The sequence below is a fragment of the Bombus pyrosoma genome, linkage group LG14 (genome assembly GCF_014825855.1).
Source record: "Bombus pyrosoma isolate SC7728 linkage group LG14, ASM1482585v1, whole genome shotgun sequence".
Taxonomy (NCBI): Eukaryota; Metazoa; Arthropoda; class Insecta; order Hymenoptera; family Apidae; genus Bombus; species Bombus pyrosoma.
In genome coordinates this window covers 275133-419311 of record NC_057783.1, presented here as the reverse complement: position 1 = coordinate 419311, position 144179 = coordinate 275133, and the positions used below count along the sequence as shown (strand labels likewise).

Sequence of the window (144179 nt, the reverse complement as noted above, 5' to 3'; positions counted from 1 at the left end):
GAGGGGTGTCAACGGGATCACTTTTTTCGTGCTTTTTCAGACAATCGCTGTAACGGATGAGCATCGACCTGTTTCCACCTGCTATTCGTGGTAACGCGGGCTCTAATATAAAGACTCTTCGCTTCGTTATTTTATTTTAGTATATCGTTTATTATTATTATCATTACCAATAGACTGCGAGAATTTATGTAAATTTATATTTCATACTTTGGGCGTTTCGTTCATCTTTGCGCCTTCAAATTTCACAAACTTCCGCGAACGCGGAAAAATCCGCGGTCTAAATTGCCTTGAAGTCTTAGAAAAGAAAACGTAGGCACCAGTTCGCCACCTATCTCGATCGTTCGAAATTAAATCAATCTCAATTTCCGCTATTTTTACGCTACTCGATGTTCCCCGTGGCAAACGAACGTGTCCTAGAAAACTAGCTAACAGCAAGACGAAGCTTAATTTAATACGTTCGATTTAAATTCTCTACGACGAAGGAATCGCGTATCACCGTCGCATAAGAACAACATCTTCATTTCGAGATGAAGAGAGTTTCGCTTGGAAGAGGTGGCGACATTTTCCGAGCCGTAGGGTCCAACGGACGACACGACGATCGGTCAACGACGAGAAACGCTATTCGATCGATGATAGAATCGCGTATCGCGCAAGAGATCCACGAAACGAAAAGAAAAGCTTCGCCTGGAAGAGAGGGCGAAATGTATTCCAGTGTAGAAGCCATCTTGCCTCGGACGAAGCAACGTGAGGTTTTTCCGGTAGCTTTCCTGGCCATTTTCCGTGGACTATGCGGAAGCACTAAATAATGCGGATGCTCCTGGCGTCCTGAAGGGGCGGCGAGAAGGGGGATGTGACTCTGCTGTAGGCCACGGGGAAACGGGCGGAAGGGAGCTGGTAAGGAAAGAGGGGATAGCAGGACGAGCTGGAGATTTTGCGCGCAGAGTTATAGTGAAACTTTCGAGCATTTATTTCACGAATCTGCATACTACGTCCGCCGTCGTGGCTGCCGCGCGAAGAGGCTACCGGAGGGGTGCAGCGAGACGAGTGTCCTCGACTTAGTAAGTACATGCACCACCTAGTAGGGGTCTTGTGTGTTTTGCCGTCGTCCAGAAAGGGGTTGCGAGAGACGACCGACTTTGTGACTCCAGCCACGTCCGCCGCGTCGCGCACCGTGGACGCGAACCCTTTCAGCGATCGTGGTGATTTGCAGCTCGATCATAATCTCGTGTCTTCTATTTTTCGTCCGTCATCGAACTATCATACCGTGCAAAGTTCCATAATTCGATGTTACCTAATTAACGTACGAATTCCCTCCTTTACTGTACAATCGTTGCTACGAATGTATTTCGATGCTCAACCGTAGGAAGAATTCGATCCTTTGCACAGCGGCCGTTGAACGCCGTTCATATGGATATCGTTCAAAGAGTCGCTTCAACAGTCAATTTCGTACACGTTTTTCGCCTTACTGTACCTTCGTTACGAAATACTTTAGGAAACGAAACTATCCAGCCGCACCAACTTGCACAGTCCTGCAGTTAGCAATCACTATGTAAGCTCTGAAACTCGATGATTCGTCGTCGGAATCTGATATTCGATAAAATCAGAACGGTTTTCTATTTTGGCGGCTGGGAATAAACATAAACGCTGGAACAAGAAAACTACAAGAGGTCGGAGAGCTAACCCAACGAGCAACAGTTCTATCCGAACGATACGGTAAGTTCGCAATGGAATCGTGCGATTAAGCTGTGCACGTTTGAGAAATTGATCGCAGCCGGGAACAAACTTATCTTCGTTGCGATTTTTCGAGTTGCCCGGCTGCATTATCGCGGTGCGAGTTCGCGGTAAGTTTCACGAGGGAATTATTGATAGAAGATGGTGGAAAGATATGTGGCGGAGGCGAGCCTTCGCGTTTGCCCGCGGCCCTTAACTCCACCCTCTCCTCCCCCAGTACCCCCCTCACTTCCAAGACCGGGAGAAAATTTACGGCCACGCGAACTACCCTCTTAAACTCCGCGAGACCAGCCCCCGCCCCCTTCGACGCCCCTAGACCCACGCCAGTGCGCCGCCATTGCAGGGAACTTTCAAAATTCGGCCCATAAAACTTTTCGAGGAACTGCTCTCCTCCGCGTTCGGCCACCCGTTTTCTCGATTACCGAATTTCGTGATCGGCTTTTCAAGCCTCGATTCCTCCCTATTTCGAGATGGCCGTATCACGAAAACTTGCGATCGTTCATCACGTTTCACGCTACGTAAGGTTACAATCGATGCATGTTCCGGTGAATTGTCGTTCCGACAAATGAAACATCTAGAAAACGGTTGTACCGTACAGCTACTCTCATAAGAACTTATATACGTTATATAACAGGAGCTAGCCGGAATCCACGTCGATTATATGATATTGGAAAAGTAAATTTATCGTTACTGGATTCGCTGAATTTGTCACCGTGGACGGCATCGTTTCGCGATAAACGCGAGTAAGTTGAAAAAATCTGTTGAAAATCGAACATCGATCGCGTGTGTCCGGTCAGCGAAGTTCTGAAATTCACAATGATCGGAGTGGATCCGTCTGACATCCGAGAATCTCGTATTTCACTGATCCACTGTAAACGTAGCTCGCTTAAGGCCAATTGGTTGCCCACGATACCATTTTCTTTTCCTAATCCGCGTAGCAAGCAAAACGCCCCGTCTCAAATCGTCGAAACGGATAGGCTAGGTTTTGAAAGAAAAATTCGGATGTTCCAGCGGCGATAATACGCTCAAATTAGAGAGCCGTGGAGTGTGCAACGCGAGAGTTAAGCGTTGCAGGCGCGTGTCGACTTTGCCGAGCGTTTCAGGTGGCACGAGTTTCGCGTTACTCCGGTGGAAGAAAATTTCTCAGCCCCTGGGTTAAAGCGAGTCGGCGACGGCCGGCATAAAATCCGCCTGAGCATGTGGTTCACGACACGGAGCGTTAGGCGATCCGACGGAGCCGTGTTTTAAGAGGCGACATTTTTGAAGAGGCCATTAGCGCACACGTGTAGATGCGTGTCCGCTCGTCTCTTCCTCATCCTCCCCACCCTCGCTCTTTGTCTCTTTTTGGAGTGGAAACGATTACGTTACAGGGTTGTTGTACAGGCAACCACGAAGCGGTGTAACGTGTATGCGTTCACGTTTTGCCCAAGTAGCACAAGTGGCAGGACGTAGAAGAGAGAGAGAGAGAGAGAGAGAGCGAGAATGGCAGAGAGCAAGGTAAACGAGAAGGAGGACGAGCTGACGGGGGCGTGAAGAAGGGGTTGGAGAGGGGGGGGGCTGAACTGCATCCCTGTCTGAACGAACACGAGGGGTGGGTTAAGAGGGTGTATCAGTTGTTTACTACCCGGCCGCAAACCGCCGACAAAAACATTAATGTCGAACGTTAGCGGTGATAATGCAGCCGACCCGAACTCCCTCTTTCTCTTTCGCCCTTGTGCCTGGGTGAATCGTCGGACGACCCATTTATTGAAATCAGTATGGATACAGCTAGTCACCCATCGTCTCTCTCTCTCTCTCTCTCTCACACACACACTCGTTTTCGTCGCGAATAAAGGGATCCTATCCTATCGGAGAGTTATTTATCCAATTAATTGTTCCACGGAACAAGGGAAGTACATGAAAACGTAAGCAGAAAAAGACGTCTATTATCGGGTTAAAAATTGGTATCACGAAGGACGCGACGTGGTGAAAAGTGATCCGATCCGGTGGATGAGCTCGCCCCGTTGATAGCGAGACGCAATTCCGAAGAAAATGGCCTCGTTTATCTGAAAATTCTCCGGCGAGCCTCGATGCCTAGGCTGAAGAGGATTGGACGAAACTTTATCCATTTTTGCCTCTGCCCGCTCTCTTCCTCCCCCGAGATCGCCTCGCCTCGCCCCCGCGTCACGTCCCTTCGGTAGCTCGAACCACTTTACCAGTCTACTAGTGCTAGGCATCTCCGGCAACCGCCTCCGCTAACCGCCTGAAGGCTGCTCCGCGACTCTTCCAGCCAGCGTCGCGAACACGGAGAAAGAGAAACGTCGTTGGTCCAACAGGGGGTGCGAGAACGATGGGATCGGAGCGGGGAAAGTTGGATGGCTGGAAGGCGAGGCAAGATGATATTTTCTTATCTTCTCATTACTTAATTTTACGATTGTCCCTGATAGCGGGTCCGTCGCCATGGTTACCCCACTTAAGTGCCCCATAAAAAGATGAATGCAAGCCAAGCATATTTCGCAGCCACGAGGACGCTTCGGCTTCTTCTATTCACGGTAGACTGGCCTGAAACGACGCATTTATTCTTCGAGAATGGGGCACTGCCTGTCCTTCTTCTGTCGACGCAATGGAATCGAGATACGCAATTGGTTTTTATTTACGCCGAGTCCCCCGGGATCGTTGAATCACTCTCGCTAAAGGCGCACGTCCCAAATGTCGCACGCCTCTATAACCAGGGATCGTGCTATATACGTGAGTCAACATTGTGCCGGTCGGGCTTCTAAAAAATTCCTCGCCATCGTCTTACAACGCAATCTTTTACACTAAAACAGGATTGCCATGTAACAGAAACAGAACTACGGGACGAACGTTGGCTGTAACGAACGTATATACGGATTTAACGTATTATACCTACGATCGGATTGCCTTCCCCGAGTACTATACTTATCGAGAAGCCCGTTATGACGTGCCCGTTGAGACTGTGTCTATGCGAAGATGGGAGAAAATGGGATGACGACCGATCGATTACGAGTAACGTACCGGCGATCAATTAAACGTAGAGAAAACACAGACGTGGAAATGGCGGCGAATACTCTAAACGCAACAGAGTCAGCTCGGCAAGATCGATCGCACCTTAATTCGTGATTCACGCGTTTCACTTAAGGTTCAGGCGTAAGGGTCTCAACGCACGATTCTTATCTTTTACGCTTTATCTCTTTACCATCGATTACCAAAATAACCTGAGATTGCTTGTTCGGCCGCAGAGAACGAACGAATTATACGTCGCTCTGTTATACTTTCGCCACCGTCGTCACATCCTTGGGATAATACAACGTCTAAATCGATGGTTCTGTCGAACGAATAGCGGCAATTCGTCTCGGAAAGCGGTATTCATATATCGGTGACAAGCGATCGTCTCTGGCATTTTGGCGGCGACCGCGGCACAAGCACCAACCCCGTCCGAAGAAGGGACGAAATTGATCGCGGCGGTGCCGCACGATTACACACCGGCGTGCTGGAAATCTTCCGCGCGATCAAGTCCTCTTCTGAGCTATTTCTTGCTGATCGTCGAGCCAGCCGGGCCAGCTCGAGCCCGTTCCGCAGTCTTCTCTCCTCATCACCGTCGTCACGGCTGCCTTCCTCCGAGCTCCTTTATCCTGCAGTATCTATCTTCATTTTCTTAATCGCTCCCAGCCACCTCCCGCCACCGCCTACCTCTCACCCTTTTCGCTGGCCAAGATGGCGCCCGTTGACGAAGACGTATTACCCGGCGCGTTACCGGCTGAAAGGGATCGGCTGCGGATTTCTAAGAGATTGGACTTGCTTCCCGAACGAATAGATTCTTTGCGTATCCGATCGCTTCGTAATCCCGATGCCTTAGACGATGTCGGATTAAGACGTAGGGCTGTTACGACGTCTGCTTCCAAGTAGTCGTTCGCGATAGGCGGATGATTTTGTAATTCCAACGAGATTAAACAATCGACGAAACGAACGATCAGAACGATCAGAAACCGGTCAGAGAGACAAGTATATGGTGGATGTTTCACGTATCCAGACGTTGGCGCCTTCGACGAACAAGATCGAGATACGGAGCACCATTCGCGCAACCAATATCCGCCGGTGCGCGTCTTTCGCTTCGCGCCAAGATGACGCAGATGACGATGACGGGCGAAACGCGCGATTAAATAACAAACGACTCGATAAGAGAAACGTATGGCAGACGTTTCACGATGGTGGGTTTCATTCATCCATTCGGAGGATCCTTCTAATACGATCGCTTTCATTAATCTCGGAAAGCGCGCGTACACATGCAAGCTGCGCCACGTGTTCCAGCTCGCTCTCGCGGTAATCCGGAGACGAGCGAACGCACGCGTGCACGCACGTACTCACACACCCCCCCGGCCAGCCGGAAGCCGAGAGCACGGAGGAAGCCGAATGTGGGACAAACTCATACCCCATTCATCCGAACCACGCTAGCCGCGTTTGCCTTCTGGTGAAAGTCGTGAATGCCTGTCTCTGTCGCTCTCGTCAGTCTCGCTTCGCACGATCCGTTTCTTGCCGCCTTGCCACCTTCTTCTATCGATTTTTATCGCGAAAAAGCATTTTTAGGATCGTCGCAAGAACAACGAGAGACGAGAGAGACAGGGTCTTCGGAGACGATCGTCCGCGTTTCGAGAGGAACGACGAACGACAAAGCGACGAGAAATTGGACGCTGGAGTGGATGGTCTCCAAGTGTTCCAGAGACGACAAAGTCGCGAAGAAGATGAAGAAGAAGAAGAAGAAGGCGGCGAGGATGGAGGCAAGTTGCCGGCGAGAAAACGAGTTTCTGCCCGGAAAGTCTGGCTGCAGCCCCTTGATGGAGGCACGGTGCACCCCCCCGCCACCGCACCGAGAGCGGTGGCAGTATCAACCCCTGTGCCCAGCCGTGGCGTCCGTGTAACTCCGTAGGTGTGCAAGAACGAAGTTGCCGGTGTCGGAGAGCGGCGAAAGACAGAGGGCGAGAGACACGGAGACAGAAGGCTGGCGGAGAAAGAGAAGAAGAAGCGGCGAGGGAAAGAGAGCGAGAAAGGCAGAGAAAGAGGTAGTGGAGGGTGAGAGAGCGGAGCTTTTCCTTAGCTCGCGAGTGGGGGCGGCCATTTTCCCGAGTTCTTAATATTTTCATGATGGCGGCCGGTGCTGGCGGAGCCGCTTGGAAATGGGGAGTGGGTGGCGGTGGGTAACTCGAGGGTGGCTGGGTGTGGGGTGGATGAAAGAGGGTGGGCAAGCGGAACGGAGTACCAGAGGCGGGCTAAGGGGGGCCAGGCGCGGCGAGAGGGGAGAAATTAGAAAAGGGGAGATTTAAATATCAAGCTCCGAGGGGCGGACCGCTCTCTCTTTCTCTTTCTCTCTCTCTCTCTCTCTCTCTCTCTCTCTCTCTGTTCGCTTCTTCCTCGGTCGCCCTTCCTCGCCGCCGCTTCTCACTCTTGCCACCCTCTTTCTCTCGTCTCTCCGCTTCTTCTCTTTCTCCGGCCCACCTTCCACCTCGCATTACCACCCTCCACCCTTTACCGTTCTTCGCTTATGCACCTACACCATCTCGTCTCACGGACCTATATACACAGACACGTGCACACATCTATCGATCCTCGGCCAGAGAAAAGGCGTCTTAGACCCGTTCGACGTCGGAGGACGCAGCTAAGGCAGTGCTACGTGCTAATTGGACGGCCCCTGCCGACGCTTTTGTCCTTCCTGGACCCGACGCCAACTTTGTCGATATAACGACACCGCGTGTCGACGAGTACGCGGCTGTTGCTGCTGCTACTGCCGCCACTGTTGTTCCGTCCTGTCTCTCTGCCTGGCCTCCGCAAAATGCACAGCCTGTGAATACCGAATCGTATAATTCGGAAAAACTAGGAGAAACAACCCCCGCGGCGTCGCTGAAATAACACGGCATTCCATTGTCTCTGCTTACGGCGACGAATCCTCTGGCGACACTTTCAATTTTCCTAGTCCGCGAAACTTTGCTTCCCATCTTTTGCGAGAGGCGAAATCGTCGACCGAAACTCACGCAATTAGCGTTATACCTTATATTCCCTATGTCGGCGCGCGATGCACGATGAAAGCTAATTATTGTACTTGATTCTGGGAAAGAACAAAAGGATTTATAGAATATACCGTTGTGTGTTAACGTTACACAACCGACTACGATATATTGTTAATTGAAAATCAGCTCGAAATTCCGAAGCTACCGAGTCCCCCTTCGTAAAGAGAATACTTTATTTCGAAACTTGGATTACCTTGCCTCTGCAACGCACGTGTGGCGCATCACGTGTGCAGTGTCACGTGTTTCATGTAGGTCAATGTCTTCGGCATCGGACAACGTCGCTTCAAACTCGTCGCCGCAAATCGAATGAAACCGTGTACTTGCTCCGAAACGTACCAACCGGTCCGGCATATAATATCCACTTTTAGCAACTTTCTGGCAACGTCCTTTGCTCCATCAAGAGGCCTCTAACTGAGATAAACAGGTCTTTGCCTGTTATCACGAAGAAACGAGAAGAAACGAGAAGAACCGCGCGAGACCCTCTGTCTATCGGTGTCTATCGGTGTCTGGGATAGACGACGGGTTCCAACAATCGACCGGTCGATCGAAATCTCCGCGACCGCTCCGTGTTTTCACCGGAGAGAGGAATATTAGTCACCCTTTCGGTAGTAAGCGAGCCTCGTAAAATTATTCACCGCGTTATTCCTTGGTTGTTCCTCGGAGGAGGGCCTGATACGGAAGTAAGGAAGTACGGAAACTTATGAAAATCTATATAAGGAAAATTCTCAAGAGTGAGATCGTCGAGGGAGGTGGCAGCCTGGGGGGCCGCGAAGGTGGGTTGGGGATGGGTAGTTGCCGCGCGCTTGAAAGCAAGGAAGAAGGTGAAAGGGAAGAGGGCGCGAGGAAGGAACAGGGTTAGGGGGCGGGAGGGATAGGTAGGGAACTCGAATTCGTCCTTTGAGAGGCCGACAGCAGGCGCCAGCCGGAGGAAACAGAGTAAAATGTCCTGGAAACAACCGAGTCTTTCGCTACCTCCGACCCTCTGCCCTCCCTCTCTCGCAGGTATAATACCCCCTCGTCCCAAGAAGCTTACCCGCCCTATATTTTCCGTATCTGGAATAAGTGTGCAGGGGCTTGCAAGACTGTGTTACGCCCCCTTCTTTAATTACGTTCAGCCGCCCCTCGCGAGCAACTACTTCCACAAGGTACCCGTACCGAGCGAGCCACCCTCGCGCACCCGACTGAGCACGCCACCCCACCCCACCCCACCCCCCATTGCCAGTCCGCTTCGTTTTATCTATTCATCCTCCGGTATCTACTGTTTTTAGAGAAGAAAATTTTAATTGGAATTTAGACAGTATCTCGCCTTCTCCCCCCGTTTCTCTACGCTTCCATCGGTGTTTCGCTCTGCCGTTCACCCTTCACGATGCTTCGTTCCCTCTCGCGTGGCTCGAGCAACCGGTTCCTCGTGCAACCCCTGCGACTTCGAACAAGACCGATAATCCAATAGTCGTCGTCTTCTCCACGGCTTGGTAAATGGATGCATATTAAACGAAGCCTATCGCTCCTATGACACGGATCTCCTTCTCGTCATCGACCAGAGCTCGATTCGAGGAAAATATCTGCTCGTTTTTCGACCGTCACCCTTTCTCGAGCTATCGGAATCGCTTTTCTCCGGGCGTCGATTCCATCGTGCCGGGGCTCGTGGGCAGAAAGGGATAAGGGGTTGAATTACTTTCTTACTAATTGCAAAATCGATAGGAGACGAACGAGACGAAGCGAAGAAGATGGCTAGCGTCCTCCTCGGCAGACGAGCCAGGGAACGAGAAAAAATTCTCCAGCTTCCGGAAAAATTGGCTGGGCTTTAATTAAAGACACCGAGCCGAACCGACGCATCACCACCTATCTGTGACGAGACGTGTTCTCGTACATACATACGGAACGGTATGTGTTTGTTCCCGAAATAAAGGACGGTTGATTACCCAGAGTTTCGCTCTGCTGCCTCTCGGCTACCTGCCTCTCACCGCACGTGCTTCTTACGATTTCGACAAAAATTTTTGCCACACGAAAGATTTCCAAGAACGATACAACAAGACCAGACGGCTAACCTTGCTTTTCCATCTCTTCCGATTACGACGAACGATTTTCTTAAAAACACTGCGAAAGAAATTCGACAGATCGAACCGATGAAGACTTCTCTCCTCCCTGCCCCCCCCCCCCCCGCTGAACCAATAACAGTTGCCAGCCGACCGTCTCTTTTAAACGACTTTCAAACTACCAACTATAATCGAGAGTATGAAAATTCGAAAATCCAAGAGCCTTTCTTCCCTTTTGGTTTCGCAAACGAACCACAATTGCCAGCCAATCGTCCCGACTTCTTTCAGAGGATTAGCGAAGCTTCGCTTCGTTGAAGAACAAGAGAACCGCGACAGCAGAAAATAGCCGGCTCTGAAAACATTTCCGGCCGATTGAAACGCACAGATTGGTCCGTGAGAAAGAACCAGTTACCAGGACGAAAGCAAGACGAAGAGAGATGCCAGGAGAAAGGAGTCGGAGGTAGAACCGCTCGATTGAGTCCACTGAAACAGTTTGTGTCTGCGGTCCACCGAAATTGATCCGGCAACACCGCGGCAACTGTCTCCAACACTCTCCAGCCCTACGCCCACGCTCTCTTCTCTTCTCTTCTCTTCTCTTCTCTTCTCTTCTCTTCCCTTCGCTTCTCTTCTCCTCTTTCGATCCCTCGTGTCCTCCCTTTCCGCCGCCATCGGTAACCGCCACCACATCCTCTCGTTCACGTTCTAGCCACGCGGACACCTGTGGTACGTCCTCGAGGATCTTGACCCTGCGCGTCGATTTCATCTTCGATTCGGACGATGCGAAATAATCGCCATCGAAGGGAGAGGAAGGAAGAGAAGAAGAAGAAAAAGATAGAGGAAAAGGAGGAAGGGAAAGCAGAAAAGCAAAGGGAAGAGGAGTGTTTCGTCGTGAACAGACTGCGGATATTCATACGATGAATGGATTTTCGTGCTTCGACGGATGAAAAAATTTAGAAAAGGGGACTTGCCCGTAAATTCCCACGAACGCCTAAATTTTCGCACCCTGCTCACTAAAGGAAATTTCTTCCAATTTTAAGGAATTTCTGAGCCAGTTTTCTTTTCTCTCTCCCTCTCTCCCCCCCTCTCTCTCTGTCTCTTTTGAAAAGTTCACGGATACTTCGAGATTCGATCGAGAGGGGATTGACACCGGAGCGCGGGGATTGATCGTGTTCGAAAAGGGACGAACGTCGAATCTAAACTACCACTGTCAGATATTTCGGCGGCTCCTTTGACGTTAGATTCCGCGGAATAAACTTGCATGATTCGCGATGTGCAAATCCGAAGCGTCGAAATAGCAAAGAGAAGAGAAAAGGAGACCGGTTGGGAGGAAAGCGGCTGGAAGAAGTAGCAGAGGGTGGCGCGGCAAGAATAAGAAGATGTGGAAAGACAGGGTTGGAGGGTACTCGTTTCCCAAAGGTCGAGCTTCCACGTGTGCGAAAGCGAGACGGGACTAGAGGGCGAGAGCGGAGAAAGAAGGAGACTCGAGGGGGAGATGGGGGGGTGGGTGGGTGGTGAGCTCGGCGAGGCAAGACGGATGGAGGTCGTAGGACCAGGCCGGGAGGAGATGAAGGAGACGAAAGGAGAGGTCGTAGGAGGAGGAGAGGGTCGAGGTGGAGGGTAGGAGAGAAATAAAGATGGCCGCTCGTGCCTCCGGGGCCGAGCCACCCACTCGAACCACCTTGCTCTCCTCACGGTAATAAAAGGAAAAAGGGGAGAAAACTGAGGAGCAGAGCTGAAGGTGGTAGGTTGGCCTGTGGGGGTGCCACGAACGAACAGCGACGAACGGGGGGGCATCCGCGGGGGAAACAGTTCTTATTGATTCAGAGGAGCCACCCTCACGGAGGAGCAAAAGCCTGGTGGACCCGCTCCTGGACTTCTCTCCTTCTCGATCTTCCCTCTTCATCCCCGCGTCAGCCCGTGCCTTTTACGAACGAGTGCTCGCGATCTCCGTCACTTGCGCTCCACCTTTTCCTTCGCCCTTCCAGACTTCTTCCACCGCGATCTTCCACCCTTTGCCCCAAAACCCCTCTTCATCTTGTCCCTTTTATTTTCTTCCTTCTTATCTTTCTCTCTCTCTCTCTCCCCTCTCTCTCTCTCTCTCTCTCTCTCTCTTTCCTCTTTCTCTTCTTCCGTTTCAAACAGATCCGTTTACGGTCTCGCCATCGGTGCAAAGTATTATCCATCGTGCGTCTCAAAGAATCTGGGCCGCCCCGGGTCAATGTTTACCCGCGATTAAAAAGTAACGAGCGCTCGCCGTGTGGCGTGGCGCACAAAGTTTGCCCCGGTTATTAAAGGGTAGCCAGGTTTTTCGAGTCGCCAGATTGAAACGAGCGCATAATTGCCGGCTACCTTTTTTCATTTACGCGTATACACGCTCCTGTGTATCATCCGGCATCCCCTTGGTCGCGTTTACGTTAACCGCTGGGGATGGCCCACGGGTCAAATTGACTCCGACTTTCTGCCTCTACCCCGTCACGCTCTCGTAAGAGCAGCCCGCGTTTACGGAAGGGAAAAGCGGTTTCAACCACTTTTTCCCGCATGCTTGTTTACGCTGCCGACACACGACTCCTGTCGGCAGGTGTGCGTTTACTCGCCGCTGATGCGTCGTCAAATATAAAACGAGTTCGCCTAAAAAGCGAATGTACGTCGTACATCGTGCACACCCCGCTTCCACCCTGCCTTCTTCTGTGTCCAGCGTGTGTGTGCGGCGTTTGCACCGGCGAATTTTCCAAGCTTGGCCGGATCTATATCGCCGGCGACACTCACCGGCGACACTCTCCGGCGTCCTCGTCTCGAATGCCTGTCTTCGGCTGGGTCTCGCTATCAAACCGATATCGCCGGAGAATCTCGACGAAAGAACAGAAGCAGCAACTCGACGGTGGTGTTCACCGACACCGCGATGCATTTCGCCAAGTGAACGTAACGCGAAATGAGAAAGGCAACGTCGTAATTTTGTAGGACTTTTCCTAGCGGTAGCTCTGTAGAGTCGCCCCATCTCCGCCCCTTTTCTCTTTCTCCGTTCCACCCTCGCCCGTTCGCCCGGCTCTCTGGGCAAATTGACTTTTCCTAATAAACCAACTCGCGAGGCAACTTCGGCGAAAATCATTTAAAACTTTGCCAGACTCGAATTCGCCTCTCGTTTTAATGCGGAGGCCCGCAGAAAGCTGCTCGCACGAGGTGCGTGCATCCTCGTCTCATTCCTCGCTCGTTCCTCCTTTCTTCCGCTCTTTCCGCGCCGCTTACACGCTTCTCCCGCTTCCGTTCATCGTTTTCTCGTTTCGCATTGTGCCGTGCCGCCTTTGTGCGCTAATAGCCGCGGCGTCTAACCGCGGAGCCGGTTTTCTCCCAGCGTCTGATGGGAAAAACTGACGGAAAATTGGAGAGGCGCCGGTGAATGAGGCCTGACGACCGCTCGATACGCGCTTTCACGCGGCGCGCGTTTCGATTCCGGTTCGCGGAAGCCTAACGAACGGCGCTTTTCTCGCCTATCGAATCGTCTTCGGCGAAAGAAAGACAAATTGCAAACGACTTCTCTAGATTCCCGATGAGCGATCCCCCCTTTCTTTTTTTCTTTTCTTCAAATAATTTCTTCTTCGCGAAATATACAGAGGAAGTTTGTCGGAAATAACCAGGCACCAAATAGATGGCACGAGAATCGAAGAACGTAACGTTGACTACACACGATCGACCCTCTGCCGCATTAAACTTGCACACGATCCTCGCTTTAAACGTTATTTCATCTTGACGAATAATTCAGGAGTCGCTTTCTCGTGGCTGGAACGTGAAGCCGCGAGACCACGTGAACCGGAAAGAAAAGCCGCCGAATAATAATAATAATAATAATAATAATAATAATAATAATAATAATAATAATAATAATAATAATAATAATAATAATAATATTAATAATGGTTAGCGGCTGGCAGAGAACAATCGTCGATGATGATTCGATTTTTCGACGTAGTCGAAGCTTTGAAAATTCGTAAGGATAAATCTCTACGGTCATGCGTCCAACGATAATCTTCAATTGGTATCGTCGTAGGGTAGGCGAGATCCTACGAGAGTTTCGTTTCCGAGTACTTGTACAACACAAGTACGAATAAAAGTAACATACACGAAATGAAAATGAAAATGAAAATGAAGAATCGTGCAACTTAGGTGTAATTTAAACTTGTTCTCGCGTAAACAGATTCGTTATTAGCTACGAGAATATAAAAACTCTCCTATCGATTATCGACGAGTATCAACGTTCTTTTGAAAGTAGCTGGCCGAATATGAAACAGAGTTTCGGATGAAATGTCAAATGTTGCCCGGACGGGGAAGGGTTAAGAGGAACCTTCGAACCATTTTTTCGCGTTTTAAGGAACGTATGTACGTGAAAAAAACTGATTCAATATTTGCCAATCTCCGCACACATCAAAGAACAGCTTTGCTTAACAAATAACCTCTCCGAAGTAAATGTTTGCTCGACCTCCAGCTTTGGAGAAGGACTAAAAAGCGGCTCTTGGCGCGAGGTCAGACAGATTTTCGAGGAAAGGAACGAGCCCGGGGAAAAATTGACACCACCGTTTCCCAGAAGCGGTGAAACTTGAGACTCTGATTAGTCGCGCAAACATCGGCGATAGTAGTTTTTCGCGGGACGAAATCCGGTGTATTTGAGAAGCTGCCCTGGTTTCTCGTCTCCGAGCTTGTTATCCCTGGTTTATGGGTTTTCACGTCGTGCTGGAACGACTCCGGTGGTCGTAGGGGGTGGTGGCTCGTACGTACGGGATTCCGTTACTATTTATTTCATGGCACACGCCCTGCACGAGATCGCTTCGAGCGCGAGACAACCGCGATACGTTACGAGGACGAGGAAAAAGCGAGCGGCGCAGCGAGACGCTTCGATTAAAAATAAGCTCGGGAATCTCGATTCATTTCCCGATGAGTTCCCGGTGTGTACGCAAGAGTTCTCAGTGAAGCGTGCATAAGAGGCAACAGTGAAATAAAATCACGAAGAATTCCATAATCTCACGGACAGTCGAACGTATACAGTCTGATAATCACGATGCACCGATCGTACAACGACGTTTCGGTAATTTCATGCGTAAAGATTCTCCTCCTGCATAACGTGTACGTAATCGTTGCAACGGGAGAGGGAGAGAGAGAGAGAGAGAGTGAGTTAAGAGGAAAATTAGAGTACAGCAGGGTTAAACAAATGCACCCCGGTGTCTCGAGTTTTAGAAAACTAGATGCACACGGCAAAAGGAAACGCCACTAAAAAGAGAAAAAGAAAAAAAAACACTATTCGTTGGAGTAGTCTAGACATGCAGGAAAGCATCGAGTGCACGAAGGAAGAAAGCGTTCTTGGCCGGCAGCGATCTCGTTTAAAATTCAACCCCTAGCGCGGCGGAGGGACGACGGGAGGACTGCGGGAGGACGGCAGGGGCGGCGCGAGGGGAGACTATCTCGAGATAATAACGAGTTCTTCCTTTTCGTTTCCTCTTTTTCTCCGGCGATGATACACGGCGAGAGCGGGTACGCGCGGTCTCGAAAAATTAATTATATCTCGAAAGTTAAAATCGAGTTTGGGGGTGGAAAAGGGGCGGGCGGGAACACGTTTGTTTTTGTTCGGCGTCGACCCCCGGCCGCCAGGGAACGGCAGAAATTTTAAACGAAAGTTTACTAATGAAGGCGACTTCCCTTCCTGCCCTCTTCCGCCTCTCTGGCCGCCCTCCGTATCCAACGTTGCAACGGAGACCGCGGCAAGAGAAGAGAGGAAAATCGCGCTACGCTTTTCCCGCGATAGTTTTCCGCGCGTTTCATCGCCGGCCTGGTGTACGGACCAGACTTTTCTCGAGTATCCTCCTCTTTTTTCGACGACGGACGTCGTGTTTCAATGGAACCTCGCGGCGCGCGACGCCGCGAAAAGACACCCGGAGAGAAAGAGCCAGAGGAAATGTGTTTTTCCTGCGTGTTCTCCGTTTCAATGCGCTCTTGTTTTCAACCTCGATCCGCCCGTTCAATCTGCCAACGTTTTCTCGTTACGCCAGTCCTCCCGTCCCTTCACCGTCATCCTAGATCACGGAAGAAAAAGTGCGTTTCTAACGTTTTTACCTCAATGTCATTCTGTGACGAGAGACAATTGGCTCGACGCGAAAAACAATTGAAAACGAAAGGAACCTATCAGATTCGACGATATAGTCGACGATGTTTCGTACAATTCAAAGGCACGATGACGGTGAAGGCTGGTACACCATTTCCACGTTTTCCGAATATTCCAAACGACGTTATCCTATTTTTCACGAATTTATGACGTTTAATGCCGGTCTACCATTAAACAGGAGAAGTTCAATACGACGTCAGGCGAAAAGAACAGGCGATAACATTTTCTAACGATATTACGACGAACGAGTAGTTTTTCGATTCTACAATTTTCTGTATACGGTTTACGATAGAAGAACTATTTTCAAATTTTACCACTGTCGTAAACGAAATTGACAGAAGGAGACAGTAGATTAGACAGTATCTTCTGTCGTAGTCGAAACGGCGGTATGGTAATTGGTAGGATTCGTACGTAGATCGTCGATGAAAGGGTCGGTCGACGAGAGCAAACTCGACGAGAAAAAACATATCGGTCGTAGAATCGTTCGTCAAAGTCGACGATCAAAGAGCCTGGAAGAGACTCGTTTCTCCGTCGGATGTCCCGTTTTTCGAAGATCGATAAGCGAGTTCTTCGAAGCGTAGAGGGAAGCCGAGGGACCAGGCATAATAGAAAGAGATCCCTCCATTTTGCCAGCCATCTTTCGCGCAGGGCTGCCTAACCCACCCTCGTTCTACTAGCTTTTCTTTCCCCTCGCCGTATCTCTTTCTCTCGTCGTGCACCCGGCCCGAAACAAACCACCCCCGACCGCCACAACCTTTCGCCGGGGGTAAAAGCTACGAGGAGAGCTCGCGAGAGCACGAAGGGTTCCTGGCGAAAGTAAAGGCTTAAAAATGCCCCTTCCACCACGCCCTCCTTCGCCCGTCACGAGAAAGCCTCTGCCTTTCCTGGCAACAACCCCCAAAAATCATTAAAACCATCCCTCGCTGAGGATTCCCTCGCCGGAGACGAGAATTCCATCCTATAGAATGATGCTTCTGAAGATTCTTTACGCGGGAAAGTAGCGCGATCGAGGCAGATTTCACTCTACCTGCTTGACAAACGAGCCCCATCTAATCGAGATCCGGTGTATCAGCTGCACGATTTATAATTTACCGGACAAATGACAACGATGGAAATTTCACGCGATCTACGATATTATCGAGCCTCGAAGTTCGAATCGGAGGGGGACGCGGCTCGGCCAAGAAAATAACCAGTCAGCCGGCAGGCTCCGATAATTTCCTTTCGCTCGCTACAGCTACCGACGTCGGCAAAAATGCTGGAACGCACGAGGGTTGCACGCCAAATGATCCACCCTGTACGCGACAAACGCCATCGAGTTATCGGCCTGCGGCTGAACGGAAGAAAATTACGCAATCGCTTTCTCCGTCGTGACTTATTTAGGCTGGGAACCGTGACACGTGACAGGAGAAACGTTGCACGTAAACAGGCCGGAAGGAGGTGGCCACGTGAAAAAATCCAACAACTGGGTGAAAAAATCACGATACGTGGTGGCTGACCAGATGTCGCGTCATGTGTGTGCTCGATGGAGGATCCTCGTTGCCGAGCAAATTGCACCGCGTGGCCTGCCAACCGGCAGCAACGTCACGGAAACTCGCGTTTCCACATTCTTCGAGAAGTCGATGAAAGTTACCCGACGAATTTCGATTCTCGTGGCTGTTCGAATTGCGTCGCAGCTTCTTGAATTATAAAGCATACGCGGGGAACGACGTTGAATTTCGAAGGCAAAACGCAGCCCCTCCACCCCCTTCCCGTTGGAAACACTTTCGCGAAACGGAATTTCCGCCCCGATGGTAGAACGTCGAGCTCACTTTTCTCCATCGCTTCACGGCTCGCGGGGGGTGGCGATATAAATTCGACCGATCTAAATCGAGTCGGCTTCAGTTTCGGATCTCGTTCGGGTCGTCTCCTTTTCTCGTTGCTCGGCGATCCTTTGCTCGGCTGCAACTCGTGTATTCTCCGGCACTTTCCCTCTTCCTCCTTCGCGTCCGCCTCTCGTCCTCGCGCTCGCGAGTCCTGTTATTCCAGGATTCCAGTTGCCTAAGACGCCTTCGCCGACCGCAGAGTAAAGTATGGGGCCATACTTCACCCGCGAGGGCTTCACCGCTTCCTTGCCTCTCAACCACCCCTCCACCTCCTCCTCCCCCTCCCCCCTTCCCCCGCCAGCGTGCCACAGCCCGGTCTAATGAAACTTTGAAAAATCACCGGAATTAACCGAATTTGAATTACACCGAGTTCCCCGGTAAACTGGGGGACAGGCGTAGGAGGGTGAAAAGCGACGTAACGACCGCCTCAAGGGGCTCGAAATTCCTTCAAGCCTTTTCCCCCCGTTCTCCCTTGCGTCATTACGCCTTCGAGGATGCTGTCTTTCGTATCCTTTCTTCGTCTCCATATCGATCCTAATCCCCTTGTCTCCTTATATATCCTATCTAGTGCACAACGAGCGACAACCTTCGTAAACAAACTTTCGTATCGCGGAATTTGGCGAACCGACGAACGCGAGCACAGACTGTCCGGCACAGCGCGTTCAATGTCCATCGGTAGACTGGACTCGCTGGTCGAAAAAGTGACCGTCGCAACGGTTTCCCCCTATGGGACGGGTGGACCTCCTCTTTTTGGGTCCAGCCGTGGTCGGCCTACCCCGGTACAATCGCATAGAGGCGAAAACTGGACAAACCAGTTTGCCGTTTTCGAAATAAGGCTCCCTCGGCGAACGGGACCTCGGCTGGCCGATGTCCAGCGTGTGAGGGGTGCGCCGCCGCTGGCCCGAATCCCAAACCGGCACGGCGTCCGCGTGTTCATGAATAAGTCGCAACAATGTCGTTCGTCCGACCGGTTTCTTCTTCCTTTCCCATTGTCGCCGACCGAAGGCTACCGCTCGAAATTCATATAACAACTACACATACCTTCCAAAATTCATCGAACGAACAGTTACACAGTTTGTACCGTAGGCTCGACTTTGTAATATTTTCTTCTTCTTCCTCTGACAGAGGACAGACAGACAGAGGCAGGATAGGAAGCACTTGTCCAACCTCGCGGCATTTTCGATAATTCCTTGTCGAAAGCGACGAAAGGAGAATAGGATGGGCTGGCGAGGCACGAAGGCAACGAAAAGTCGAAAAGGGAATCGGTCGGCCTTTGGACGATCAGCTTCTTGTCGAAGAGTCTATAAGGATAGGGGAGGAGGAGGAGGATTTGGCCCTGAAACGTAAGGGTGACGTGGCTCGCGCGTCACGAGGATTCCGAGGAACGTGGAGTGGCACGAGAGGGATTAGTCGAGACGTGGAAGAACGAGAAGTGGATGAGACGCGAAAGGAGTACAGGGGCTAGAGAAGACGGGGTGAGAAGAAGGTGGCTCGGCGAGCGAAACAAAAAGGGGGCCGCAGCATCCAGAAGCCTCGGCCGGGGCTCGTAAACACAGCGACAGAGTCTCTTGTTTTCTTATCTACGGTGGCAACAATGGGCCCCCAAGAAACAAAAGACGAAAGACGGGCTATTTATTTCGGTCCATTGTTTCGCAGTAGCGCGGAGTCAGGCTTGCGAGCTTGCTTGGTGCACAGAGAGAAGGAGAGAGGCAGAGAGGAATGAAGGGCGGGGGGGAGGAGGAGGGGGAGAGAGAGACTCAGAGAGACAGACGGAGAGAGAGAAAGAGAGAGAGAGAGAGAGAGAGAGGGAGAGACGGAGGGCGGGAGGAGGTAATGTAGAGAGAAGAGCTACCTCGAGATGGCTGCAGAACCACACGCCATAAAGACTAAACGCTATGAAACGCTCCGCGGGTCCTCCTACCAAGCCGTACATTGCCTCTCGCCGGAGCCAAGGGTCTATCGTACCTTTTGCGGAGATAACGAGCTTACGAGCTTAATACGACGATGAAATACTTACAGCTATAAGTATCGCGAGCTCTTGTAATTATGTCCGTGCATCGTTCCAAATTAACAAATCCCATTTATAGAAAGTAGAACCCGCGGTATGTGTGTACCGCTTTCAAGAATTCAAAGGAGCGCGCGATGCATTAGAACCTTTGCCAACCTTCATCAGCCACGATATGCAATCTTCCCGTGTGCTCCTCTTGTTTGGAAACGCAATCTTCTCGAACCGCCTCTTGTTCTCCGCGCCTTTCTTCGTCCAGCGAGGGAAAAAGACCCGTTTTCAATTGAAACGGACGCAAAACTAATCACGCGCCCCTACGATTATCTTGGCAAGAATCGAATCGCGTCGGCCGATCGCGAACAGAGTCGTTTCACCGTCACTGGGCATCCCTTGGCTTTCCCGTTCTCTCCCGTGCATTGTCCTAGCCCTTTGGTTACCTCGGCAGCTCCGTGAATTAATTAAAATTTTCGCAGCCACGGTCGAGACGGTGGGCGGCGAGAGGCTAATTCTCCAGCAAGAAAATTCTGATTCTAATTTCATGCAAATGGCCGCCTGTGCCGGGGCACCGAGCCGAGGGAGGGGGTTGCCAGCGAGCACAGAGAGGGTTGCGTGACGCGAGGGTGGGGCAAGGGTGACCCCCCCCCCAGCCGGCGACACGAAGCTCTTCCACGGGGGTGGGCCAGGAAGGGCGTAAGAAGAGCGACAAAACAATGGAACGAAATTTAAATTATGCTCCCCGCAAAATGGCGATCGTATGCAAAGCGATGCTTATCCAGCGGAGTAGAAAGTGAGGAGGCGCCGACGACTTTGCAGATGCCGGCGAACCTTCCTTCCTCCGTCATGCGTCTTCTTTTCTGTCGTTCCCTCTGTCTGGTCGCTCTTAATCTTGTCCGCCGTTTCTTTACAAACGACGAGTACCGTAACGTGTGCACCTTGCGTGTCGTTCGTCTCCCTGCACGCAATTTCCCATGTCCTTTCGTGCTTCCATTTGCTTCTTCGTTCCTCCCAGTACTTCTGGAAGAAAGCGTGCATCCATGGAAACACGACGAGGTTACACGTTTAACAGGGTCGTGCACGTAGCTTGTTCGAGATACGGTGATCGTTATCGAGAATAAATATGTTTGTGCTCGCGCTTCTATATGAAATTTCACCTTTCGAAAGCCAGCGATGACATCGGTGTGCCGGCAGGGACTGTTCGATGCAATTTTCGCGGGCGTAAGAGCGGCGTCGAACGTAGAACAGGATTACGCGTAACAGTTCGACGGAGGATAAAAAAAAGAGCCAATGAGGATTAAACTCGCCTCGACGCAGACACCACGTGACACGGGAAATAGAAACGTTTTACGAATACCCGGAAACCGGCGAAGTCGGTATTCTTGTTGCGGCTGATTTTCTCTTCTCTCGCGTCTAAAGGGATGCCGGTGGACTGAGAGAGGTAAGGAGAGGCAGCGACGGCGACGGGGGCAGGAGGATGGATTCATTTATCTTTCCCGTAGATCTAGCTTATATTTCACCGCCCCCTGAGGCAGATACTAAGACGAATGGTCTCTCGAGCAGATCTTGCAAAACATCACCCCCGCGTTCCCTCCCAGCCCCCGCTGGCCCACCCAACGGTGACTTGCCATCGAATGCAAATGTAAAACACCGAAGAGGCGAACTGAACTCCTTCAACGCGGCGTCAACCGATGTCGCGCATTTATTCCAACCGCAAAAACCACCATGAATTACGTTAGAAGATCAAGATTAATCGCGGCGGATAGAGAAACGCGGGCGTCGTTCCTTTCGCGAAAGAACCAGAACCAGAAGTAGTTCCTTAGAAAATTTCTAACGATCAACGAATATGAGTTTACCTCTGGAAAATTCGTCCAGTGCCGATCCCAATTATGCGACAATCGCCTATAGTCGTTGAACATGCAACAGCGGAACGCCAGCTACAGTTCGACGAACAGGTAGTCCGTCCACGTTTAATCCTTCGACGTATCGCTTCTCTAACTTACATCTACCGTTTTCGTCATCGTCAACGACACGTACGGCACGAACAACAATTTTGTTTCGCAATACAGTTGTCGCACGACTGGCCATTGTTAGGCAAATTCCGGACCAATTTTCTTCCTCGAAATTTCCCCTATACGCATAAAAATTCGCGGTTTAGTTATTATACAGAGTCGGTTTCTCGCTTCGTCGTTACAAGATGAAATATTTCACGCTCCTAACGGTAAATATCGCAATGGTCTCCGCTGAACGAGGCTTCAATCTGTGCGATCCAACGCACGAAACGCACAGTCCCACGAATGGCCGACGCGTGTCACGGCATTAAGAAGCGGCAACCGTTTTGCGATCGAAGGGATTGACGAAAAAGAGAGGGGGGGATTGACGAAAAAGAAAGGGAGGTAAAAGAAAGTGACCCGAACCAGGGTGGTCAGGAAGTGACCACCTGGACGTACGTTTGGTTGACCGGTCAGACGGGTTCGCGATAAAAATTCCATGGAAAAGTTCAGGACGCGTTACGCGTTCGAAAAACCGGTTCCCATAAAGCCGAAAGCCGGCGGGGGGGGGGGGGGTTCGCTGACCGTTGGTCGACCCTGAAGGGTTGCTCTCGCGGCTGGTAGGGTCGCGCAAGAAGGGATCGGGTCACGATAAAAAGACCGACTCGTCGTTCAAGAAGTGGAAGCTTTCCCACGAGCGCATCCGTACAATTTTTCTTCGAGCACCTTGACGGCGTGATCCGTCGAGCAGATGCAACCGCAACGTCCGCGATGAAGCGAGCGAGAACACGAGATTCGCGCGAGTCCAAAGTTCAAACGTTTCGTCACAAGGTACACATACCCGAGGATAACGATCGAACGGCGAGAGATAACGCGTTCAAGGATACTGCGTGGAAAGACAGGAACGTTTTATCGGTGATTCTTCTTCGAGCAAGAAATCGTTTCTCGGCAAACGCGTTCGAGATAGTGCGGGCAGAACGTGGAGATAGGAAATGGAGAGAGGAGGATGGAGGATAGAGTATAGGGGGTTCAAATTGGTAACTCTAGAAGATCAAGATGAAAAACGAGCTAAACGCTCCTCACCTCCCCGCTGCTATGGCCCTTCAACCCCCCACCTACGATCACCTCCGGAGAAACGAGCACAGTCTGGTATACAGCAGCACCCCTCTTTGAAACAGCCCTCGCAACGCGAGGCAACGCCACCGTTTTAATATTAATGGAAAGGCTGATGGCAGAGCTGAAAGGAAGGAAATTGAAGGAAAATAAAAGGAGAAACGTCCAAATATCCAGATTGCCCCGGAACCCAGCTAAAATCTATCCTCCTCGCGATATCTTCGGATCTCTTCAACCCCTTAACTTATCGTTCTCGGCTAATTTGCAGCGTGCATCGTTCGAGAGGAACGTTCGGCGGAACCTCGAGATAACTTTCTAAAGAATTGCCATTCTATGTACGCGCTTTTCCACACATTTTATAGCAGGTTCGATAGCGAGCGACGATCGATCGCCGATCGATAGGTGGCGCGCGCGCTCTCTCTTCCGCAGGAAATGACAATGCATCGCACCAAGTGCTCGATAATTCACGGTTCAGCTGACGTGCACCGACCCGATTGACGCAAAAAGCGCGCGAGACTAATCTCGGGAGCCAATGAAGGGCGTGAAACCAGCCGAAAGAACCAGAGACTGGACACACCAGTTGGACGGTCTAATTAGAAGCTAGAATGATTTTCGATACTCCGTGGAACTTTGCCCGACCGTCATCGAACCATCTGCGAAGGGAAAAGAGAACGGAGGAAAAGTTCGGTGGCCGAGGAACGACCGCAACCTCCGATTGTTAATGCGACGGCTAATTAACTTTAAACGAGTCTCGTTTCGGAAAGCTCAACTTTCCGATGAACGACCGCATCAAAAGGCCGTGCCTTTGCCACGCAAAGCTCGTCGTCTCGATGATCTGACGTGCCAAGGAGGAGAGGAGAGCAGAGTAGAATCTTTCGCACGGTAGAGTAGACACCGATTTGACAAAATTCGCGACCAGCGAATCGACCTTCGAACCAACAAACCGCCTATAACCCTCGTAAATTCATTCATTGCGAGAGGACGGTATAGACAATGGTAAATTTCGACGTTTCAAAAACTAACGTTCGGAATATCGTCGCATTCTCCTACGTTTCGAGTTACGCAGTTGATCCACGCGGCCTCCGAACGGGTCATTCCGCAATTACAAATGATAGATCTAGTTGACATCGCGGAAAGGGAGCGCGAAAGGGAGTGCAAAGAACGCAATATGCAAATTTTTCATTATCAAAGGGATCTCGATCGCGAACGTACCGGTCTCCAAAGGTACGTTCGGATAGTCCGTGGTTGTCGTACGACACGCGCCGAGCAGACGACCGTGAACGAGCAGACGAACGAACTAGGCAAAGGATATAAAAAGCACGAATAACGATATTCAAATTTTCCTGCGTTGAACGAAGTTTTGCGGCAAGCGAGCTGACATAGGATATAGCAAACTGAAAGAAGAGGAGATAGGAAACGAATGTCCGTAGTTGCGGCAGGAACTCGTCCACGTAAATCCTGGAAGGTTCCATGTAAGTTATAGAACGCGGCGAATGGTCCCGCGGTTCGTCTCCAGGAACGGCTTTCGTCCTTTTATCTGGAACTGCGGTGCCGCTCTCTCGCGCCGGGCAAGCCGGGCGTCTTGGAGCGGGCGTCTCCTGGACGACGCCTCGGATCAATACCGACGCCCAGCGTCTCATTGGCCCCTTCTCTTAGGTGCCGTGGAAAATCGCCCAGGAGATGACGGCCAGGAAGAGGCAGGAGGGTGCCTGCAGGAGGGGCAGGGAGAAGAGGAGGATGGCTCTAAGGGGGTGAGCCGAGCGGACCATCCTTCCTCCATCCTTCCACAGCCTCCAGCCATTCTTTGCAACCGCTTCACCCTCCAACGCCTCCCGCGCCACCCCCGCCGCCGTGTCTTCTTTTCTGGCCACCGTTCATTTTCCACCAAGTGCACGACACTCGTTGACGAGGGATATTCTTTTCCAAGGCTCGATACCTTTCCCGTACAAGCATTTTTTTCTTCTATCCGTAACTTTGAATGCCTTTTATTCGCCGACGCTTCTCCTGCACGCGTGCCAATTATTCTCTCGATCCTAAATAAATTCCATTTCGTTTCATATACCTGAAATCGTGGACACGTGCTTCTGTCGCGAGTCCTATTCTCCGGCTTTTCGATAGTCCTCCGATGATACTGGACAATTTGACCGACTCTTCTCCGATAACAGGTTGACCGAGTGAATTGTAAAAAGCGCGGAGACCCCACGTAACCGAGATCCCAACGGTTTCGTTCGTCCTTTTTTCCAAGTTTAATCGAACGACCGGGTGAGTGGTCAACAAGGTTCATTAGTACGTACACGTACGGTAAACTACACGACCGCGCGTCACCCCGCTCGGGCTCGCTTTAAAAGCCGAGTCGCCTTTTTCCCTCGTAAACTTGCGCGGTTATCGGCAGATGAGGGAGGGGGAGGGGGTGGAATCAATGAGAGGATCGGGATGGCAGCGTGCGCGTGACCAAGTGATTTTTTGCGCTTTCAGCCCCTTTTTGCACCATCTTCCTCTCGCTATTCGAGCTCTCCTTCCCGTTCCTGTACGCCCGTTCGGGTTCGCTCCTCCAGCCTGGACCTTTTCCCCCGTCCACCTTTTTTCTCCCTGTTGCCGGTGAGCGCAACGCGCGCCACGGGACACATTATTAGCTTAATAACTCCAGGGGACCTTTTTTTAATCCCGCCACCGTTTTCAGGAGAAGCTGTGCCCGCGGAAGACTTTAATTAAAAAATAAACAAGCGAGCCGGAGCCGGTAAACGGGCGCGAGAGATTTGAGGCCGGCCTGGACCGGCCTCGGGACATTTGCATTTCGATTCTCCGGCCACCGATTCGCTTCTTTATCGCGTGTTGGCCAGGCCGCTGCAAGATTTGCGTGAGCCGGCCGGCAACGGGACGCTTTCCGTCCCGGGATTACGCCGAAGTTATCGCCGGTGAAAAATTCAACAGCTCGTAGATGAATTATGAAATAACGGGCTCGAGTATCGGCGAAAAGTTCAAAGGCGTGCAAACAGGTGTATTTACCACAGGCGACGGCGGGGCAGAGGGTGGTTTACACCGCGTATCGCCACCCACCAAACAACGTTCACGAAGCGATAAACAGTTTGCATTTTGTTGCATGGCCCACCGTATAATTAGCGCTTAATAAATCGCGGCGCGCTTCTATGGTCGCGCTCTTTCGCGCGGCACTGATAAACAATCAGCCGGCAGAATTTGATGGAGCAAAGTTTCGCGGAAAAGAGATCCGCGCGATCGAAAATTTACCGTCAGAGAGATTGAAAAGTTCGACGATCGTGTAAAGCGTCGGCGAAATTTTGCCCGACACCCGGTACGCTACGCTCTCCAATAGCAATTGAAAAACTTGACCACCTCTCGCCCCTTAATTGCTAATTAAGGAGTATGGTGGCCTATCCCGGCCACTTTGCTCGATCGTCGAACCGCGAACACGCGCAACGAAACTTTGACATCGCGTTATTCCCATTATTACGTACGAAGCTCGCGGACCAAGAACGCGACAAGCAGCCCGCTTATGTATCGTAGATGCCAAATTTCGTTCCACGAACTTTCCGACGATTACGATGTGTCGATACGAGGTACGCGGTTGAAAGCGGAAAGAATCTGTTATAGGTCCGTAAGTAGACGGCCGACGCAGTACGCAGTTTATGATTGCGCGGAGGATGGAGGGATGCACGTTCAGAATCTACCGGCAACGTATCGAACTTCAAAACTAGACACCCTCCTGCCGTAAAGAAACCAAGAGTGGCAATTGTCGTTTCTCTCGATAGAGCAGAGAAGAGCTGATCCAAGGGGAGGTCCGGAAGGATCTGAACGAGGAAAGATACCATTTTGAATGTCGAATTTTCCGCAGACAAACTAAAGTCCAAGTTAGCCACGGCTTAAGGCCGGCCAATGGTAGCCTGGTGGAGAGGCCCGGCAAGGTGTCCGGCGGCTTATTTTTCCAGGAGGGTGAGTGTCGAGGGTGGGGATAAGTCGCGAAGGCGGTAGGGTGAGTGGGATGGCCAGCCTTAAGCGAAAGAGGGGAAAAGACTGGAAAGTGGGGTAAAATAGGCCGCAGGGTGGGGACGAGAGGGCGACACTTAGATGGCTAAATCGAGGGGGTTAGAGGGTGCTGCGGGAGTACCGGAGGCCGAGAGAGGGCCGGGTTGTCCCGATAGGCGTCCGAGCGACGGAGTCTACGCTTCGTTAAACCATTGCAATGTTATTTAATTTGCAAAGTACACGACGCGACAAGAGGCTGCCCCGGGTAATTTTGAAATTTCAACGAGCCGAATGGACGCTGTAAGACGGTTGCTGCTCGAAGCGTATCACGGCGAAGAAACAATTCCCTTGAACGCCAAGAGATATAGCTCTGACCAGAGATGCCTTCGTTGTCTCTCTATGAGAACGAAACAATTTGAACGACGGAACGCCTCTAAGAAAAGAAACCAACCGCAGACGCCATCTGACACTCATTAGTCGACGGTGAAAAAAAAAGATACTAACCCTGGCAGGTAAGGAACACGGATCAACCGTAATCGAGACCTCCGCTCGACCCAACTCACCCTAAATTTCTTTCGAACAAGTGTGCAAAAAATCATGGTCGGGAAACAGGGGTGACGATCTAACCCTAAACATCGTCGTTTTTTCCCCTGTACCCTCTAATCTCTAATCTAAGTTTTTTCGCACACCTCCCTCCCTACTAAGGGTGCCCGCGGGTGCGTTATTATGTTATGGGTGCACAGGTAACACGGAGACGTTGGACCGTGGGGACGCTGTGAGTCAGAAAAAAAAAGAAAAAAAAAAATAAAGAAAGAGAAAGAAAGAAAATGCCAAATCCTGGTCGGAGTGACGACGACGACGACGACGACGACGACGACAAGTCGCTGGTGTGCTCGTATTTATATACGGCACGTTGACCAAACGATGATGATTTATCTGTAGGGATGCACGCGTTCGCCTGAAACGTTCGGGTAAATATAAAATCTCGTGCATCCGGGTGTCGACTGATGATAGTAAAAACCCGTTGCCCGAGCAAACACGGCGAGGAATTTAAACGGAGCCTATTTTGCGCTATTTGACGGCCGTGGAATCCGTACGGATGGAAATATTGAAATACCGGGCGCGTCACGTATTCCGAATTAAATCACTAGACGTCTGAAAAAGAATGCTCGCTAGTGCCATTTCTTAGCGCGTTCCGTGTCGATGGGTGTACACGATTTTGAACTCTTCAATTTGTAGAATATCCAGACGTCGCGTTGCACGTGACGACGCAAACGAACAAATAAATAAAGAAGATTGTAAAAAAAAAAAAGAAAGCGTACTCCATCGAGAGTGCTACTTCCTCCTTATTTCGCTACCAAAGTTTTCCAGTCCTATCTTTGAACTGCTTGCTGGGAGTATAGCGACGCTATAGAGAAAGAAGAAGAGAAGCGACGGTACGTTCCGAAGGTCGGAAAACGCTGCGAGTATGATATTCGGAAAGGAAATATTCAAGATCGGTTGGTTTATGCAGAATTAGGTTGTGATAGGACCAACGAAAACAGTAACGCGTCGCGGCGGCCTCGAGCATAGCCGAGAAACAAACCCGCGGGAACAGGAACGCGATAGAAAATGTAGTTGGGCGATCATCAGTTGGTAGCGGAGGCGCCACGGGTTACCTCGATCTAGAGGCGAGAGAGCCGCGTCGGTAAAAGCGAATTATTCCTGGATCTCGTCCAATCTAAGTGGACTGTTCGATCCTGTTTCCAAGCCACCCACGCTTGGGTGAGAGTCCTTTCTCGCGACAGCAATCTTCTTCGCAGTATGGATGGCGTTTTCATTGCACGCGAGCATCGTTAATCTCGAACATCGAAGAATATCGTAGTTCGAAGATAGAGGAAGACGATGCACTTTGCACGACTTCGCGGAACAGTACGATTTTTAAGACGAAAAAGTACCGATACACGAAACTTGACGCATAACACGTAGTACGACGAGAGAAACTCGGAAGAAAGTTCGGTTTCTCTTTTACGTAAAGGAATTAAGTCGAAGCTTGTAACGGGATGATATTAAATTGAAAAACGACAACGAGGAGAATAAGCTGATCGAGGTCGTAGATGATTCGAGTATAGATCGTTGAAAGAATTCCTTTCGTGCGAGAGAGATACTTTTTTAATTTAACGCATACAAGGTATGGTCAGTTCGACGAGTTATTTTCATCAAGGTCGCCGGTCTTGACTCTCTTCTTCTCTTGACTCTCCCGTCCTGCGGTATCTTTCTCGTTCTTTTTCGACGTTGCAGCCTATCATCCCTCTCGCTTGAACTCTTTTAGACGCAATATCGGCCAACGTATGCAGTATTCTCTGGGAACTAAAGCCTGGCGAAACTTTCGACCGATCCGACTGTTAACCGAATATCGAGACGAATAATATCGAAAAACCTGCTTATTCGATGTCCTACGTTTTACAAAGAGCGTGTTATCTGTTGTACGTCGCGTCCGCCCACGTACATCGAGTTCTCCTTCGTTTCTCCGTTTCGTCGCCGCGCTTCGGCCGCTTTTCAGAATTCACCCTACAGCGATCCCGATATATCAATTCTCCGCTGCAACGAAGGGGATGATGCATCGTGTACGCCCTGTCGTAGCTTGACGAAGCCACGCAGCACTCTCCTCGCACTTATTGCTCGGTATTTTACGAATTGCGTAAGCCTCGAGAATATCGATAGTCTAATAATATGCGTTATGATCGCTTGTTCACGGCCTATCGACGCCCGAATTTTCGTGCTTTCGGTTTTTCGGAAGTCGATCGCGCGTTAGGCGTTACAGACTTGGTGATTTTTATGCGTGTGTGAGGAATTCCAGAGAAGGTACGAAAACTCCACAGAATGCGTGTAATACGGAAAAATGTCCAAAACATTCGACATACCATACTTGCTGTAATATTCAGCAAGCGAAAGGATCGTCTTTCCATTCCTTTTTTCTTTTTTTCTTCTTTTTTTTTTCTTATATTCGCAAAAGCACGAATTTGCGCGAACATCCGCAGCAGTCCGCTTCTAACGCGATCGTCTGGCGAAAAAGTGACAAGCACGAGCAACCGTCGCACGAGCATCGATCATCGCGAAAGCCTAAAATCCAAAAAAGACGTTGAATTTTCGTTGTTCCCGTCGTTCGATGATTTCGCATACATTCCTCGCTATTTCCTCTCCCGCTATTCCGTCTCCAGCTTCTACACGCGAGTGTAGCTTCGTGCGAGACTATGACGCGAGGAAAGTGTTTTCTCCTCCCAGTTCGCCGCATAGAGAAACCAGGATCGCGGCGTATTGGCAAACTTGGTCCCGCCAATTTTAGATGCTTTGCCTTCTTCTTTTTTTCCGTCTGTTTGCAGCCTGCCGCTTGTTCCTCGTCTTCGTCTCCCTCTTCATCCTTCTTCTTCTTCTTCTTCTTCTTCTTCTTCTTCCTCCTCTTCCAACCATCATTCTCTAGCGCGAGTTGCCATTTTATTTTCACGAGTACGCCCGCTATTTTTGGCCGTTCTAGAAAACACGCCTCTCCTTTTTCCGGGTCTTGGCAACCACGTTCGGGAGACGCGATCGCGAACCAACGCATGCCGCGTGCGAATTTATTCTTATGCATGACCACGAAAAATATTGAGCGAAATCGCCACTGCCAAAAAGCCAGGCGAATTGCAATTTTTGACGGTCGTTCGGATGCACTCTAACTTTGACGAGGGTCGCCTCGAAATCTTTCCGTTCGCGCCTTGCCAAAAGTTAAAATCTGCTTACATTGTACTGGTTTTCAGGACAAAAACAGGCGGACCCGTTCTCTTTCGCTCTCTCCCTCTCTTTGCCGCGCGTCTCACCGGTTTCCATCATTCGTGTCGTTTTTCGGCGACGATCGAGGATGCAGAATTCCATAAACGAAAGGCGCGGGGAGGGGCGAAGAGCGCGCGGCAGTCATCGAAAATATTCAATTCGATATATTTGAAAGGGGCAGGGAGTAGTAGCGGGACGGAAAATTTATTTTACGCATTGTGTAAATAACGCGCGCGCTGCACACAACGAGGCGAAGCGTTGCACAGATAATGTGTGCAGAGTCCCATCAGAATTGTGAGTATTGATCGTTTCGTAGTAAATATATAGTTTGCACTAACGCGTCCTAGCGTATCCTAATATGTCGATAAATATGGCGGAATAGTGTCCATCGGGATGATGACTATCGGCAAAAGTGGGCATTTCGCTTCTTCTGTGTGGCGAGTGAGGGGAGCGAAAGGAGGGTCAATGACCTCGCAGAAAATCGATCGACTCGAGATCAGAAAGGACGAGGGTCAACGTAGAAATTGCGATGCCGCTAATAACGAATCGCGCGAAAACCGCTCGCGGATAAATGTCGCGAAATTCGTTGATCCGCGATCGAGCTTCGAGATCAGACGCTCGGTCGATCGAGAGGGCGAAAAACTCGCGCTGCAATCGCTCGCCAATGCGGGGAAAAATACGTTGACTCGATCGCTTCCGAAAATTCTTACGACAAACACGAATAACTTTCCTTCCCGTTCGCTGTCATACGTTCCCATCGACAACGAGTTTCTCGAGTTCGAGCGAGATACGAGAAAGAATGATCGATAGCAATTTTACGTTTAATTTCCTTTTTAAACGTCGAAAGAAAGTCCTTCTGCCTGTTGGGACAAGCGAGTTGCGACCGTGAAGATCGTGACGATCGTGACGAGGAAATTCGAAAACCGCGAGCAAGGTTGATCGAACGAAACACGATGAAACGAAAGGTCCTAAAATTTTCCATTACTTACAAAGACTACTTGGGAAGCTCTCTCTCTCTCTCTCTCTCTCTCTCTTGCTCCCTCGCTCCCTCCCTCCCTCCCTCCATCCCTCACCGCAACGTAACGGAGATGTTACGCGTCATCGAACCTCTTTCGAGCAGACGAAAAAAAGAAAAGAGAAAGAAGAAAGGGGAAAAACGAAAAAGTAAACAGAAAGATACTTCTCCTTCTGCGAGAACTAGATTGATTTTTGTTTCGGCACAATGCAAGCTGACTCCGGCGTATGTCCGCAGCAAGCAAGGCACTCGAGTTCTTTGATGCTAGAGACCAATAGAAACCAATTTACTTGGCGTTATAGCTACAGACTCGACAGTGCGCACGGCTAACAACGTATCCTCGTTATTGCATCCATTAAAAGATCGTGCGTTGCTCGTGTAATAAAAAAAAAAAAAAAAGAAAAAAAATGGCGAGAGAAAACGCGACATACCGAATAAAACAAACGCGAACGAGTAACAAGCAAACGCACGGGCTGTGATCTAGAAATTTCCCAAATAGCCGGGAAAATTGGAGTCGAGTATACGTGTACACGCACGAGTACCGTGCATTCTGGCCGAACGCGAACGCGCCGTGGTGCAGCGGGGGGTCGCGATCGAAACCCAGGGATCGAGGAAATCTTTTTTGTCGCGCGAACCTCGCGCGCATTGGCTCGCCGTGTTTCGTATCCGCGTATTTTCGGACGATTTTCTCCTCTGTACGTCGCGTGAAAGAGGGGAGACGGAGAACGAGAGAAAGAGGGCTCCTCTCTTCCTCCCTGCCGCTGTCCGCTCTATTCCCTCCCCTTTGCCGCCTCGTTTCTCTGTCTCTGTCGCGTGCCTCGCTCGCCCCTCGACAACGCTCGCGCGCGTCTCTGCGGAACGGGAGGCAACGGACCAGCGTTTAATGTAAATCGCCACGCACGGGCCGCGCGCGTCGGAGTGAGAGGGATGCTCCGAGGCGCGAGGGGGCGGCGGGGCGGCGGGACGGCGGGACGGAGAGGGCGCACAGGGCGGCTGGGCGAGGGGTCGACGTCGGGGACGAGGAAACATACATATGTATGGGTAAATGTGTACCTACGCCCGCATCAAGCTCTCTTCCTCCCACTCTCTTTCTTCGCGAGCGAGCTCTCTCCCTTTGCCGCTTTCTCCCTCCCACCCTCGCCGCATCTTTCTCCTCGGCCCTCTTTCTCCCTTCCTCCCACATCTCTTTCACTGGATACTACCACCATCCCGTTCGGCGGCCGGTCGACTCTCTTTTTCGTTCTCCAGCTCCATCCCTGTCACGCTTCCCGCCCGTTCGATCGCCTCCGCTTCCTCTCTCGTTGCGCGCTTTCTCGCTTCACCCGCGCCTCTACTATTCCAGCTCTCTCTAACCCTCCGTCGCTCCTACTCCTCCTTCCCTCTCTCTTTCGCGTGACCGTTCCGTGAACGAAGCCGCGCGAGCGCGTCCTTCTTTCTTTTTTTTTTCCCTCCCTCCCCCCAGCGTTTTTTCCCCCGTCACGCCCCCGGGCCGACGAGTGATTTTTATAATCTGCTACTTGTTGCGCGGCGCGTACCAGCGGCCGGCGTGCGGCCCGCCCGGAAAAACCGGAAAATAGAGGAAAACAAAAGCGGGCGAGCAGGCGCGGTGCAGCGCGGAGACCGGCTACGTCCAGAGAACCGAACACAGGGTGGCCGGCCTGGGCAATGGGCTGGGTGGACGTCGGGGTGGCGGCGGAAGGGAAAAAAAAAGGAAAAAGGCACCGCGGGACCAGCCGGCGAATTATCCGCGTCGCTGTGTGCGGCCACGCTCGCCTCTGTTAGCGTCTCTGTCCCGCGCGTGCCGGCCGAAAATCCATTTCCACTCCAGAGATTTTTTTGCCTTTTTCCTTTCGTTGCTCCCCTTTCTCCCGTCGTACTACCCCGTTCGCGCTACAGGCCGTCGCACGCGTCGCGAAACAGATTTCCGCGTACGGTGAACAGCCGGTCTCGTCCACGGGAACCGACGCACACCGTCGGTGGTAAACGCACGGCAGAAAAGCGTCTCTCTCTCTCGACGCGGCGACGCGGCTGAAATAAACCGCGAATGCCAGGGAGCAATGCCGTGTAAACGCGAGCAACAACGAACGCGAGAGACACGAACGTTGCATCTATCGCGCGTTATCCCGCGTTATCCCGCGTGCCCTGAAGGCCGTGGACGCGCTCAAAAGAAAGAAAGAAAGAAAGAAAGAAAGATAGAAAGAAAGAAAGATGGTAAGGACGTGGATTCTATTAATCGGCGGGGGCCGAACGGACGAAACGCGGCAACTTTGTCTCGCGTAGCGAGGAGCCAGAGAGCCGCGCAAAATGGCTTCCTCCTTTTCAGGAATTATCGCGATGTAGGAAGTCTCGGTCGGCATGGTGGGGGTGGAGGTGGCCGCGGAGCGGCTGTCGGCCGAAAGTTTAAAATAGAATATCTCGCGTGTAACTTTCATCGGTCGTCAAAAAATCATGCAGTGTCGTACCTAGCGGGGGGCTCAGCCTCCCACCCGCCTCGCGGCGAGGAACAGAACGAACGAACGAACGAACGAACGGAGGGGCGAGGAGAAAGGAAAGCCGAAAGGGGGAAACCGGCGCGCGGGAAGAACGGCGTGGAACGAGAAGGAAACGACGGGGAGAGCAGCCCTCTCTTCGCGTCGCCATCCGCCAAGCTCTAGGATAGGCCACGCGGTTCGACGTGGATACGGCGGAACGTACTCAGACACATGCAGGCGCGCGCGCGCTCGCGCGCTCGATGCATCGCCGTGCAACGCTCGCGCGTGTGTGTCGAGAGCGCGCGGCGCACCGCGACGATTTACCGCCGGTAACTCGCGTCCAGGCAGGAAGTTCTCGCACAGGCCGAGCAAAGATATTTCACAGCTTTTGTCGATAGCGCCGGTCGATTCCGTATTAGGAATTACCGAGCACAGGCGGACAGTCGTCGTTCCAACATATGGCACCGCCGACAAAATCGTCCCCGGTCCGCACCGTATCAACCCCAACCTATGTACGCGAGACTTTCTGCCGGTCGAATTTCAAGCTCGAGGATGCCTTCCGGCGGCAGGATATTCCGATAAGGATACCATCGTATCGAGGGCGGGATTTTCCCGCGACTCTTCGCGTCACGGTGCGCGGCCGTGCGCGCTTCCTTCGCAATTCCGTTGTTTCCGCTCGCATTCGCGTACCAAAGTTCGATCGATCGCTCTTCGAATAATTTCCACTCGAGCGGTATCGCGAACGCGATCGACGAACCGTCGAAACGTTGTACGCGACAACTCGATGACCGTAGGTGGTTCAGTTGGTTTCGAAAATTTCTCGAGTCCACCCGTAGACAAAGACGGAAAGCAAAGGCGAGACTTTTCCGCGATACGAGAGGCGCGGAAAGCGCGGCGTGCCGATCGTTTACCGTTCCTGGTACAGTTGCAGAGGAGGCTGCCGCATCGAGCTCTGATTTTCGCTCTCCACGCCAATGAATGACGTAGCGAAGATACACCGCGACGGCAACGGCAACGGCGGCGGTGGCGGTGGCGGTGACGGTGGCGGTGGCGGTGGCGGTGGCGGCGGCGGCGGCGGCGCGATCCGCTCGCTCATATTCGCTAGAGCTCGCGCTCGCCTAGCCGCGCGCGAGTAGAGTACACACGGTGTGATCGGGGGCGCATGCGCAAACGCGTTGCGCGCCGCGACTCGACTCGCCTCGGCCCGACTTCTCGGCTCTCCGTGGCTCGCCCTCCCCGCCGCCAAGGTGCATGCATGCATTCTATGCGGCGTGCACCGCATTAGATGCATTTCTAAGTCGCGCCGCAATAAATCGCAGAAATATCGAAGTGGAGAAGTCTGCCGCGTGGGCCCCAAGAGCCTCGAACGAGAGAAACCGTGGCCGCCCGCGTGACACGCGTCCAACTCGACGATCCGGACAACGCGATCATCCAGCGGGGACCGAGACGCGAACCGATCCGACGAACGGACGGTAAAAGAAGGAGGCAGCCGGCTGAGAAACACCGTGAGAGACGCGAAACACTGGACCACTACTCTAAGATCGCCAGCTCGATTTTCATAGAATCCGATAACCCGGTGTGCGAGGCGTAGTTGGCCGCAGCTCTTCTTCCCGCGACTTCTCTTCTCTTCTCTTCTCTCGACGAGGAAATCCCGAGGGAGGAACGCAGCACGCAACGCTCTCGCCGTTTTGGAGAATCAGGTTTTCGTGGCAACGCGCGTTTACGTACGCGCACACGCACGTGCGAAACTGGTGACGTCTTTCTCAACGTGTATCCCATAAATCCCTCTCTCAGCCGGGGAGCTGTGGTGGGGGGGGGGGCTGGGGGGGAATAGGGGGCTGGACGGCTGCTCGGAGAAAGCTTTTCTTTTTTCATCTCGAACGGCTGAAAAATCGCAGGCGTCGTCAGTGATCGAGGCCCGCGATAACGCGCTCTCGTCGTCCACGTCGAATTAGAATAATGATGGACGGTTGTCGTTGGCCGGGCAGGAAGTGATAAAGATTACGTTCAGCGACCCGGCCGCGTGCGTGACGCCTCGTGAACGCGCGCGATTTTCACGGAAAAGGGCCGCCACGGATGCGGCGGCATATTCCAAGGAGCAAGAAAAGAATACGACACACTGAGTCACGTGCGAACCAGTCCCTCCCACTTGCGGACGCGGTGCCGCGGATTTCAGTGCACTGAAAATCGTAACATCGCCAACCTCTGGCAGCTCCGCTTCCTCAAACGCCTCGTCCTTTCTTCTTCGTTGGTAATCGAACGTCGCCGAGTATCGTCGAGGGGAGATCGGCATCGAGATCCAGATCGGAGATATAACCTCGCTGGTTATCCCACAGCAGGATTTCATGCGAACGCAGACCAATTGCATCACGGTGAATGCCTATGGACGCGGGGGATCGCGAGTGAAACGAAGATCGGGAAGATCGGGAAAATCGGCGAGCAACGAACGGTGTCGCCTCGGAAAACCATAGACGCGCGTGTTGATCGGCGCCCTGTGCGGTGACGAGCCGCGTACGGGCCTGGTGCACGTTTTCGCCGGCACGGCACTTGCGAAAAATTCAGCTCTGCCGTGCAGCCGAGTTAATCAGGAAGCACACACGTTTTTCCACGACACGCGCGGAGCACACGAGATTCGACTAGCGACTAGCGACTGGCGACCACAGTGTCTCGTCCTCGGCGTTAGCGTCATCGTGTGGAACCGCGAACGAGTGTGCGGTCGGAACCATGCACGCGGAGATCAGTGCTCGTCAGTCGGGAGATCTCTGAAAGAAAACGGCAGAAAGTGGGAATAATCGACGCGCTGTGTGTACCACCGGCCGGACAATTCTTTCCACGCGTCATCCATCATTTCGCGGTGGTGTTTCGTCCGATCTCTTTTATCCACCGCCTCTCAACGAGGCGGCAGTTTCGTCGGGGTGATAGGTGCGCGAGTGAGTGAAACGAGAAAAACTGACCGGTCTCGCGAATTAGTGTCGGATGAACTGGAAACACCGTTCGTACGAAGTGAAAGAGGATGGTGACGAGAACGACGACGACGACGACAACGGCGACAAAGGCGGCTGCGAAAACGGCGGCGGCGAAAACGGCGACGACGACGGCGACGACGACGACGGCGACGACGACGACGACGGCGGCGGCGACGACGACGACGACGACGACGACGACGACGACGACGACGACGACGACGACGACGGCGACAACGACGACGACCAAGACGAAGACGACGACGACGGTGACGAGTACGAGTACGAGCACGATCAGGACGACGATGACGCGAGGCTGGTAGATCGAAGATCCACTGGACACGAGTTTAGGTTCAGGTAAAGTTTCGTCAATGCGACAAGATTTTACTAATATCGAGCTTCGTGCTTCGTTCGTTATCGATTCGTTCGGAGGCACCTGGCAACGATCGATGATTAAAATAGAAATCCAAGGTACAACATAGATCGATCCTTCTCCTTTTCCCTACCTATGTATATTGTTGCATTGATCGAACGTTGCAACGGGTGTCTTCGACGATTGTCTTCCGCGCTCGAGACTCTAACAACTATTAATATTCCTTGCTTGCAGAACTCTGACCGGTACACGCTTTATGCCGCAAACTAACAAACCGAAAGCACGCGGATTGGAGGAAAATGGCTGATCCGGACTAGACTCACGCTACTCTCCCTTCTGCTCGTTCTTTCTCTACCTTCCAATCATCGCGTCGTTTTCCAGCTTTCTTCGTTGCTTCGCTGATCTCACGAAAAGCACGCTTCCTTCTTCCCGCTAGACTCCGCAACAGAATTTTTCACTGGTTACAAAAATACGTATATATACGTGTATTATTTACGAGCAAAAGTTTGCAAAGTGATCGTGGATATTCGTTCGAAACGCGACGAAACTCTCGAGGATCGACCGTAAGCGAGTCATGCCAGGCTTTTGTGCAACGATCGATCGAATAGGTGCCGGAAGGAGAGTGGGTGGTGTACGGAAAATAGAGAGAGAGAGAGAGAGAGACAGAGAGAGAGAGAGAGCGAATGCGAGAGAGAGAGAGGGAGGGAGTAGCGCGATGATTAGTTGCAGTGTTTTGGAAAACAATGCGCAAAATTTCGCCGGTGATAAATAATAAAAGAGCGAGTAAAAGTGTAACGTCGGGCAAGAGTGAAGTGGCGTGCAGGTCGTGCGTATGAATAAACAACCCGGGCATATGTATTGTCCATTAACGAATAAAAATTAAATAAAACACGAGCAGAGATTGTCGTTTGGAAACTTGAAACATTCATTGTCCCTTCAGCCTGTTATCTTTCCCGGACGATCGACGGTACGATGGAACGACGGAACGATAGAACGACGAAACGGTGGAAAGATCCGCAACCTCGACGATAGTCTATTGCCCCGTACCGTACCATTGCCCTGTCCTCCAACACGTACATATACGACACCAAGAGAAAAAAAAAAGAAAGAAAAAAAGAAAATAGAGAGAAGCGAAAAAATGAAAAGGATGAAAAAAAATGGAGACAAAGTGGCAAGCGCGTTCCCTATAACGTTACGAGTAAATTTAGCTGGCTGGAAACCCGGCAATGTTGCAATTCACGCAACGCGTACTCGGCTCGCCCCTATCGTATCCACCTCTCCTCCCCTCTCGCCACCCTTAATTTAAACCCTTAAACAGGTCCGACCTGGTGGCACCTTGAAACCTTCTGTCTGCTAACAGGAGACGAGATAATACCCGAGCGAAGGGTACACGAAGGAAAGGAGGAAGAGCGGCGAGCGCGAACGGTCTCGAGGGGTAGGAAATATCACGAAGGAGAAAAGAAAACGAAAAAGCCGAGGAAGAGAAGAGGAATGCGAAATAATTCCAGATAGGTTGATGCGTCGTCTCTCTCCCCTTTGCTACCCCCCACCTCTGGACATGGGGCATCACCGATGGTCTCGCCCTTCCCTTCCGGGCCCTGTTCCACCCCCCTTTTTTAAGGCGGCCAGCTGCGGGGTCAGTTTTCGACGGGCGCGCGGCGCATTAAGATGCTACGCACGAAATTTGTCATCGACCTCGTGTCATCGTGTCTCGTGACCGCGTGAAAATTCGCTCGCTTGTTCTCGCGTGTATGTAGGTAGCGAACCAGCAACGCACAACCACCCCCGAGAGAGTCCCCGATGGAGAGGAACGAACGCCGACCGAAGGAACGAACGCCGCGCGAGAGAGAAAGGGAAGAAAAAACAGCGTGGCGCGAGAACAACCGGCGGATTGCTTCTGCAGTGATGAACGCGTGATGGATATTAAATGGGTGCACGGTACGCATCGACAGATTAATTCCATTTCCAACGGGCCCTGCTGCTTTTCGCGAGCAAGGTTTTAACAAATACGCGACCGCGCTGCGAGCCAGACGATCCGAAATATTAACTGTTTGCCTCTCTCTCGCACGCTCTCTCTCTCTCTCTCTCTCTCTCTCTCTCGCCCTCTCTCTCCCTCTCTGTCCCTCTCTCTTTCTCTCGCTCCTCTTTTCCCCTTTTTTTCTTTCTTCTTTTTCGTTTGTCGTTTTATCGTCGCTCGAAATTCCATGAACAAATATTTGCCGAACATCGATCATTCTCGCGATAGAAAGACGCGATACGAGCATGGTTCGTAACTTTTCTCGCTTAAGCGACCGAGACTCGTTTTCTCCGTCTGTGTTCTCCGATTCTTCTGGTTACAGATTGTGATCATTTTCCCGTTCAAAAACGATTTTCCCGAGCTTGAAAAGACGACGGGTTCGTTATAATGGAGTCTGTGTTTTCGAAACGTCTAGCGTTAAATTACATTCGCCAAGTCAATTTTACACACGTGAAATTTGCGTTGCTCTGTGCCCGTGAAAATTCCAAAGCTACCCAGTGACAGGAAATTCGAACGCTTCTTTGAAACGCGGCCTGTCAATTCTACCCTCGTTTGCCGTGCCAATCGTTTCGCGTCGTGCAAATAATTAATCGCAAATAATACCGCTTTCCGTGAAAGCTGTGAAAGGGTGAGCAACCCCTAAAAACGCGCGCCGCTATATCGGCTCGTTTAATTTCGCTAATTTCTTTTCTGCCGTTCGCGCGGCCCTCTAACACGAATCGAGGGTAGCAGCCCTTACGTTTTCCTTCCACATCGGTCGCGACAGAGGACGGAGGACGGAGACAAAGGAAGACCGAAGGAGACGTTAGAGAGTTCGCGAAACGTTAAAAATCTCATGGGGTTGCGAGAAGAGCGGAACGAGGGAACGAGGGAACGAAAGTAGCGAGAACGAATCACCGGGAAAATAATTACTTCTCGTACGCGACCAACGAAAGAGTATCTGTAACCGCGAGGATAATGGCGGAAGGATTCCGGTGAAATATTTTGGGAATATTCCTTTATTTACACGAATAGAATGCAAACTGCGCTCTGAAAATTTCTTCGTATTCCATGGTTAACGCGTTCGCTGCTACTGACGCGTACCATGTCTCGCGGCGATCACTTTCCTTCTCGTTGCAAAATACAACACTCGGAGTAAAATAGAAAACAAAAGTATAATTGGAAAGCGCAGTTTGGCGAAATTTAAACACGTATACCACTTTTAATCGCGCGAGTTAACAAGAATAGCAGGATTACAAATACTGATTCGAGCTTGAGTATTTCATCAAATCTTTGTAGCCGCCTTTCACATTCATGGATATTAAAAGGCTGTAATATCCCCATTAACTGTCTGTAAAGCACAACTTTTTCGTCGTACAGACACTTAAAGACAAAAACGGAAAAAGAAATGAGAAAAGAGAAGAATCTTTTCATCGCCTTGTCGCTGTTAACCGTTACAGTTAGTAGTACGTGTAGCCCGAATTATCTAGAAACTTAGTCGTTGGATCGTCGTTAATAACTAGAGAAGACGCAGCTGCTTGGCTAGTTCTTGTATGTTTCAACAAAGAAAGGAAAAAGGTTTAGAAAGGCAAACAGCAGGCAGTGAGGTTAAAAGAGACGTTATTGGAAAACTAAAGACATCTCCGACGAAAAATGTATACGGTTGCCGTAAGATGGAAACGATCGTATTCTAGTAGCAGCGATATTTTCTCGTGTCTTAACACGAGGTTGAACAAAAGCCGCAAGTATCGATCCAAGAAAACAATGACTTTCCAGTTCGCGTAAAAGAACGGAAAAACGTTACCAAAGAATTCTATTATCGTCACGACTGATTGAATCGGCCAATCATCAGGCGGAAATTGGATCTCCTCGTTCCTTTTTAAGCGACAAAAATTTCTCTCTCATCTTCTTATCACTGAATTACCTGTAAAAGTTCCGACTAACCGGCTCGTTGTCAGAGAGCTACCACCACGCTTGAACCGAGGCTAATTTCGTCCTACCCTTCAACGAGAAGCGAAAACTCTGTTTCGAACAGAGCAAACAGCAAAATTGTTAGACTCGAGCGGCGAATTTCGGGCATCGAACTGAAATCAAAGCCGTTTCTTCGAGAAAGTGTACAGACACGAAAGTGTATTTCACGCGAAAAGAATAGAGGAAAGAAGGAACCGTGCTCGAATCATCGAAGCGTTATTGATTAAAACAATCGACGAGACCTCTTTCTGTGACGCGACTTTCGAGAGGAAGGCCAAGAAGGAGCGACAGAGAAAGAAAAGGGCAAAGTCGCAGAGGGGGACAGAACGTTGGAGAGAGGGTGGGTCGACAACGGGAAAAGATGGCGTAAAAATGGAGGGTGAAAGATACGAGTGGGATGGGTGTCACGGGAATTCCCACCCTCTCGACGCTCCTTTGCGGACGTTCCATTGGGAATACTCGGGAAGATTTCCAAATTTCGTATCCCCGAGGCGCGTGGCAACTTTTTAAGACGTCTTCCATTAGCGGAGGGTCCGATAGGGATTGTTTAGTCGCACGATTTACAAATGGAGATTGCCTTAAAAAGGCTCGTGACCGTTCATCGAACGAAAAAATTAACATACTAGACCTTTGTTTTTCTGAGTTGGAAACGGTGGAAGCTGTTCGAATAGCAAACTAAAGTGAAAAAAGAACGAGTATCGACGCGTTCAAAATCAACGCCGCGTCATCTACTACGAGACAATCCGGTATACCACATCGGTTAGATTTTCCGAAGAAGGGCGCGTGGCAATGCTTCCGTCAGGTCATCGTCGATGTATTATTTATCACGATATCACGTTAGCAGCGCTCGATTGGAAACATTGATATGGTCGTAGGAAAGTATCAGGAGGAAGTAAATGATACGAGATGTAACGTGCATAGATCTAATTGGCGAATGGTATACCGAAATTTTTTTGCGACCGACTGTATCCAAAGATAACCAATTCGATGAACGTAGCCGAGAGAAGCGAGAATAATCTGTTTTCCACGAATGGACGCGTTTCCCGTCTCCTGATAAATGTGTTCCGCGGTTTGATTCGAAGAGACAATGCAGGAGGAGCCGGTATCAGATCGAACAAGCGGAAGATCTAATTTTACAAATATTCGCACATTCCGAGTAATTCAAGGCTGCGACTGAGGCTAGCAGGTAGACGGGTGTGGGGGAAGGCAGCAGCAGCGAGTTAAAACAAACATTTTTGCGCGTGCGAGCTTCGGCCATAAAGCTCTGCCCGGCCAAATGCATTGGCCGGCAGTTGCATAACACTCTAGAATAGCTTCGGAAAATGGTGGACCTTCTCTCGCGGCTGGCTTTTTCTTTTTCGGTCTGCATCAGCCGTTCTACGACGTCTCTATACCGAGAATTGGTTGCCCGGCTCTCCCTTCCCGACCAACACGACGATAGGTTCATCTTGGAACACGGAAAATATACCGACTGGCTACTTCTTTGCCGCGCGTCCACTCCGAAATGGCTGCTAATTGGCCACAGCTCGTCAAGCGAAGAACGATAATACTACGGGCGATTGATCCAAGGAACAAAGCAGGGGACAAACAAAATTTCGACGTATATAGGTTAGCCGGGATATAGGAAGGCACGATGGAATCGGTGCCAAAAATATTTCAGTTCCGGCAGAAAATATAAATTCCTCGTATACAACGAATCGAACGGTTTTCTTTTCCCCGAACACTCGCCTACACCAACATCGGCAGGCAATTTAGAATGCAATCTGTACACGACAGTGCACGCTATTTTCGACCTTAAACGAGCCTCGCATCGTACAAGCAAATCTATTTGTCTGGCGCGAAAAATGACAGAACCGACTAAGCGATAACTAATAACTTTTCGAGTCTCAGCCATCCGTACTATACTTTGGCCAAGACGAACACGCCGCGTGTTCGAGAGAAAGAGAAACACGATTGGTTTTGCTCGAGTACTACGTGTCCCGATCTCGATCCGCGATCGCGTGTTACGCAACCGGGAGCCGCTCAAAACCGATCGAAAATAGCACGCGAAATGGCGGTTATTTTTTGGAGGGCTCGGGGGAAAGAGAGAGAGAGAGAGAGAGAGAGAGAGAGAGAGTGAGGCGTATCAGAAGCGAATCTTTAGCCAAACACCGATGTCTAAAAACGATGTCTCTTACGTTGCAAAACGTAGTCTGTCGAGAGTCTCGGAGAAACTCGATTTCCTGGGTTCAACGTCCACACGGAGGAGGAGGAGGAGGAGGAGGAGGTGGTGGTGGTCCCTCTCGATCTGTCGAATCCTTTCGAGGCGTCTAAGGCAATTAAAATTATTTATTAAAAGACACCGGTCGAAAGTAAAGAAAGACAGAGGAGGAGGGAGAGGGGAGAGAGAGAGAGAGGCGGGGGAGGGGGCGTAGAGGGGCGATGGAGAGGCGCGATCCGATTAAAATCTAATTTTTCACGGATACTCTCTTAATTAAAACATTAAATTGATTGCGGCGTAAGGTTGAGGTGACGAGGGGGGTACCGTCTTCTCGAGGCGGGACGAAGCAACGAGAGGCAGGGTCGAAGAAAAAGAGAGGAGGCAACGGAGGTGGGTGAAGTGGAGGAAAAGACAGGGTGGAGGTTCGCGCGAAAATAAATGAAAATGAAATCAATTATAAAACTGTTTGAGGAGACTCCGAGGAGCAGGCAGTAACCGATGGACGGATAGACGGACGGACGGACGGACGGACGGATGGACTGGTACAGGTCGATCTTGAATTTTCTTAATTAAAAATCTACAGACTTTGCTTTCAATTAAAAACCGAAATGCCACGGCTCGCTCGTTACCGGTTTTCCAGTTCCTCCGAGGGGCCACGAAATAGCGTCTTGCTGATCGAACCCGTTGATAGAACAACAAACTTGAGCGAAGACGACGCTACGCGACGCATATTTTCCGCCTTTCGTGGCAATGCAATCTTAAACTTTAAAACACCGTCAATCAGTCCCATTTAAACAAAATTTTCTTCGTCTAGTTCGTCTTCGGATCACGCATAACGCAGGCTTCTTCCATTCCCGTGAATATCGATCGCCGCGAGATCAGCTCGATCCCCGGCATTTTTACAAACTTTCCCTTCTCGATCGCGCGTTAGACAGGATATCGATAGAAATCAGCACGAAGATTAGAAAATCAGCGCACGATCGTTTCAAGCGATATTCGAACGGGAATATAAAGAGGCGAAACGGCTGGGCGAGTATTACCACGAGTTTAAGATTTTTCTCGCGAAAGGGTGAAGATTCGTCGAGTCGATTCGAGAGAGAAAACGCGAAAGGGTGAAAGGGTGAAAGGGGGAAAGAGTGAGAGTGGCTCTCTAATCTTCGCGAGATTTTCGCGGCACGAAGACATTGCCTCGATTTATGATCCTCCTAAATCTCAACCGTCCTCCCCTCGGCCAGGCTCCTTTGTCCCTGGACACTTTTGCACTTTTAAAACTTACTTCGCCGCGGAAATTTCATTATAAGTGTCGTGGCTCTCGTCGCGGCGATAAGGCGACGCCAACTTGCCCAAGGCGCGCTTGCCGCTTTACATCGCGGCCTTTTGAAATATCGCCGTGGATTTCACCGCCTCGTCCTTTCCTTCTGTTTCGGCCCCGCGGACTTTTCCACGACTTAATCAGCGCGGGCGCGCCACTTTATAGATAAACAAAGTTAACATGTTGCGAACTCGCCACCGAAATATTGCCGCTGAATTGCCAGCCGCGCTTTCACGGGAAAAACTCGACAACTCGCGAAAGTCTATGGGTGTAATCAGCGAAGCGATTCTCCCCAGCTTCCATGGAAACCGAAAGAAATCAAACGACCAAACTTTGGTCCAAATTCGATGCATCGCTCGAATTCGAATTCGAAACGAAATTCCCGTCACAAGCATCGCTGCATCTTCTCGTCGATTTCGACTCCCCTTCCAACATATCGATTAAGTCGGACCAACGTTATTTGCACGGTAGTGAACTGCCGATGGATATTGGTCGTCGATTTTCTAAACGCTTCATCAGGTTGTTTTCCCTTGTTCGACACCTTCGTATGAGTGATACTTATTCTTAGCCGCCAAGCGAAGCCGCAGAAGGACAGAGTTATCGCACAGTCGTCTCCTGTCGAGTGAAACGTTCGATTAGTCGAGTCGAAGGCGTTGCGTTGAGGATCGGAGGAGAAAAAAATGAGAGGTCGAGCGCTTCGGTATTAGTCAACGTGCGCTTTTCGCAAATTCGTTCGGTGACAATAGCGCCCCGTTAGGTCCTCCGGTTCCCTTTTTTCTTTTTTTTTTTTTTTTACGACCTTCTGCCTGCTTTGTTCGCCGCCGAAGACAGACCAGACACGCGAATATAAAGGGAAGAGAGCGGAACAATGAAGGTTTGGGCGACGCGGCGTGACCTCGAGATGAAACGAGGCCAGCCACACACAGGCCAACCAGTTAACCACGGTTTCACCGCGATTTTACCACGATTTTACCACGACTTTACCGCGAAAAGCTGAAAAATCACGAGCTGTCGCGAGATTCGTAAAATCCCAGCCGAACCCCTTGCCGAAGATAATGCGCCTCATCCTCTTCCGGGCTCGGTTTAGCGAGATTACAGTGTAATCGCGATTCTTCGATGGCGAAGAGCGCAGCTGCTGCTAACGGAGGTAGCGGCATATGCTGCGTGGTCGGCAGTGCTCTTCCGATTATCCACATGCTACGCGTATACCTTGGAGAATGGACATCTGGCCTGCCCGCGGTGCTTGGCGGATTATTTGCTCGTTTGTTCCTTAGCCGCGTACCCGATAGACGCCCGATACGCCACTTACAACAACCTGGCGAAATTCCGCCGCGGAGACGAAAGTTTAATCGAACTGCATTTGGGTTAGCGTTGAACCAACCGAGATTTGTTTATCCGAAAAGACGCCGGCGTATATACGCGACTAGTCGTTTGATGGAACGGTAGTAAATCAGGAACCGAAAATCAATCTGCGCAGGCTTCTTTCCGCGAAAAGAATTTGCGTCGCAGACTCGAAACATTGGCAACTCTTGATCTCACTCGCTCTTGGCCAACGACGATTTGGTTCCATTTAACCCGTTGCCTTAATCGACCGAGTTAACTCGGGCGCAGGAAACTGCATACACGAAAAGGTTTCACCGCCGGTTAACTCGGGCTGCCTCCAATTTTCTCGCGTTTCTACTTCTCTACCTAATAACCGACATATTTCGGGGATAATGATCGCGGTATTTATCGGCAATGTCCGCGTGTTTCCTCGTCCATACGCGGCCACAGACTGGCGATAAAAGGTGGAGAAACAGCTTGCTACTTTTTGGCCAATATTACACTCCGAGATGAACGAGATGATAAGAGATAACGTCGTCGTAGGATCACACGAATAGTCGTTGCTCGACGAAAAGCAAAAGAAAAGGCGACGAATAACAACAAAGGACAGTACAGAGGATAATTTTTGCCGATTTGTCAGCGAAGCAAATTTCTTCGATGAAGCGGTTAGTAGCTTCTTCCGAAACGAACGAAATAAAAGCACCTGACAGAGGGAGGGAGAGAGAGAGAGAGAGAGAGAGAGAGAGAGAGACGAAAGAAGAACTAGGCGCTATCTTCGTCTCGACATCTTCAGGCAAAGTGTCCAACGTCGGAGGTTGGGTAGGAAGTACTCGAAGAATAGCTAGCGACTGAAGGGTAGCTCGAGAGGGTGGCTCACGGTTGAATCGGCCGCAAATTGCGGCGAAAAAGGTAAAAGTTGCTCGCTTAACTTTCTTCCGCGCGGAGGTTGAGGTTGGCCTGTGATTTTTGTTTTCATTTGATTACCTTCGTTCACCATGGCGGGGCTCGCGGCGTGGCGCGGCGCGGCGCGGCACGGCGCGGCAGCAACGTTCTACTCGAGGGGGTGAAAAACGGCTGGTTAGCAACGTGGAGGGTGCGTGGAAGTTGGCGAAAGCGCGCCACGAGATTCCGTTATTTTCACGGACTGGAATCGATAGGGGCTACCCGTACACGTAGCTGGTTGGTGGCGTGGTTGCGTGTGTGCGAACGTGTGTCGACGCGTTAGGTTGGGTTAGGTTAAGCACGCGCTTAGCCCGATAGCGCAGCTAGGTCACATCGCACGCTAGGTGTTTACAACGGGGAAGAGACCACGCGAGAATTCAGGTGCCATGACCTACCGCGAAAAAGGAGTCGCGTGGCCAAAATCTTCCTCCCTACTGACCTTCCTCCGCCATCGTTCTCGCCGGTTCTCCGTCGCGGTCGTAACTTTCCAACCTCGACTCTTCGAGGGATTACTTTCTCATTTAGATTTTATCCGATGCTCGCGCGCCCCGTCTCTTCCTCTTTCTCGTCCTTCCTCTCAGACGGCCATTTCCCGCGGCTCTTTCTCGCGGCCAGGCTTCTCCTTTGTTTTTACTAATTACCCGGGACAAGCGAGCCATCCAGCTTCCTCCCTCGTCTTTCCAACCGTCTTGTCCGCCGATCATTAGGCGGCCGGCCAAGAAGGGTGTCCTCTCTGACTTCCTCCTTTTCCCTTGTTTTAAATAACGCCACGAAACTATTGTCCCAACCATTGTTCGACGAACGGCGTTCTTGAAACCGGTGAAATCGTCGATATTTTCACGTCCATGCTCTTGCCGCACGATGGCTGCCGACCAACGTACCGAACGATGATCGTTGCGCGTTGGTCCTGCCCGGCAAACGGCAACATACAACAATCGGCCGGACCGCGTGGAAGGGAAGGTGCGCGAAAGAATTCGGCTGGCCCGTCCAGCGGGGTCGAATTCGTCGATCCGACAGCGGTCCGCTGCAGCTGGCCCGACAAAAAATCAGCCTCGATTGTTTTATCGTCCCCAGCGGTTCTATCCTTTGGTCAACCGGTCCTCCTCTCCTTATTATGATTATCCTGTATAGCGAAGGGTCGTCGAAGGGAGGGGGGGCGAGAGAGAGAGAGAGAGAGAGAGAGAGAGATAGATAGAGAGAGCTTCACGCTCTCGTCGCATCTTTAACGCGATTCGAATCGGAAGGCTCGAGGTGGTTAGCACTCTTCGTTCCTCGATGAAATCGTCAGTGGCCGAGATACGGCCGGTAGAAGATGAAACGAGAGGACCGATCGCTCCGCTCCTCAAGTGCATAGAGCAGATTTTTTTATTATGTTTCCTGCGAGCGCGTTTCTCGCGGTTCACGATGACGAGAGACACGGTCGTTGGTGAAAGGAACGCGGTCTTTCGGATGTACCACGTGTCACGTCACGATGGTGCCGCCTGTCCGTATATGCAAATCAAGCAGGGCCATTGTTTCCCCCCCCCCCTGCGCCCCTCGTGATCGACAAAAAGATTCAGGTCAAACTTTCATCCGGTTAGGAATTTTTATTTTTCCACGTACGAAACAACAAAAGGGGTCAACCCTGACATCGGCCCAAAGCAAAATACCGGCAGGGACTGGGAGGGGAGGGTAGCGGCATTCACCTTTCGGGACGTTCAACGGTCGGGACAGTGTCGTTCTAAGACAATCGATACAATTACGGGGAACCACCGTCGACGACGGGAAGACGAAGAAGCCAGGGGAGGGTCGTCGCTGGAATCCCTCTTTTCTCCCGGTAGCCGTCCCTTCGAGTGTTCCTCTTCCTCGAGCGTGGAGGCTCGTTTGTGCGCTCGATGCGCAAAAAGAGAAAAGAAAGAAAGAAAGAAAGAAAGGAAAGGAAAGAAGAAGGGGTGCGAACGTTCGTAGATGAAAGCGAGATCGGTGCCGATTTCTGTCGAACGGGAAAAACAGGAGACGGAAATGAGTGGTATCGATCGTTCGATTCTGAAAATCATCGAAAAGTTCATTGAAAAAAGGGACATGCGCGATAAAAGGATTAAAAAAAATGTCAGGCACAGAAAAGTTTCTAGCCGCGCGTTGTTCGAACTGTATTTCGTCTATCGTAGCCTGGCAATCGTAATAAGATCTGGTCTATCGACGAAAGGCTCGCGCTAGGGAATGCAGCTGGAGAATTTCCAGAGGCGAGGCACGCCGTTCTGGGGGTGGTCGATCAACCCCCGTGGAAACGCGATGGAGCGAGTTGCGGTCAGCGCTAGGATTCGAAATACGACGGTGTACGTACTCTGTTACGTCGCGTACGCAACGATGTTATGTTAACCTTATCGTTGGGATGGTGGGTTGGCACGTAGTGTCACGCTAACACCCCCCAATTGCTATTTGCCACGACGGCAGGGCGAAATCTTCCAGACCGCGAGTGGGGTAGGAATTCTCGGTAAAACTTGCTTCGAAACTCCGCGACGAACGAGTTCAACTGCGCCAGCCACGAATCCTTATCTCACGAATCGGGTCGTTTATCGAAATTTCAACGACGATCGTCCGGCCGTATTCACCGAACCTTTCCGCAACGATCGACACGAGATCTTCTCTGGGCCCAAGTACCGGCCGAAACGTCGTGTCGGCAAAGGCAGCAACGGGCGCACCGAGTTGTCTCCGATTGTCGTCTTTTATCGGGCAAACGGATATCGTAATTTTGCCTATCACGATCGACTTTGTCTTTTTCGCGGCAACGATCGCTGTCTCGTAAAGCAAGGACGAGACGAGTTGCGGTTGACGACGGTATTCGAAATACACGGCGAACGCCAAGTCCATTCTGGCGTGTACGCAACAACGACGTGCTAACCTTACTGTCACGCTGGGGCCAAAGGGATGTAAAGCCGCGATAACGCCTCCGAATCGTTATTGGGTGTGATAGAGAAGCCACCCCTCGTCGTTTACAAACCACTCTATCGTGGAAACGAAGCATCGTAAACAGCTGGAAAGCCGACGTCTGGAAAACTGTTGCGAGATTAATTGCAACGTGAACGGAAACGCGTTTTTCCTAACTCGACTAACGTCACTCCGTCATTGCTTTCTGCTTTCTGCCGTCCCAAAAGGTTCACGAATCGAGAATAAAAATAAGTATTCCGGACAACGATTTACGATCGCGACAGAAAACTATCGCCACTTACAGCATATACCACGTATCCGGCGTGCCGCGTACGTGCACGTATCGCGTACTATATCCCGCCGAGAAACTTATTATTATTCGTTTCTTAACTAACTACCCTTCTAAGCTAACTAACTACCCTTTTCCTTTCCACCGCGTGTTTCCTTTTTCTTGTTTCTTTTCTTTTATCTATATGCCTATATACGTACGTACAACACGACGCATCATCCGGTCGAAATAGCCGGTCGTTCCGCAAGAAAAATTCCCATCGAATGGAAAAGTAGCGGAAATACCTCGGATGAAATAGCGAACGGTGCATTGGGAAATGAAATTCGAGGGAGGAATTTCGGAGTCATGAATGCCGGTGCAGCCGAATCACCGGCGTAGCAATCGAAATAATCGATAAAACGAACGCAGCCGGTGGTAGGTACGCGGGCGACGTTCGAAAGAGCAAACGTTGCCGGAGATATTGCTGTTCTTTTGCGCGAGCGGAGTGGCAGCAAGCAAGGCCGTGACGGGCCGTCGTTCGTCCTCCTGTATCGCCACGAGACACGCCTGAAAAGTGATTCATCGAGGAAAATCGGATGTAACCCTAACGCCGATCGTCCCCAAAGACGGCGCGCACAGAGAACGATGCAAGAGGCAGACCGAGAGGAAAAGAGAGGCGAGCAGAGAAGGAAGAGGAGAGGGAGAGCAGAGGACGAGATGATCGGCGTAGGCGCCCGAGCACGTCGTTATCCACCTGGCGGGGTTTGCGCAGCGCAAAACGCAAACGCAGGAGAGCGCAGAGAGAGGCGCTTCAGCGCATGGGGCAGTAGCGCTGGTCGCGAGGGTGGGCAAGGGGGTGGTGGATGGTCGAGAACGGGACAAGGTCCGGCAGAGAGGGCTGCGATGGGGCGAGAGAGAGGCTAGGAGGGCCGCGGGGCTGTTGGGGGGAGTCGAGGGGTGCGCGTCCGAGAGAGGGTTGGTGGCTCGGTGGTGTGATAGAGGCGGCGAGGAGGTGAGGTGGGGGTGCCCGGCACGGGGCCACGGCGCAGTTGCTACTCAGACACGGGGATGCTCGCAATGCCTCTATCAAAGGTTACCGAAATTTTCCTAAAATATCGGCGTTTCGTTGCGCGATCGTCGAAGAAATCGTGTTCGGTGCGCGCGAGGTGTTCCTTAGTCATGGGGAGAGGAGTTCGGGTCGGAGCTGAGTCGCCGCAACTCTTGGGAGAATCGCGGGGGCGCGTCGCGTTATCGTCGTAACGTTCGAGGCGAAAGAAGGACCGGGAAGAGCGGGCCGGTTGATCGTGGGACGTCCGGTGGTGAGAGATCAGAGCGTGTTCGCGAAGGCGACTTTGCGTCGGGAACGAGGGCGCGGGACGAGGTGAAACACCCAAGAGAGACAGAGAGAGAGAGAGAGAGAAAGAGAGAGGGAGAGAGAACGAGTAAGAAAGAGAGAGAGAGAGAAGGAGGATGAGAAGGAGAAAGAAGGGTTTGAGATAGAAGGAGAGGGAAAGGAGAGGACGTGCAAAGGGGAAAGAGAAAGGAGGAAGGAGGAAGGAGGAAGGAGAAAGAAGGAGACTGCTTTCTACCAAGATCACCATCCCGCGACGTACCAGCAGACACTGGCGAGTCGCGAGAAGCACGTGGGGGAGAAAAGTCCGGGAAAGCATGAGGAGCGAGGAAGAGAAAGAGGCTGGCAACGAGAGCCGACGGGAGAGAGAGAAAGACAGAACCAGCCTCCCGACGCGTCTTACTACGACGCGCAAGGAGCGACGCCGCGCGCCTCCCTAGAAGGGGAACCACCAGCTGGAGGGGGTGGAAGGGGGGTGGCCGCGGCGGGGGTAGCAAAGACGCTCATTCGTTCCTCGGGTCACGTGGGCCTCTTCTTACGATCAAGGTTTTTCCTTTCGTCCCGCGGGAAATTCGAACCTCTTACGTCCCTTGCCAGACTAACAACTTAACCCCTTGCAAGGGGATACGGCCTACGTCGCCACGATACCGGACGCCACGATCTTCCTACGATTTATCGATGATCGCGGATCTCAGCAGGATCTTTTGTCTCTCGTCGTTTCTCATTCTATTGTCTTGCATTTTTCAGCTTTCAGACATTATCCGTTCCGTAGCGTGCAACGCCGTTCTCAAGTTTCCCACCCATTTCCCAACTTCGAAACGCGTCGATCGACTTTCCTTCTCCGACTGTTCGTCCGTCCAAGCCAACGTCGTCGATTTCTTCGGTCGTCGATTTATCGGATTTGCTCGTCGCGATTCTCGGTCCTTCACGGGTGTACCGCGAATCGCGTCGAAACGCGCGAAACTCGATCGTAAATCGCGCAAGTAGATCGATTTTAAAAACGAAAAAAGAGGGCGACTCAGATTCTAAACGATCCCCCCCCCCCGCGTATATTTTCTGTTTCAGACGCGTCGCACTGTGTTGTTATGTGTTGTCATAGTTATTTCATTGAAAAATTAATTTCACCGTTTTCGAAACACGCACCGATTTCTGTCTGTGAAACACAAAGTCTGAACAACTCCTCTTAAGTTTCTGCCGAAACCGGACTTGATTATTTAGACAAAGCTTTCGTTCGAACGTTCCTCATTTCGAAATTACAACAAGTAAGAAGAAGACGACGAAGAAACGGAAGAAGAAGAAGAAGAAGAAGGAGGATAAGTGAAAGAAGAAGAGAAAGAAGAAGCAGTAGAAAAAGGAGAAGAGGAAAAGGAATAACGAAGAAAAAAAATACCAAAAAAGCACAAAAAAAGAGAAGAAACGAAATTAAACAAAAAAAAAAGCATTGCCTTAAGAAAGAAGAGTATACCTACACTGTCGAAGGAACAAGCAAGAAACAGAGGAAACACACAGGGGGGAAAAAGAATAATAAAAAAAAAATAACAAAAAAACACTTTAGACGCCTAACAAAGTAAATTGTAAAGATATGACTAAAGTATATTTTTAACAAGTTTTGAGAAACTTTAGATTTTAAACGTAAATTTTAAAAGCGAAAAATGAAAAAAAACCATAAAATTCTTAATAACTAAAAATGTGATCTAAAAGTCGTTGCTACCAAGAGAAGCCTTATGTCCTTGTTTCAATTAGTTCGGTTCCAAACGTAAGTACTAGAAAATCGAATTGCCGGAAACGTATTTGCATGGCATGCTGCATGGTACTGGCCGATAGAGTAAGCCATTTCTGCCTGACGTGTCCGCGAAAACCTGCCGCTAACGCGATCATCCGTTTTAATTCCCGATAACCTGTCGCGCGATTGCAAAATTCGTGGATCCAACCGATAGATCACTGGAACGCGGGCTTTCTCCGCGAAACGTCTTACCACTTGCAATAATGACAGCCCTTTACGGAACGGCACACCCAGCAACGACCGCCACAAAGTTGCCTCTCCGTAATTGTATACTTTCGTGCGTACAGCACCGCTTGCCACGGCTGCAACACTTATTACAGTAAATCGGTTAAACGCCAGATCGTCCGTAATCATAGCAACTACGGTGTAATCACTACTGTTGCCCCGTAGTATTGCCATTACAGGCATTATCATTATAATTCGCAGATTATTAAGTAGTATGCAACGGTATGATGACTGGGCTGTCTCGCGTCGAATCGCTGCACGCGCGACGATCGTGGAATCTTTCTACGAGTAAACAAAGTCCGGATGACGAGCAGAAAATCGTTCGGGTGTAGGATCGAACGATATCGCACGGTTTCTGGTATCTCGCGGGATCGTACACGATCGAGGGAACCGGCCGTTCCGGGCTAAAAACTTGTTAACTACTGGCCGCGACGCGTGTATCGAGTCTCTGGAAAGGCCCGATAAATTGGTATCGGTCCTGGTACCGGCGATCGGTTGGAAAAAGTCGATTACCGATGGAAAAATGGCAGAGACGGTGGTAAAAATCGAGCATCGTGGAAACAGCAGTAGTATCGGCGAATATCGCCGGGCCAGAGAATCTAGTCGAAGAAATATTGTGGAGAATGCGCGGCCCGATGCGAACGACCAACGGGGAAAAATCAGCGGAGCGAGGGGAGGAGGGTGGGTGGCGAGAAAAATTGCGAATCGGGCGGACCTCGCTGGAAATCATTTTATTTTTCGTGCGACGATGACGCACCGCTGGCAGACCCGGGAGCCGTACCCGATGATCGGCGGGGTGAGGCGAAAGACGAGGAGGTGGTGTGTGCCGGGCTTCGATTTGAAATTTCCTATTTCGCAACCGGAGGCCTGGCTTGAAAACCGGCCGCTCGCTGCATGCAACGTAGCAACGCGCAACACGCGAACGTTACGTTCATTTGGCGAACGTACCAACGAACCAACGAAAATGACGACGACGGGGATGGGTGGCGAGTGGGTGACGCGTTGCGGGGAATCGGCAGCAGCGCGCTTTCGCCAGGCATTTTTTTCGATGATTTTCAAGCGAAGGGGTGGTCGGTGCTGCTGCTGCTGCTACTTGGTCGTTCCATACACGCGAAAACGAACGCGCGGGACTGTACAGGGTTTACGTGTAGGAACGCGCATCGGTCTATCATCCCATTTGGCTGGGTTCGTCGATGGTCGTTGTTGTTGCGCCGGGAATACCAGCAGGGGGTGGTCGACAGGAGCGGAAAGGCGTTAGGGTGCCCCTCGGTGGAAAGAGGAGGCGATGCAACTCGGTGTCGGTGGTAGCATGAACTAGGGTGAGCGTGAGCGAGAGCGAGCCAACGAGAGAGCGAGAAAGCGTGAGAAGGGCGAGAGAAGGGCGAGAGAAGGGCGAGAGAGGCAAGAGAGAAGCAAGAGAGAAGCAAGAGAGAAGGGAGAGGGTGGCGGGCCTGCATGCTTTTTTTTCCACACCCCGCGTATTGATCCCGGAGTCATTCAAAATGGCGGCCGGGGCCGAGTCAGCCAATGACTGCCTGAATCGATGACTGCAGCGAGCCACCCCCGGACCGGCCAATGGGAGGCCAATGGGAGGCCGTCGCACGGCGTTCTATGCGGGAACCACCACCCCGATATACGAGACACCGGCCTACCACCTTCCTATTCCCGCTAGTACGTGCACATGCGTTTGCACGCGTGTCTGTTTCGTGTTCCGGGTTCGAGCTCGTCGATGACCCGGGACACGTCGATGATTTCCACGGAAAATTCCCCTTCCCGATCGGTCGAGCTGCGTTTCGACCCCCTAAAAAACCGTCCAACTTTCGGCGATCGCTCGGCCGCCCGGCTATTTCCGTCCAGACCGTTCGCATTCGTCGCGATTAACGGCCTACCCACTCTGTTATCCCACCCTCTGCGAAATAACGGCAATCGCAATTCCAACTCCTGTTTAAATCGCAAGAATCTCCATACCAGCTCCCTCTCTTCTCTTCTCTTCTATTCTCTTCTATTCTCTTCTATTCTCTTTTATTCTCCAGTCATCGACGACGAATGCCAGAATGCCATCGCTGGCCGATCTTCGACCGTTTCTTCTCGCATTTTCAATCGCAACGGCAACCGCAAGTCGGTCGACTCGTGATACGGTTCGATCTCCGACCAAGCCCTTATCTTCGTCACCTTGATCCTGGATCCGCGTTCTCTTATCTTATCTCCGTGTTCGTTCGCGGCGAGTCGCGAAAAATGGCAGCAGCCGTCCTCGCAATGCAACTCTTCTCCTCCTCTCTCTCCCCCTCTCTCCCCCGTTCTGTCTGTTCGAGCTGCGCCAACGATCGAAATCGATCGGCCCGGCTGCAAAACCAGATAGCAGAAGAGACGATCGAGCGGACCGATGTTTGTCTGTGAATCGAATCGCATCAATTTTATGCCACGGCACTCGTTGCCGCACTTTGTGCATAACGCGGGGCAAAGAGAATGTCGAAACCGCGCGAGACACGAGGCACGAGGCACGATTGCATCACGGTCTACAGAGCGTGCACCGCCGCGCGCTGCATTACATCTGTGTGTGCATATGTACTTAGATTGGCTCCTATTGACATAGCCACAGACGACGACAGTGGTGGTACGTGTACAGTCGGGAAAAATGCGAACGACGCGTTTCACAGCCTCGTTGCCGCGTGTCCGTGCCGAGTTTCCTCGACACTTTGATCTCGAACGGGAACACGCGCCTCGCTACTCCCGCGATTTTCCCTCAGAATGAATTAATAGGAAATCGAGCGTCCTTGCCGTCCGCGAATCGAAAAATCGATCTCGCGCGCACACCATCGCGCCACGGCACCGCGATTCTTTTATCTTCGATCGACGCGTCAACCCCGATACGTGTCCTCTGTCCGTTCTTTCTCGCTTTTTCCTTCATTCTTTTTTCTCTTTTATTGTACAAAATTCACAGCTCTGTGGAGAAGTGTGAGCGGAACGGTGTTTGTCAAATCGATGTTCGGTACATCGCGCGGATTTTGTCGATCATTGTCAATACCGGGACGCTTGTGCAAACAACTCGGACAAATTCGCCACATATCCCTCGCTCTCTATAACGATCCTAGGATGACGAGATTCCGTAATATCGGTGGAATCGTTGCTGCGTGCCTCTTCTCTTTTCCGTCTAATCGAGCTGGAATTTACTTTCCGGCGAGTAAGCGATAATATCGGAGAAAAGAAAGTTCGATCGGAAACGTCCGTTTTTCCTCAAAGGAAATCTCCATGATGATCGAAGGAAGGGTGTAGAAACGCGAGCGCACTTTCTGCCGCAGCTGTACTAAACGCACGATGGAATGGTTTTTCTAGCGCGGGCAGTTTTTCTATTAAGCTTCATTTGTTTCTTTCATTGCGTAATGCGCCGGACGCGTCGCTCATTTCATCCTACTGGCGAGCACTGCTACCGTTAGAATTCTTAATCCGGATTGCAGTTTCGATACTTTGCGTCACGTTTTATCCTCCGACTCGTCGTTTCGTCGTTTCGTCGTTTCGTCGTTTCGATTTCGATCGTGTTTATCTCACGATTCACATGCTGCTCGGTCGAAGCTGTTTTTCGCATACCAATTGTTCCAATTGTTACCAGTTGTAAATGTTCAGACAGACCCGTCACTTTCTTCGAGAAATGTTATACTTTCATTCTGCTTGCACGGATCGAGCACGGATCGCGCGCTTGCGAAGCAATCGGATCGATAATCTCGCGGGACGCCAAACGGTTAGCACAGACAGAAACCTAAGAGAACGAGTCACCCTTTTCTGTATTCGTTCGCCCCTGGTTCGTTGGCCCGCCACCAGGCGTCACTTCGTCACGGGGTAGTTTCCTCTCGAAGGGATGAATCGGCGAGGCTACTTCACACGAACAGCAGTCAAAATTTCGCTGTCGTTTCGATGCTCCGTTCGACCATTGAGCATGAGGTGATGATGTAATATACGCGTACAGTAAAAAGTAACTTTTCGCTTTGTTAGCGTGCTAGCGTGCCATTAATACGGTGTATTAATACCGTAATGGATTGGAGAGACAAAGTACACGCCAACGCGTACCGCAATATTCCATGCGCTCAGCAGGTAGCAAAGGTACGATCTGACAAAGTCAAGTCTGTACGCGTAAGATATTCAAAGTGTATCGAGAAAACGCGGTTGGCATCGGAGGCGGTTGAACGGAGAGCAGGTCGAGGGTCTCGTTTTGGCCGAGAAGGCGGACAATCGAAAGAAAGAAGGCAAGATCAGGGCCAGAAGACAAATGTCTTCCTACGCGGAGGCCGGTCGGTTCTATCAGGGGAGTCGATCGAGTTGATTCACACACACACACACGCACGCACGCACGCACACACAGAGTGAGAGAGAGAGAGAGAGAGAAAAGGGGGAAGAAAGGTGGGACGAACGAAAACGAGACGGATGGAAGAGAGAAGGAGAGTCGCGGCGCGGCGCGGCGCGGCATGGCACAACTGGCCGCCAAGATGCAAGTACACGTGCACGTCGTATGCACCGACTCGAGTATCCTTCTGTGTCGGCTGGCTCGTCGAGGTTCCAGCTGCCGATCGGGATCAGGGGGAATCGGGATCGGGATTGGGATCTAAAATGTTACATGAACGTGTGCACGTACGTAGGTGCAATTGGTCGTTCGTTCGTTCGCTCGCTCGCTCGCTCGTTCTCTCGAACGGCCCGTGCGAACGCTATCCGGTGCATATGTGCGCATGCAGCTCGCGATCCACCCACCCTTCGCAAAAGAGCCTCGACTCTCACCTGTTTTTACCCTGCCGCCGGTTCATTTGTAATTTAAAACGAGCCTCGATTGCCCAATGCCCGGCCTCCCCCTCCCAGCGTCCACATATCGCCTTAGTCCATAAATTCGTGCGTATTTTTCCCGTCGTAAAAGTTTGCGGGCTACTTGAAAAATATCGCCGGGTAACCCGCGGTCTACCCGGTCATTTGATCGTAGATAGCTCTCATCGGTTAGTAAACGGGGAATTAGTAGATAGGGTGCTTCCTCCGAGAGTCTGCTTCACGCTATTGGTCGTTGGTTCCGCGACGCTCGTCAACGATTCTCTTACGAGGAATGTGCAACGATTTGTAGATCGAACGTTGTATCGCGTACGTTACGAAACGCAAGGGAGGAACCGTACGTACTTTCTCTTTCGCAACCTCGCCGAAATTCCTACGTCGGTAACAGGCTGTCGCGACCGGAAGTTCGATCGCGATCGTGGTACAGGGCCCCCTCGTCTCGTACACACCCCCGCGCCGCTGTTTTGCGTGTTTATGCAGATGCCCGATGGAAAAATGCTCGTACGTACGGTTACGGACATCTGTCAGATTCGCCGGCAGATAGATCGAAGAGGCACGTGTCGACGTTTCCAAAACATGAACGTTTCTCCATTGAAATGGTTCGATCTTCTTCCCTCTTTTTCTCTCTTCTTCTCTCTTCCTCTGCCTTCTTTTCTCTTCTACTCTCGGCGACGACGAAACGAAAAGGTTAGATGAACCGCGACATATCTATCTATCTATCTATCTCCTTATCGCATTCTCGAACTCTTTGAACTCGCGCGAAAAGGAAAGCTCGAGGTCGATCGAGCACGAATCTTCACGCACGGTTAGGCGTTTGCACGTGCGTGTCGCGCAAGGGTAGCAAAGGGGACGAAGGCAGCGGGAACGAAGAATCCACGGACGGGCTACCTTCTTGCGGCGACTTTCGTCCACCTGAAGCGTGGAAAGCGTCTCGTGGCTATCTAGGCGGTGAACGGTACGGGTAGGGTGGACGCTGTGTACGAGGCGACGCAGCACGCGGCCGTGGGGTTGGAGCGGAAAAAAACGAGGGTGAGCTTCTCCGCCCCCTGGACTCACACTTCCACGTGTACGCCACGTGGAAAAAAGGACGAGACCGACGTAAAAATGCTACGCGTGGGGATCGCCGGCCTGTGGTGGGGGTGAAAGCGGCCGAACGAAGGAAGGGAAAAGCGGGCAGAGGAAAGGACAGACTCTTGGAGGGTGGAGGGTGTTTCGCGCGGGAGTAAGTGACAGCTAGAAAGAGGAGAAGAACGAGAGTAGAGGGGAAAGACGTTGCCGTGGCAGGAAGGGATGGAAAGCTTGCGCGATGGTGGGGGCAGACACGTTAGACGAGGAAGGGAAGGGATCGTCTATTTGACGAGGAGGGTGCGTAAGACGAGTAGGATGACCATCGACCAGCCTCGGCTATGAAATGAACATCGGCGCCTCTGTTGAAAAGTCGACGTCCTGCTCGAGGTCGACGATCTATCATTCGATCGAGATCTCCGCGAGACGGAAACAAACCACCCTCCTTCGCGGCTAATTGTCAGAATTTATAGCACGTAAAGGAATAGCGCGCGCGCGACTAACGGCCACGACGTCGTAGCGTCCGTACGCCGGCTACGCGGTTAGGATGAGAAAGACATGTGGCGCAAAAACTTTCGGTCGACGAGGAAAAATCGGATTCGAGGGGTTAGGAGAGCTAACGGGAAAGGATAAAAAAGAAAGCGCGTTCCACTCCCCCTCGTTCTGGTTAGTCACGCGTGTGTGGCCATACGAGGCATAAGGGAGGAGGCCATTTTTATACGACGGTCCCCTTCTTTTTACGCGTACCTCAGACTGCAGCTCTACACACACACCCCCTTACACGAGCCCTCGACAAGAATTTTTCGGTCAGTCGAATTCATCGTGTCGTAACGTTCGCACGGTTGTACACACGATAGATTTAGGCGGTAAAGTTCAAGCAAGGAAAAAGAAAGAATTGGCAAGGACAGCGACATACCGCGGTACGCGTTCCAGTTACATCTCACGAGCTTCGGATGGTACTTTCAAGGGCGATCTTGGACGAACTTTGGAAGAAAAGTAGGCGCGTGTTTATGTTGCCGTAGGAACGCGAGGGGGCGCGTCAGGGACGGAGGGAGAGCAGAGCATCGGCGATTCAGGTACACAGACGAGGATGATCAGAGTTCTTGCGTGCTGCGTTTCCGCAGGGTTTTCTCGAGAGGGAGGATAGAGGTGGCACGGCGGAGAAACGGAAACGGCGGCGAAAAAGGGAAGGATAGATAGATCGGTGGAGGGAAGGTAAGGTGAAAAAGAGGCAAAGGGAAAAAGAGAGAAACACTCGCCCCACTCTCTTTCTCACCCCTTAGAAAAGCTACCCCCGTCGGAGACGTCGGCGGAGTCGGCAGCCGAGTGTCCCCCACCCACGACGAGGAGCTTGTGCAGAAGGAGCAGGGCGCGAGGGGTGGCCGAACAGAGTGTTGAGGAAAAGGGGGAGACAGAGCGCGCGCCTCGTCGTAAGCTGTTTGGTGGGGGCAAAGGAAAAGAGGGGTGGCTTGAAAACTGCTGTCCTACGGCAGGCTCAGTTTTTCGTCCTCACGGAGGTAGATTTTCGTCGTGGGAGTACCGGTCAAGGGTCGAACGTCGGTCGAGGGTGACCTGGGCCGGGGCCCAGGTCCTAAGGACCCTGGCTCGCGAGTCTCTTAGGCGGAAAACGGAGCCGGCAAAGGCAATCGGAGGCAGCCAGAAATTTCGCGACCGCGCACCACCTAAGACAACGCCCCTACCCGAACACGCGTTCTTTAAGGCACGAGGGGGTGGCTTTTAGTCAGACGCACGCGGTCTGAGAAGCGCGCCACCACCGGCCCCCGACGGAGAAGGACTTAGCGTTTCTCGCGAGCCGCAGACCCGAGTCAGTTTCGGTTCCTCCTCCGTCAAGGACTCGAGAACGCGGAAGAGGAGAGAGCTTTTTCCTTCATCGTACACGCGCCGTTGTCGTCGTCTTCGTGACTCGTCGTCGCCGTCGTCGTGAGTCGTCGTCGCCGTCGTCGTCCTCAGTCGTCGTCGTCGTCGTCGTCGTCGTCGTCGTCGTCGTCGTCGTCGTCTTCGCCGTCATCGTGAATCGTCGTTGTCGTCATCGTCGTCGTCGTCATCGTCGTCGTCGAGGTCGTCGCTATCGTTATCGTTACCGTCGTCGTGGTGTTTCTGCGTCTTTGTGACTGCAACCGGATACTGGAACAACGCATCGTCTTGCCTGACGGACACTCTCTCGACGCTCCAACTCCGAGGAGAGAAGCGGCCCAAGTGCGTTTACACACGATCCTCGTATTTTTCCACGATCGCTGCTATCATCGATACGACGCTTCTCTCTCCGCGAGAAATCACATCCGATCCGAACGGAACGTAAGGAATCTTGGATTTTCCTTCGATTACGTGATCTCTTCTACGGCCGTTCGACTCTCAGTGCACGAACTCGCAAGTTGGACTTGGAAAAAGAGTGACCAACGTTCCTCCCACGCAGATGAGAATACGTGCTCGAGAGATCTGCCGATCGTTTATTTTTTCCATCGTGATTTTAGTCAGTTTTCCCCTCTTTCGGCCAACCACCGCTGGCTGATCCACCCCCTCCATTCCACTTGCCTGACATGCCCGGTACACGTCATCGTCGTCTGCAGTGTTTCGTCGCGTTCGTGGACGGCTCGATCATTTCTTAATCCCGGTATCAGGCCGGCGATCCGATGGAGTGCCTTGTTAAGATACGGCTAAACGAACGAAAACAGCCGCGTCGACGAGTTGCTCGGACGAGGTGTTGGCTCGATACTCGCCGAACAACATCTTGAAACTTTCCACCAATTCGTTCGCGGGGATGCGACGATATCGTCCGGCGGTCGGAAAACGTGTCGATGACGAAAGAGCCTGTCGATGTCGCGAACGATGCCGATGACTGCTTGCAAGGTGATGAGCAACTGTCGTCATGCTCCGACCAACGCGACGGATTACCATCCTCTATACAGGTCTCCTTAGATCTTGAATCGCCGTCGAGTTTGGAAGACGTTGTAAATGCACGCCTATGTAGAAAGTATCTCGTTGTGTCGCGACCCGTTCGAAACGGGTATCTCTCTGGTCTCTGTTCGTAGTGGCCGACCGAGAAACGTGCTAGAAAATTTTAGTCACTCGAGTCCGTAATCGCGTGCAACTTGTTTTTATCGAGTTAATTAACTTCGGTAAACGCGAGTGAAACGTGCAAAGGATTCGTTAATTCGCTAATTCGCTAATGGATGGATGATTGAAACCACGAAAAAAAATCGGTGTTTCGCTGCTGTTTCCACGTGAAAAACACGAGTGTTGGTCGGATACGCGACGCAGAATGGCATAATTAAATACCGCGGTGATCCTCTCTTCCCACGCATCCCTCTCGCAACCGGCAGCTTCTTTAAACAAGTCGATGCGACTCCAATTATTTTATCAAAATGCGTTAGTTTATCGAGGATCAAACGATTTTTACGTAACGAATGTCCTTTTTACGAGCGATCGCCTGCAATGCGCGACGCGACGGCGAAACGCCACCGTGTCTCCCGGCGCACGTGTTCTCGTCAAACTACTCCGACGAATCGTTCGTTACAGGCCGATAACAGTTCGTGACAGTGCAGTTAAAGTGTCGTTTTCCATACCATTTTCCAATTTCTTTCCATCGCCGGTAGCAATTCGAAAGGGAAACGGACACCTTTCTCTCGTTTCTCGGCAGAATCATCCGACGTTCCGGCGAATTCCGAAATCCCTTCGTTTCCTGCTCAACGGGTATGCGTCCCTCGGTCCCGCCGTTCTATTCGCCACTTTCGCCGCTCGTTGAAGACGACAAACGTTACGAACATTGAAACATCAGGGTGTCGAAACTCATGTGCCGTGAATTTTACGTGAAATTAGAAAACGAAGGACGGGTGGATATTGCCGCCGATTGCGGCGATTGCGACGATCGCGGCGATTTCGTCGCCAGTGACAAAACGTGTCTCGATAGCACGATCTGTTCGACGGGGGCGTTCAGTGCCAAGTTGTCAAACGCCGTAGCCCTCGAATCTAAGGACGATGAGATAGCCTTATAGTTGCATGCTTAGAACTCGCGAATAGATCGGAGATCGAGTGAAACGTAGCGCGCGGGTCGTCGCGTCGTAGAGACGTAGCGGTTGAATCGGAAGCACGTCGGTGAGAAACAGTCGGCATAAAAATAGCGTTTTCTTTTTGAATTGCAGCTTCGAGCGGGAGACGCGTTGCAGCAAGAGATTCCCGCGCAGGAGAGGAAGACTGGACAAAGCGGAAGAAGCAGAATAAGACGAGCAAAGCAGAAGAAGCGGAGGAACACAGGAGTAAAAGAAGAGCGAAAGCGAGACGCGTAGAAGCGGGGTTGCGACGGAAGTGATTCGATAACGAAAAAGGAAAGAGGAAGAAGGCAGATAGAGCGAAGCAGGAGAGAAGAGAAAGGTGGATTAAGAAGAATAATATTAAGAAGAAGAAGAAGAAGGAGGAGGAGGAGGAGGAGGAGGAGGAGGAGAAGAAGAAGAGAAAGCAGAAAGAGAAGAAGAAGAAGAAAGAGAAGATCCGGGATAAGGATAGATTTGGAAGAGGGTGAAGGAATCAAGCGAAAGCAAGAAGTCGGCAGAGCAAGGACGAAGGAAAGGAAGCAAGAAGAGAAGAAGCTCGTTAGAGAGAACCTCGCGCCGCATACATATATATTTCAGTGTGTTCAAAAAACGAGTGTACCTAAGTGCAATATTATTAAAGCTAAACGATAATAAGAAGCAACCACAACTACCATCGACGATATCGGTAACGACGAGCGGTTAATCGATAATCGAATAGAATTCCTTTTAAAGAGTTAAAAACCCTAGAGTCGCATTTCGAGGAGGAGTCGTGTGAACAGACGCGAAACAAACAGGACGAAGGATCGTATAGGAGAGGACGCGGGCACCGCTGAAGCTGTAAACGAAAGGAGAAACGGCGATCGGTAGCGGCGGATGCCAGCCACAGCGTCTTCGACACACGCTGTGCAGACGGAGTGACCGAAATCCCGACAGAGGAGAACTGCCGTCCCGGTTCAAAGAAATCACACTACGTATCACACACGGCCGACGCGCCAGTCCCTTTTCCTTCGGCTTTCGACGAAAGGGCTTGCACGTTCGCACACACGCACACACACGCACATCGACATAACGGGGCTACTAACTACTCAGGGCAAAGCGGGACGAGCAGTATCATCCGCCAAGTGTGATTTCTCACCCGGCAGCACAGACTGCACTACGACACATACTTCGACCAACAACAGAGAGTCTCGCGTCTGCACGGACTGTCCTTCTCGTTCACACCGTCCGGGCTGGGCAATCCTGAATTTTAACCTGAACTTAAGTGTATGATAGACTTTAAGTTAGATAGAACAAAGAAATAGGCTGTTCTCCGCTGACGGAGGACGTCCATTCGCGCGCGCATCGATTCATCAGGCACACACACGCGCGCGCTCACACATACACACACGCACGCACGCACATACACACACAAACACACATACTCGCGCGCGCACGCACGCACACTCACACGCACACACGCGCGCGCACGCAATAAAACGGGCGCGCGCGCGCACACGGGTAGAAGAAACACGTACGTATCAGAACGTTAATGCACGTTAGTGGAAGGAGGATCTGAGGAAGAAGAAGAAGAAGAAGAAGAAGAAGAAGAAGCAGAAGAAGAAGGAGAAGAAGAAGGAGCTGCTAGAATCACCGAACTGCGGAGACGCTTGTACACGATCAGCGAGAGATATAAAGAGCTATCGGTATCAATATCGGTGATCGAGTTACGGGAGGCGGGTTTCGAAAGATCGAGAAAAGTGGAAGGGCCATCGATCGTAGAGAGAACAACGGATCGGTGGTGCTTGCGAATAAGACGAAGAAGACCGGAGAGGAGCCAACGACGAGACAAGTGAGGAAAGAGGCCGAGTGGCGCAAGAGGCCGCGGTACCAAGGCAGAGTGAGAAACGGCCGAAGAAGAGGCAAAAAAAAGAGGCAAGAGGTGTATCGAGGGAAAGAGTTTCATGAGCCAAGTAGCGGGAGGCAGCAGCAGCAGCAACAGCAGCAGCAGCAGCAGCAGCAGCAGCAGGCCCGGAAAGTCGAAGCAGGTGGCGAGTAAGTGACGTTGCCCGCCGCCCACGTCGAGCGAGGATCGTTGTCCTTAAGACGATCCTGGGCTAAGAAGAGCGCGATACAGCGGAGAGAAAGATAGGAAGGAACGGCGGCGAGCGCGGAAGTGTGCCGGCCGTCGAGCTGCTTACCGAAAGGGGTGCGAAAAAGCGGGCAAGCTGCGCCGGAAGGGGGTAGCCCGGGCTTCTCGCGAAGGCCTCAAAATTTCGGACGCGACGGCGGCCCTGGACCTACGTGCCCAGACGCAAACCCAACCCGACTTTGGCTTGGACCACCACCAACAGCAGAATCACCATCAACACCAACAGCAGCAGCAACAACAACAACAACAGCACCAGCAGCACCAGCAGCACCAGCAGCACCAGCAGCAGCAACATCAGCAGCAGCAGGGCCAAAATCCAGATTCGCGACCACACCATCACCTTCAGCAGCATCATCATCATCAGCATCATCCCGGAAATCATCTCCACTCTGGCGATTCGGGGGGTGGGATAGGAGGTGGAGGAGGTGGCGGTGGAGCCGGTGGAGGTGGCGGTGGCGGAAGTGGTGGCGGTGGAAGTGGCGGTGGTGTTGCTGGTGTTGGTGGAGGAGGGTCGGCCGGGCCCGAGGTTGACAGATCCGTCAGGATCCACGACGAGGACGACGAGGATATCACCGAGAGGGAGGACGAGGAGGAAGACGAGGATCCTTGCAGCTCGCCCGAACCGGACCTCGAAAACGAGCCGGAGCCCATGGAGGTCCAAGCCTCGGCCGTCACAGCGGCGGCCGCGAATCTTCACGCGCTGCGACAGCATGTTTTCAAAATGTCGGACTACTGGCAACAACCGCAACGGGGTCCGCCTCAGCATTCGCCGGGCATACAGCACAGCCCTATCTCCAACTCGACTCAACAGCAAGTGCAACAGATGCACAGCCCTCTTGGTCAGCAGCAGCAGCAGCAACAACAACAACAGCAGCAGCAGCAGCAGCAACAACAACAACAACAACAACAGAACGTCTCGCAGGTGCAGCAGACCGCTAACGCGGCATTAGGACAGACCGCCAGTCCGCAACAGCAGATGCAGCAACAACAACAGCACGCGATGTCCATGGGCCAACAAACGGCTCAAGGAGCGCAGCATCAGTCTTCGCCGGCACCGACGACGCCCTCGCCGCAGGCCGACCATCAGGGCGCCATCACGTCCAGCATGGCCCAGAGTCTTCACAGTCTCGCACAAGCACAACAAAGCCTGTCCCAAGCCTCGAGTCCGTCGTTGGCCGTTCAAGCGGTCCAGGCCGCTCAGGCTCTCAATCAGAACCTGGGGCAGGCGTTGACTCAAGCCTTGACGCAGAACATGCAACAGAACCTAGGACAAACTCTGCAGCACAATCTCGCGCAAAGTCTGACTCCGAGTCTGTCTCCCCAACAACAGCAACAGTTGCTCAATCAGCCGCAGAACTTAAGCCAGGCCAGCCAGAACCTGCAACAAAATATCCAAAGTCAGGCGCAGAATTTGTCGCAAACGTTGCAGCAACAGGCGCAGAATTTGACCCAGAACCTCGGCCAGAGCTTGAGTCAACAGGCGCTGCAACAACAGGCAGCGCAAAACCTTACGCAGAATTTGCAACAACAGGCTCAAAATTTGACGCAGAACCTGCAACAGCAGGCGCTCAACATGGCGGGCAGCATCGCTCAGAACGGAGCCCTCGCCGGGATGAATATGTCGGCCAACCAACAACAGAACTCCCAGAACTCGATGCTAAGTCCGGGCGCGACCAGCCAAGACTCCCACGATGCCAGCCTGACTGAAAAGCTTGTCAACGAGCTGCAGGTAAGAATACGTTTACACGATCGATAAAACGATACTCTTTCTCACTTTCTCTCTCTCTCTCTCTCTCTCTCTCTCTCCCCCTCTCTGTCTGTCTCTCTGTCTCTCTGTTTTCCATTTTTATTTACTCGATCTCGGTTAGACTTCTCTCGTCCGTAGCTGCGGAGGGAAGAGATAAATAACTGGGACGAGGCAACCGCGATAAAAGTGCATAATGCGCCGATAAATAGGGTCATTCACTTGGGCCGACTGACGCCGGACAATACTTTCAAACAGTTTCTACCAATGGAGAAAAATACGCGTCTCGTCTCGCCTCCAGATCACGTGGAATCTCTTGTACGTTCGCTACGCTTCGTCTCGCTTTCGATTAACAACGTCGAAAGGTCTAAATTCTTCTAGCGCGAGTTATAAAATCGTAGACTCCGTGATTTCGTTAAACTGGAGCCAACGTTCGAGCGAGAGATTTCTATCAAGTATTCGTGACTAAGATGAACAACGAGGATGCGGATAGTCCCTCGATTAGGACGAAAAAAGACCAGATGTCAGACCTGTCAGAATCGACACGGTAATCGACAGGATACGAACGAAAACGTGCGTATCGGCTTAACTGGATGACTTTCAATAAATCGCGCTACATCGTCGACAATTTCGCTGACTGTTTGAATCTGCGACTGTACCGAGATACACTGACCATGGTTCACGCACATCGGAATACGTTGACTTACCACATCGCGTACTTCAACACGCGTACGCGAACACGCACACGAACACGCACACCTACATGTGCACGCATGCAACAGAACGAGCAAGAGAGGGAGAGTGAGAGAGAGTGAATGTTGGCGCGGGAGCGCGCGCTCGCGCTCCAGCTAGCAGCCAAGCAAAGCAGCCAGCCACGCACACATTAGAGTCACGGGGCCACAAATGCAAACGCGGCCCACGCACACCGATGCGAGGAGATGCAGATACGTCGTCTCTCGGGGTTCTTGACCCGCGCAACACAGATAATACTATACGCATACGTCATACGGTACGCCGAGAAGATGTTCTCGAGAAAATATCGCGGCGTGCTTCTGCGATGCCACAGTCCGCGAGCTTCGATACGAGGAAACTAAGTAAATATATCCCCGCGGATCCGATTCGGTCTCACCGCCAATAGGAATTCGAACCATTTTTCTTTTCTCTTTCTTCTTCTTCTTCTTCTCCTTCTTCATCTTCTTCTTTCTTTCTTTCTTTCCTGTTTCTTTCGCTCGCGTGAATTACGACACAAGCAGGCAAAACAACAACCGATTTCGTAGTACAGACTTTTCGTATCGCGCGATTTTACCAGCTAGGACGATCTACGTTGAGGCGAGTAAAAAGAACGTGATGGAGGAAAAAGTTGAATGACTCGACTATCCGACGTTACGGATGTATCCTCGTTTCTTGTTTTATTTTCGACGTTGTTCCAAACAACGCTCATCCGTCTCCCCTACCAAATCTCTATAGCGTCTTTCAGTTTTCACGCGTGAAGATCCTTTCCAAGGAAAAGGAAAGAATTTCGAGCAGTCGCTGAACTAGTCAGTCTAGGGATCGTTTCACGAATTACTGTAAGAGCACCATATTTGGTAGGGAAGAAAGCGATTTTGTATCACTGCCGGCTATAAGAAAGGGCAGAGAGAAGTAAACTAACACGAGCCTCCTGTCTTGCCTGATAGTCTCGTGCCTCTGCGGCGGGACTTGGAGGTGCGGGAGGCGCCGGCGGAGGCGGAGGAATGGGCAACATCAGCGAACGCACCCTCGAGGAATGCTGGTCCACCCTGCAACGAGTGAGTTGAATACTCAGCCCGTTCAAAATCCCCTTATTATTTCTCCTCGTCACGCAGCTTCCTGCAATTTCTCACTTTTTCTCTTTTTCTTTTTTTTCTGTTTTTTTTTTTTCTTTTCGTTTTCTTTTTCGCCAATTCGTACGTAAAGGCTCGACGTACGTAACTCTCTTTCTTCTCGTGTCTCCTTGTTCTTTCTTCTTTTCCCTTTCTTTTTTTCTTCTTTTCTCGTTCTCCTCTACGTTCCTCCCGCACGTTTCACGCAACTGTCATACCTATGCGTAAGCAGTTATATATATATATATATAATTATATCGAATCTTTGGTCTCACGTTTGCGCGTACTTCATTCTCGTTTACCACCCAGTTATGAGTTTACGAGCAGATCCCGTTCTCTTCGTCTCTCTTCGTTCTCATTGTTTTTATTTTCTGCACTCACATTATCGTCAGTTTGTTTATCGCAGCGCCTAGCATGCTCTACGTGCGTGTATGTGCTTCTCTATATGGATTTATTAATTTTCCTTTAATCTTAACGTCAAAAGATCCGTCGCTTGCTAAGAAATCGTCTGGCAGCTCATCGCCTGCTCAACGAACGGCGCGACGACGCCTCGATCGTCGATAAAATGTTGACCGCCGTGGCGGTTCGAGATCGATCCAGCGATTCTTACGAGAAGATCGCGGACGGTGGATTTTTACGGACAAGATCCGTAGGTAGATGACCGAGCGTCTCGGCCAACGGTACCTCGCAGCTCGCGAGACAATACCGCGTTTAATTGTTCCATACGCGTATTCCACGCACGATGCAACCGATTTAATGGGACACTCCGTCGCGATCGATAGTACGAGTCTCCGCGTATATGGCGTTGTCCTTTTACGAGGCAGAACCGAAATGAAGGGAAAGGAAGCACCGCTAACGAGCCGTGAATCGAGTTCGTCTATCCGTTCGACTCGAAAGAACGAGATGCCCGGAGGGAGGGAGGGAAAGAGAGAGAGAGAGAGTGTGTGTGTGTGTGTGTGTGAGAGAGAGAGAGAGAGAAAGAGGGAGGGAGGGAGAGAGAGAGAGAGAGAGAGTGAGGAGGAGAAAGGAGAAAGCCACGAAGAATAGGGATGGAGAAGGGAATGGCGGGGAAGAGTAAAAAGAGAAGCGGCTCGTGCAAAACTTTTAAATTCTCGTCCCGAGTACGAAAGCAACAATTTGTTTCGCTAAGTAGCTGTGGCGCTCTTTTGTTTTTCCGACTTCTTTTATTCTCGCTAACTGCGGCAGGATGAATGGAGAGGTGGCGGCGAGGTGGTTTGGTAGCGCGGCGATTCCACTCCCTCGTCCATCGCCACCTTGAAAGCGACTCGCGAGCTCGGCCGAGGCGAAACTTTCGGAAAATCGCAAAAACGCCGCACGATGGCGAAGTTTTCACGTTTTGCCGGGATTTAATTAAAACATTCGCTTCCTTTGTGGCGCTCCGTAACGGTGAATCTTGGACGGAGGAGCGTGGCCGCCGGGGCTCGTGACAAAATGTTAAAAGCGACGCGCACACTTAATTGACTCTCGTTGCTATCCGCCATTTTCCAGAGGCGGAAACGCGCCGATGATTCTCACGGCATCCGTCGCCTTTTTCACGCCCGTTCCTCGTCGATCGTACGATTTCGAAACGATCGGTCGTGTACGAGCCAAGTGGAACCGACCCGATGCGACGCGACGCGACGCAACGCAACGCGACGACGATTATTTAACCGTGGCCGCGTCAACGAAATAAACCCATTGCCCGTTACGAATCGTGGGAAAACAAAGGGTGCGGAAGAAGATGGAAAGTCGAAAACATTAATGCGTCGCGACGTTGTACAAACACTCGTCGCCGAGTGATTCTCATGGTTGTCGATCGGGGCGTAGAGAACGTAGCCGACGATAGAGAAAGCGGTTTTTGTTCTTTCACTGGCTCGAAAATTAAAATCCAATTATTTCGACACCTCTGCGCGACCCTTCCGGCGATACAAATGAATTTTTTGCTCCGGCTCTTTCTCTCTAAATCTCTGCTTCACCCCGCTTCAAACCGGTTCGACATCGCAGCGTAACGTAACGCAACCACGGGCCTACCCTTGACCAGATCCAGCGTCCCGATTTTCACTCGACGACAGCTGCCAGAACCGGAACTGCGCCACGGGCGCAAGAAGAAGACGACGAAAAAAAGGGTGGAAGCTTCAAGAGACTATGAACGTTCGGATCGATACTCGCAGAATCATCTCTGACGCACGGGATGCGTGCTGCGATTAGAGCTACGACTAGGTGACGCAACGAGGAGACAATTACGCTACCCATACGCGATACTTTCGAGTCTGCTTAACCTTTCTATCGTTCGAAAAAGTTCCACGAGGATAACCACGTTTCGCGCAGGTACTAAAAACAAAAAGAGCCTTTCTCACGTTCGGTTTCACCGTCCCCTTGAGCGTAACTTATTTTTTTACCTTCAACCCCGAAGAGGTTCCATCGTATTATTTAAATAACGGTGTTCACGCGCGTGCCATTGTTTCGCTAACCCTTCTACTATTACGAAAAGGCGCGGTGTGGCGAGGGGCGAGGGACGGAGGGGGGCCGAGGGGGAGGGAAGAGGAGAGGGGGCGAGAAAGCTTTCTGTTCCAAGTCGAAGAAGAAAACTCGGAGGATGAAAGATAGAAGGGCGGGAAGAGGGAAGAACTTCCGTGCCGCGTAGCCGTTATGGCGAAGGCAAAATTACGACATCTCAAGTCCAGGGGCAACCATACCTTCTGCCCGTTCAGTACGTACAAAGTTTCCTGGCTTTTCAGTAATTTTCTATGATTTTCAGATCGCATGATCGCTAACAATAACGCCGGCCCCGTGCCGGCTGTTAAGATCCTTCTAATCGAATTGTTCGATCTTCGGTGAAACTGTAGAAGACGAGAGTCCCAGACCAACGGCAAGAGAAAGAACGGCGAATAGCTAAATTTCGAAGAAACTCAAGCCGTAGAAGCCGGCCGGCTTGCGAAAGTACAATTCGATGCTCCATCTCTTGTACTACCTTTCGCTCGATTTCCTCGCGTATCTCGTTTATTCGACAAATCGAACTATCGGGCAAACTGGCAAAAATCGGGCAGATACAACGCGAGCCGCGACGTCCAGCGACGTTGCACCGCGACGATAGATATCTTGTCAAAAGCGTGGCCGCCCAAAGCGAAGGAGAAAGGTACGCGTTACAAAGTCGTGTGCCGGCCGAACGTTCTGTACGCGTCGCGTACGGTTCGTTCTTCCTCTTCTTTTTTTCTCTCCTTCCTCGTCATTCGCTCGCTCGCGCGGTTCCGCCATGACCTACCCCAAGCGCGGTCGGCGAAAGAAAAAGAACGAGTAAAGGGGAGAGGGAGAAGGGGCGAGAGCGGGCGAACCGAGAGAAAAAGAGTGAGAGAGAGAGAGAGAGAGAGAGAGAGATTGAGAGGGAAAGGAAGAGGGAGAGAGCGGGAGTGAGAGGGAGGGAGAACCGGAGAACGAGAGAAGAGGAAAGAAGTCGCGCGCCCACACACGGCTGGCAAAGTCGCAACGTGGATGACCAGGAGAAGAGTTGGCCGCGGTAACGAACGAGCGAGATGGAACAGTACGGGAGCAGAGGGGCAAGTGGGAGGGGGCGAGGTGCAATGGAATAGAGTTTATTCTTTGTGTCGCGCGTATGGCTACGCGCTTTTTTTTTATCGTTCGTTGACTCCGCTCCGTTCTGCAGTCGCGTTCACCACGTCGCTCGCCACGATAAGATTACGCGCTCACAGGGGCGGTCATGCGCGATATTCGCGCGCTCCCAAAGATCCGCACGCTTTTCCTACAGAGGATTTTCATTTCCAGCTCGATCGCGCTCCCAAATTCCATCTCTCTCCGGACTGGCATCTCACCCTATCTGAGCTTGCTGGAAGCTGTCGGTCGCTTTCTCGCGAATCCAACGTCATACCGTGTAACGCGATTCGCTCGTCGCCCGCTATTTCGATCTGACGCGATAGGATCGATCGATCGATCGATCGATCGATCGTAGTCTGTGCCATCTTCGTAGAGCAACAAAGGTCCGTCCGTCCTCGTGTTGTACGTTCAGCTTGCATAACCGAGCGTTTCTTAACCAACAGAGTCACCCTGTAGAATACCCAACTTATTAAACAACCGTTATCCTACGTGCCACTGGTAATTATTGCAAACTCGAAACGTGACGCGTACGCAACAGCCATTAATTCGTGCGCTGGCTGGTTCTACTCGAATGCAAAACACCGGGCACCGTAATAGCCGATGCAAGAAGGCAGGATCTAAGGAGGGCAGCAGGGCGGGGAAAGAAATTTCATCGAAGAGCGGAGAAAGAACAGCGGGGAAAATGGAGAGGAAAATGCAAAACGGCGAAAACCAAGAGAGACGTAGGTCTGCGCGGAGTTGAGAAATCTCGGCGGCCGGTCACGAGAGAGACCGCGCGCGTATCCCAGAACCTTTCCTCTCCTCTGGTTGGAGCTGCCGCGGCAAAAGATCGTTGCCCTTCTAAATATAAGTTTGCAAAATCGAACAGCAAAACTGCGGAGTTTTGCCGTGGTCTGTGAGGCTCTGTGTGTATATTGCCGGTAGATCAGACCCCTTCTTCTTCTTCTTCTTCTTCTTCTTCTTCTTCTTCTTCTCCTACTTCTTCTTCCTCTTCTTCGTCTTCTTCGTCTTCTTCCTCCTCTTCTTCTTCATCGTCTTCGTCGTCCTCCTTTTCTTCTTCGCCTTCTTCTTCTCCTCCTCCTCCTCCTCCTCCTGCGCCTTCCTCTTCTTCTACCCGAGTTGCCCGTTGCACTCGCGCTCGCGCTCCTCTTTCCAGCGCGTCGCTTGGTCCTCCTCCGCCGCAGCGTATCCTCCATCGGCACTCTCCTACTCCCTCGAATCTTTGCCCATATCTACCACCTTCTTCTGGATCCCCTCTTCGACTCCCTCCGACACCGATCCCCACTGCAGCTTCGTGACCTCGAAGGCCTGCGAATCCGCTCTTTCGTTCGCGTCGACTTTCGGACAAAATTCGCCTGGCTCCCCTGAACGTAGTCGTAGGTCAGGATCCAGTCGCGTCACGGCTGTTTCGCGCCAAGCGGCCAACCGCGGTGGATCCATCCGGAACCCCTTTTCCGGCCAGACGTGGATTCGCCCGTTCGCAGTTTTGGCCCTCGCCGCCACCGCAAAAATATGACAACCGTCTCAAACGCTTCAACGAGATTACCTGCCGCTTGAATCGATACGGTTCGTCGTTAATTATGAAGCAGGAGGAGCGCTTAATGCTCTCTTCTTCTTTGATTTCTGCTATGATTTTTTGCCACTCCTATCAAATATTCAGTCGTGAAAATTTCATATTTCGGGATACGACTGCAGTTTCTCCGATATCAAATTCATTCTCATCCTCGTGTGCCAGCAAAGTAGTATAAGGCAAAGTTTCGCGAAAAATCGAAACGAGAATAGGAATTCCTCCTAACGACGATTCGAAATGGCAGGTCGAACGCGAATTACGAGGCTCGTCAATTTCTTGAAGCAGCGTGGAAAAGTAGTTTGCCCGTGAGGAATTAAACGAAGACGAAACGAGATTAAAGCCGTGCGAAAGATCGCGAGTAGGAAGCGAGAGAAACGAAGCTGGCAGAGGCGACCGAGACCGACCAGCGAAACGGCAGAGATAAAAAAAATCCGACCGCGTGGAAAAAATAACCGAGCCGGAATCTGGGTCAGCGGGGCTGTGCAATCACAATGTGCCAATGTCAGCCGCATAGATCGCAAGGCCAGCAAAATCGTGAGCAGTGAAAAAGTCTGCTCGATCGTGCATCGATCTTTGCGCGCCGATCGAAAAAATTCTACCGTATCCGACGATTGTCAAGAGAAGGAGAGAGGTGAGAGGGCGGACACTCGATTCGCAAATTCACCGTCTGATCGTTCGATGCGAGAGTCTCGACCAGAAAATCCGCGACCCACGAGGAATTTCGAGCGCCCGTGTTTTTTTCTCGCCGAGTACGTTCATCCTATAAGGCGGATGAAAGAGCAAAGAGCGTTCACGGTGTGCACGTTGCAGCGGCGAGCGGTCGGCGTCATCGTCATCGTCATCTCGTGCATGCGTGGGTGAATAGCCTGGCCGGTCTCGAGCAATACAGACGAGACAGAGAGATTGGAAGAGAGAAGGCGAGCAAGCCGAGAGATCAGAATGAGAAGTTCTTGTAAAAGAAAGACGGCGAGTATCGCGCGGTAAAGAGGGGCAAAGAGGGGCAAAGAGGCGCAAAGGGGGGGCAAAGGGGGCCCGCGAGAACGAAAGACGCTCGACGCGCGGCGTACCGACTCTACCGAATCGCCAAGCTTCTTTGCTTCGTTCGTTCTTTCTTCGATTTTATTCCCTCCAAAGATGGATCAAATTTTGGTATCAACTTGCAACACCTTGCCTCTGAAAGACAAGGAAAACAACTTTGTCACGAACCATCGAACCATCGTATCGTCCGTCTTATTGAACGCGTCGCGTTATCTCGAAACGCGGTCCATCCGTCTGCTATTGTCCAACGTCGCCGTCCAACTCGACCAACCTCGCATCCAACGATTTCGTAGACAGTTTAGCGTCCAGAAGATCATCCCTGTTAGGTGCCGTGTAGATAAAACGTGTACGATCCGAGTTAGCGGGATGGCAAAGACGCAACCCCACTCCGAACTCTCGTGGATCCGCTCTGGTAGCTTCTCGAGGCAAGTATTCTACCTTCGGACCTTCGCGCCAGTGCCCCCCACCGGACGCTATCCAGCCAATCGGCCGCGAGGACGCCGGCGTGAAGCCTACGCGGCGGCGGGCAGGCCGATTCTCGCCGGCGCCCCAGCATTTTATACGGAAAAGACTCTTTAACGAAGCACAAGGTGCGCACGCACGACCAACTTCACGCGACACCACGCGCGCACCGCGTCACACGCACACGGGGAGGCGAGAGTGCGACGAAGACGAAGACGAAGACGACGACGACGACGACGACGACGACGACGACCACGACCACGACGACCACGACCACGACCACGACCACGACGACAACGACCACGACAACGACCACGACGACGACAACAACGACGACGACAACGACGACGACAACGACGGCGACAACGACGACGACCACCACGACCACCACGACAACGACGACCACGACCCACGACCACTACCACGACTTACACGAAGACGACCGGTGACAAGGTTTTCCATATCCTCTTCTTCCTTCATCCATCGTCCTTCTCCTTTCGACGTCGCATTTTTTATCGTCGGCGAGTCAAGCAAGAACAAAGAACAACGACACCGAGAGAAATAGAGAGAGAGAGAGAGAGAGGGGGGAGAGAGAGAGGAAGAGAAAGAGAGAAAGAGTAGGCGACGCAGAGAAAGAGAGAGAGAAAGAGAGAAAGAGAGAGGGGGGAGAGAGATCCGGAAAACGTGGAGATTCGAAACTCGCTGGAAACTCGCTAGAAACTCGCTGGAAACTCGCCGGGACCGTAAGGGCCAAGAGGACCACGACTGAGGGAGAGATGACAACGATCTGTTGGATCTGAATCGTCGCCCGATGCATGGCGAGGTGGTCACCGAGGAGGAAGGAGGACCGTCAAAGTACCGAGAGACCCGAGGAAAAACCACGCAAGATGAGTGACAACGTGCGCGGCATTGACAGCTGACAGCGCGCGAGGAATTCTCTTCGTCTCTCGTGTGCCGCTCTCTCGGTGTATACGCGGCTCCTTTTCTCGTCCTGCGTCTCCTCTTCGTCTTCGATTCCAGTGTCCCCGCGAGTGTTCCCTTCTTGCTCCATTCGCACAGGCTCACTCCCTTCGTTCCGCATCTTCTTCGTCATTCTCCTCCGCCCGTACTTCGCCGCCCCCACCAGTAAGCAACCGCGCCGCGAAGTGCCGAACGATGAACTCGGGCAACAGTGTGCCATATTTTGTGATCTTTTTACCTAGCTCCTACCACCGCGTTTTAACTGTGATCCACCTACTCTAGAGAACCGTGCACGAGAGGTAAGGAGACATACTCTACTTGTAACCGCCGCGCCGGCTACGTAGCCTAACCGAGACCGATGGATGGCGGGCGGGCGCGATGATCTGTTACGCGTCGGCCAACGCGCAGTCCTTCTATCTGTCATAACCACTCGTCGTTCGACTCTCGTTTACACTCGCATGCTGAAAACTCGAACAAAGCAAAGAAGAAATTCGAACCGTGCAGCAAACCTCGCAAACACGGTCTCGCCTGCCATCCACATGCGTCTCTGCTCAGTCGAGAGCCAACGAACGCCAGATTCCGCCAGATTCCGTCAGATTCCGTCAGATTCCGCCGGAACCGTCCTTCCGCGGAACCGCGTACGCGTACGCCGGTTTACGCATTCCAGAACGAGGACGACGCGCTCCTTCGAGCGCGAAACACCGCCAACTGGATCGACTCGAAGTCAACGTATCTCGCGGGAGAAAGATCCTTTCGTCGTCTCCCCCAACGGGAGAAACGCGTGCACTTCTCGCGGCTCGTTCCACGCTGCCGCTCTCTCGAAATCCAACGCAGCTCCCTTCTCGTTTCACCGATACAAACAAGGTATTCGTCGATCCAGTCGGAGATTCGACGACGGTCCGCCTTTTCCCGCTAGACCACGCGTTTCTGCTCGTGCTTCGTCTATTTTCTCTCGAATGCTATATACACCGCTATCGCTAAACCTATTTCACCGACTCTACGCGGACAAGTACGTAGATTTGGTTCGCTTATTCGTACTCGAATTGGCAGAAGAATCGATCGTTTCCCGAAACTCGATAGCATTTCCTTGCCGGGACGTGCCGGGATGTGCCGGGACGTTGTTGCGATACCAGCCGCGACCTACTCCAATCGAGCAACCGATCGGCCTCCTGTAGATCGCTCGACACTTGCCAGTCGCCGCCGAGAAACGTGTGCCCTGAACAGATTCGCGTACCTCTCTCCGGTGTACGTAGCACGCCGGGGCATTTTTCATCGAGCTCGCGAGCCACGATCGCGAGGAAAGCGATTCTAAGATGGAGAAACACGGCATTTGCATGCGGTAGAGAGAAAACAGGCTGCTCGCGCTGCTGGCGAGAGAGCAGATAAACGGAGAGAGATAACGCGCGTATGCAGATCGCGGCGAATCGTTCGAAGAAAATTCCTTTCGCCGGCAAAAAAGTCGACCCTTTGGTGACGCGAGCCGTGGGAAATTTCGTTAGCGAAACGCTGGGGGACCGCCGTTTCGTGTCGCGCCCCGTGCAACAGCCCCCCGCCCGGGTCTCCTCCTTCGTCGACCGTCGAATCTTGTCTTCTCTTCTCTTCTCTTCTCTTCTCTTCTCTTCGTCACGCGCTAACAAATTTCTCGCATGAAAAATCGATTCCACCGACCAACACCTTTTCCCCGACCGAGTTCGCGTCGTTTTTTTCTTCTCTCCTCTTTCCATTTTTTTCTTCCTTTTCGAGTTCAACGACTCAGTGACCACGAGGTGGGACACGGGTTTGAGAAATGTCAAGAAATGCAAGCACCGTCGCGGAGCGGGTCGCAGAGTAAGGGGGAGGCAGAGGAGACGAATGAAAAGGGAAAGAGACGGAAAGCTGCAGAGGCTCGGATAGATAGAAAAGGAGGAAAAGGAGAAAGAGAAAGAACCGAGGAGAGCCACCAGACGTGGCAACGGCGCAAATGCAGAATGCACGCTGACATAAAACATACATATATGCAGGATGCAACGAGCAGCATCCAGCCTTCTCTTCTAGGAGTACTGTAAACGCTGTTCGACGTACCGTCAGTCGACGCAACTTTATTCCGAAACGCTGCAAACTCCCTTCGAGCAGTCTGCCTTCCTCTCGATACGTTCCGCCGCGATCCACGTATATCGCTATAATCGACGTATATTCCAAGTACACAGGATGGCAACGTAACGCGCGCCTGGCCCGCCGCCGTTTCGCTGATGGATTTACAACACCGGGGACGAATGCCCGGTTATGGTTAATCGTAGGTCGCAGCTATCGTTCCTCTTTCTTTCTCTCTTTGACAAATCCTCGTTCTTCTCTGACCGTTCGACGACCGCCCAAACATTTTCAGCCATCCAACAATTAACCAGAGATTGGCCGTTTCGCGAGACGCGTTTCACGTCATCGATCGAATCATTTCCTACAGAGTCGTAACGCGTAATACGCGGTGGCGCGGTTTTTCTGTCTCGAGTTTATTTACACGCGGCTGTAACCACGTGTTACAGAATATACACCCCGTATACTGCGTAGCGCGAGAAACGAGGTCGTTGACACGCGAGTTTGCAGATTTTTCAACCGCTCGAAACATCCTACTCTACTTCGAGCGGCTCGATATTTTCGGCTTCGAACCCCTTTCTTTTATCTGCGGCCGTGACTGGCCTGAACGAGGGACGAAGAAAGGCAAGAGAGGGAACGAACGCATCGTGGCTGGTGAACCTGACCTCCGACAATACGCCGGCGTCGGCGGCATTCCGTCCAAGCCTCCGCGCGACTCAGCCTCTCTTTCTCTCCCGAGCCATCGCGTGTTCGTTATTAAAATAAATTAAACATCGCCAGAAAGATAGATAGAGAGATAGAGAGATGGGTAGATAGATAGTTAGATAGATAGAGAGAGAGAGAGAGAGAGAGAGAAAGATACTTTCGATACTCGCTTCGTTTTAAACGAGACCATTTGGTGAACGCGGTACATACGGACACGCGTTCGACGAAGAAAAGAAGAAGAAGAAGAAGAAAACAGAGGAAAAGAAAGGAGAGACGAACGAAATTTCACGAAAAATCGTGCCGGCCACGAAAACCGAAGGACATCTACTTCTTTATCCTTCGGTCGTGATTTGTACGCCGTTACGAGAATGCTTCAGGGTCGTCCCCAGTGTCGAGGATTCAGCAATCGGTCGGACACTCGGTCAAGGTTGCGCGATTATCGGCACGTTAATACCTTGCTGATCCACTGTGCAAACGTTCCAGCGATACCGAGAGCGTGCGCTTTTTATTGTTGACGGCTGAAACGTTCTCTCGTTTGCTCGCGTATCGCTCGCCGACGAATCGCGCGGAAACCTTTGCCAACTACTACAGATACGCGTAATAAACGCCGTATCGTATAGGATATATATACCGGGGGTACGGCAGAGAGTGCTCTTCCGAGCATATCCATCCGCGTACTTTATATTTATTTGCAGGAAATATTCTGCTGGTGCGGTAGCGTTAAAAACGCGAACGCAGGCTGTTCGTCCAACACGCGATACGCGGACCATGGGAAACGAAAAGGCAGCGAAACGGGCGAAAGAAATTATACTCCACTGACTCCGCCAGTAGAACTGACCACGGACAAACCCGTTCATATTGTCTTACCTTGCCGCAGCCGCGGCCGCGACCGCGACCGGCTACGTCGTGTCTGCTCGTCGCGTCGCGTCGCGTCGGCGTGCCGGTTGTTAGCATACGTACGATATGATAAAAAAAGTACTGTGACGCGGGCACAAGGTTACTGCCACAAGGCAGTGATACGCACCACCCCACCAAGGCTGACAACCGTTTCTCGCGATTCTTCTCTATTTACGCGAAAGAAAAGTTTGTCCGAGCGAAAAGTACAGCAAAGCGTAAGAACGACTAAACGAAACGGAACGAAACGAGACGAAACGAGACGAAACGAGACGATACATCGATTTCAAGGAAGCAACGGGGGAATGTACCGCTCGTATTTCCGACACGGACAAGAATTTCAGAATGTTGGAGAAACGTAGAAAACGGTGCGCGAGCCGCAATACGTAGCAATAGCCCGATCGAAAGCCGAACAATCGCGACACGAATGCGTCGTCCGATCGTCGTCAAAGTTTAAAATGTGAAATACGACGAAGAACAGTTGCAGCACGAAACAAGGTAAATCGCATGCAAATCTCCGTGCTTCGACTCAATTAATATCGCAGGCGCACTTACGGCAGCTTGTTCGGATCCGTAGTCCCCGAGATTGTGGTTCTGCAACAGGCTGTCGGAGTAGCGCGACCTAAAGAACGCAAAAAGAAGGGAACAGAGCAACGGGATGAAAGAAGAGAGGGGAGAAAGACAGAGAGGCAGCGCGTAATCCGACACGTTCTTACATGGATGCAGCTGGATCTTAAATTCAATACACGCGTGCTTTTTCCCGCGACGCGATGCGACGCGATGCGACGCGACGCGACGCGACGAGCGCCCCGTCGTTCCAGACTCTTTCTCGATCGACAATTAATCGGCGACGTAACGCTGATCGATCGCCAATCATCCGGCCCGATTAAGATAACTGCTCGGCCTAGAGAACGGTCGATCCGTGGAGTCAATGGGAACCGTTAGCCGAGAGAGGATCTTGCCCGGTCGGAGTCGTATGCAAAACTAGATGACGCGATGCGAGCGTGCAATAGCGTGCATCCTCGCTGCACGCCAGCGAGATCGTCCTCGCTTGTAATTCACAAGAATGCGGAAACGTTAACCGACAAGCTATACGTCTGCGATGTCCTCTCTCTGCGGTGTTAACGTTTTCAAAGGGAAGCAGCTACGACGAGATACGGAAGAAACGCGACCATCGGAGTCGGATGCATCGAATCAAGGATTGTAAACGGATTGTAAAGGTCTGCACGACGACGGGACGCGACGCGCCGGGTAATCGCGTGTCCCGCGCCGTCCAATCATCGCCGTGTCGATTGGCGTCTTCTCGCTGTTCTAATAAGCGCGTAAAATGTTAATCGCTGGATAACGAAACCGAGGATCGAGTCCTAACGGCGAAAATTTCGTATTCGCGGCGATCGCGAAACGGCAAAGTTTGAAACTCGAGCCCGAAACAGCGATCGATCGTTACACGCGCAGTATGTTTTCCAGGGATATTTCTAACACGCGTGCGTTCCGCCGCCGACGTCGTGTTAATTGAATATCACGGAACGAAATGATTAACGACGCATCCGGTAGATGCGAGAAAATTCTGACAAAAGAATCGTCGCAACCGATATCCATCCGCCCGATTACGTATTATTTCCTTCTTCTTTCGGCAGACGTCGGCAACGCGTTACTTTCGCGCTTTATAGCCGTTCCGACAACGTTCGTACAATGTTTCTGATAAAACAAAGTCTCTCTCCCACCCTCCCTCTCTCTCTCTCTCTCTCTCTCTCTCTCTCTTTCTCTCTCTCTCTCTCTCTGTCTCTGTACTAGAATCGGGTACGACAGAAACTGCCATGTAGAAATTTACATATCTTAGACGTTGGCCACGAGGAAAAGACACTTGTTGGAGAGATACTCTTGGTAGTTTCCAAGATTATCGAACGGCTTGCGGTTTTCTTGTCGGGCAGAAAGAACGCCGCGCCGACTCGTTTAATACCGTGTTCGATGCGTGTCTCCGAAAAACAAGAGGCCATAAATAAGGCGGCAGAATTTCCACGTGGATTTGCTAATAAACATACCACCCATCGAGATGCCCGGTATATTTGTATGCAAATCGATTGTAATGCGAGGAAAGGAAGGGGGCGGGGGCGAGGGCGGCGGTGGACGCAGGGGCTAGGGCAAGAGCGGGCAGAAGAGTGGCACGGAGTGTAAATGCACGCTGCCGACGTTCCTTGTACGCAACACGTACGTATATACATATTTATACGCGTGCAGAGTGTAAAGCACGAACGCGTGCACGTTAAATACGCAGGCGCGCGCGCGAGAGTACATTCGTGCACGCACCATGACTCAGAAACGAGTCCACGCGACAATGGAAGTAGCAGTGGATGATGATGGTGACGATGACGATGAAGGAGGAGAAGACGACGAGGAATAGGAGCGAGAATAACGAGACGAAGACGAAACAGCTGGCAGAAAGAAAGCGAAATCGCGACGAATACTTTGCGTTCCTGCGTTTTACGCGCTCCACGGCTGTATCAATTCGGCTGGTTCTACCGACGTGACGCCAAACGGTCTGGCGCAGCGACGCTTACCCGTCACCGCGAATCTCTGAAACTTTTACACCGTCGTTTAGCGGAGCAAGGGTAAGGGTAAGGGTACAACACACTCTTGACGTATACGCTTGAATCGGTGGGGAAATTCGGTGGGGAAATTCGGTGGGAAATTCGAAAGCCACGCGGCACCACGATTCACCTCTCGTCCCGCCGTTCATCGGAAAAAGCAAACGTTCTCCATGAGAGCGCAATCTGTCGATTGAAAAAATTGGGACGTGATTTTTTCAAGATAGTAAAGGCCAGGCCGGCGAACTATGATAAACAAATGAGACTTGGCAACGCGGCTCGCAACCACTGCAGCAGCCAAGGCCTGTCAGACTTTTCTCTCTCTTTGGTCCTCGGTTTTTCTCTTCTTCCGTCTTGTTCTCCCGAGCTAAACTCCGTCTTCGTCGTTATCCAACCATCTTTCTCCCGTTCTACGGTGTCTTTCTCTGCCGATGCCAGGATTTCCCTCTCCGCGCACCCGTTCTCGCCTTCTTGTTCATTGCCTCTCCCTCCCAGCCGGTTCGCTGCCACGAGAAAGAGGAGGCTACGCCACTGTGGTGGGGAAAAGGTGGAGGAGGAGAAAGAGGAAGAGGCACACAGAGACTCTTATTTGCTTCTTTCGTTATTCCTCTTATTTTGCTTGCCCGCCTTCAGCAACGGCACCTTCTTCTTTCGTTGCTCTGCTTCTTCTGCAGCGAACACAGCGCTCGCCAGAGTACCGTGCAACTAGGCTCCGCGGTTCTCTTCAGCCCTTCGCGGTCGCGCAGTCCCACATCGACGCGACGCAAATCGACGCAAATCGACGCAAATCGACGCGAATCGACGCGAACCGACGCGAACCGACGCTACGCCGCGCCACGCCGCGCCACGCCGCGTCGCGCCACGCCGCGCCATGCCGCGCTGCCGCTGGTTTATTTTTATTGCCATATTCTCTCCCCCTCGGCATGCAGCCTCCCGTCTGCCTCTACCCGTCTATCCGCTCTCTGCCCCTCTGGCCGCGCTTCTTCCTTTTTTTCCGCCTCCTCTTTCATTTTTCTTCGCCTCCCTCCCGCCTCCTGCTGGAGTTGTCTGTGGTCAGTACTTTCAAAGGCGGGATGGCGACGACGAGAACGCTGTCGCGCCTCGGCCTTCGCCAGATATTCCTTTTTTCCTCCATGCCTCCTTCTTTTCTTGCCCTCTTCTTTTCTCGCCTTCTTTTTTCGCCGCTTTATTTATTCACCGGATAATGCCGCTTGCGCGCGAGGTCGGCTAAATACGAAAATAATCGAGGCAGGTGTCTCGCTGACGCTCGTTCGCGCTCGTTCGCGCTCGTTCGCTCGCGATCCTAAAAATGCAAACAAGGATAAACAACCGAGAGACAACCGTTGTCATGGGGGGAAGAACGACAACGATTGTTCGCGAGCGAACGGTTCGCGGGTCAGGCCCACCTTGCGCTCTTTCGGCCGAATCGCAGCAGCCGAATTTAGGAAATCGCACGAGCCGCCGTGCAACGAGTTCCCCGATTAATCGCAATCGATATATCGATAAAAAGTGGACAAAGACGTCGAACCGTTGGAAAAATCGCCAGAGATAAGAGACAAAAAGGGAAACGAAAGTTGGCCGGTTTGATATTTTTTTAACTTTTGCCCTTTAATACCGAGGGGTCGACGCTGTCGGCCGACTTTGAATGCAGCATGTACACGTATCTCGATCGTTGCTGCGTTGCTCGATATCGGCCGATACACTTTCTCCATAGCCTTTAGCAATTTAGCGATGCTGCAACGCCGACTCGGCCCGCGCACGATTCGCGATCGTCGCCGCACTTCTTTGCATTTTCTACGTGCCTGCCCCGGCATCGCGGCGCGTCGTCGCAAAAATGTCTCTCGCGTGGAGACCGTGTGCGCCGATCAAATGTAGCGGCGCGCGATGTTATTTTCGAAGCCTGTGCGTTTCGTGCTTCTCCCTTTGCCCCGTGAAACTCGAACCCGTCCGCCAGAAAAGAGGTCTCGGAGGCGCGCGGCGGTTAATCCGATCGGAAAGTTTTCGTGGGGACGCGCGCGGAATCTATCGAGCACCGATGACAATCAGCCTCTATTTTTCCCTCGAATTCAGAGACGACGAGACGGCGAGGAGAGTCGAGAAACAGATAAAGGCGAGGAAATCGTCCGGTTCGATCTTCCGCTCCCGTTCCAGTCTCACCAACGATATGCGTGCGCCTGTGCGTGAATGTCTTATCATGACGTCATTGATAAAGCGGCCATGATGGATAGACAAAGTCTGCTCGCAAAGAGACCCCGCCCTATTTTTTCCTCCCTGCCTCTAGCCGGACACACTTTTAGCGCGCGCTTAACTATGGCACTAACGTCCGACGCGCTCCACGCCCAAAATAATTTGTACGAGCCACGAGGGAAAGATGGCGAGCGATCGCAACGAGCGGACCGGGGAATCGCCGGGGATCGAATCGCTGCGCCCAACTTTTTCCATCTTATTGACAGCTTATTTTCGTACGCTCTGCGTGTCACCCGCGTGTCACCGATTGCGTAAGCGAAACGGTCAGCGAACGCGATCGCGCCAGAGAACCAAGCGCGAGGGGCGGAAAGGAGGAAGCGATTCGTCGAATAAAGCGACGATATTTCATCGTTCCTCGCCAACCTTTTTCCTCCGTCTTGACTAAATTACGAACAAACCGTTGGAATCGTGCCAACATCAAAGTCCCCCGGTCTCGATAAAGAATGCTTATTATTATTGAATCAACGAGGCCTACCACCACCGGCCCTGGCCACGGCAATTCATCGAATCGCGAGCGTAACGTTTGCTCATCGCTGATGCAATTACTCCGGCGCTATCGATTTTCAGCGATAATTTTTTACTCTCTCCGTAACTGCTGCCGATTACCTGCGTGCCGTGCCTACGGTGGCGTATCGCGCATCGTATCGCGCGTCCGATTCGAGTGGCTGCGGCCTGGCCTGGACTCGCGGTGGCCCGAACGGGGGGAATCGTCGCGTGGTCCAAGATTATCGAAAGGACGGATCGAGTGGAAAAAACCGACGAGTGGAAGATGACCGGCTCGCTTCGGAATCGCCGATACTCGTACTTCCTGAACAGCGTAACACGCTCTTTCCGTCTCTCGTGCCCTACTATGCCACAGTGGCGTTTCTCTCTTTCTACTTGCCGGCAATGGCGAGGGTGGAGGAAGAGAAGCAGCAACGAACGTTGCGGCGGTGGCAATAGTACGAGCAGCACGATGAGGAGTAGTGGAGGAACACACAGGAGGAGAAGGAGAGAAAGGGGGACGGCGGAGGACGCGTATGACGAGAAGAAGTAGGGGAGCGAGCGAGGGAGGTTGTGAAAGAGAGATAGAACCGGGCACGATTGGCCCCTTCCGCCGTGTCAGCGGTGCCGATTGGCTCGTGTTCCCCGGAATCGTGTTATTTCAATCGATATCTCTTCGAGTAGCCGGCAATTTTTCGTCGCCGCGCGTTATCAGCGCCTTTCCACCTTTTTTCTTCCCCCGTTTAGCACACGCACAGCGCGAGAGACCAAGAAATCGCTCTGTCCCCCCCTTCGACCGGCTTAGTTTGCGAGAGACGCCACACGCTGGCGTACAGCGCTGCGTCCGCGCTATCCTACACACGGGCACGCCAGCTACCCCCGTGAATTTCCAGAAAAAAAAAAAAAAGAAAAAAAAGAAAAAATAGAAAGAGAGAGAGAGAGAGAGAGAGAGAGAAAGAAAAACCGACAAAGAAAAAAGCAAGAAGAACGAGAGAAAAAATAAAAAGGATATGGAAATTACGCGGCCGGCAGAGTGATTAGTTTCTTCAGTGTAACGCCGTAAGACGCGCTCTCGGTCATCCTTCGTCCGCCCGCAACGATCCCTCCTTCTTCTCTTTGCTCGATCTAGCCGCCGTGCCGGTTCTTCGCCGTTTCGTTTCGCTTAATTTCAAGGGGGGAGTTATCGTGGTAACACAGTGATACACGGCAGAAGCGTTGCCACGTGTATACGTGAAAACAGTGTGTGTTGGTTTTCTAATTCGCGAACTCGGAGAAGACGGGGCTCGATCGCCCTACGCAGCAAGTATCCAACGATCGTTCGGTCCGCGTTCGTCCCGATTCGACTTTGTCGTCGATCGCGACACGTATGGCCGCGTAAAAAGTGAGAAAAACGGGCGCCGCTCGACTAGGGTGAGCTGCGTGGCCGACGGAGGGGGTTTGAAAAAGACGCGTCTTTGTTGGAAAGTACGGCAGACTGAAAACGTAAGCACGTGAAAGTGGAACGATACCGTTCTCACACGGCAGGATACTAGTCGCGGTCGGACAAAAGAAGAATCACGCCCTCGCGCGTACATGTGCTTCGTCGCATTCTCTCTTCTCCTTGCACAGTGTCGCATTCTCACGCAACCGTTTCTCCGCGTTGCTTGCGCAAACATCGCAACGTGGCTGTTCGCCGTGCGGAAATATCGTTCGCTCGATACGGCCAACGATACCAACGACAATCGATTGGACAAAATCTTGGGAACGGAACGACAGGCTAGAAAAGAGGATCGCAACAACGAGACAGAACACGACCATGTAGATAGAAACACGTGTGGAAATCAAGCGTGTCGCCGATGCGACCTGCAACAAGGGTGGCCATCATGTCCATGTCAGAGTCTTTCGTATCACCGTGCGTGGAGGGCGGGAGGGACTCTTCAGGTCGCGTGCTCGAGATTCTTCCCTGAAGATGTATGGCACCAATGAAAGCCACGGGCCGAACCACGGGCCTTGGACACCGCCTCCTGCGCCCCAACCGCTCCCGCCGCAAGCCCAGCATCAAAACCATCCCCGACCTCACCCCCACAATCATCCGAGCCACCCGCCGTACGTACCGCCGCCGTATCAGCATCCTCATCACCACTTGCCGCACGAGGTAATTATTGACGATATTCCGGGCTGCTTCGACCGGCTATCTTCCCTGCAACTCCAACAATCTTTCGTAACTCGATGGGCGCCGACTATTCGTCCCCCTAGATGCGTTCAATCGCGTTTACTCGTTCGCCCGTGTTATACTCGTTTACGTATTCCGCGTACAAGTTGTTGGCACGTCGCGTATCCCAACGACCAACGATTCCGGCTATGCAATGAAATTCCATCGCTCGAAACGATACTCTTCTTGTTTCCCAGAAGCTTCTGCTTCTTCTTCTTCTTCATCTTCCGCCGTTCCGCCGTTCCGTCGTTCCGTTTTGTCGTTCTGTCGTTCTGTCGTTCTGCCGTTCTGCCCTTCTGCCCTTCTGCCGTTCTGCCCTTCTGCCCTTCTGCCGGCACACATCACATTTAAACCAACCAATTCTTTTTGGTTAAAACGCCTGGTCCATCGATCGCCGTCCGTCTCTTCCGCGGCATCTATCTAGACCGCGGGATTAGAAGCTGCCTCTTTGCCGATGGTAAACTCAGTTGTTGAACCGTTTAAGAATACAGACCGTAGTAGAGTAGAAAGTGACCGAGGTGAAGTATGTAAAGCCGTCTGTCGTTGCCCTCTTATTGGGCTAATCGAGCACCGTTTGATCGAGGATTAGAGATTGTTACTCTCTGGCTACACGGCAAGGCGTACGCGTGATTAATATCGTAAGGGAAACCTACAACGATGACTTTAACTGCCTATGGCACAAGTTCGTTTCCCACCACGAGCCTCGGTGTACAATCACGGGTATACAGTGTGCCTGCTGCCTGGTTTCCACCGAGACAAGTATGCACGATTATTATAACGTTGTCGGTGTAAGTTACCTACGTGCTATTTTGACACCAACTCGGGTTAACCGTCTGGTAACGCGCCTAAACGGGTTTCCCTTCGACTAGCGCTGGCTACTTCGTCGCTTTATTTTCACCAGGAAATTTAATTGGTCACCGGTGGTTCGCGTGCCTATCCCGATCAACACATCGCCGATTAGTTTCTCGATTATTGCGACGCGACGTCGCCCATGACGAAGCGTACTCGTCGGTGACGAGCTACTTTCCCGTGCTCTCTCTTTCCGCGGGATTATCGAGAAAACAATTTACCGCCACCTCTTCGTCCTGCCTTGTCTCGTCTTTTCGTCCGTCCCACGACGATTCTTGCGAAATCTTTCCAACGCGGTTCCGCGTATTCGGCGCCAAACGAATTCCCTTTTCTCTCTAACCACAAAGGCTACGCGTATCCAAGGCAAACGTACAATTTCCCCAAGGCCTTCCGCACACCTCTCACAATCACTTTGTCGCAAAAAAATCCCTCACAGAACACAGAAAAGCGTCGACCGAACCCCGACCATAACGTTCGTATATGTCCAGATTCGTAACTGTTACGAGCCCACGAACCACGTTCTTCTTTCTTTCATCGGACCTTCCAAAAACACGTACGTGTCTACCACAGCAGGCGGCGCCTCGACGCAAGAGGCCCGCTTCTCGCGAATCCCCTAATCACAGATCCTTAAAGATATTCGGAATCCAGGGATCCGAGCGGGGGAGGGGGAGGAGGACGAGGATCCGTGATCGGCAGGTTAGCCTGTAACCGGAAGCGCAGGCTACACGAGGTAGCGGATCATGGTGCCGCGATTCAGACAGATTAAATCCGATGATTACGGTGTGAGGAAGGAAGAGAGATAGAGATAGAGGGAGAGAGAGAGAGAGAGAAGGAGAGAAAGAGGCGGAGAAGGTCCACCTTTTCCTTTATATTACGGCGCTGTTCGCGGCCGCAGTTTAGACAGATAGGTGGGTCGGTAGGAGAATGAGTCAGGCAACGCTAGGTAGGTTAGATTGGACGTTGTCTCCGCGTAGACACACACGTATGTACGTAGAAGCGTGTGATCGTATGCACAGTGCACAGTGCACAGTGCACGGTGCACACACGGAGAGGCGGAAAGGTGCGCGCGAACGCGTATGCCACACGTACACGCAGGCACACATACCTTCGAGTTAATAGCACATGCGAAGTGCTAGATGGCCGGCGTGCGTGGGTGGACGGAACACGTTACGTTCGTATGTGTGCCATGGAGAAAAGGCATATGGTCAGCAGGTGAGACCTTTGCTTTGTGTTCCAAGTGTATAAAGTAGCCTACTTCCAGTGACCAATGTTATTCCGTCGTAATTTACTGCGCCAAGGGAGAGACAAAGGGTTACGTCGCCCAGATCCTCCGGATCCCTTTCGAAAAACGGGCCAACTTCTCCCACGCCTTGCCAAATCCACAGGCAACGTCCGATTCCCAACGATTCGCTTTCTCAGACGGAAACTCTTCTAGATTCGTTCTGGAAACGTTTCTAGATTCAGGCGACAAAGTATCCGTCAAAGCTGTTGGCTATTCGTTGCAACGTCCGACCGTATGATTATGGAAGATGCGTGTCCCGACAAACTGTCATTCGGGGAAAAATCTGACCAATCCATTTCTGTCGATTTCGCCGACTTTCGTGCCACGTTTGCTGGCTATTTATTACATTGAAACGCCTTCTTGCTTTCGTACAAAGTATTCTCGAAACAGCTCGATACAGCTCGATACAGCTCGACAGATGTAAGACGACGTTTTGTTGAAGTTATGCGATAACGCGGATAAACGATATTATTATCATTACTACGTTATTAACATATCTCAGTTTTATTTCATAGTTTTCGCACCGTGTAATCGTTGAACGATATAGCCAATTTTCTAATTGCACTTCCACGCAAGGGACGGGAAACGCGACTCTTATCGTGTCTTTATCGTCCGAGACCTCGATATTATACGAGCGTAATGCTAGATTTTTACGAGTGCATTTTCGACGTCACACGTTTCATCGGTCGGAGCATCGTGTCTGTTTGCCAGAACGTGCCGTCCGCATGTAACCACGGCCTCTGATACAAAGACGAAGAACGAAAGCAGAGGGTGAAATCGAGATGAGGAATGCCTTTTAGGAAATACAGTGGCTGTCGCTTGATATATTTTTCCATTATTAAGGACATTAAGCCGGCGGCCCGCAGCCAACCAACTCTTTCCGTTTTCTTCCTCCTCTTTTCGTTTCTACCAGCAAATCCGGCCGTTTCTTTCCCGCCTTCTTCTCTCTCTTTTCTGTTTTTTCTTTTCTCTCTCTCTCTCTCTCCCTCCCTTCCTCTCTCTCTCTCTCTCTCTCTCTCCCTCCCTTCCTCTCTCTCTCTCTCTCTCTCTCTCCCCACGGCGGCGACAACGATAAATCAGAAAAAAAGATTCAAAGCGTCGCTATGGCCTGGTCGGCGGAGCGCAATTTTCCGTCCGCCGGCAGATAAAAATGTGATTAATGAACGTGTGGTCTTCGAGTTTGAGAAAAACCAAGCAACCGTCGTAAAACGCCACCGCGCTTAATTAGCATTTACTGAAAAAAAAAAAAAAAAAAAAAAACAGAGACTAGGGAACAGAGACTAAACGTTTGCGACGGAATTAATATTCGTCCGATCGGATTCAGCGGCGATTTCTCAAAAATCTCGGCGGTCCACTTGAGACGGTCGTTAAAAATTCGTAACTCGACTTTTGCCACCGTCGAATCGTTCCTCGCCCTCTTGTCACAGCCCTTGACTACGGACTAATCGGCGGGAAAAATGTCTCCTCGCGTCGTAGTTTCTGCCCTCTCGGTTTCTTCGCGCGAGGGTGCGTCGGAAAAAAGATGACATTAAAAAATAATCAACGCGAAGGATACGTCCGGGGACGAACGGTTCGAGAAACACGAGCAATTTTATTCAAATCGGCAAGAAACACCGCTCGAATTGATCTGTCCCCGGGCGAAAGAAAGTATCCGGGAGAAGAAAAAGAAACGAGGAATAAGATCGAGCTGCAGTCTCTTGCTCTCTCACGGGGATTAAGAATCAGGGATGGCCAGTGTCGAAGGTCACCCGTCAAATATCCAACGTCGTGTCTACCCGGAAAGAAAGGGTTGAAAGTCGTAGAAACTTGAGAACCCTCGGTGACGATTTCAATTCTCTCTCCGCCTTCTTCTCTGTCTCTCTTTGTCGTGCTCGCACGGAGGGTCGCCTAAGATTCTTAAAACTTCTCGCGCGATTTTTCGATTTTAATTACAGTTTTAACATATTTTAATAAAATCCTTCGCACTCGGCCCCTTCCCCTCTCGTTTCTCTCCTGCTTTCGTCGCGTCCGCGCGAAAGAAACAGCAGTCGAACCACCCTTCGTCAATTTCGGCAACTTCTCCGCGGACGCTCTCGCAATCCGAAATCTCCCGACTTTTGCCACGAACTGTACGCTCGTTTTAACGTTAACCCTTTCGTTCGTTCACCTACACCCACACCGGCCACGGGAGCAACACCTGTTCCCTCAACGAAAACCCGAAATCAAGCGTTCCTCGTCGTGAGCGTTCCACCCGCTCGTACTCGGCCCTTCCAGCAGTTTTACGTTCCTCCTATTCGCGTCGAAGAACAGCAAAGTGCCGTGAGCCGAGTGGGCAACGTGCGCAACGTGCGCTCCGTGCCCTAACACGACGTACGACACACATATGTGTGCGACTGGAAATCGAAAAACATCGATCGGATGGTTGCTTTCGAAAACCACGGTGACGGTCGTCGACCCCTTTTCTCGCCAGCTGTTGTTACGCATTTCCTATTAATTTCGTGGAGAACAATCCATCTATATGTGTACATATATATACATATATATTTCATATATATTTTATGTATGTATCTGTGTGTATGTGTGTGTGTGTGTGTGTGTGCGTGTGTGTGTGTATATATATACATTTATATATACATTTACTTATTTGGATAATCTATGTTATATATATATAGACCATGTTAGATATTCCAGCCTGGCCCGGCTTTAACGATTCGCGAAAAATAAGAACCACGCTTATCTCTTTCCATTAACGAGTAGTAAGCGAGTGAATTAACGGGACACAATCAGCGACATTTCGAGTGAAATAACAAAAGTCAGGTTCGTGTGTCGTTAACGTAAAGAGACTCGACGAGCATTGGTCGAGGATCGAACACGTGTTAAGTGCACCATTTTGATAAAGTGTGTTCTGAAACGAGAAAATATCGATGACCGAATCGATTCTGTAATACGACGCGTCGCGATGCCGATATAGTTATCGGCGACATTGAACACGTTGCCGGCAGCGCCGGGGCTAAAACGCAGCCACTTTTGATTAACGAATCGCGTGAAATTTTAAGCACGGACTCCGAGGAAATAAACAGCGACCTGACAATTAGCATCGATCAAGGAGTCGAATCGCGAACAGGCAACCGCGAGTTCCTCGATGAATTATCGAAAATGTAAACGTTAACGCGATATGTACACGTAATCTATAACACGACGCTCGCAGCAGTTCCTGCCTCTCTTCCATCTATAATTGCATAAGAAAATCATGAAGTGGATCGCTCGAACCGTCTACGTACAACGAAACAGGGGAGGCTATACGTTTACCTGCGTTCTCTTCCTTTCCCTGCGCAAAATACTATTCGCAGAGAGAAAAAGATGATGCACGCTACGGTATGGACCTTCTCGTCTATACGTTTTCTATTTCTATCGAGAAACAGACATCGACGCGTACTTGTACTAACTCTCTGCTTGTACGTACGTGCTGAACGTAATCTTCGCGATGTTGAAAACGGCAACCTTCCAGCCGCATACGTGAATTCATTTGATGCCTCAACGATCGTAGCTACTCCGTTCTGACAATTGGCGCAAAATCTAGAGATATCCGTGTTGTTCGAGCGCATCGGCGTTTGAAAATTTACGAGGCAATCGAATAGGGGAATTGAATCGGTTCCCTTCTGGCACCGGTGAAAAAATGAAACGGAGGATAAACGCGTGAGCCGAACCTCTCAGAGTCCAGGAGGCGATGGCGGTCGGCGGGAGTACAGCGGTCACAACTTCCGTCGACTGGCCATCCTCCGTCTTTCGACCAAAAGTGCAGCGTACCAACTAACTGTGGCAGTTCTTCTCGCAGATCTTCATGCACAAGAGCGCGATGCAGATGCACGCGAGGGAGCTCGGCGCGGCGGGTGCACTGACGGGGAGAGCTGGCGGCGGCGTGGCGGGCGGACTGGCAGGCCTGGGTCCGATCGGCGTCGGGCCGGGCGGCATGATCGCCGGCAACGAGGTAAAGCCACACCAGTGCCAGCAATGCCTCAAGTCATTCTCCAGCAACCACCAGCTCGTACAGCACATCAGGGTCCATACTGGCGAGAAACCGTACAAATGCAGCTATTGCGACCGCAGGTTCAAGCAGCTCAGTCATGTACAGCAACATACCCGCCTGCATACGGGTGAGTATCTGTTCTACCCTCCACCGATGACCTCGTCGAAATCCTACCGGATCGACTACGATTCCGATTTACAGGCACGGCAACATTTTCATAATCTTTTATTCGCAAATTAGTCACGATCGATCGCCCTTCGACTTTCCTCCTTCTTTCCTCTCCCCGTTTCTTTCCCTTCTTTCTTTCTTTCTTTCTTTCTTTCTTTCTTTCTTTCTTCCTTTCTTCCTTTTTTCTCTCCTCTTTTCTCTTCCCTTTTTCTTTTTTTCTCTCCCTTTTCCTCCATGACCATACACACACGTATATCGAGCACGTGCATCGAAAACGAATCGATTCCAACGAAATCGTTCCTCTTTCGCTTGTTCGAATAATCCTCTCGCCACTTGTTCTCCTAGTAAGAACGAAATATGCAATTCGTCCGTCTTCGATGATCGCGGCAAAATCAACGACTCGCCGAGCTTAATGCATGCATTCAGTATCCCCGGGACTGATAGTAAATTCTATGAATACCGCATTGCATCGCGGCCAGTCGATAATCAATAAATTAATATACTATTATAATCTGTTGGAGCGATCGTGCGTTCCGATTGTGGCTAATTTTAATGCATGCTGCGAGATTGCTCAATGCGCCTCGTGCTGCACCAGAACCGTGGTTTCCAAGACACCGTTGACTGAACACGTTGTCGTTCGGTATGCATACAAGTTGCGTATTGCAGATAAGTTCAATTTACGCGGGGCCGAACGATCGAATTTATCGAGCGGCTGCTCGACTAAGAATAGCAGTGACGGAAAGACGTAGAACGGACGAGGGACCGGTAATAATGAGAAAATTCGACGGCAAAGCCAGCCAATGGGTCGCGCCCGGGTAGAAAGAATTTCATTAAGGGATGAGCGTAGTCAATCGGAAGGTATTAGCCTGGAGAAGCGAACCGGTCAGCACCGCGTATGACTGAACCCTTGGAAAAGTCTCGTTCATCTCGTCCAAGATCTGCTCTTTCGAATGAAAAGAAAGAAAAAAAAGAAAAAAAAGGAAAAAAGACGAAACCTCGTCGGTATGCCAGCTATTTAATCGAAACGTCCAAGAGCTCTCGCTGCGCTGCTCGCGAGAGGATAACAGATCGAGTCTTAACAAAACATTCCTTCGAAATCATTACCGGGAAGAGGTAATTTCCTCGAAGGCTGGTCGAACGAACCTTGACACGAAAAAATCTCCTTCGTTGGTTCCTTGCTTCTCAAGTTCTGAGTTTGTTTAACCGTGTTTAACGAGGGAAGAAAAAATAAGAATGGGGGGGGGGGGGAAAGCTGACATTGATTTCAGCGCGCTAGTTTCACCCCCTCGTCCTTTTCGACCACTACCAACGAGCAACTAACTACTACTCGGCAACCCCTTACATTAATAATCACCCTTTCCGCGTACCGAGGTACCCACCACTCTACGGCTGCTACGGCTGCTACGGCTGGTACTTGAGCTAACGTCGGTGTACGCGCATCTATCGCATGCACCGCTCTGGGTTTCCGTGTCTTTATCGATGAAACGTTTTAAAATAAGCGTGTAAGGGCGCCCTCCCCTTCTCCGCTTCGAGACATCGAGACCGAAAAATCGGCGACCAATCGCCGTAACGTCACGAACGAGAGCCGCTCGTTTATCCGGTCTATCGACGAGGATCCTAGATCGAGCGGCGAGGCATCCGACGAACGTTTTCAACCCCTTCTCCGCCCCCCTCCACTCACACTCCGACCGAGAAAATTCCTCATTTTCGATCGATCTCTTTCGCCGTGCCGCGCCGCGCCGCGCCGCGCCGCTCCGCTCCGTCATACCAATTTCTCGCGATCGAAAAATCGGCGTGCTCGCCGCTCTGAAATTCCTTCCGAATTCCCCCTTCGAAACCTATCGTTGTTTTCCCAAACGATACACCGCTTCCGCACAGCATTTGCATACCATATTGATTTCTCGTTTCGCTGCGAGATCTCGCTGCCTCACCGCGATTGGCCGGTCAAAGTCAAAAAACGGCGGGAATTTAGTGCCGCACCGTCGCGTTCACGCGCCACCCCCAGCAGCCGCCCCTCGAGCGCACCCGCGATCTCCCCCTTCCCACCCTCCCGCCGCCCTCCTAGCGCGCGCATTACAACAATTTCCCTCGACAGCCGAATATATATTCGCGCGCCTATAAAATTTGCAACGTATATGCATATAATTCATTAGCCGAAATTCGACAGAGTTTGCGCGGGCAGCGGGCAGCGGGCAACGGGCAACGGGCAATAGACAAAACGGGAAACAGCGGGGTGAGGAAGGGGAAGGGAAGAAGGTAGGCGAGAGTATGGGGGTGGGAAACGGTGGCGAGAGCGGCAGAAACGAAGGATGGCGAATATAATATCGGTGAGTGTCCACGATATCGATAGCTGGTCAATAGCTGCAGCCTAGACAAATACCTGCCGAGGGTGTAGAGTCCATCCTCCCCTCTCTCTCTCTCGGCGGGCTTACGAGGGTGACTGGGCGCGTAGCCAATAGAAGGTCTGTTTGCCCCACTCGGGACGCCGCACGCGAAAAAGCGCGGGAATTTTTCGATCGCCCGATCGCTCAATAATGGAACCGAAGTTACGCGCCGCCACCGTCGCACGCGTACACCACCGCCAACCAACCCAAACACACACGCTCCATCGCGTTATATTGTCGTACGCGTAAACGTTCGTGTACGCCCGCCCGCCCGCCTGCCCGCACTCACTCGCTCACTTACGCACGCACTCACTCACGCACGCACGCACACACTAGAATGTAGTAGCCCAATAAATAGCCGTACGCATTTGCGAGCGTGTTGGCGGATAGACGACAGAGTTCGTACGCAACGAGCCAGAGGCTACCAAAGATTATCCCTTCGACAACGAGGAAAACTCAATTTTCATGGGGCGAAATCTAATGATCGGTCACCCTACGCGCGTGGAATTAATCGGTTTTCCCGAACGCTACGAGCGGTCGCGTTAGCTTCTAGAACACCGACGATACCGGCCAGTTGGTCGCGTCAGGATTTCTCATTCTCCTTTCCTCCCTCTTCTTCCGTCTCCGCTTCGCGTTCTCCTTGTTTCCTTTTTCTTTCCCCTTTTTCTTTCTGTCTTTTCTCTTGCTACAACGAGAGACGTGTAACCATCGATGTTAGAGTTGTCGCGGGTTGATACGAGAAACGAGCGCGATTCGCATTAAAATTCGATAGGGCAGCGACGGTGTTCCCGTTATGAGGAGAACGTTGCCAGTTGCTTAACACCGATACAAATGGCAAAGAACTACGGGATTCGAGTTTACCCCTTTCGACGATGTTTAAAAAAAGGAGCACGTCCCCGCGGCGAAATTGACCGGACAATTTTAAAGCCCACTTAAGACCGCGAAAAATTGCCGCATCGTCGGTGCATGAATAAAAATTAAGTCCGCTTTAGACATGCTTTCGGAACGAGCTCGCGTATCCGTATTTACGAGGTGACGACGAGAAAGAGGCGAGAGAAAGGGACGAGAGAAAAGGACACGAGAGAAAGAGAGGAGAGAAAATTCGGAGTTACGCAGAGGCAGTTAGGCTTTTCATTTTTCTATCATCGTAGCCAGTTCCGTTTTGCGATGTCGGTGGTGGTGACCTTTTCACAGGGCCGAGAAACTTCTCCGCACCGCGAACCACCGTCCCCCCTCCTCCCTGTCTCCTGCTTCTTTGACCGGACTACTCGTTCACCTTTTTCCTTTCCTCTTCTACTTTTAATTCGCTAATTTCACCCAGTTAAGAATTTATGCGACGGAACGTCTCGCCAGACGTCTCGAGAAAAATCAAAGCGGCACGGTGCGGTGGAAAGAACGCGGCGCCGGCCCTTTATCACAAATGACGCGGAATGAAAGATTAAACAAAAGCAACAACGTTTTACGCGTCTGCGAAAAACTGGATGGTACGGGTGAAACGTAAAACCCTGGAACGCCAACGTCTCGTTCAATACGGCACAATTATTTCTCCTTGGCGGCTTGCGCCAAAATAATCTTTGCTTCGATAAACGTTCCTCTCCAGTTACCTTCCATTTTGTTACGGAAAGGCGGATTTCGGTGGTTCGATACCTTACTTAAAATTCATTCGCGCAATACCAGTTAATCAACTTGTCGACCGTGCCCGTATCGTAAATATTTTAACGAGCGATATTAATCCTAATATTGGCAAATATGTGCGCCGCCATCGTAAACTACCGGTATACGAAAGTTGTGCGGTCCGATCTCGACGATGGAAAGGAAATTCGAAAGGAAATTCGAAAGAAAATTCGAAAAGAAATTCGAAAGGAAACGTCGCGAATAAAGAGAAGAGCGCGATGCTCTCGACCGAGCTGGCTGGTCACCGTGCACCGACTCGACGTCAAACGTCATTTAGCGTTTCGACGATATGACAATGCGTTACGGCAAGACGTTACGAGGGAAACGTAGGCCCGAAATGTAGGGCCGCTTGGCCCTCGCCATCTATCGCGAAGCTTGCAACGCACGCTCTGCCTCTCGCTGGATCACGACCAATTAGCTAAATTCACCGGTGAAAAACGAGTACAAGAAGTTTTCCTCGGGAACGAGCAACTCGTGTTCACATACGGTAAAACGATCTCGCGTATACGACGGCAGGAATCGAGGATAGACGAGAAGAAGTAACGGTCAGAAAGTTCTATTTAGCCGATAGCGTAGAGAAAGGCAATTAAACCGTTAAAAGGTAAAAGGTAAAAGGTAAGAGGTAAGGATAATTAAAAGTTGAAGATACCGTATGGCCTGCCAGAAAATTAACGTAGTCATGCCGCATATGCATAGGCCGTCGAGCCATACATAGGCCAATGAGTCTATTCTAATTTTCTAGGGACCCTTCCGCGGCGATGCATTTTTTCCATGAGGGTTAATTTGAATAGGGACGGTCTGCCTTTGCACGGGGGGATGGTTCGTACGGTACGCCTACGCTTTTCTTTCCTCTTCGACCTACTCTCGCTTACTCTCGCCTACTCTCGCCTACTCTCGCCTACTCTCGCCTACTCTCGCCGACCGTTCTTCTCTTTTCTTCCCTTTTCTTTTCTTTTCTTTTCTTCTCTTTTCTTTTCTTCTCTTCTCTTCTCTTCTCTTCTCTTCTCTTCTCTTCTCTTCTCTTCTCTTTTCTTTCCTTTCGCCTGCCTTCTCCCTTTATCCGCCGAAATCCTGGTCAATGCTGCCTAATCGTCGACACTTTTTGTACCAGAAACCGTGTTCCGTTTCTCTCGATTCGCCGTTTTGCATTCGTTGGTTACCGAAAGCGTGGTATAGCTGCTGCCGCAACTATATAGCTGCTGAGCATGCATTCGGCAACACGCGAAAATGCCACGTCATTTTTTTAAGGTCACCTTTCAACGATCGCGCGCGCTATTGTCATTGTGTACCGTTTGTGATCCGAGATAAGTAATCTCGCTTTACGCGATGTTTGCTCGAAAGCACGTTGATAGATTCGTACAAGGAACGACTGTCTATTTCGAACGACTTTTTCAAATACGTTCATCTAGCCGTAACTCGAACAATCCCTCGAAACTTGCTCCACAGCCGTCGTCGTAGGCTGGATCGAAGAAAACCAACGATCAAAAAATGAAATTATCGTAGATAAGAGTTAACGTAGTAATTGAACTTTATTAAACGCGAGATTAATGCGTGGTGTAAATTTCATAATCGTAGAAGAGCGGAATCTTACTCGACGAGGAAAGAAACGTGGAAAGGAACGAGGAAAGGGACGAGGAAAGAAAGGAGGAACGGGACGCGAAAAAGGTCGATTCAATTATCTGAAAATAGTCGGACAAAATATTCGCGTATGCGAGTTTTCAGCGAATATTCTTTCCGCAATATTCATAGAGCTGTTAGTTTTTCAAAAGCGTGCAAATCCGCGCTACGTTCTCAGATTGTTGCCATGAGAGTGATTTTTTCTACGAGTTATCTTATCGCTTGTTACTGATATAGAATAGAATCCGAGATGCACTCGCAAGTAATAACTGTTCTTCCAGCTGTAAAAAGCAAAATCGACGCCAACTTTTCGCTTCTGGCTGAAAACATCGCCGACGCCGGAATCTCTGGCCGAAAAACGAACGATTCTTAATTAAGCCGTTGGTCGGCTTCAAACGAATGCCGATTATTATTTCAAGGCGAGCTAGCGCGTCCTTTCGGAGGGTGAACGCTGAATCATTTTAAAATTCTTAAAGAGACGCGACTCTTTAGGCCTTTAAGACGGACGAGACGTTCACCCTTTCGCATTACTGACTTACTTTTCCGACCCTTTGGGAACCACGGCCACCGATATATACGTACGTCGCTGCTAGCTGTGTTCGCCGCACTCGACAAAATATCAGAGGGAACGGATCGGGGAGGAAAATTCGCGCGAGATCCGTGAGCAAATTTTTAGCAGGAAAAAGTATTCCACCGGTAAAGACGAGATACACGCGCGATACGTGTGAGCGTAGCACCAGAAGCCTGTAATCTCGCTTCATACCAGTTCTCTATCTAATGTATACTCGCATGTAGTAAACGGTCTACAAAATCTAGATTGACTTTCTAAGCTGGCACGAAAGCGACTTTTTCCACAAAATCGGGTACGATCTTCAACGAGGACTGCACGATCACGCTTCAACCGTAGAACCGGTCTCTCTAGGTTAAGGATACTTGGCGCTGCTCCTTTGCCACGAGTACAGTAATTTCGCGCAAACAAATTCCATCCACTTGTTTGTTAAATCGCCGTTCTTTCTCTCCTGCAAAGGTACTCGTGTCCGCGTACGCGTACGTATCGATCCTTAAACCAAGATGGCAGGATAACTCGTTTTTTTCTTTTCTCTTTTTTCTTTTTTCGCACAAAGCATTTGCGATACGCGGCGATCCAAGACAGATAACATAGGCCGCGGCTCTGATAAGTAAAGCCCCGATCGAATCCAAGCTTCTGTGTGGCTGCATTCTTGCGCGATATCGCTTACGCGCAAGAATAAAATAGTAGAAAAGGTTCTAAAACCTGTTTGTAAAAACACGACTACCACCGCCAGATTCTCCGTAAACCGCTTGCTAATTGCGGTTGCAATAAAAATTCTTACAAGGCTGTTGATCCTAGCCCAATACTTTCTATCGTACGATACACGCTTCATTTTTTTTCTCCTTCTCCTCGCATTTCTCCGCCAGACGGCCCACAACGGACAGAAGATTTACACGGACCATTTATATCGGAGAGTCGCGTCGGGCCGGCGGGTCAAGAATATTGAGCACGGCCGGCCGTAAAATAAGATATAGATTTCCATCTAGTAAACTTTCTACACGGCATGTGTGGGAGGCAACGCAGGACGCCATACGGCATACGAGAACAGTCTTACGTTAGAAACTTTGGGCGCAGCCTTGTGTGCACTGGTCGAGTTATAGGTACGCTTCGCACACCTTCGCACACCTTCGCGCACCTTCGCGCACACCTTTGCACACCTTTGCACACCTTTGCACACCTTTGCACACCTTCGTATACCTTCGTATACCTTCGTATACGTCGCGCCGAGCTCAACAGGCTTAAAGACGTGTGGGCACTTAAAACCGGCACGATCTCAACTTTGCTCCTGATGTGGGACGATCTTACCTTCTCTAAACTCAAGAGTCGCGAACGCGAACGCGATCGTAAATGATTTCAAGTTTGCTGCCGATACGGGATCCCGACCGTCTATCTTTTCTAAACTTGACATTCCACAAAGAACGAACAAACGAATAACAAGGACGACATGGTTTCATAAGGGTGCGCGATACGATTAAAACGCCAAGAATAAGAATACGGGAATAGGGGAAACGCGCACCACTTCCACCCTTTGCCATCGTTTGCAACCCTTTGTGCTTGAAACTGGACCGTGCGAAAGGAAAGCCAGGATCGGGCTTTCTTTCAACAAGCCAGAAAGTCGACAAGCCAGAAAACGAACCCGTCGTTGAAAATCTTCGGGCTGTCAATAGCAGATTGTGCGTCTCATTCCTTTTCCACCCTAATAGGCTGGCCATTATACACCTACTGACCTCGTTCGAATCGTCGACGAGTTTCGCGTGTTTTTAACAGGATCTTGTTACGTTACGACCGATTAAATCTCCGTCTTCCTCTCTCATCGTACTTTCCTTCTTCTTCGAGGTATCATAATTTTCTAGAACACGGAACGACAGCAACGAACATGGCTATATAACTGTAAGTCGAAGGAAGACGAAAGGTGGTAGGGCTTTCGAGACCTCTCTCGAGCAAATGGCTCGCGATGAAAAATCGTAAAGACACGAGAGCCATCGGGACTTAGCTCCGCCGGCCACTCGACAGGCCGAACGTTCGTTCTGAGACATTAATTTTTACCCCTTTTTACCCCCATCTGCCTAATGACCCGAAAAGTCTGCTGCTGCTGCTGCTGCTGCTGCTGCCGCCGCTATCGCTACCGCTGCTGCTTCTAGTACAACGACGTCGACGAGAACGATAGAAGAAGGGAGAGAAAAAAGGTCTCGACGAGATGCCCGTTAAGTGGCGAGAATCGTCGCCGGGAAAAGGTTCGAGATCTTGTCCTGCATCCAGGAGCAACGATCGTTACCACTCGGACGGATGTGCCAGAACAAGGGGCTGGCGTGCCGCGTACACTCCTTCTTTCCGGTGTCTTACATAATTCCTCGCCCGTTTTTCTCCGCTGCTGCAACCCTTCTTCCTACGGCGACCCCCTTGGCTCGTTTTCACCCCCTTCAAACGGTGGAGCAGCCACACCGTCTCAACAATGGGACTCATCAGGCATCGAGAATAAATTATGCTCGGCCATGTCCGCCAGAAAAATGACCAAGCCGTGAAATTAGAGCTTCCACTTGCTGCGGAAAAAAGAGCTGCGCTCGCCGTCCAATCTTCTTACAATCCTCGCTAATTGATATCTGGAAAAACGAGACACGGCGACGATATGGAGAAGGATCTTGGCAAATTGTAGTCGAAGCTTCTCAGATCGGGAAAATGTTGGTGCACGCGTGGACGTTTGCCGGGTGGCGAACACGAAACAAGGCAGAGGCAGTGCACAACAAATCGGTGAAAATGAGTTCGTCGGCCTCGGCCAGGAAGAAGTAAACCACAGGAAGAAAGGGTTTCCAGCTTTAGGGGTCAGCGACCCTGACACGTTCCCTCTGGGCGGTCTAGAAAAAAAAAAAAGAAAAAAAAAAGGCCAAGGTATCGGTTGAAAAGAAAAAACGATAAAGAGTTTCGGACAGGGCAGGTGAAACGGTCCGTGAGGGTGAGCGCGAGCGAGACGGAAGAAGCTACCATATGCCCGAATAACGTTCCACCCGCGTACGATGCGACCAACCGGTACGACGAGTTTCTTTGCCGTCGTCGTCAACGGGGGAAACTACCCGAATATCTTTCCACGTGAATCAAACACCGCGTTAACGATGGAATTTCCTATAAACGTCAGATACGTACGTCCGATGCGACTGTGACAGTTCAAGATCGTTCGCAAGTATGCTTCTTCGATATATTGCGATTCAAGCATCTCACACCGATGGAAAATCTCTGTGTGCGGACGCTGTCTATCGCGGCCATAGCTCCATAGCTACGAGCGATTCGCGTGTATTTTCCTCCTTCCGATGCAAGTAATTTCTTAAGAATTGAAACAGACGATAGATTGGATAAGGGTGGCTTTTAACTCGACCAGATCAAATCCTATCGCGATCTAGCACTCGCGTATCGTCGTATCATAGTCCGACGAGACTGTACACGTTTATCGCATACTTGGCAAAAATTAACGGTCTGCCTTTCGTTGAAATTATCAAAGAAAATGAATTCTAAAGCCACGAAACGATAGATACTTGGTCGCTTATGGCCGACAACAGCGTACAGCGTTAACAATTGTAGGAAACTCCAATTTAAGACGACCGCTGCTCGCATTGGATGTGTTTCGAAGGATACGGTCCAAAGACGATGGCGAAGAATGATCGGAGCAACGCGAGCCACAAGAATATCGATTATGGACAGCCGCTGATGCTCGAACGTCTGCCACTCGACGATTCTCAAACACTCCCGGCACGTTTGTCCGTCATCGTTCGTGGAGATATCTGGGAAACTAGATTGCCAGACCTTGCTATTCCAACTGCCTGTGCCGATAGAAACGATACGTAGCAGCAACGTACCCTGAAGAAAACGGTCAGAGAGAGAGAGAGAGAGAGAGAGAGAGAGAGAGACCGGACCGAATACGATCCGGTTTTCGAGTTACTCGCCTTGCAAATACCACGTTTGCCCCGTTCATTTCGTAAATCGTACATAAACGTATTTAATCGCATTTAATCGTATTTAATCGTATTTAATCGTATTTAATGGTATTTAATGGTATTTAATGGCAAAGCTTCGTACATCGAACTATTCTTAAAACAGAGGGCAGTTCGCTGCGGAGGATGGATATTTCGTTGCTGAAACGAATCATTGAAAAACTCAAACTGCCGAGAAGGCACGGGGTTACGCGTTGCCATGGTCGCCGGTAGGTTTTGAAGAGAATGTACCGGGGTGATTTGGCCTAGACTACTGATGATGACTGTACCCCGCGTATGCGAGGGATATAGGCACACATACTCGTGAAATTTCGCACGTACGTACGTACGTACGGTACATTCGCCAGGGGGTAGAAATCATTAAAGGGGCGTGGCGTGCCCGTGGTTGCCCGGATGACGGTCACGTGAACCAAGATGGCCGCCAAGCGGGAGGGCTCCCCTCTTTGCAACAGTCATTTGTTATCGGCCATTTTATTTTAATGATTTCCATGCATGCGTGAAACGCTCGGCTGCATCGCTCGGGAAAGGGATGTTCGCTCTCTCGCTCTCCCCCCTCCCCCGTTCTCACTCACTCACCCACTCACACACACGCACACACAAACACACAACACACACACACACACACTCTCTCTCTCTCTCTCTCTCTCTCTCCCGATCTTGCTCTAGCTATCCCGCTCGCACTCTATGCGCCTGGTAACGCGCTCTCCTAGCGCGTACTCGTACACGCTACATACAGACACACACACACACACACACAAAGACACACACACACACCGCAACCAACGCGCCGCTAACGTTGCTTTCATGGTAATTTCAAAGCCTATAAATTTCGGTCGCATCCGCGTTAATGCTCTTCCTTCTTTCGATAAATTTCATACGATTTGCTGCTCGTGATTTCCGTGATTACCAAGTAATTCCGAGCCGCGCTTCGCGTCCACCTGAAAATCGAGTCTCGCGCCAGCGATTCCCGACGCTTCTCGACCGATCCACCGGAAAAGGAAGAAGAAATTCCTAAAACTGACCGAACAAACGATTATCACGGTCCTTGTCACAGTCGCCGAACGAACAGGGATCATCGAGCGGTAGGAGACGAGTTAATTCAAAGGCCGCGAGGAAAATAATAACGAGCGCCTCGTGCCCGAAGAACAGCGTTATAATCATGGTGATAAAACGGGTATAAAAGCGAACCAACTGGTTGCTACGAGAGACCGATTCGGCTCGTTACATTACCGTAATTTGTTTAATAGCCTACGGTACTGTAATCATTGATTCGATTGTTAAATCCGTAATGACTCGGCATTATCGTTGCAATAATTAATACACGACGGCTAGGATCGCGGCCTTAAGGGTTGATCAATGTCTTTTTATATCGTTCTAAGTGATTACCGCTCATCCAACGACCCGCGAGATATCGTCGTTCCGAATGCTATCGATAATTCCGGCGTGCGGATGGGAATTAATAGCATCTATCGAAGATCAACGTCGTGCTTTGCTTTTAATCCACATTCAAAGTTAAATTACTCTTAAACTGGCTGCTTTGCCGGAACAAATCCTGGATAAGCGCACTTTAATTAGCACGAAAATGGACGTAACATCGCCCTTCCACAAATACTTTCCGATCGAACCAAGGTTAACGTGATCAACGTCGCATCGGTTCCGCCGTCAATTTTCCACGACCAACTAACCCTCTAGCCTCGCGGTGCAACCCAAGCAGCGCGGTCTGCTGTTTTGCCCGTTCGTTCGCCAGTCGAACGCCGGTATAACTTTTAACAGATTCCAGCAATTCGAAATCCTCCGCACATGGCCGATGATTCCCTCTCGTTGAATGCAAAAGCACGGAGAGAGCCGCCAAAAGCATTTCGCCTCGCTTCGATTTTGCACCCTGGTCGCGGTCGTTCGACGAAACGGAAGAGCCAAAGCGAGAGAGAGAAAGAGAGAAAAAAAGAGAAAAAAAGAGAAAAAAAGAAAAAAGAAAGGAAAGGAAAGAGAAATAGCAAGAGATTTGGTCATCGAAGCGGAGGGGGCGCGCGCACGGCAAATATCATCGCGATATACAAACATTCCATTCGTTGGCTCGCAGCGTTCTCATCCCCGATTTTTCCCCGGCAACTATGTATTCGCTCTCCCCCGTGTCGCGAAATTCAAGGTATCGCTCGTACGAATAGCTCGACGAGCATCATGGAGCGAGATGGGGCGAGTACCAGAGGAGGGCAGAAAGACGAGGTCATCGCAGCGCGAGCAGAACGCACGTGCGTGTGAGTGCGTGCAATTTAATGATTTCCAGCCGGAATTTCGATGATGGCAAACTGGAATGGAGGGGAAAACGGCGAGAAAGAGAGAACGACGGGCAGACAAAGAGGGAACGAGGGAACGAGCGAGTGAGAGAGCGTGTGTGCAACGACGGGTTGGTCAGGGCCGGCTTGTTGCACACGCGCAACATCTCACGAGAGAAACAAAGAAGAGTGCGAAGGGAGGAGGACAGAGAAATACATAGGGAGGAAGAGGGAGGGAGGGAGAGAGAGATAGGACGTAAATTTTCTAGCGGTGCGTTCATTTGTTCGTTCAACGAAATGCGAATGCATTATACATGGATTGCAGGGGACATTAATTTTCTGCCGTGGACGTGTAGTGGGCCGTGGAGGGCCGCTGGGTGGTCGGTGCTACGAAGCCGGAGGGGGCTCGCCGTTTCCACGGACGAGGCAAGAGGGTTGCAAAGGGAGGGGGTGTATACGAGCATCGAAGAGAACTGGAGGGAGAAAGGAAGAGAAAGAGGAGGATACAGTCGGATAGAAAAGCCAGAGAGAGAGAGAGAGAGAGAGAGAGAGAGGAGAACGTATCCAAGCTGTGTGTCGTACTCACACGTTCAACCACGTGCCAGCTTTTTCCCAGCTTTCTACCTACTTTTGCAAGCTCGCCGGTGATTTTGACGAGTGGACGACGAGGCGTATCGCGCGATAAAAAAAAGTGCACACGCGCTGTACGATACGCAGGTACGCGTGACCGAATTCGTGGAAAAACGTGCGAGGAATTTTCCCACGGATCGGGGGTGGGCGGGCGAAATACACGCGCCTGCGAAACCGCACCACTGACAAATAATCAAATATATCGCCACTCTCATTTGATATTCCGAGCTAGTGTTGGTGATGAATGTAATGACGTTATACACCGTCGGGGAATTACGGTCGTCAAGTAAAATTTAATGTCGATGCATGTTTAGTGTCGCCACGAGAGATACGCGGAAAGGCATTAAACCGGCAGCAGTAAAAACAGCATCGGTAGCGAACGCGTCCGCCAAAACGCATCCATCTCCGCCACGTTATTTTCCCTCTGAAAGAAAAAACCCGCGGATTATCGTTTGCCCGATTAACCAAATTGAATGCAATTAACCGACGTTACATTTTATTCGGTGGTAAAAGAATCGCAATGTGTTAATTAAACACGGGGACCCTTATTTATTTACGTTGAATCGTGTGTACTCGTACAACGACTCGTTTCATTCTCCGACGCATTTTAAATAGCTTTTAATTTCGCTATAGCATCAATTCGTCCGTGCTTGTCATCGACGGGCATACCACGTACGTTTAAAAATCGTTCTGCCTGGCGAAACGAAGGACGACGCAGCGTCGCTGGTAGAACAAACCGCGAAATCTTGAATCTTGAGTAGATAGGCACTTTTCGTATAGGCAGAAAATGAACGACGCATACTCGAAACAGTGTATGATCGAGAGAGCAGGTGGTTATATACGTACGTCTATAAGTTGTACATCTAAAGGTTGCGTGTCATTGGAAAAAAGCATATTTGATAAATTCATACGCGATGCGTAAAACAGGCGTGTTTCAGTAAATCCAAACACGATAAAATTTTACGCGCGCGTACACGGCTTCTAAATAAACGCCACTCGTAAAACGGCCGCCTGGCCAAGCTTATAAAAATGATAAAGTAAAGCTCGTAAAAGTAATAGTTTACGTATTGGCTATAACTTTTGCCACGCGTTACGCGGCGTTTTCCAATCTTACATCGTGCCTGTCTCGTCTTTTCAATTTCTTTCCCGTCCTATCTCTCTTTCTCTTTCTCTTTCTCTTTCTCTTTCTATTTCTCTTTCTCTTTCTATTTCTCTTTCCATTCGCCGATAAAAGCAGAACCTTACATTGATGTATTCATCGTGCAACGGCGCGTAATAAATAAATTTTACGCTGCTTCCCCTATCGTTTTGTCGCATTAATTTGCCATGTACGGCATAAGGAAAATATTACGACTACCGTAGAAACTTTGCGCGACGGATGACAAGTTCATCGAGAGATCGTGTTTTGTTTCTCGCTCTATCTTCGCCGTTTGACGATACAATAAAACGACAAAGAATTCGGAATGGATAACTGAGAAAATAATTATCCCTCTGTCCGTAAGCGTTTCTTCTATTAGCTACAAACAAATATCCCTCTAAAATGCAGTTCCAACGGCACCTTTCAAAGGTCATAGGTTTCTTTCGTTTCTTCGTACGATCTCTACGATAAAATATCCAGAGTATAATTCTCTTTGCAATATTTGGTAGGTGAAACAAATTTTCTAACAGCGCTCGTAAAGTAGATTCGAATTTGCATAAATATTCACAGTGCCGTGATGATATTCCGGATATCAAATTTATATTCTTGTTATTCGAAGAGAATCGGACCTTTCTCTTATTAAAGGACCTACACCGCGACCCTCTCTTTAAGAATTGCTCCCTCTCTCTCTCTCTCTCTCTCTCTCTGCCCAATTCCGATATTGCCTCTATATTTGTAAATATCAAGTACGTGTATCGTGGCGTATTCGTTCTGAAGAATTTGATCTATTTCAAGTTGCAAGGGTAATGCCAGCGATATAACAGCCAGAGATATTGAAAAAGAAACGTGGACGATGTTATCGAGTTATTTTTATTAAAACTTCGATCGAACTGAATAAAAGATGAATCTGGTCTAACGAGGAAGTAACAAGTGTAGCGAGAGTGGGAGAAGAAACAAGAAGGAAGAAAAAGGACGAGTGCCTGGGGTAAAAAGGATCGGGGAAGAATGTCGATATTAATAAAAGTTAAATTGAGCCAATCGCTTGTGGGAATTAGAATAGAGCAACGGGCGAGCAACGGGCTAGCAACGAACGAGAAAGCGTAATAAAAATTGCAGCGATCGAAAGCACGGTTCCTTCGACGCCAATCGATGGAATAGCTTGAGAGCTTCGACTGATATTTTCCCGCTAACATCGCCACTTTAATATTAATCGGCTTTTCAAATAATTAGCAAAGAATCTGCATAAATGCTTGATGCGTGGTTAGGTCGGATAGAGAAAATTACTCCTACAAATTGCCGTGATCTCTCTGCTCGTTAATACGAATCTGCGTACAACGTCGATTAAAAATTCTCGAAACCAACGGTTCGATCGACGAACCGGGATTCGAAGCGAACCAGAATTCGGGCCGAATCACGACTCTGTCGCGCGGTTATACGCGCAAACAGAGCGGAGGAGAAAGAAAAAAAAATGCCGACAAACAGATACGCGTTCATTGTTTTAAATCAGGGTGCTGGTTACGGGCTGTTAAAACAGCGACTCTAATGGTCGTTTTAAAACGAGTGGCATTTTTTACGCTCATCCCTAAATCTGGCCGCTGATACCTGTTGCACGTCCCCGGAAAAAAGTAATTCGACCAGCGACCTACGTTGTCTCGTACCGTGTTCTCGTATCTCATACGCGTTTCACGATTAATCACCCATTCGAGAACCATTACGCTTTCGCGGACAGCGATGCGATTATCAATTACCGATCGATCCGGTTCTATCGACGCGATCGTGTCCAATTTTCTTTTCTTCGTTTTTTCTTGTTTTGTCTTCTTTTTTTTTTCTTTTTTCTTTCTTTCCTTTCTTTAACCTGTCGACGAAATTGAAACGTCGCGTCGTACCGTACGCCATCATAGTCGCAACTCCGCCACCGACGCACGGCCGATTATCGTTATCGTTATCGTTATCGTTATCGTTGTCGTTATCGATAGATGTTGTCCGTGCGCCGATTCACGGTACGAAATAAACTTTTCTTGTTGCAGGTGAACGTCCGTACAAGTGCCATCTACCGGATTGCGGGCGGGCATTCATTCAATTATCGAATTTGCAGCAACACCTTCGAAATCACGACGCACAGGTGGAACGGGCGAAGAACCGGCCGTTCCATTGCAACATCTGCGGCAAAGGCTTCGCCACAGAATCCAGCCTTCGTACCCACACGTCGAAGGTCAGTCATGTATGTACCAAATCCGACGTCCAACAACAACAGGCATTTTGGCTACTTAACGCGGTGCTCGCACACGATAATAATCGAACCATGGTCGGAAAGATCCGGAGAACCGAGTCTAGAAAGTCAATCAGACGGTTGTACACGTGCGATATGTAACTCGTACATTACCTATATGCATTATCATAACGTAACTCGCCAATCTCCGCTGGACGCTCTTCTGTCGGCCGACAAACGCTATTACGCATAGTTTTTTCCTTAACCGTGTTACGGAACACGTTTCTCTGTATGCACACATGGTGGCGGGTCACGCTTCTGTCCGAACCATTTCTCTCAGCAGATTCAGTCTTATCTACCATAGGCTCCATCCTACTCTTTTCTTCGTTACGATCATATATACGTACGCAAACTTTGTCAAACGTAACAGACGAAACGATCTGCTCCGCGAAAACCAGCATACCGTTCGATCAAATCAGTTTCCCATGTTCGCGGGGCCAGGCATTCGATGCACCGTAAAACGCGTGTTAATCGCGCTTTAAAACGCGCTAACGTAGCAGTTTCGAGCCACCGCGACGAGATCGATGTTTCGTTTTATCTCCGTAGGATCGTGAGACAAGGGACACCACTCTCGCGTTAAACCGTGCAAAGAGTTTCGCTCCCGGTTCGCAAGTGCCACGTAACTCTACGACGCGACAGTCCCCGCGCGTGCTGCTGCTGCTGCTGCTGTTGTCGTAACGATAGACAAAGATCCTAACAGTAGCTTAGATCATTCCGCTGGGTTTCTTCGTAACGCTTGGGACTGCTTTGGTTGTGGGTTTTCTGTTCCGTTTTTTTTTTTCTTTTTTTTTTCTTTTTTTTTCTTCACCGACGAGCCGCTTCGAATTTTGAACGGCAGTTCGCAGGGCGATACAGGCCAACCTTCGTTCGACACACGCCTTCATTCTGTCGCCCATTTATCGATCGCTAACCGTCCCTGCGATATCGTCACTGCGATCTTCATCCAACGACGGCCGTAGCAAGCCACGACTCGACGAGAAAAAAAAAACCATCCAAGAAGAAGCAAGCATCGAGACGTTCGTTTACGTACGAACTCAACGAGCCACCGTGACTCGAGAAATCGTCGTTTAAGGAGCAACGGGACACGACCAACGATCGGTGCTCGTTGACGCGTCAGTCCCGTTTGGAGAACAAAACCGCGAATGCCGGGGGAAGCAACGTGCATTACAGATCGGACGTAGAGAGAGAGAGAGAGAGACAAAGAGAAAAAAATCGAATCATCTGGAAGGAAGATCGCGTCCCCGACGCTTAATCGAATTCACCCCTGGCAGTGAATCGCGGCACGTAGCGATTACCAGAGGAATCTTGTACCGTGGGGTGGTTTTTTGCCCGGTTCGCTCGGCCAACTGAATTTCTCAACCCTTTCGCCGCGCCAGGCACATGTCTTGACGAAAAAACGTGGGAAGGCATCTGTCGAGCCGTCCGTGACTCGGTATTTTCTCTTGTTTCTCTTTGCTTGTGTTCTCGCGCTTCTCGCGCTTCTTTCGCCACAGTGAAGAACCAATCGGATTCTTTTTACCCTGTCCAATTAGACCAAGCCTGTTGCGTAACCAGTCGTAAACTGACAATCTCCTTGTAAGCTCGTAAGGTCTAAAAGAAGAAGCGGTAAACTCCAACGGATTATTCGCTCCATTGATACTCTAACGATCGACGTACAAACGACATTCTAGCGAGTACAGACAGAATCGTCGAGTCCTCCCTTACGCGGGTCGCCCTCCATAGCGTCGAGTCTGATTGATTTGGCCAACGCTTTGATTTGTCCATCGGCACGCGCGACAGCAACGCTTCGGTATCTTTGAATGAATGAATGAAGGAAGGAAGGAAAGAAGGAAGGAAGGAAGGAAGGAAAGAAGGAAGGAAGGAAGGAAGGAACCGAGACGCGTTTTTCTATCCAGAACCTTCTTAACGCCTGTTTCGTAAAACGGCGAGGAATCAGGTGCTTCCAAAGAGCCACGCGATCGTAATCCGAGTTACACGCCGCTTCCTGGGCAATAAATATCCTTCTTTTAACACGCTCCGCTCGTCAAGATCCTTTTAATTGAAAGCTAATCCTTGGCTAAAGCGTTCGGCTTCTTTCCCCCGTTCCGTGACCCGATAAATCTCCACGAGAACCGTCCCAGGGTTTCGACTTTCCACCTACGAGGGCGGTGGTGTACACGCGCAACTCGTGTTCGTCGCCGACAATCACCGACAAACGCGTTTAATAAAATAACGAGAGATACAGCGTTTCGCGAGTCGGTGCGAGGGGATGAAAACGGCTCGAGTTAAAAGTAGCCCGCGTTCAGCGCGCGTCTTTGTAGCGCGCGAGTCCCGGTTCAAAAGAAACCGAGAAGAGGAAGAAGACGACCGACTAGTGGATGGAGAAGGAGGACGAGGAGGAGAAGCAGGAGAAAAAGAAGAAGAAGAAGAAGAAGAAGAAGAAGAAGAAGAAGAAGGAGCAGTAGGAGGAGGGGGAGGAGTAGGGGGGAGGAGGAGGAAGAAGCACGAACACGAAACACGAGCAGGAACACGGAGAGGAAATCTTGCGAGAGAGTGCAGAGAAGTAATTAAAAGCCGCCAGCGCGACAGAAACAGAGTTGGTCCGCCTGGTGAAAATAAAACGAAACGAAACGAAACGAAACAAATGGAGAGAGAGCTCGAGCCCATCTTGCGCGGCTAATCGAATTTTCGCCAGGGCAGATTTCTTGAAATTGTTTTCGCTATTCCAGGCTATCTAGTCCCGTCCCTTCGTCAACTACCCTGATAGCTAATGGATCGTTGTCTAAAACGGCAAGAAGAAAAAAAGAGAAAGAAGAGGCGAAAGTAGGAGAGAGCGAGAGAAAGGGGAAACGAAAGAGTTACACTCTGGGTCGAGGCCTGGCGTGTCGGCGAAACATTATCCCGGCCGAGAAAGACAATACACTCCGAGTACGATATTATAATAGGCCGGAGCGTAAATGTATTACACGGAACGATCGGTAGCCAGCCGTAGAAACTTAGATTTCCTCCCTCTACGCTTCCTTCGTGCGTCTTATGAACTGTGTTATCCCTTTCTTTGTTTCGAGCCAGCCGAAGAACGGGCCGATGTTTCTTCCGATTCACGCGAGCTTTACGCGTTCGCAGGCTTGCCGCTAGACGACAATCAATCGACGCAGGGACACCGTTCGGACGCCGTTCGGACGCCGTTCGAGCAAATCAATGTCAAACAGATCGTATCCGCCTGCCTCGTTTCGCCTTTTCGGTCGAGCACCTCTGTCTTTTTCAACGCGACGAGAGAAAAAGTACATAGACGCGACAAAATGTCAAAGCACTGCGAACTCGCCCGTGTCTGTGGTTTCTTCGCTGCTTCTCCGTCACGTCTTACCCACTTTTGCGTGGCACAGAGCCTTCGTATTTATCCGTAGTTTAGCGGTACAAGGGGTTGAATGTCGTGCAACACGATACAACCCTTTCTGCTGGCGTACTTTCTCGTACCTTCGACCTTCTTCCGACTCACCTCCGGGCTCTTCCCATCGAGCCCCTCTACCCTCTTCTTAATTGCCCAAGCGCGCAGCTCGGTAAAAACTCGTTAGCCATTAGATTTATTTTTCCTCTCGCCACGGGGATTCATTCCGTGTTTCAAAAACCGTGCCGCGCCGCGTCCGTTACGCTGCTTCTTTAACTTTGCTTTCCCTATCTTTTATATACATTTTTTTCTCTCTCGCTGTTTCTTTTCTTATATTTTTCCTTTTTTCTTTCTCTTCTCCTTCTCTTCTTTCGATCGAGAAATTGACCGCGACTTGATGATCCGAAATTTCACCGTCGAAACAGCCGTCGGAACAGCCGGCAGAACATTGCAATGCGCGTAAAAGCACCGTCGAATTGCGAACGAAACGCTTGTTTATATTCTTTGTATCAAGCAAGGGACGTTGGAATGTGGGCATTCTGAAAAATGCAACTGAATCTAAACGATATTTAATTGTCTCGAATTAATGTAAATTGATCTTCATTTCATGCTGGTCTCTCTTTGTCGCAGTGTTCCAAGTACCCATGGCAACGATTAAAGGTAAAATGATCGGGTCAAAATGCGGCAGAGCCCATGGGAATTCCTTTCGGGTGTAATTCCGATATGCTTGCAAAATTTCACGTTTCATTTGTCCATCGACAGTAACGAGGAAACCGCGGCTCGCTCTCTTTCCATCGATTTTCACCCCTAAACTCGATGAAACTCCGAGGAAATTCGATATACGTTCTCCACCTGTCTAGTATCTGGCGTTCGTTAATCGATCACGTCCTCTGCATCCTCCGTGATAATTGGCTACATTAGGAGCCTCGATACGCACGATCTAACGACTCCGATCTTTCTCCATCTTATCATCGATATCAACAGAAACGTTCACGCTCGCGTTGTTCGTGGCGCCCTGTGTGCTTAATACCTCGCCAAGTACGGTCTAAGAGTCGTCCTTCGATCCAAGCCTGCCAATCGCCTGGGAAACAGGATGCACGCAATCTCTACTTCTTACACACATGCTCCTATACATGTACGCGTTTTCTGATCAAACCATTTGCCCATCGCTGCGGGTAACACCGATCGACTCCCCCGCGTGTTAGCCACGCGCCTCCAAACGCTAACTTCCCTGGCCGGTGCGACATCGTTGCCTGGCGAGTCTCCAGAAGGACCTCGTCGTTCGTTGCTTCTTTTACGGCGTTAAAATAGAAAAGTGGGACGCGTGCCTTTCGTGGCGAAGCGTCTCGTAAACCGGGCCATTCGGTCCGAAACTTCTTTCTCCGAGCAGTTTCGACGTATTTGTTTTTCGCGGTACCGTTTTCTCGCGGCATCGTTCTCTCGCGCCACCGAGAGAACACCGAGCCCCAACCATCTAGCTCGAATCAACGAGATCTCCTCTCGTCTATTCCGACCATTTTTTTTTTCCTTCCCCCGGCCTCGGATCCCCCTCGATATTAATTTTTTTGCACAGTCTCCGCCTCAGCGGGCCCCCTTTTTCTCCTCTCTCTGTCTCGGTACCGTACACACAACGCTACTCCATCGCCGACCGAAACCTAATGAAATCATTCCCGCTCCGATTCGGCTGGGGTGGGATTTCTGCCCATTGTGCAACACCCCTGAGTTTTTTCGCTCTCTCGTAGTAACGAAAACGTTGGAGGGTCGCGTCGAAACTGCTATTGGTACAACACGGGGGGAGCGGGGTGAAGCTGCATCCTCAACCCTTCGCCGGTAACTGCGTTTTTCTCTTTCTTCTCTTTTCTTTTTCTTTTTTTCTCCTCTCTTTCTCTCTCTCTCTCTCTCTCTCTCTCTCTCTCTCTCTCTCTCTCTCTCTCTGGAACCCCGCTCGCCTTTCCTCCTTTTGCTCTTCGGGGGTGATCGGACACTCATAACCCGTGGATTACCAGCGCGTGATACGCCAAAAAACGCGTCGGCCTGCAGCAATATGCGATAGGTGGCACAAAAGAGAAAATAGACCACTGGAGAGAGAGAGAGAGAGAGAGAGAGAGAGAGAGAGAGAGAATGAGAGAGGGAGAAAGGGAATGAAATCAAACAGTTCTTAAATGAAAGAAATCACGCGTGTCCCACCGCGGATTATTTCATATCGCGTCATACTCTTTTAATCGTGTACCTTTTCTCGTGCCAACGAAACGTGGCGGTATCGGATCAAGCAACAACGTCAGATACGTTTGCAATAGTCGTGCGAGCCTAACGAATCGTCGTTCGAGGACTTTCTTTCGGCCACGTGATTCTCGTATTTCCGAGGGAAGAAAAAGCTGAAAAGCGGAAAAAGAGAAAAAGAGAAGAAGAGCAGAAAGAGATGAGAGGAAGAAAAATTATAGAGAGAGGAGGGAATATACGATAACTTGTGAGGCTTGCGAAACAAACCGTTTCCAAGTATCAGACCGAAGGAACCGACACTGAAAGAGCAAGACGACGACCGGTCAACGAATATCTTTTACAGACTTCGTTCGTTGGTGTAACCGAGTATCGTACGAAGGTTGTCTGTCGGCGAGGCTCGCGGCCTCGTTGCGGCTGAAAAAGCCAAGGAAAGGAGACGGCTGGAAAAAAAAAAGAGAGAAATGACGCGAAAAGAATTGCGCGCCTCGTGAATGACCTTCGGATTTTATCACTTTAGTCCGAGGAGACAGAGGGAACCGCGCGTCGCTCGTTTCGCTTCGATTTTTGCGAAACTTTTATCGAGATGCGAAATACCGAGACGATATCGGCAGAGGCAAGAGAGAGAAAGGGACAACGAACAAAGGACAACGCGTGAAATAAAAGGAGCTACGTCCCGACTATCGAGCGAATACGATAAAACTCGACGGATCGTCATTCTCACGCTGATTTTCTTCCAGCCGATCAAAGATGGTCCCTTTTCTGTGAACACAAAATGGCTCCATCGAGCCTAGCGTCACGCATCGCTACGCGTGTGCTCACACCCACTTCCTTTTTACGCCACTCCCTGGCCAGAGCTTGGCTTTAAACACACCAAAGAGTTTGACCAGACGAATAACTCTATCTAAATAGCTAGGCTGGAAGAAGCGGAGACGACAAAGATGCGATTTAAACAGCATCGCCGTTGCAAAAGAAGAGGAAGAAGAAGAAGAAGAAGAAGAAGAAGAAGAAGAAGATGAAGAAGAATAAGGAGAAGAAGAAAAAGAAAAGAAACGATGTAACGAGGCTGTCCTGTCTATCGGAAACGATACTTTACTATCAGTAAACCAACAAAACGAAGCTTCCGATACAGTCGAGATTATTGACAGCAACGCGATATTCAATCTCGCGATAATCAATTGAAACGCATCGAGCCTGTTCGAGGGACCAGGAAACGTGGAATTGGGAATAGGCGTGCTGAGCTCGCGGCCAGCAACCGCGTACAGCCGAGCAGAGATGAATCTGGTCACGGCGAATCATAAAGTCCCTTGGGGATTCGCCCACGCTGCACCACTCTCCTCCTGTACCAGCGTGCAAAGAGAAAGGAGAAAAGAGAAGATCGACGCGGAGAAAGAGAGGAAGGACAAAGACAGAGAGCGCGAGGAAAAGGAACGAAGAGAAAGAGAGCGGGTAGCAGAAGGAGAGTCGAGGTATTCGCGGTGCAAAAAGCGAGGATGCAGGCAAAAAAGGAAGAGCGCAACGAAGAAACCGGTTTTTTCCAGTTGGGCCAGGTCGGGGCGTCGAACCTACGGACCGCAGCCTCCCTCCGAGAATAACTTGCATGCAGAGGCAGAGGCAGAGGCAGAGGCAGAGGCAGAGGCAGAGGCAGAGGCAGAGGCAGAGGCAGAGGTAGCGGCAGAGGCAACGGCAGCGTCGACGACGTCGACGTACAGCATCATCTTCGTGGTGTATCGGTTCAACCGGCTCGAGAATGCCCTAGGTCCGGGAAGAAAGAAGGACGCCGGGGCTTTGGCCTGTCAAAAACAACCGGGAGGCGTGCCTTGGAAAGAATATCGCCTATCGTCAAAGAAGAACACGACGATTGCAAGCGAGCGTGGGTGTTTCTCCGCGAGCAAAAAGAAGAGGCGGTTTACTGGGCAGGAAGAGGAGGGCAAGGATCCTCTAAACTTTGGGTTCATTGACGCCGCAACACGTCCACCAACCTTCCTTGTCGCGATATTTTTCTCCCGTTTTGTTTCGCTGGCTGTTCCAGCCGCCGATTGGCCCAGAGGTCAAGCAAGCCTTCGCGAACCAGGTGTAAATATCTCAACCAATTAAGATCTCTATATCGTTTATCTCGAACGAAAAGTAGATCGGCCGGATTTAGACAAGATTCTAGCAAAGTACAAAGTCAGCGTATATCAGCGACAAACAAGTATCAACAAAGTAGGTACAAAGAGGCTAGGAAACGTGGAAACGACTGGTAGGCGAAATAATATTCGCGGAAAATTAGCGATACGAGGAAAGACTCGGAAGGGGAAAGGTATCGTATTCGTAAGAAAAAGGCTGAACGTGGGTCAACGACGCCTGGTGTTATTTTAAACTGGTGGCCCTGCCCGAGATTCGGGGCTCTTCTTCGTTGGGTTGACGGTCTCAACTCGGTCGCGGTTGTCCCAGGTCCGGAAAAAAAGAAAGTCACGGGTTCGGGTCGGTTCGGTTCGGTTCCGTGGAGACAGGCAGAGAGAGGGGGAAGGAAAGAATGAAAGAACGAAAGAACGAAAGAATGAAAGAAAGGGAGAAGGACGACTCGCCGCGATGAAAAAGGAGAAGAGAAGGAAGGAGGAGATGAAAAAAGGAGGATGCGTTGTGTGCATCAAAGTGGAGAGGGGGAGGGGGGCGGCGGCGGTTGCGGCGGCGGCGGCGGCGGCGGCGACGACGACGGCGGGGAGAGGATTGGCAGGAAGAAAGGAACGAGCCGAGTAAAGACCCCAAAACTTTCGGGTCATTGCCGTCTGGTCTCGTTTTAGCCTTTCCTTCCTCCCACCTTCTCCTTCTTCTTTCCTCCCTCTTCGTATTCTTTTTCTCTCCGTTTTAAGCACTCTTTCGAGCAAGGTTGACCGCCATGTTTTTCCTCAGCGCGTGCCCCTACCGCCTCGTGTGCGTAAACCGACCTTCGCGTGTGCGAGAGAGAAAAGAGAGAGAAATAAGATGAGATGGCAAGAGAAAAAAAAAAAAATGTAGAGAAAGAATGATCAATACCGTACGACCGCGAAATTGTAGCTAACACGAGGTCGCCAATGACGAAGACAGATACTTGCAACGAGGACGTCGAATTTCGTTCATTACTCTCTTCATATTATCCGTTTAAAGGATGGCCTTTGTCAGCCGTCGTCGATCGTAATCCTCGATTATATCGGATGCAAAGAAACGCGTTGCAACAATTACCAATCGACGATCAAACCGATAACTGCGACAAAGGCCATCGCAATTGTGTCGTAGTATCGTAGCTAGTCATTTGATCTATGCTTTGCATACCCGTTCAACTGTGAGGTCGTGCGAGATCAATCGGAGATCCATCATCTATCAAAGTTGTGGCTTCTTTCTTTTTCTCTTTTTCTTTATTCTTTTTTCTTTTTCTTCTTTCTTCTTTCGTTTCTTCTTCTACTTCTTTCAAATGTCAACCTTATTTTTCAGAATCCTTGCTCTCGATCACGTTCATTCGTTCCGATCGTTCTCCGGACCTCACGCTTCTATAAATTCGTCTGTCTGGGCTTTGCTTTCTCCGTCCCATCCTCCTTCCTCCTGGTGTCCGTCGCCCATCCATCCGTTCACTCACACTCCATGATTCTGCGGCCGAAACACTTAGTGTCTCTGCCGTCGCAACGCGACCACGCAAAAAATCCAACTCCTTGCAACGATCCTACGTAACGATACAACTGGCGATACGTCAGCTTCGACACCTACCCTTCGATATACCCACCCATTGTGCAAATCTTTGCCCTAAATGTCCCCCCCCCCTCTGCCAGACACTCGATACGAATGCCCTTTTGCAAAAATGTAGTTGGTGGTGGCGGCGGTAAATCGGTATCCTAACTCTCACTGGTCAATCGTTCTGTTCTGTGCGCTGCCTGTCCTGCGCTTCTGGTTCGCGACTCTGTGGTGGTATTCTGTGGGTCGGCTCTCTACCGGTGCGCCGCGTGTGCCTGCTTCCGGTTCCTCTTCTTCCGGCCCCCAAAAAAGGAGTTGCAACAGCGTGTTGTGTTCCAGCAACACGCCGCCCTGATCGGCGGCCCGAACGCAACCAGCTGCCCCGTCTGCCACAAACTCTTCCTCGGTGGCGAAGCTCTCATGGAGCACATGAAGCACACCCACAAGGATCCGAATGCCTCCGGCGTTGCCAGTAAGTATCTACGATAGTCGAGCACCCTCGACCTCGTCCGTTTCACTCTTTCTTTCTTTCTCCTTGCTTTTTTCTCTCTGTCCCTCTGTCACATATACTTACAGGTATCGCACATGGGTAAACACACGCGTCTTCTATCTGTTTTACGCACTAACGCTACCAATATATCTGTCTGTCGACTAACGCACGATTATTCCGGCGCGATAATCCAGTTTTTCTTGCGCTTCCGTTTCTGGGAGACACCACGGTGGAGAACGACTCGTAGACGATGGGGACGCGCGCGTACACGAGAGCCGCTTGTTCGTGCAATCGGTCAACTCCGTCGAACGAAAACCGTGTGCTCCGTTGGAGAAAATCGATGAAATTGCAAAGACGATCCGATGCATCGGCGCTCACGAGTCGCTGCAGAAATCTGGAAAACTCGAATTAACCGCGGCACCATTAACCACCGTACATTTCCGAGTAGAGTGGCCTGTTAACGGCCAAATCATATGCACATACGTGTATGTGCTCTGCTTGGAGAATCGCATAGAATTGCGCACGAACAAAGTGATAGATCTCTTCCGTTAGATTAAGATTAGGTTTAATCGCAAGAGGTTTTCGAGTTCTCTACGATCGGCTCTTCCCCGTGGTCTCCGAGTTTTGCTGGGGATTCCGTCCGTCCGTCCGTCCGTCCGTCCGTCCTTTCTAACACACCAAGCTAACGAGGGTTTCTCGCGAGAATTCCGCCAAGGAGAAAGAAAGAACGGAGATAGACGTAACGAGGGTGCCCCTTAATTGCGAGTAAGCCTAAAAGAGAGAGAAAGCGAGAGAGGTGGAACGATCGCTCCTCGAGACACGAGGGGTGGTTCGTCCTTAGTATTTAAGTACGTTTCACATTCCCCACCTAAGAACTTGCTTTGGCGCGGGCGATATGCACACATTGTCCTGTCACTTCTTCGTACTGTTTCGCTCAACGGAAAAAGGGGGTGTAGCACTTAGCGCACTCGCCCAACTAATACTTTGCGTACTACTATTCGCTAATATAAAACCGGTGCTTCAAAAGGGTGTCTCGTTCCGACTTTTGTGCGTGTTCTGTTAAGTGTGTGGGCATACGTATAGATAGACGTACAGAGAAGAACGATCGACGTGCGCCAAGTCAATGAGAATCTCTTTACGAAACCGCATGCCGTTTTTTCCAACGCGTCGTGTCTTGTTTCCTCCATCATTTTCTAAGTAACAGATACTACGGAAAAAAGCCAAAGTGCCAGTATCGACCTGGTGTCTTTTCTCATAGTGATGACAGAGATACGTACACGACGTAAATAACCCCCCATCTTTCGTCTGAAATGCAACGTTATAGAAAAATAAACGTAACAGACATAGAATTTTCTGCTACAGTCCGTAAGGACGATACCAATTACCGATACATATATATATATATACGAATATATGTGTATATATATACATATATATATATACATATACGTGAAAAGAAAACGAGAAAAGATGACAGTGATATAGAAATATAGAAATATATAACGTATTAATATATAAACGGAGAAACGGAGGAAAAGAAACGGACTGAATGGTAAAGAACGAAATTTCCGCCGCAAGGTGAGGAAAAGGGAAAAAGACTGCGAGGGAAAGAGGGAAAGAGGGAGAGCGAGAGAGAGAGAGGGAGAGAGATTCGTCGAACTTTTCTTTGTGCGTCTATAAGCGTGCAAGCGCGCGTACGTGCGTTTGTATCTTGGTTTTTGGGCCGACGACCTCGCTCGTGAAAGGGAGCCAGCAACGGCAGAAGCAGCGCGCGGTGCGTCCGAGGTCAGTGCTCTCCTGATCCTCGGCTATCCGTGTCTGCAAGGATTCTCCCTTCGCCTTCGAGGTCGACTGGAATGTCGACGTACGTACGCGCGTATGTACACGCGAATGCGTGAGAAATAAGGTGGTGGAGGAGGAGAAGGAGGATGATGATGATGATGATGATGATGATGAAGATGATGGTGATGATAATGATGATGATGATGATGATGATGATAATGAAAGAAAAAAAGAACGAAGAAGGATGATAATAAGGATGATGGTGATATGACGATGGTGATGATGATGATGATGGTGATGATGATGATAATGATGATGGTGATGATGATGATTATGATGATGATGATGATGATGATGATGATGATGATGATGGAGGAGGTGGCTTTCGTTCCTTGGGAAGCTTTATCCTGCTTAGCATTGACCTTGAAATTGTGTCGCCCTATTGTTCCCTCCGCTGACTGCACAACCTCCGTTGCCGGGGTTTACCTAGCGAAGCGACGGACCGCCAACCACCCGTGTCCAGTGTGCGGAAAACACTACGTCAACGAGGGTAGTCTTAGGAAACACTTGGCCTGCCATCCTGAGACCAGTCAACTTAGCACAAGCCTCAGGATGTGGCCGTGCTCGGTGTGCCAAGCCGTCTTCACTCATGAGAGCGGTAAGTATAATCCTTCGTTTTACAGAAATCATGTATCAATCATGCTTATTACATTTTCCGTTCTTTATCGATTTCGTGTTTGCCGTGTATTATCAGTTTCGTTTCAATGGCATTATCGTACGTTCGTTTGATCGGTATCTAAGCCTTGTCCAACTAACCGAGACTCTATCGAGACCGATTTACTTTGCTGTTAAGGTTTGTTGAGTCACATGGAGCACATGAGGATGGACCCCAAGCATCAGTTTGCGGCGCAATACGTTTTAAGTCGCGCCGCCGCCGAGAGGCGGGAGAGAGAAATCCTTGCGTCTTCGAGTCTAGGTATGAGGTGTTATCGTAATTTCTTGTTTAGCTCGGAAACGATGCGAAAACGATGCGAAAACTATGCGAGAACGATGCGAGAACGATGCGATAACGACGCAGAAACGATAGGAAAACGATGCGACAACGATCAGAAAACGACAACCATCGTAACCACATGTACGATTCTCGTGTACAGGTGCGGGATTGGGTGTTTTGGGAAGCCAAACAGGCGGACCACAAAATTTGCAACAACCGCCGATGTGCCCTTCGCCGTCGGCTCATTCGGACAGCAGCAGTGGAAACGGAAGATTATCGTCGGCCGGTAGTGAACCTGGTACGCTCCCCGATCTTGTTCCTCGTCTTCTTGCAAATGGTCGTCTGGAATAATCGTTAGAGTGTCGTGAATATCTTAGAGTAGACAATCTTAACATCGAACCAACAACCTTTTCGCATACACGTTTGTCGAAAAATGTATCATTATAATACGCTCTAAGTAGCAATCGCCGAGCTTCGAAATACCACAGCGAGAGTTGTGTATTGTAGTAAACATTATTACGCTTTATCTGGGTAAAATAAATCATCTACGAATTCTTGTGTGAGTAATTTCGTCGTACGAACGCTCAAGCTCACTCCGTTTTATAATCTCGTCTCTCTTTATACGTACATATGTATCGAATATAATAACAACTCGATTAGATCATAGTTTTGTGTAGCGCGACTTCACACCCACCATCCTGAAAATCCACCGTCAAGCGTACTAACGAGAGCAGACTTTTGCGCAGGTACCGGTCTGCTCAACAACAACAACAATAACAACAACAACAATATGGCGTCGCCGGGGCCGAGTGGCAACAAGCTGAGCGAGATGCTACGAGCAGGAAGTCAACCAGGCTCCGCGCAACAATACCACGACGAGATGCAGTCGCAACAACAACGTATGGCAGTGATGGCCGCCGCTGTGTCAGCGGGTAAGGATCGTCTAAGCGCGATCTACTCTTATTACGGATCGATTAATCGACCGGATCGGTCCAAGGAATCGTCGCGATAGAAACGCTTGTGTCGGCTCGACGCCAAGGCCGTCGATACCGCTCTTATCGAGAGCCGACGAGTCACGACGCTCCAGCAGAAACATACATACGCTTCGTTCGTTCTACACACAACCATTGCCGATAAACTTTGATTTATAATTATATTTTTCCGTTTTTACGTTACTCCTGCTTATCTACGACGCATAGCGTGCACTCTCCATCTTAAAACGGCTATCGATCGCCGACAATTGACCGATTTAGAGCCAGATGGCACGCAAAGCGTGTAAACGAGATTATTAAAACTCGCGTCGAGTGAATCGATCGCCGTGGCGATGTTCGATCCGCTCCGAGATGACTTTGATTTACGATCGACAGGTTTACAAAATTCAGTGTCGCCGAATCTATCACCGGTGGACATGGCGTCCCTGGCGGCGGCAATGAGGATGGGAAACAACGGTGACATGAGCGGTGGTGCGCAAGGATCAACGGGACCGCAACAACAGGGAGTTCAAGCAACCGGACCAGAACAGACTCTGAGAATGCACCAGGCGGAAGCCTTACTGCGTTCTCAAGCCGAAGCCGCGCTCAGGCTGGCTGTAAGTACGCCTTCTGCCTCCCGATTTCGTTCAATCTCTTTCTTCTTCTTCTTTCCCTCCTCCTTCTTCTTCTTCTTCTTCTTCTTCTTCTTCTTCTTCTTCTTCTTCTTCTTTTCCTCCTTCCTCTTCTTCTTCTTCTTCTTCTTCTTCTCCGTCGTCGTCGTCGTCGTCGTCGATCGAATTAAATGGATAATACGTTCCTCGTGCCACGATATTAGGTGTCGCAGGCTGCAGCGGCGGCAGCCAGTTCCGCGGTTGGCGGTGACGTGAGGCATCATTTGGGACAGCATAACGGAGGCAGCACCTCTGGCATGCCTGGACATCACACGAACCAGCAGATGTCTCAACAAGATACCTTACCGCCTGACCTTGGTGAGTCAACGTACACCTTTATGCATCGTGATCAAGAGAGACTTCGAAAGTTTACGCAAATTTCGATAATTTACGAAGACGATCGAAGAAATGCAACGTACGCGGAGATTCGTTCTATCCGTTGAATATCGTAACGAGCGCCATATTCTGTCTGTTGCGTGCCCTCTTACACCTTTAAATCCCCTATAAACGCTTTGATTAATCCATCTGCAACTCCAAGATGGTAAAAAAAAACGTAACACCGTCAACATTTTTCGCAGGGGAAGCGCTGCGATTACAAGAGCAGCGATTAGAACAGGCCCTGAGGCTTCACGGTGATCCTCGAGCCCTAAGTTTCACTCTCCAGCATGTCGTCAATCAACAGAACAATCAGCAACCATGAAAATTCAGTTACTACTGAGACGAGTGGACCCCTTGGACGTCGGATCAGACGGGCCTGCAGCAAATTGAGAGACTCAATCAGCAACCTCTTCAAGGCGCTGAACGTTCAATAACTCTCAACGAGCAACAACAGCAAGGTTCGTCTGGCATCGGTCTTCAGCAGCAACAACAACATCAGCAGCAGCAGCAACAGCAACATCATCAGCAGCAGCAGCAGCAGCATCACCACCACCACCACCACCAGCAGCAGCAGCAGCAGCATCACCACCATCAATCGCAGCAACAGCAACACCAACAACAACAACAACAGCAGCAGCAGCAGCAGCAGCATCCTGAAGATCGTGGTATCAAGAGGAAGGCCGACGATATGATCGGTAACTCTGACAACGTGTAAAGAGAACGACGTACACGGACGATGAACAGTGCGAACCGTTTATCGTCTTCTACGTCGATTCTAACATATAAAAGGCGTCCAAGTGAGGTCATCCGCGAAATTACTCCTGTCTCAGCAGTAGAAACGAATTATTTCAGTAAATTAACTAATTAAGAGTCTGAAAAATGAAGAATGATCGTTTTTCAGATTCTCGAGAAAAATCCTATTTTCACTCGGTGAACGCGCGACGATTGGAAGAGATCGTCGTGGTCGAGCCAATCGTGAAACTCCTATCTTCGAGAGAACGAAGAAGGAGGGCAGGATAACGGTCATACGTATCTAGAAATCCGTTAGACGGTGCGTGACGAGAACAGCGGTGGCAATGATTTTCTAGCGGCACGCGATTCTTCGCGTGGATCACGTTGTTCCTACTCGAGTCCTGGATCTAGAGTTCCTAGAACGACGACGCTCGCCGAACGAGAGGGCCGTCGCTCGTCGGAGGACGGTTCGCCGGTTTTCTCTTTCGAGCGATATTGCTTGTTTCGTTGAGTCGCTCTGTCAGAATTCTCAGGACGCATTGTTACAACCGCTGTTCCACATCAGCCCTGAAACGTGCCATAATATATCGAACGAAACTGCTAACCGACGCGCGCCTTGTCGTCGTCCCTCGAGTCAAGAGGTGACTTCAGGTTGCGCTAGAGTACTATGGTTTTTTTTAGTACAAGAGCCAAACGTAGACTCGGGCAAGCTGGATAGGCGACAAGCAATCGTGCTCGTTGCAGCGGCCGGTCTAGGCTCAACAAACTAAACTATATATATACATATATACATACCTAGAAACCAGTTTAAGGTCCCTTAATCTTAGCTCCCGTAACGTTTAAGCGAGAAACAACGCGTCTGATATGTGCGTAAACGCGGCCAGGTGGATCAGCTAATCCTCGTACGTTCGTTGGTTAAATACGCGTACACGTTATCCCCTTCCCGTTTATCGGACAAACGCGCAACAAGTTAGAAAAACGGACGGTCTGATCCGCGAAATCGTGCGGCGCGACGCGGCACGGCGAGTGGTACTCGCCGTCGCCCGTCGACTACCTTAGTGATACACGAGTACACAGAGAGAAACGAACACGAAAACTTGTTACACAGAAACACTAAACACCAACACACCTAATTATACACGCGAAATAAAAATCTACTACACGTAAGAATATAAAAATGCGCGCAACTTGTGCTGATCGGCAGCACGAAAACTATTAGCTCGTAAGCGAACAAACAAAATATAATTATTACAAACAGTTATATTATATATATTATATATACATACAGAGAGTCTGGAGTGTACGATGGAAACAAAACGAAAAAAGAATTCACACGATGGAATGGGATGGGACGGGGGCCCGAGGAACGGGCCCCCCTCCTTTCGATGTACTACACGTGCACATTTTCAAAGAATAATCGTGAGAGTGTACGGGAGCATTTTTCGTGAAACGAGCACACCAGAAAAATGACGAAGAACGAGGTGAAAATAAGAAAGATGAAGATAAAAAAATGATGATGAAGAGAGAGAAATAAAAAAAACTAAATGCTAAATATTATATATATTATATATATATATATATAAATATTATAAATAATAGATATAGGGTCTATGAGACTAGGATAAATTAGGCGAAAGAGAAAATCGAATGAATGGGTAGCGCGTGCCCGGGCAGTGGTACACGATCGAGCCAAGAGCCACGCCGACGAAAGAATGGAAGGGACGCAGACGAGAATCGAGAGAGATGCCAGAATGCGCACACGCGAGAAAGATCGGGAGAAAGACGGGAGAAAGACGGGAGAAAGACGGGAGAGAGACGGGAGAAAGACGGGAGAATGAGGAAAGAGCAAGGGAGCAAGAGAGCACGTGCAAGATTTCGTGAATGAACGGCCTTGGAATTGTCGCGTACGTGCAAGGGCACGCGGTTGAATGAAAGAGAAGCTGCGCGAAAGAGAATGCTTCGTGAGCATCAAGGAGGAGAGAGTGCGAGAATGAAGCGAATGAGAGATTTTAGAGTGGCGTGCTTCAGGTAATCTGAGGTCCTGTGATCGTTATAAGCGAAATATTTTTTTATTTCCGGGTATATATCTGAACGCGTAAAAATACTTGCGTCGTTTCGAACTTTTACTTGCAATATACCGTTACGTTCTCGCAATACTTAGAAAGAAGAAGAAGGAGAAGCAGAACAGAGGTGGATCATTGAAAAAAAGAAATACGAAGATGAGGATGACGAGGGAGAGGAGAAGAAGAAGAATATATAGAAAGTCCGTAGGTTTGACCGTGGAGCGAACTTTAGAGACTCGGGCCAACCCCTAACTCCTAAATACCTCTTTGTAATGCCCCATCAATTTCGACCCCGATTCCCCTTTTCCCGACCTTTTATGAAACTCCCGGACTGTCCGTACTTTCGATGGGGTTTCTTTCGGCCAGACCAGACGAGATGAAACGAAACGTTAGACCGTGAAAAACCACACGCGCATCCAAAAAGAAACGCGTTCCTCTCTTCCAACTCGAATCTTCGTTTAAAATGAGAACCGATGCGGACGGTTATTCGAAATTCAACGTGAAATTTGTTCGACGAGAAAGGGAAAAAAAAAATATATATATATATAGAGAGAGAGAGAGAGAGAGAGGGTGGGAGAGAGAGAAACGGAATGAAAAAAAAAAACTAGTGCGAAAAACGATAAAGAGGTGGTCCAAAAGAAAATTCTAAACAAAAATATCATCCAAAAGATATCGTTCAAACGACGATTCACCTACGACACGTTCGATTTCTTCGTTTCTTCGACTGGCAATCGTGGACTGAAGAGTGCGGAAACGAATGGTAGCGTGCCGAATTTTTTCTTCCCCGTGACATCGTACGTCGACCGCGTTGTTGTTGTTGTTGTTGATCCCGCCCTTCGGAGATTCTCGACGAGACTTTCGTTCCGTGACCGGTTCGTACGAATTTCCCCCGTTCCTCCACTTTTCTACTTTTCATTCCCATTAACTCCATGATCGCTTCTATCCTTTGAACGATTTTCCTAATTCCGGGTATCCCGAGGCAAAGATAAGAACGAACGAGAAGGTAATTTTCCTGTCCTCGAGCTTGTTAATTTCGAAAGTGAACCTTCCTAACGACGAAAGAAAGAAAAAAGAAGGAACAGCAAAGAGAGAATAGAAATTGCAAAGATGGAAGAAAAATTTGGAAGATCGCGAAAAGGAAATTCTTCAACTCCGAATTGTATCCCAACTACTCCGTTTCTCTTCAGGGGATCCCCCTTTTTAACCCCTTTGTTCGCCAATTATGAAAGTAGCCTAACGTCGTCATCTTCGTTGAACGTAAAAGACACGCGCCGAGAAGCCGCCGGATAGCCAGGCTTTTTCACCATCTGGGTCGAGAGAAGAAAAGATTGCTAAAAAGATTCATCGTCAAAGCTACATTTAACGATTGCACTCGCCTCGCGACCGGGAACTCGAAGGATTTGCCACCGGTTGCGCCATTCGAGAAACATGATCGTCTCGAAAGCTTTGAAAAGCGCGATCCGAAGCCAACTATTTCCCCTGTACGATTCGAATCTGATACCGAGATGGTAGTGCGAATGGAACAAACGAGCAAATCAAAAACGATTACGTACCTGTGTCTTTGGAATGTGCAAAAAAGAAAAAGAGAAAGAGAAAGAAAAAGAGAAAGAGAAAGAAAAAGAGAAAGAGAAAGGGAAAGGAGGGAAAGGTCACCTCGAGTTCTTGGTAGTGTGCATGTGGGTCGATCATTGATCGTTCTTATTACAACAATTTTTACGTTACAGGGCGTTTTTTCCTCGGATTAAGTAGTATGTAAATACACCTTGATATCACAAGCATAAACTGAGAATTTACTGGTAAACTTAAATCAAGTACATAATGCGAAATAGGGTTAGTTTCTATGTAAATACCTAAAGCTGGACGAGTGCATACACCTCGTTCACGCAACCAACGATAATCGTTTTTATCGAACCAATGCTTCTGTTCGTCATCGGTGTACGCCTGGTCGTTGGTGATCGCCCTTGTACAACCCGTTTGCCAAACAATACCGTCGGCGAAAATCAACATGCAGAAGAAGGGGGGGGTTTGAGCAAGAACGTTCTCCAAAATGGGCGTCGCTGATCGGGAAATTTTTTTTTCTCGACACTGATACACCCACACAGTTACACATACACGCTCACATACACACAGCATTGCGATGGATTGTACAGCTACGATAGGATAGATAAGTAAGCCTCAACACAATTCTTCACACACTCGCACCACCGGCACCGACTAGCCTCCAAATTAAGACAGGGACCAAACGTTTGGCGAACACAATTTTTCCGACAAATTTTCTTAACGATATACGTAGGAGAACGCGAACAACACTTTTTTCCAAAGGCATTCAACGTTTCCGGCGCGAACGATTCGTTTGTTTCGGCAAAGGTGCGGCGCACCACTATCGAAATACAGATATCGCGGCATTCGGTTACAAAGTCAAGTAGAACGAGCGGATAAATGTCGGACATTTCGCGGCCAGATGATGGAAATTCGGAATTAGGCAAACATCAGGCGCACGTTCGGTAATCATCTGACGAAGCGAAACGCACCGAAAGGAAAATTAAAACGCGACTTAAAAATGCCATTTGGACATAGACAAACAGGAACGAGAAGAAGAAATTGATCGAAAAATTTATGCAGCGGATCACCTTTGCAAAACAAACGAAGAGGTATAAAATAAAGATAAAAAAGACGATTCTACGGTCCCTCGACAAAACAAGCAAACGGCAAAAAGGAAAAAAAAACAAAAGAAAAATCATCAAAAAAATAATGGTGCACGAAAATAGGAGCGGAGGAGATGATACGAAGAGATTTAAAAAAAGCAACAGCATCACCACTTTTCACCATCACTATCGCCATTATCAAAAGTAAGAAAATGTTAACAACAACAACAATACATAAATAAACACAAGCAGCAGAGCACAACGTCGAGATCCTTCATGATGGTAGTCGTGAAAGGATTCCGAGGCGACAAGCTTTTCACCGGTGCATCCTGCCGTGCGCCGAGGGTTGCTTTTTCATTGAACGTGAAACAACGAAAGAAAGAATGGTAAAAACGTCGAAAGAGGATAGAAAAGAAAAGAGAGAGAGAGAGAGAGAGAGAGAGAAAAAAAAAAGAAACAGTAAACGATGCAAAATCGGTAGAAGAAAAAGGGGCAGCCGACTCAACTCCCCCGCACACATCACATCCCCGCGCGAGAAGGAGGAATTATTCCCGAGGCGCCGGCCCGTGCCCCGCGAACGTGTACCATAATTATTAAAAATTAAACAAAACACACAGCAAGTTACAATAGCTCTAGTAGTGTATGTTCTGTAATCGAAGAATGATAAGCAAAGATAACGAAATAAAAAAAAAAAATGGCGTGCTCGCCGTCGTAGGCGTGCCGGCAAAAAAATCACAAAAAAATAATTTACAAATATATTGATTTACATATGCCCGTAACTCGTAAGCGGGCCGGTGGCGCAACGCGTCTACCTTTGCCGGATTTTCAACCAAGCTTACCACTGTCGCTATTACCACTGTCGCTATTATCGATGTCGCTATTATCACTGTAGCTACGCGATAGGACGTGTCGCGTCGCAACACACACGTACACGCACAGGGACACAGCGAAGAAGAGAGAAGAAAGAAGATGGAAGAAACGAGTCCGACTCGGCAAAGGCAAAGGCAAAGGAAAAGGAAAAGGAAAAGGAAAAGGAAAAGCAACTAGTCGTCCAAGTGGCCGGCTCTCGACACGCCGCGTCACAAGAACAGCGTTACAGAGCTGTGGCAGAGCGAACGATGGACGATGGAAAGTGTGATTAATAGAGAGAAGAAAGGAGAAGAAAATGGCACGACGAGTAGACGAACGAACCGTCAAGTGTTAAACGCGACAGAAGAAGCGGTAAAACGTTGAGGAGAAAACTGGTGAAATGAAAATCAACGAGCAGGGGCAAGCACGTGGTCTGCAAAACCAGCCCTTACCCATAATCTTAATCTCTTTCATGTAAATTTGCTAAATGTTTAAATAATCTAAAAAAATGCCATAGCCCGGATGCGCTGGTGTATACTCCCAGTGCATACACACTCACAAATACGACTCGACCTCACGAATCAAACGCAAAATCCGCGTCGCCAGTTCTTCGATGGATGGCACGCGGTAAAATTGGTATTCTCGCCAAGGAGCAAACAGTTTACAATTGCACAATTGACAGAATCACAGACAAGCACACGACAAGATGAAGACAAAACCGAGGCCCGCGTTTCACCGTGACGCGACGTCGGGAATGAATCGTCGCGGAGGATCCGCGATCTCGGCCAATACACGAGTAAAATCAAAGTTGCCCTGGTTCTCGAGCGTGCAACCCCGCGCGCTCACACACATTCCATACACAGGTTGTACAATCGTCCACGTCCGTTGCCGATAGTACGGCCGACACACTTGCGCCTGGCGCATGCACCAATCCATACACACCTTCTACACGTGTTACACTCTATACACTCTTTACACTTTGTACACTTGATTACACACGCTACGGATATGTAAAGCCAATTGATTTTGTAAATTGTCGAAAAAAAGCAGCAGACATTCAAAAAACCAGAACGATTCGGCCTTTTACGGTACTTTTTCCACGAACGTTAAAATATTTCAAACGCATTGCGGAAACCAAAAGTCAAAATGTTAGAACGTTTACTACCGATCCGTTTGAAAAGATGCACGCGAGGATCGTCAGCGATCCGTTCTCGCTTTTCAAGCGGAAAGGAATCGTTTCGAGCGCAAGTGAACGAGGATTTACGGTTGATATACAAAAAGCAATTGATTCAAAAGACATATGAAATAAAAGAAAAAGAAAAAAAAGATGGAAGAAAAATCAGCACGAAAACCGAAGCAAAATTCGCGGCCTTTGGCATACGTTTGGATGCAGAACCGATGATGAAACGGCGTTTGCGTCTCGTACGCTGACGTCACACCATGCATCCCGGAATTGACGTTAATAAACCCGGATGTGACGTGACATATCCTTCGTTGAAGAATGTCAAAGAAAATCAAAGAACCGAGTGTGGACAGGCTGGTAATCGAGGCGGGCCACCATACGAACCGACAATGTTTGGTAGTAAAGAAGAAACGATGAAAACCAATCAACCAACCAACCAACCAACAAACGAACGAACAAAGGTGTAAGAAAACGTGCCAAGAGATGGACGTTGAACGAAAAAGATGGCGCGCCTCGAGTATACTACGGTATTGGTATACTAGGTAGAAAAGAAGAGAAACGCCTGTCCCACGTACAGAAACCAGTGTAATAACCATCCTAGCAAGTAGCAACGGCATTAGGAGAGCCGTTGTTCAAATTCGCGGCTTTACAAGCAAAAACCGTTGATTTGTTTTCGATCGGGTTTTAATTTTTTAATGAAATAATCTCACAACGAATATACCACGTACGGTCGCGCGCTAATCGATCCATGCGAGAAGATGGGGCAAAGACGTATGTGTATATTCGTGGCAGTGTGTATCGTAAGTGCGCAGCATATGATAAAACCGACAGTCTAGCAGTGCGAGCGCCTCGGCGGCATTTGCGTTTTCACGCGATGTCCCTGACCGAGCCTCCGTGATTAAAAACCGGAATAAGTTGTTTCAATGTCCACTATATAAATGAAGAGGCATAGCTGATAAGACGGTGGGTTTGCGTTCGCCGTTCGCCGTTCGCCGTTCGCCGTTCGCCGTTCGCCGTTCGCTGTTCGCCGTTCGCCGTTCGCCCTTCTCGAGTCGTTCGTCCCGTTTCGTCCGCGAGATAATATAACATACTTGTCGGAGCACGATGCGTTCTTGACGGACGAACTCTAATCGTGCGAATAAGAAATGGAGGCTGCGATACCATCCCCCGGAGTTCCAAGTAAAAACCCAAAATCTCTAGAATATTCTTTAACACGAGCTTAAACGTTCTGGCAACGTGGAAAACTTCATGTTCGATTTATTATGGAAAGGACAAAGTATAGCGAAATTTTCTTGTCCATCGTCTTGATCATCTTCAGGCACTTTGACCAACGTATCGGGACAAAACTAAACGGGACTGTTTCAAAAGGAAAGACGACGAGACAACAACATTTTCTTACGAATATGCTGAGACTCCAGCAGAGTAGTAACGTGCCGCGAATTTCATCGATCGAGACGCCAATCGGTAAAACAATCGTCGACGACGAACGTGCGAACCCACCGTGCTGGCTCGTCGTTGCGATCCGAGGAAGCCTCGACGCTTCTCGGTTTTCACGACGAGTCGATACTCTTTTCAAAATATTCTCCAAATTTTTGTTCACGAGAATGTGTTTTCTTTACCCTAACCCCATTTACAACCCGCCGTATACGCGTCCGAGGAGAAAAACCGAGTCCAAAGCTTCTTTGCTCGAATCTAGAAAATGTTACGAAAACTCGTACTCGACGCTTTCAAGTATAACAAGTAATTAGAAACGATAGGATAGAACGTATGTAGGGAAATTTCGAGGATAATATGGAAAAAAGGTAAAAGTCCGCTTAGTGGGTGCCTTCGTCAGGGTTTTCTGTTACAGTTAAACAGACGTTTCAAGTATAACTCACAACTAGTAGTACTATGGTAGAACAGTTATTACAGTGTACCGCAATAAACAGTTAACTAAGTAAGTATACAGGAAGCACATGGTCTTTTCAGTGTCTACAATCTTGTCGTACACCACCGCCAATCGCGTAGTGGAACGACCGGAAATACCGGATTCATTTCGTACGCAATTTCCTCTGGAAATCCCTCGGAACATCCCTCGACATCCGACACAAAAACGTGATTCCCCCGCAAACTTTTCGACGTCGAAAACATTTTTGCAATTCGAATGAACGTGCGGTCCATCCATATCGTAACTCGACGAAATTACATTCGAAATTATCCCGAAGAAGATACTCCAATCGGCAAGACGAGGGACCTACGACGTTTTACCCGTTCGACCCGACCGCCGTTCGTTTCCTCAACCCCCGCCGATTCCTCTCCTCAAAATCCAATCAGTATTTAACAGAATAAATATGCTACTAAGTGTACTAAGTGTTCGTAGTTTAGGCAACGTGTACGTTGTATGCTCCGAATAGGTGAGAGAGAAAGATAACCGAGAGAGCGAAAGCGAGAGCGCGAAAGGGAGACGATTGTACGGTGGAGTCACACATATTTAAACTAACAGATAATAATTAATTAATTACAGTACCGTAACCATTTGTCAAGTCAAGTTAATTAACAGTTAACCGTAACGCATACACGCATAATTATTAATTAAACGTACTCGACTCTATATTCTAAGGACAGCAGCGACCGCACACAGCGTCGTCGCATTTATTCGATAAATCGCGCAGGCACTCACTACGGAAGTGAATCGAAGGACTGTGGGACTCGGACGCGGATCGGAAGGTGCTTGAACGAGCGTCGCGACGCGTACAGTATTATCAACGAGAAACTGTCGAAAATCTTTAGATCTGTGAAACGGCACTCGGAAAATATCCTGGAAACAGAGAAACAGAGAAACAGAGAAACAGAGAAACAATACAGAAAACATCGGAATCTTAGTGGCTTGTTGGTCGAAGAAACGCGAAGCTACGGGCGTTCAAGTTTCCCCCGTTTTTCATTAGTCTTTCAAGTGCAGCGTTCAGTTACTTCACTTATGACGTTGCTTTCAACACAATACAAAACACCCCGCCACCCATCCCTACAGATCAAACCCATTCACCGTATCCTCAACCCACGGGTAATCCTCTCAGTGCCAACCCCCAGTTTCACGTGTACGCATTGTTTCAAATTTGTTCGCCACGTCTCAGTTACGATTTTCACGCGACGTCAGTCCGTATACCGCGTTCTCCTCTTCATTAACTAAAACACGTTCCATTTCGAGACAAATTTTCTCACAAAATTCAATACAACGAAACGCAATACTCACCGTGATTCGTTGCGTTTCGTTGCGATTCCTTGCGATTCCTTGCGTTTCGCTGTGTTTCGTTCCGATTAAAACACGAAAACGTATTACCCGGGATGACAAAAGAAATCTTTACTAAAAACAAATACTTTAGAGAAATTATCGCTTGATCAGTTCAAGTTCGGAGTAAATAAATTTCGGAAAATGTGAGAAATACGGCGGCACACGGCTGGCGTCGATTATCGATGAAAAGCAAACGAGTTAAGTTTCAAATGTCAGACATTTTACGTACAGTTTGTTATCAAGTAACACAGCGCAGATTATTGTTAATTTTCGGCGCCCGTTTTCGTCGCGTTTCTATTCGTCTCCGATGAGAACAACTTACGGAGAAACCGCGAAGCAATTGGTGGTAAAACGGCAGTCTAGCACGATGCGACGAAAATGTGCGTGCTCGGGTTTAATGGTATCGATTGAGTTTGGTCGAAGTCCCCTTTTGGGCAAATTATATCGACGCACTTCCGGTTCCACCGGCCCGTCCAAATTCAGACGATCGGAGAAAGGCACTAAGAGAGAGCCTGCTTTCGTCCGGATCATCAATTCGAAATTCAATTCTAGTCAAAAAAGGGTACAAAGCCGTGAACGAGTTGACTCGTTTGGCAAAAAAGATCGGTACTTATTTATCGCGAGTTGTTCGAGCGCGAGGAAAAACCGGGTCGAATCGAAATCGATCGGTACGAGGCTCGTGGAAAAATGGTACGAAAGATCGGAGCTCGGAGAAGCTCGGAGAAGCTCGGAGAAGCTCGGAGAACCTCGGCGGCCTGTCGATCGAAATTGGCGTAGGGGGGAAAAACAAATCTTTTCGATGAAATTCCGAGGACGAATTCTGAAAAAGAAATGGGCCGGTGGGACCGTATACTGGAAAAATATCCGCGTTGTTGACAAAAGCAAGTAGCCTCTTTTCGTTGTATCAAAAGTCGGCCAAAGTCCGATCGATCCTTGTATAAGCAAAAACGACACACTTTCAAAATCCTAGAAAATGGATGTACGGTGCGAATGAATATTTCGAAAGCTTCGATGATAAAAATTGTTATTGCTCATTCGTATTTTATTTTCTTTTTTTATTCTGCAAAATGCCTGCCCATCCACGCTTTTCAGCCAGGACACTAGGCGGATCCTCGTTCGCGTTTTAAAAATACATCCAAGTTGTGTCGATTCTCTCTTTCTCCTTTTGAGACGGACAACAACAATTCCTATTTCGCTGGTAAGACGGGACAACAAAACGCGACACGAAGGTCTGCCACACTGTTCCAGCATTTTGATACCGCGATTAATCCACTACTACTATTATTATTATTATTATTATTATTATTATTATTATTATTATCGCTATTACTACCGCTATTATTATTATTATTATTATTATCGCTATTATTACCGCTACTAGTTTATAACGGTTAGTTGATTATAACGAAAAAATTGCTAAAGGGCAATTGGAGGCGTATTTTTTAGAGAGAAACGAGAAAGAGAGCGCGAGCTCGGTTCAAGTTCGCTCGAATCATCCAAGCCATAATGTTACACTCACTGTCGATCGATTGCAATCTTGAAAGAAAAACGAAAAAAAAAAAGGAAAAAAAACAGTAAAATGAAAAATGAAAGAAGCGAATCGACGAAGAATCGGTAGCAAAAGAATAGTAGTCATGTTTCGAGATTCTCCTTTTTTTTCTCTTTAGTTTTCCTTATTATGTTTTTTTATACAAACATACATATACAAATACATACTTGTATGTATACACGAACACACGCATATATATTTATATTATATATATATATATATAAAAGAAAGAGAGAGACAGAGAGAAAAAGAGTTATACTCGTTAAATATTATATGTTATTTGTAGACTTATTATTTATACGTGAAGGAAGCCGGTACGTAAAAGTTGTACGTAGGGTGTTGAAGGAACGCGTTTTAAACAATCAAATTCTCAGTCTTTCTCGCTGTTTTACTCGTAATTAACTCGTAATTAACTCGTAATTAATTCGCAAAATAGTTCGAATTACGTAAATGCGAAGAAAAATTGAGTAGAAAATTCATCTTGATTTCCATGTCTTCCCTTTAATTTTAACGATTTTTCATTTTAACGCGTAGCATCGCGCACGACTGAGAATTATATGCCACTGACAACTCGCGTCGTTTGTTAAGCTTTATTTCTACTACTTTTTAGCGTGAAAAGAAATCCTCGCTTTGTCCTTTTCTTCTATATTTTTTTTTTTTTTTTTCTTCTTTAAAGAATAATCACGCGCGTTAGTCGATCGAGGAGTTGGACAAAAAATACATTATCACGTGCGTTATACGTTCCTTTTTGTCTCTTTTATGTACATCGTACATATTGTCCTCGTTCGAGTTGGAAGAGTACCGGGAGAAAACGAAACAGCATTTCGAAGCGTAGCATCTCGATTTTCATTCTTCTCTTTGGAAAACTAAAAATAATCAGCAGCGTTTTGTGTCGATTCAACTTTCGTCAATCGAGTCTCAGTGTCCTGAATCGGGAGATAGCACAAAAAAGCATTCTCGTTTACGTAAAACTTTTTAATTCATCCTCAAACGAGAACACTGACATTCGATCGTTTTATTCATCCGAACGGTAAGCATTCTCCTGCGTACTTTTCAACTGCACTTCGCGACGTTTTTATTCACCGATCGTCGTGTACGTACGAACCGAGAGACAGATCGTATCGTTGCATCTGATCTCTATTCGAGTTCCTATTTTGAGGTGCAGGAGAAGAAAGAAAGAAAGAAAGAAAGAAAGAAAGAAAGAAAACAAAATACATGGAATACCGGGGGGAAAGGTGGATTTAGGACAAACTTCCGTCAAAATTATCATTAAACGAAAGTGAAGGTTAAAGATCGGTGAATACAAACACCGCGTCGAGTTATGTTTGCTAGTCAGAATTGGTTAAAACGAAGAATGGAGAGCAACAAACTAGAGAGTTTACGATTAGTTACTACATATTGATTCGTCGTTTTATCGTGTAATTAGTGGTTTAGTGACACGGCTCCGATGATTCTCGAGCCATACGCGTCCTTAAAGCTTAAAGTAAGAACAGAACGAAACGTACACGCACACTCGCGTCAAGCGTATACAAAACTACGGTTCTTTAGTTACTATTCGCGTAGAAATGGCGTGCCGAGTCGCCGGCTTTATTAACAAAAATTTGTTACAATTTATTGTTCGTACACGTCGAGTTTATTTAGACAGTACTTTCGTCTATTTTGTATCCAATTTGATAAGTTTCTTTACTTTTTCTTCTTCTTTTTAGTTCTTCTATTTCTAGCGTTGTTCTGACTATTGTAACCAGTGTTACTGCTGCTACTACCACCACCACCACCACTACTACTACTACTATTATTATTATTATTATTAGTTTTTATTATTATTATTATCATTATTATTATTATTATTATTATTATTATTATTATTATTATTATTATTATTAGTTTTATTGTTATTATTATTATTATTATTATCGTCGTCATCATCATCATCACCATCATCATCATCATTATCACTACTACTATCACCACCACACCACCACCACCACCACCATCACTACTACCACTACCCCTACTACTACCGCTATTACTACCACTACTACTACTACTACTACTACTACTACTACTACTACTACTACTACTACTACTACTACTACTACTGCTACTACTACTAGTACTATTACCATTACTATTGCTACTACTGCTACTACCGTGACCGTTAGGAGACACATTAGTTTAACATTTCAATTGCTTTTGATTTTCGTAGATACTATTAGTTATCTATTATTACCATAATTACGTCTAATTTAATTATTACTTATTGTCACCAACACCGTCATCATCACGCACCCAATGCACATCGGCACCATCATTGTAAGTCACGTCAAGTTAAAAACGTCCACTTGTTTCCCTTGCAGTTCGATCATCGTTATTTACTTTTCTCTTTTTCCTTAGATCAATTTATCTCGTGAACGTGGTTCCTTAACGTCGAGGTTCGCCGTCGACGATCCGACGAGAACTTTTGCTCCCATATGGGATGAAATGGGATGAATAGCGATTGACAAATCTCTGAAATACGCTGACGATTGTCACACGAAATTTAGGACATGTGCGTTTATTAAATATTATCGTTACCTATTGTTCCGTCGACGAAACGTTGGAAGTGCAGAATCGACCGATAGACAATCTTTCTCGCGTTCTCTGACATTTCGTCGAATCCAAGGCGAGATAGTAAACGAGAGATTATTCCAAGCTACTGGATTGTCCATCGTTGACCAAATGATCGCACTTCCAATTGCTTCCTGCCCTTATCAGTTATCGCTATTAATTAACATTAGTTACAGCTATTGCTATTATTACCACTATTATTAGTTATCGCCATCGATTCTTGATGCGAGCCTACCGTCGATCGGCGAGCGAGGTAACCGTTTCGATCGCTTCTCGTCTCTTTTCGCAAAACTGTACGCGCTGTCCTAATGCGATTGCCAATGATCGAATGCGCAGACCGGATGATTCGGATACGAAAACTCGAGAAAAATCGAGTCGAGGTTCGGACAGCGCTGACTCGAAAACGCGACTAGTCGAGACGAGAAGGAGAACGTGCGATTAAGAGTATTGCGAAGAATGGTTAACATCCAGAGTGCGATAACGAGCTAAAAAGCAAAAAATTTCTGTGCGATCCAAAACAACGTCGTCGAATACGCGTCCACGGTTCTCGCGTCGGCGTTTACTTCGACGCCGTTGTCGTTGGAAACGCATACAACACGTTCGAAACAGCCGTATATACATGAATCCTCGAAGCGCCGCGTACGTAGTTGAGCAGCGTTTACAATTTCGAATTTCGGAAGTGGTCGACGCGCAAAAAAGAAAAGAAAAGAAAAGAAAAGAAAAGAAAAGAAAAGAAAAAAATAATAAATCTAGATGATATATCCTGAAAAGGGAAAGCGAAAAATGATAGAAGATGATAGTGAGAAAGAGAGGGAGCGAGCGAGCGAGAGAAAAAAAGAAAAGATGGGAATAGCGAGAGGCGTAAAAAGGTGAAAACCGTACGTTGAACGCGATAATAATTCAGCAGTCTCTTTCGGTTACGAGCAAGTTCCGCATTGTGTAGGATTTCTCATAAATGGTTCTATATGTATGATGATACATGTGATGCAATATCTAGGAGAAAGAGCAACGTTTTCGATGATTGCGAGAAACGATGAGATGAACAAAGGGAGAATTTTTGAAATCGCGAGAGCCTTTTTGCGTAACACGAAGCAAAAACAAATAGATATCTGTCTAGGATCGAACAATTGTTCTTTTTCCTTCTTTACGGATCGTTATTATTCGTCAACGAGTGCTTCCGTGCGACGGAACAACTTCCGGGCACACGCGGAAGAACTTTCTTCTTCGCGGAAGAAAATTGGAAATTCAACTATTTTCCCCGCGCCATCCACGTCATCCTTTGTGACGTTCGCGGGCAGTGTTCGATGAGATCAGCTACTGTGGTATCGGGAATCGAACAATTGGTGGCCAATTTATCCAAGCGATTGGACCATCGAATCCGACTAATAAAAGGATAGATGGACGACGATTGGCGAAAGGGAACGTTTCTAGAGATGATCTTCCGTTCGATTCAACTTTCGCGTCGTTTTTACCAATACGCGACTTTGTCTTTTTGATCGCGTAAAAATTCCTACTATTCGACCGAAGATCGTTTCTTGCAAACTCGTATCAAACATTTGTTTCGAGTATCGTTTGTACTCGACGGAATTCTGTTTCATCGTAGTTTCTCCTTAAAATAGAAAGGATCTGATGGTAAAAGAAATTCGACAGCTGTCTCTCGAAACCGCGTAAAAAAGAAAAACGCTTAAATTTAATTTTGATACTTGGGGCGACAGAAAGAAAGAGGCTATCTGAAACAGGACTTCCGTTTCTTAATTAGACATATCAAAACCATGTAACTTGACGCCATTGCGAAACAAACAAAACAAAGGAATATATTATTTTCGACGACGACGATTTAGCAATAAGAGAATGTGCAACAACTCTTGAAAAGATGAGGAAGCGTCAAATCCATGTGCAGTGTTTCAGATACTTGCAAGTAGATACCATTGAACACTGCGAATTAATGTTTTGCGAGTTATAGTGTAAATGCGAATGCAGAAAGCAAACAAATGTTATGTATAAAGCGTCTTTCGGGCTTCCTATTAAAGAAAAAAAAAAAAATAAAGCATACCAGTTCGTTTCGACAAAGTTCCACGGGACGAGGTCGATACCGCGTCACAACAGTTTTATTATCCCAATACAAGATTCACGATTCACGATTCACGATTCACGTTCGCGGTTCACGGTTCACGGTTCACGGTTCACGGTTCACGGTTCAGGATTCAGGGTTCAGGGTTCAGGGTACAGCGTTCAGCGTTCACGATACACGATTCACGATTCTGGAATCGCGAAGCCGATCGTTGCAGTTGGCGTAGCACGAAATTCTTTCTACGCAAGATAAAATGGTGCAAAAGTGTGCAAAGCAGAAAGAAAAGAAAGAAATAATCGAAACGCGATGAAAATTGTGCAGAGTCGTGAAACTTTTGTTCGGACGAGCTTGTATGCGAGAGCTGAGTCAGAATTAAAGCCGTTCGAAAATCGAGTTTCCAGACACTTAAGAACAAACTTGACGTCATAATCGAACGACTGTAAATATACTATAACGTGAGGTAGATTAGAAAATTAAGCGCGTATTTCACGGTGAAATTTTGTTCTGGTTGCGAGCGCCGTTGGAAGCTCGTCGATTCCGGAAGCACGCGATTGGCCAGCCTAAAATTTCATGTGTTTCGAAATCGAAGGCGAAAAAAGGCTGATGTATCGCGAGAGCGATTATCGCTGAAATTTCTGTATGAAAGGATACTGAGGTCTGAGTGTGGAAGAAAAAAAAATTAACGAGAGCATGGAAATACGAGTGCGAAGCTGCGTTGATGAGAGGATCGTGCGTACGAATGATTTCAAAGGATGAACGAACGAACGACGACGAGAGAATGAAAAGGAGAGAACGTGTACGAATGGTAGAGTGACAATTAAACAAAATTTTACTACCAAGTGGACTAGAATCGCAACCGATGGGCATTATTAAGCGAAAATGAAATTTTCGGAGCGTTTTTTCGACGAAGAAAAGCGTCCAAAATTGTACCTATTTTCATTTTATAAATTATATATATATATATGTATATGTATATGTATATGTATATGTATATGTATAGATATACGACGACCTAAACGATCATTATTGTGAGATGTAACGCGAGAGAAAGGCGGAAACAAGTTGAAGAGAATGAAGAAGACGGAGAAGAAACAAATTATTGTATCTATATTCGGAGGTGATCGATGATGTATTCGAGTCGTGATTATTATTATTATTATTATTATTATTATATATTATGATTATTGTGTATAGTTAAGGCGAAAGTGGAATTTTAGACGAAATTATCGAACTCGAAGTATATAGGGAGCGCAAATAGTGAGAGAAAGCGAGAGAAAGAGAGAGAATGCGAGAGTTGAGAGAACAAAATTTTTTTTTTGACGGTGATTGCACACTGTAATGTCGGCAAAGCAAAAAAGTCCCCCTCCCCTCGAGCGAAGACGAGCGAAAACGAGCGAAAACGAAACGAAACGAAAGAAAAAGAAGAAAAAAATAAAGAGCACACGTCACGGCCAAACGAAAGGAAGGAGAAAGAGGAAAGGTAGAGAGCACATGCGTAAAACAAAATTCATAGAAAATACACAGTTTTCGAGATACCAACGAATAATAGAAGAAACAATAGCAGGCAATA

General features: G+C 49.6%; 2 protein-coding genes across 18 annotated transcripts; both read left to right on the top strand.

The window, feature by feature from the left end:
• The first annotated feature begins 36037 nt into the window (after positions 1-36037).
• On the top strand, positions 36038-63971 carry LOC122575122 (trigger factor-like). Of its 2 annotated transcripts, none has more exons than XM_043743660.1 (3): positions 36038-37234; positions 37367-37512; positions 37763-38425. In XM_043743660.1, the coding sequence occupies exons 1-3, from the start codon at positions 37169-37171 to the stop codon at positions 37833-37835; spliced, it is 285 nt and encodes a 94-aa protein (XP_043599595.1). In that variant the 5' UTR covers positions 36038-37168; the 3' UTR covers positions 37836-38425. The 2 variants fall into 2 exon arrangements, 1 of the variants encoding a protein (XP_043599595.1); XR_006319327.1 differs by lacking the exons at positions 36038-37234; positions 37367-37512; positions 37763-38425 and adding exons at positions 51501-51539; positions 52864-53554; positions 63835-63971.
• Positions 63972-64063: 92 nt separating this feature from the next.
• LOC122575120 (zinc finger protein 853-like) lies at positions 64064-139129 on the top strand. 16 transcript variants are annotated; one of them, XM_043743655.1, is made up of 13 exons: positions 64064-67580; positions 69272-69382; positions 94181-94511; positions 110847-111040; positions 115083-115112; positions 120669-120828; positions 123074-123286; positions 123482-123604; positions 123783-123920; positions 124357-124554; positions 124990-125210; positions 125429-125582; positions 125843-139129. In XM_043743655.1, the coding sequence occupies exons 1-13, from the start codon at positions 66501-66503 to the stop codon at positions 125962-125964; spliced, it is 3075 nt and encodes a 1024-aa protein (XP_043599590.1). In that variant the 5' UTR covers positions 64064-66500; the 3' UTR covers positions 125965-139129. The 16 variants fall into 16 exon arrangements, with proteins under 16 accessions (XP_043599590.1, XP_043599579.1, XP_043599583.1 ...); XM_043743644.1 differs by having other exon boundaries at positions 65808-67580; positions 94193-94511; XM_043743648.1 differs by having other exon boundaries at positions 65808-67580; positions 110847-111031; positions 120696-120828.
• The last annotated feature ends 5050 nt before the right edge of the window (positions 139130-144179 follow it).

Bases quoted from the DNA above. Each gene is read 5' to 3' on its own strand.
- LOC122575120 (XM_043743655.1), top strand. From the start codon at position 66,501: ATGGAGGTCCAAGCCTCGGCCGTCACAGCGGCGGCCGCGAATCTTCAC. The intron at 67,581-69,271 runs GTAAGAATACGT...CTTGCCTGATAG, and splicing joins AGCTTGTCAACGAGCTGCAG to TCTCGTGCCTCTGCGGCGGG. The intron at 123,921-124,356 runs GTACGCTCCCCG...TAACGAGAGCAG, and splicing joins GTCGGCCGGTAGTGAACCTG to ACTTTTGCGCAGGTACCGGT.
- LOC122575122 (XM_043743660.1), top strand. From the start codon at position 37,169: ATGAACTGGAAACACCGTTCGTACGAAGTGAAAGAGGATGGTGACGAG. The intron at 37,235-37,366 runs AACGGCGACAAA...GACGACGACGAC, and splicing joins AGAACGACGACGACGACGAC to GACGACGACGACGACGACGG. The intron at 37,513-37,762 runs GTAAAGTTTCGT...CCTTGCTTGCAG, and splicing joins GGACACGAGTTTAGGTTCAG to AACTCTGACCGGTACACGCT.